Source organism: Choloepus didactylus, chromosome 7, assembly GCF_015220235.1.
Source record: "Choloepus didactylus isolate mChoDid1 chromosome 7, mChoDid1.pri, whole genome shotgun sequence".
In the NCBI taxonomy this organism is placed as follows: Eukaryota; Metazoa; Chordata; class Mammalia; order Pilosa; family Megalonychidae; genus Choloepus; species Choloepus didactylus.
Window position 1 is genome coordinate 120,569,361 of NC_051313.1, and position 121,504 is coordinate 120,690,864.

At 45.3% G+C, this 121,504-nt stretch overlaps 6 protein-coding genes, 1 non-coding gene and 3 pseudogenes across 22 annotated transcripts; 7 read left to right on the top strand and 3 right to left on the bottom strand.

Annotated features, from left to right (window-relative positions):
- Positions 1–16,395: 16,395 nt before the first annotated feature.
- On the bottom strand, positions 16,396–50,892 carry MICA (MHC class I polypeptide-related sequence A). 3 transcript variants are annotated; one of them, XM_037843079.1, is made up of 7 exons: positions 50,773–50,827; positions 49,783–50,054; positions 37,990–38,238; positions 37,430–37,717; positions 36,572–36,850; positions 36,347–36,470; positions 16,396–17,515 (listed from the first exon to the last, which is right to left on the bottom strand). In XM_037843079.1, exons 3-7 carry the CDS (start codon positions 38,213–38,215, stop codon positions 17,401–17,403), a joined length of 1,032 nt encoding a protein of 343 aa, XP_037699007.1. In that variant the 5' UTR covers positions 38,216–38,238; positions 49,783–50,054; positions 50,773–50,827; the 3' UTR covers positions 16,396–17,400. The 3 variants fall into 3 exon arrangements, with proteins under 3 accessions (XP_037699007.1, XP_037699006.1, XP_037699004.1); XM_037843078.1 differs by lacking the exon at positions 49,783–50,054 and having other exon boundaries at positions 50,773–50,892; XM_037843076.1 differs by lacking the exons at positions 49,783–50,054; positions 50,773–50,827 and adding an exon at positions 49,186–49,261.
- On the top strand, positions 32,245–33,390 carry LOC119539631 (annotated as a pseudogene).
- On the top strand, positions 38,602–38,710 carry LOC119541005. Its single transcript, XR_005218143.1, has one exon. It is a non-coding gene; the product is annotated as a U6 spliceosomal RNA (small nuclear RNA).
- Positions 46,713–47,234, bottom strand: LOC119539632 (annotated as a pseudogene).
- Positions 49,639–57,837, top strand: LOC119540724 (annotated as a pseudogene).
- A 9,406-nt stretch (positions 57,838–67,243) lies between these two features.
- POU5F1 (POU class 5 homeobox 1) lies at positions 67,244–83,888 on the top strand. 4 transcript variants are annotated; one of them, XM_037843155.1, is made up of 7 exons: positions 74,161–74,427; positions 75,169–75,291; positions 75,907–75,990; positions 82,240–82,360; positions 82,615–82,756; positions 83,074–83,235; positions 83,365–83,888. In XM_037843155.1, the coding sequence occupies exons 5-7, from the start codon at positions 82,688–82,690 to the stop codon at positions 83,629–83,631; spliced, it is 498 nt and encodes a 165-aa protein (XP_037699083.1). In that variant the 5' UTR covers positions 74,161–74,427; positions 75,169–75,291; positions 75,907–75,990; positions 82,240–82,360; positions 82,615–82,687; the 3' UTR covers positions 83,632–83,888. The 4 variants fall into 4 exon arrangements, with proteins under 4 accessions (XP_037699084.1, XP_037699083.1, XP_037699082.1 ...); XM_037843154.1 differs by having other exon boundaries at positions 82,626–82,756; XM_037843156.1 differs by lacking the exons at positions 74,161–74,427; positions 75,907–75,990 and adding an exon at positions 67,244–67,398 and having other exon boundaries at positions 82,626–82,756.
- A 946-nt stretch (positions 83,889–84,834) lies between these two features.
- On the bottom strand, positions 84,835–88,909 carry TCF19 (transcription factor 19). 2 transcript variants are annotated; one of them, XM_037843100.1, is made up of 4 exons: positions 88,622–88,909; positions 87,769–88,335; positions 86,118–86,685; positions 84,835–85,254 (listed from the first exon to the last, which is right to left on the bottom strand). In XM_037843100.1, the coding sequence occupies exons 2-4, from the start codon at positions 88,004–88,006 to the stop codon at positions 85,245–85,247; spliced, it is 816 nt and encodes a 271-aa protein (XP_037699028.1). In that variant the 5' UTR covers positions 88,007–88,335; positions 88,622–88,909; the 3' UTR covers positions 84,835–85,244. The 2 variants fall into 2 exon arrangements, with proteins under 2 accessions (XP_037699028.1, XP_037699027.1); XM_037843099.1 differs by having other exon boundaries at positions 84,835–85,609.
- A 272-nt stretch (positions 88,910–89,181) lies between these two features.
- On the top strand, positions 89,182–103,587 carry CCHCR1 (coiled-coil alpha-helical rod protein 1). Of its 10 annotated transcripts, XM_037843044.1 has the most exons (19): positions 89,916–90,156; positions 90,294–90,295; positions 90,403–90,469; positions 90,545–90,758; positions 93,668–93,971; positions 96,043–96,206; positions 96,315–96,450; positions 96,634–96,744; positions 96,974–97,123; positions 97,693–97,803; positions 97,911–98,017; positions 99,809–99,921; positions 100,126–100,171; positions 100,310–100,464; positions 100,633–100,821; positions 100,912–101,013; positions 101,865–102,016; positions 102,129–102,318; positions 102,551–103,582. In XM_037843044.1, the coding sequence occupies exons 1-19, from the start codon at positions 89,916–89,918 to the stop codon at positions 102,661–102,663; spliced, it is 2,667 nt and encodes an 888-aa protein (XP_037698972.1). In that variant the 3' UTR covers positions 102,664–103,582. The 10 variants fall into 10 exon arrangements, with proteins under 10 accessions (XP_037698969.1, XP_037698968.1, XP_037698966.1 ...); XM_037843041.1 differs by lacking the exons at positions 89,916–90,156; positions 90,294–90,295 and adding an exon at positions 89,182–89,263 and having other exon boundaries at positions 102,171–102,318; positions 102,551–103,583; XM_037843040.1 differs by lacking the exons at positions 89,916–90,156; positions 90,294–90,295 and adding an exon at positions 89,182–89,263 and having other exon boundaries at positions 102,551–103,580.
- Positions 103,588–104,396: 809 nt separating this feature from the next.
- Positions 104,397–106,324, top strand: PSORS1C2 (psoriasis susceptibility 1 candidate 2). The gene is made up of 3 exons (XM_037843153.1): positions 104,397–104,567; positions 104,824–104,942; positions 105,613–106,324. The coding sequence occupies exons 1-3, from the start codon at positions 104,530–104,532 to the stop codon at positions 105,966–105,968; spliced, it is 513 nt and encodes a 170-aa protein (XP_037699081.1). The 5' UTR covers positions 104,397–104,529; the 3' UTR covers positions 105,969–106,324.
- A 9,948-nt stretch (positions 106,325–116,272) lies between these two features.
- CDSN (corneodesmosin) lies at positions 116,273–119,809 on the top strand. Its single transcript, XM_037843063.1, has 3 exons — positions 116,273–116,357; positions 118,374–118,796; positions 118,863–119,809. Exons 1-3 carry the CDS (start codon positions 116,273–116,275, stop codon positions 119,807–119,809), a joined length of 1,455 nt encoding a protein of 484 aa, XP_037698991.1.
- Positions 119,810–121,504: the final 1,695 nt, after the last annotated feature.

Here is a 121,504-nt window from a genome sequence, read left to right on the forward strand (position 1 = left end):
ATTTCTCAAAAAGGTAAAGAGGCAGCCAATTCAATGGGAAAAAATTTTTGGAAACCATGTATCTGACAAAAGACTGATATCTTGCATATATAAAGAAATCCTACAACTCAATGACAATAGTACAGACAGCCCAATTATAAAATGGGCAAAAGATATGAAAAGACAGTTCTCTGAAGAGGAAATACAAACGGCCAAGAAACACATGAAAAAATGTTCAGCTTCACTAGCTATTAGAGAGATGCAAATTAAGACCACAATGAGATACCATCTAACACCGGTTAGAATGGCTGCCATTAAACAAACAGGAAACTACAAATGCTGGAGGGGTTGTGGAGAAATTGGAACTCTTATTCATTGTTGGTGGGACTGTATAATGGTTCAGCCACTCTGGAAGTCAGTCTGGCAGTTCCTTAGAAAACTAGATGTAGAGTTACCATTCGATCCAGCGATTGCACTTCTCGGTATATACCCGGAAGATCGGAAAGCAGTGACACGAACAGATATCTGCACGCCAATGTTCATAGCAGCATTATTCACAATTGCCAAGAGATGGAAACAACCCAAATGGCCTTCAACAGATGAGTGGATAAATAAAATGTGGTATATACACACGATGGAATACTACGCGGCAGTAAGAAGGAACGATCTCGTGAAACATATGACAACATGGATGAACCTTGAAGACATAATGCTGAGCGAAATAAGCCAGGCACAAAAAGAGAAATATTATATGCTACCACTAATGTGAACTTTGAAAAATGTAAAACAAATGGTTTATAATGTAGAATGTAGGGGAACTAGCAGTAGAGAGCAATTAAGGAAGGGGGAACAATAATCCAAGAAGAACAGATAAGCTATTTAACGTTCTGGGGATGCCCAGGAATGACTATGGTCTGTTAATTTCTGATGGATATAGTAGGAACAAGTTCACAGAAATGTTGCTATATTATGTAACTTTCTTGGGGTAAAGTAGGAACATGTTGGAAGTTAAGCAGTTATCTTAGGTTAGTTGTCTTTTCCTTACTCCCTTGTTATGGTCTCTTTGAAATGTTCTTTTATTGTATGTTTGTTTTCTTTTTAACTTTTTTTTCATACAGTTGATTTAAAAAAGAAGGTAAAGTTAAAAAAAAAAAAAAAGAAAAACAAGGAAAAAAAAAGATGTAGTGCCCCCTTGAGGAGCCTGTGGAGAATGCAGGGGTATTCGCCTACCCCACCTCCATGGTTGCTAACATGACCACAGACATAGGGGACTGGTGGTTTGATGGGTTGAGCCCTCTACCATAGGTTTTACCCTTGGGAAGACGGTTGCTGCAAAGGAGAGGCTAGGCCTCCCTATGGTTGTGCCTAAGAGCCTCCTCCCGAATGCCTCTTTGTTGCTCAGATGTGGCCCTCTCTCTCTGGCTAAGCCAACTTGAAAGGTGAAATCACTGCCCTCCCCGCTACGTGGGATCAGACACCCAGGGGACTGAATTTCCCTGGCAACGTGGAATATGACTCCTGGGGAGGAATGTAGACCCGGCATCGTGGGACGGAGAACATCTTCTTGACCAAAAGGGGGATGTGAAAGGAAATGAAATAAGCTTCAGTGGCAGAGAGATTCCAAAAGGAGCCGAGAGGTCACTCTGGTGGGCACTCTTACGCACACTTTAGACAACCCTTTTTAGGTTCTAAAGAATTGGGGTAGCTGGTGGTGGATACCTGAAACTATCAAACTACAACCCAGAACCCATGAATCTCGAAGACAGTTGTATAAAAATGTAGCTTATGAGGGGCGACAATGGGATTTGGAAAGCCATAAGGACCACACTCCACTTTGTCTAGTTTATGGATGGATGAGTAGAAAAATAGGGGAAGGAAACAAACAGACAAAGGTACCCAGTGTTCTTTTTTACTTCAACTGCTCTTTTTCACTCTAATTATTATTCTTGTTATTTTTGTGTGTGTGCTAATGAAGGTGTCAGGGATTGATTTAGGTGATGAATGTACAACTATGTAATGGTACTGTAAACAATCGAAAGTACGATTTGTTTTGTATGACTGCATGGTATGTGAATATATCTCAATAAAATGAAGATAAAATAAAATAAAATAAAATAAAGTCCTAGGGTATGGGACATTTCTTCAGAGTTACTGCCATGATCACACACTTCTAGCTGTGGTGAAGCTGCTGGTCCTCACAGTCTTCATGCCACAAAGCAGAGGAGGGGTGGGGAGAAACCCCGTTTAACGCCACAAACCACACTTTATGTACCAAGTTTAGTAGTTTTTCTTGAATAAACACGTTTCAACCAAGCGTTAATTCCAAAAATGAGTTAATTTCCCAAGTTCTTGTTATTTTTGATAATTTTTGCCAGTTTCATCATTGCTATTTTGGGGAAGGGATTTGCTGAGGTGCTCAGTCTCTATTGCAAAAATTCCACCCCCCAGAACCCAGTTTGACACATGCAAATTTCCCCTACTCAGACTCTCAGGGGTCTGGCATTTAGACGTCTCAATTCTGTTCTGACACATTCTATCTATTCTATTTTTAAATTCTTCCTGTCTTGAATGGACAGTCATTGAAAAAAGTTATTTTCTTAAATTTCTTCTGGTCCTCTGACCCTTTCAGTGTCAACATCAACATATGTGAGTCATCACCCCAGGTCTGATGGCAATATCATCCTGAGGTGCTGGGCCCTGGGATTTTACCCAGCAGAGATAACCTTGACCCAGCTGCAGGATAGAGAGCTCCTGGCCAGAGGGAATCAGTCTGCTGGAAAAAGGGGCCTGTTAACTCCCCTCGAATTTTCTTCCGAGAAGTCATGGCCCTGACCTAACCTGTTGATCCCACTTCATACTTTTTAAATATATATGTTATGTCACTGTGCAAATCTTGTGATTGCTCTCACTTATATGTTTTGAATTTCACTAGGGTCTCATATACTCGTTGGTTAGGTTTTTATTTGGAAAGCCTCTTCACAATTCTACAAGTTGCATGTGGTACTAAAAATTATACTGAATAGCTAGTAAACATATGTTTTTCTTCAAGTGCCAGTCACTTTTCCTATTTTTTAAAATAAAAAGTGTCCAAGTATCCCTCTGTATATCTCTCTCCCCTTCCCCCACAAGGTTGTGTACTTTATGAAGCCACTGGTTGGGTTATTTGGGTGTAAATCTACACAAGCAGACTTTGGCTATTTGACTAGAAAGGGAATATGTTGGGAATAATGGATAGGGCTTACAGGTGCAGCCACAGAAGGGAGGCTCAGGACCAGTGGGGATGAGGGAAACACTGGGACATGGGCAGCCAGTGCTGACCATCAGTCTTCATTAGGGCACAAGGAATGGGATCAAAAATAAAATGCTCCCACAATTTTCACTCTTTCCTGCTCAAGATTCAAATTTCTATGAGAGAGTATCCATTTAGTCTAGCTAGGAACTAGTGTCCACTTCTTCACTACAAGAAGCAATTAACATGGTCAATGGGCCTGCCAGGAGGCATCCAGATGGTGTAGTATAGTTTCCTAACCAACTGGGTTACACTCTTGAGGAATGGGCATGATATGTTAAAAAAATTATAATAAATGTTCACTGCACAAACAAGATAAATAAATTCCTTCCAAATTGGCCTCCTTGGAAGCCAGATCATCCTCAGGGAGACACGTGTAGTCACTGCACATGACCACAGTGTGACCAGGGAGGACCTTCAGCTGGGGCCAGGACATCTCAGCCTTGGCATGTGGGCAATGATAATGTGAGAGGGTCTTTGCAACAGGTTCAGGGGAAGAGGCTCCACATGCCTCTGCATCAACAGCTTTCCCATCTGATTCTTCTCCCCCACATCCATCCCCCTATGTCTCAGACCCAGAGCACCTATTCTTACCTTCGTTTGTTTGTCTGAATTATTAGGCAAAAAAAAAAAAGTCATTAAAGTAATAATTTAAAGTAGATTATAGTAAGTCAAGAGTTAATACCATGATTTTTAGAGTACTAAAAAGATAATAAATGAATGCATAACTAAAAAGATAATGAAAACTACAATAATAAAAAGCTCCTGATTAACCAAAAAAAAAAAAAATAGTGGAGCAAAGAATGGGATGAGCTATAAAGAAAATAAGGGGCAAGGTGATAAAACTTATGCCCAACTAGATCGGTAATTACATTTGTTTTAGTTTTCTAAAGTTGATGAAATGCAATAAACCAGAAACAGACTGGCTTTTTTTTTAAATACCTTTTTTTTCTTCATTCCATTATTGTGGAATATAAAATATATACATAAAAGTGATAACTTTCAGAGTGAGATTTAACAAGTAGAAAGCAAATTTCAAACACTGTTATGGGTTACAGTTCCACCATTTCAGTCCTTTCCTTATAGCTATTCTATATATTAGCAACTAAGAAAAAAAATTAAATAAAGATTCAGTATTCGTAATCCTTTGTTAAGTTATATCTTGCCTGTTGCTACCCCTTTCTCTAGTTTAATCACTTTCCCAATCTTCAGGGATGTCTAGGCAGTGACCACCCTAACTTGTTCAAGTTGAAAGGGGTGTCAACATTTGGCGTATCTAGCTGAAGCTTGCATAGGAGTAACCTACAGGATAGCCTCTCAACTCAATTTGAAATATCTTAGCCACTGAAACCTTATTTTGTTGCCTTTCTTTTCCCCTTTTTGGTCAAAAAGACATTCTCAACCTCCTGATGCCAAGGTCAGTCTCATTCCTGGAATCCATATCCCACATCATCAGGAAGATTCATTCACCTTGGGGTCCTATCCCATGTCGGGGGAGAGGGTGATGAATTTATTTGCACAGTTGGGCTTAGAGAAAGACCACATCTAAGCAACAAAAGAGGTGCTCTGGAGGTGACTCCAAAGCATAAGTGTAGGTGGGCTTAACCTCCCCTCTACAGCCATAAGTTTCACAAGAGCAAGCCTCAAGATCAAGGGCTTGACTTATTAAGTACAGGGTTCCTAATTTCACATAGTATACGTTCTGTCCAAGATAAACAATCTGTGGCTCACATTATCTTCATGTAGTTGTACAAACATCATCTCCCCATTTTAACAATTTTCATGACCCAAAACACTCCAAAGCTCTTATCAGCTCTTACTTATCTATCCCTAGGGTTTGTGTGGTACTAGTAAGGTGGTCCTATTAATTATAGTCCCTAGTATACAATAGGTAATTTTTTCAATATAACATTCTGCTGTTAACTCTTTGTACCAGTGTCATAACTTAGAAGTATATTATGCAAGCACTGATTTATATTTGTAATGATAATCTGTGGGATACATGCCTTTAAACAACTCCTTTCAATCATGTTTGCCTTCAGTGCAGCTCTGATACTTATAATCCCATTAATGAACAATCACCCCTATCCATTCCCATACCTTTAAATTCATCCTCCTCAACATACCTGGACATATTAGGTTGTCATTCCCTGTGCCGGTTTGAATGTATTATGTCCCCCAGAAAAAGCCATATTCTTTGATGCAATCTTGTGGGGCAGACAGAATAGTGGGGATTAAGTTGGAACGTTTGAATTAGGTTGTTTGCATGGAGATGTGCCCCACCCAGCTGTGGGTGGTGACTCTGGTGGGATACTCCCATGGAGGTGTGGCCCCACCCATTCAGGGTGGGCCTTGATCAGTGGAGCCATATAAATATGCTGACTCAGAGATGGAACTCAGTGCAGCTGTGAGTGACGTTTTGAAGAGGAGCAAGCTTGCTAGAGAGGAACGTCCTGGGAGAAAGCCATTTTGAAACCAGAACTTTGGAGCAGACACCAGCCACATGCCTTCCCAGCTAACAGAGGTTTTCCGGACACCATCGGCCATCCTCCAGTGAAGGTACCCGATTACTGATGTGCTACCTTGGACACTTTATGGCCTTAAGACTGTAACTGTGTAGCCAAATAAACCCCCTTTTTATAAAAGCCTATCCATCTCTGGTGTTTTGCATTCTGCAGCATTAGCAAACTAGGACATTCCCCATTCACTAGCTTCTGCCTAGGTCTATATCTCCCATACTCTACATTATAAGACATGGAGTTTGTAGTAGACGTAACATGCAATATCTCCTTTTGTGTCTGACTTATTTCACTCATCATATCTTCAAGGTTCATCCATATTGCCATATGTTTCAGGACCTCATTTCTTCTTACTGGTGCATAGTATTCCGTTGTATATACCGCATTTTGTTTATCCACTCATCTGTTGAAGGACATTCAGGTTGTTTCCATCTCTTGGCAACTGTGAACAATGCCACTATGAACATTGGCATGCAAATGTCTGTTCATGTCACTGCTTTTAGATCTTCTGGGTATATACTGAGCAGTGGAATTGCTGGGTAACAAAATATCTAGTTTTCTGAGGAACCACCAAACTGTCTTCCACAGTAGCTGCACCATTATACAGTCCCAACAGCAATGAATAAGAGTTCCAATTTCTCCACATCCTGTCCAGCATTTATTGTTTCCTGTTTGTTTAATGGCAGCCCTTCTTACTGGTGTGAGACGATATCCCACTGTGGTTTTGATTTGCATTTCCCTAATAGCTAGTGAAGATGAACATTTTTTCATGTGTTTTTTAACAGTTGTATTTCCTCTTCAGAAAAACGTCTTTCCATATTTTTTGTCAATTTTATAATTGGGCTGTTTGTACTATTGTCATTGAGTTGTGGGATTTCTTTATATATGCAGGATATCAGTCTCTTATCAAATATATGGTTTCCAAATATTTTCTCCCATTGAGTTGACTGCCTCTTTACCTTTTGACAAAGTCTTTTGATGTGCAGAAGCTTTTGACTTTGAGGATTTCCCATTTATCTATTTTGTCTTTCATTGCTTGTGCTTTGGGTGTAAGGTCTAAGAGACTACCTCCCATTCTTGGTCTTGAAGATGTTTCCCTATATTATTTATGGTACTGTCTCTTATATTGAGGTCTTTGATCTACTCTGAGTTAATTTTTGCAGAGACTGTGAGGTAGGGGTCCTCTTTCATTCTTTTGGATATGTATATCCAGTTCTCCCAGCCCCATTTGTTAAAGAGTTTGTTCTGTCCCAGTTCAGTAGATTTGGGGGCCTTATCAAAAATCAGTTGATCATAGATCTGGAGGTCTATTTCCAAACTCTTGATTTGATTCCATTGAACAATATGTCTATCTTTGTGTTGATACCATGCTGTTTTGACTACTGTGGCTTTATAGTAGGATTTAAACACAGGAAGTGTAAGCCCTCCCACTTTGTTCTTCTTTTTTAGGATGTTTTGTGCAGTTTGAGGCCCCTTTCCCTTCCAAATAAATTTGATAACTAGCTTTTCCTAGTCTGAAAAGTAGGTTGTTGGGATTTGGATTGGAATTGCATTGAATCTGTAGGTCAGTTTGGGTAGAATTGACATCTTAATGATGTCTAGCCTTCCTATCCATGAATGAGGAATATTTTTCCATCTAGTTAGGTCACCTTTGATTTGTTTTAGTAACACTGTAATTTTCTGTGTAGAGGTCTTTTACATCCTTGGTTAAGTTTATTTCTAGGTACTTGATTTTCTAGTTGCTATTGTGACTGGAATTTTTTTCTTGATTACCTCTCAGTTAGGTCATTGCTAGTGTATAGGAACATTGCTGACTTATGTGCATTAATCTTATATCCTGCCACTCTGCTGAATTTGTTTATTAGCTGAAGTAGCTTTGCTGTTGAATTCTCAGGATTTTCCAAATATAAGATCATATCATCTGCAAATAATGACAGTTTTACTTCTTCCTTTCCAATTTGCATGCCTTTTATTTCTTTGTCTTGCCAGATTGCTCTGGCTAGCACTTCTAGCACAATGTTGAATAACGGTGGTGACAGCAGGCATACTTGTCACATTCCCAATCTTAGGGGGAAGGCTTTCAGTCTCTCACAGTTGAGTATACACTGGCTGTGGGTTTTTCATACATGCCCTTTATCATATTGAGGAAGGTTCCTTCAGTTCCTACTTTTTGACGTGTTTTTATCAAAAAAGGATGCTGAATTTTGTCAAATATTTTTTAACATCTATCAAGATGATCATTTGATTTTTCCCTTTCGATTTGTTAATATGTTGTATTATATTGATTGATTTTCTTATGTTGAACTACACTTGCATGCCAGGAATGAGCCCCACTTGGTTGTAGTATTCTTAATGTGCCTTTGGATCTGATTTGCAAGTATTTTGTTCAGAATTTTTACAAGTATATTCATTAGGGACAATGGCCTGTAGTTTTTGTTTTTTGTAATATCTTTATCTGGCTTTGGTATTAGAGTGAGATTAGCCTCGTAAAATGAGCTAGGTAGTGTTCCTTTTACTTCAATTTTTTGAAAGATTTTGAGTAGGAATGGTGTCAATTCTTTTTGGAAAGTTTGCTAATTTCCCCTGTGAAGCCATCTGGCCCTGGGCTTTTATTTGTAGGTAGATTTTTGATGACTGATTGGATCTCTTTGCTTGTGATTGGTTTGTAGAGGTCTTCTATTTCTTCTTGGGTCAGTCTAGGTTGTTCATGTTTTTCCAGGAAAGTGTCCATTTCCTCTAGGTTGTCTAGTTTATTTGCATACAGTTGTTCATTGTATCCTCTTCTAATTTATTAAATTTCTTTGGGATCCACAGTAATGTTACCTCTCTCATTCATTATTTTGTTTATGGGTCTTCTCTCTTGACTTTGTCAGTCTAGCTAACAGTTTGTCAATCTTATTGATCTTCTCAAAGAACCAACTTTTGGTTTTTTGAGGGGTTTTTTTTGTTTGTTTGTTTTTGTTTTCTTTTGTTGTTGTTGTTGTTATCCACTTCATTTATTTCCACTTAAGTCTTTGTTATTTCTTTTCTTCTACTTGCTTTAGGGTTAGTTTGCTGGTCATTCTCTAACCTCTTCAGTTGTTCAGTTAAGTCTTTGGTTTTAGCTCTTTCTTTCTTTTGATATATGCATTTAGAGCTATAAATTTCCCTCTCATCACTGCCTTCACTGCTGAACATTCAAACTTTTAAAATTTATTAAGACTTGTTTTGTGCCCCATTATATGATCTATCTGGAGAGCCTTCCATAAGTGCTAGAGAAGAATGTATATACTGGTAATTTGAGATGTAATGATCTATATATGTCTAAGTCTAATTCATTTATCATATTGTTTAGGTTCTCTGTTTCCTTATTGGTCCTCTGTCTGGTTGTTCCATTTATAGAAGAGAATGGTGTATTTAATTCTCCCACTATTACTGTAGAAATGTCTATTCCTTCAGTTTAGCCAATGTTTGTCTCATGTAATTTGGAGCTCCTTCACTGGGTGCGTAAACATTTATGATTGTTATTTCTTCTTGGTGAATTGTCCCTTTTATTGATACATAGTGTCCTTCTTTGTCTCTTGTGACATCTTTGTGTTTAAAGTCTATTTTTCAATATTAGTATAGCTATCCTTGCTTTCTTTGGGTTACAACTTGCAAGGAATATTTTTCCCATCCCTTCATTTTCAGTCTCTTTGTGTCACAGGGTCTAAGATAAGTCTCTTATAAACAGCATATTGATGGGTCATACTTTTTAATCCATTCTACCAGTGTATAACTTTTAATTGAGAAGTTTAATCCATTCACATTCAGTATTATTACTATGAAGGCCATCCTTGAACCAGCCATCTTATCCTTTGGTTTTTAATTGTAAGATCTATCCCCCACCCCTTCTATCTCTTTTTTTCCTTTAAATTATCTTTACTAACATTCTTTGATTCTGTGCCCTTCTCCAGATCTCTCTCTCTCCTTTGTTTTTTTCTCAGCCAATAGAGCTCCCTTTAGTATTTCTTGCAGGGCAAGTCTCTTGTTAACAAATTCTCTCAGCATTTGTTTGTGAAAATTTTAATCTCTCCCTCAATTTTGAAGGAGAGCTTGCTGGATAAAGAATGCTTAGCTGGCAATTTTTTTCTTTCAGAATCTTAAATATGTCTTCTCACCTCCATGGTGTCCGCTGAGTAGTCAGTACTTAATCGTATGTGGTTTCCCATGTATGTGGTGGATTTCTTCCCTCTTGCAGCTTTCAGGACTTTCTCTTTCTTGTCTGCAATTGACAATCTGATTAGTATATATCTTGGAGTGGGTCTGTTTGGATGTATTCTATTTGGAGTTCTTTGGGCTTCTTTGATTTGCACATTCATGTTGTTTAGAAGGGTTGGGAAGTTTTTCCCAACTATGTCCTCAAATACTCTTCCTAGTCCTTTACTCCTTCTGGAACACCAATGATTCTTATATTTGTGCACTTCATGCTGTCCTTCATTTCCTGAGATCAATTTCATTTTTTTTTAACTTTTTCCACCATTAGGTCTTTTGTGCATTCACATTCAATTGTCAGTCCTCTAATTCACTTATTCTTTCATCTGCCTCTAGATCAAATCTGCTGTTGTGTGTCTCTAGTATATTTTTAGTTGGATCAACAGTATCTTTTCTTTCCATAAGATCTGCTATTTTTTATTTACTATTTCAGATTCTTCTTTATGCTATTCTAGAGTCTTCTTTTTTTAATTTTATTTTGAAATAAATTCAAACTTACAGGACAGTTGCAAAAACAATACAAAACCCATACAGAGAACTCTAGCATTCCCTGACCCCCCTCCCCCAATACCCCAATCCACCAACTTTAACATGCTGTCACACCACCATTTCTTTCTTTCCCACCCTCCCTCCCTCCCTATCTATCATCCATCATCTATTGCTCTGTCTTCTGAACATATGAGAGCAAGCTACACACATCCTTGAACAAACAATATAATTCACATATACAATTCCCATGAACAAGAACATTCTTTTATGCAATCCCATTAAATGCAGCTAAGAAGTTCAAGAAATTCAACATTGATACAAAGCTTACATTCTATATTTCCTTTTTTTTCCCCTTAGGTTCCATCTGTGTCCCTTTGAGCCTCCTCTTCTTCATCCTCGGATCCCACCCAGGATCATCCTTGGCATTTAATTGTCATTGCCTATTTAGACTGTCTTTTTTTTTTCCAATTGTGGAAACATATATACAGCCTAAATCTTCCCATTCCAACCCCTACCTAGCATTCCATTAGTGGGATTAATCACATTTAGAATGTTGTAATGTTATCACCTTCCCACTATCCATTACTAGAAATTTCCCTTCACCCCAAACAGCAACCCTAAACTCATTTCTTAACTCCCCATTGCCCCTTTCTCCACTTCTTGCAACCCATACTCTACTTTTCATCTCTATGGTCATATTCTCTGATAATTTCTTTGTGTTTACCATGGGGCTTAAATTTAACCTCTTAAATCTGTAACAATCTTGTTTTTCTTTGAGACCAACTTAACTTCAATAGGACATGTAAACTATGTTCCTGTACTCCTCCATTCCCCCACCTTTATGTAGTTCTTGTCAAAAATTACATATTTTACATTGAGTCCAAAACCACTGATTTGTCATTAGAGTTTATGTATTTTATATCCTGCCTAGGAAGTAAATAGTGGAGTTACAAATCAAAAATTATTGACTTCTATTTGTATTCCATTGTGGTCAGAGAATGTGCTTTGAATATATTCAGATTTTTTAATTTATTGAGGCTTGTTTTATGTCCCAGCATATGGTCTATTCTAGAGAAAGATCCATGATCACTAGAGAAGAATGTGTGTCCTGGTGATTTGGGATGTAATGTTTCATATATGTCTGTTAAATTTTTCTATAGCCCTCTCTCCTTTCTTTGTTTCTCTGTCAGTAGGGTTCCCTTTAGTATCTGAAGTAGGGCAGGTCTTTTATTGGCAAACTCTCTCAGCATTTGTTTGCCTGTGAAAAATTTAAGCTCTCCCTCAAATCTGAAGGAGAATTTTGTTGGATAAAGTATTCTTGGTTGGAAATTTTTCTCTCTCAGAATTTTAAATATGTCATGCCACTGCCTTCTCACCTCCATGGTGGCCGCTGAATAGTCACTACTTAGTCTTATGTTGTTTCCTTTGTATGTGGTGAATTGCTTTTCTCTTGCTGCTCTCAGAACTTGCTCCTTCTCTTCAGTATTTGACATTCTGATCAGAACATGTCTTGGAGTGGGTTTATTTGGATTTATTCTATTTGGAGTTAGCTGGGCATTTATGCTTTGTGTATTTATATTGTGTAGAAGGTTTGGGAAGTTTTCCCCAACAATTTCTTTGAATACTCTTTTTAGACCTTTACCCTTCTTTTCCCCTTCTGGGACACCAATAAGTCTTAAATTTGGATGTTTTATTTTATCTATCGTATCCATGAGATCCATTTTGATTTTTTTCAATTTTTTCCCCATTCTTTCTTTTGTTCTTTCATTTTCCATTCTGTGGTCATTGAGGACACTGAGTCATTGTTCAACTTCCTCTAATCTTGTATTATGAGTATCCAGAGTCTTTTTAATTTGGCCAAAATTTTCTTTTATTTCCATAAGATCTTCTATTTTTTTATTTACTCTTGCAATTTCTTCTTTATGCTCTTCTAGGGTCTTCTTTATGTCCTTTATATCCTGTGCCAAGCTCTTCTTCATGTCCTTTATGTCCTGTGCCATGCTCTCATTGTTTGATTTTAGGTCTTTGATTAATTGCACCAAGTACTGTGTTTCTTCTGATCATTTGATTTGGGTGTTTGGGTTTGAGTCCTCCATATTGTCTGGTTTTATCACATGCATTAAGATTTTCTGTTGTTTTTGGCCTCTTGGCATTTGCTTTACTTGATAGGGTTCTTTCTGGATATAAAAAATACCAATCTCAAATTTGTCAGATCTACAGCTTGGTGGCATATACTTTCTCTAACTAGCCAACAGATGGCATCTGCGAGTCATCTATTCCCCTCAAGTCAGTTCTCCCCAACTTTGTCTTTGTGGTGTGTGGGGATCTGCTTCTTGTGGGGTTCAATTGGTGCACTAAGTTTGGGTGTGTTGTTGGTGCTGTCCGCCCTGAATGTGGGGCATGTTTCTGGGTGGTTAGGGAGGCGGGGCAGCTTTAATAATCAAACCTCCCAGGTATTCCCAGAGATTTAAGGCTGTTACAAGCATCTAAGCCTTCATTTCAGTCTTGCCACAGATTGTTTCTGCTGCTGACCCACAAATTCTTGGTATTGGTGTAGAGTCCCCCTTCCCAGCTGTGCTCTTCCAGGGCCTCTGCTGAGGGAAGGCTGTGCCACATCACAAGTGCGCACCAGCCTCCAGGGAACCCTGGGCTGCTGGGCCATGCAGGGGTGTTCCCAACCTGCTTTAAAGATGGTTGAATGGGACATGTTAATTTCCCCCTTTTTGCACAGCTCTGCCTTCCCAGCTCTGTGACAATTAGCTTTGGGTGCACTCAAGGCCACTGTCTATGACCGATATTGTGGCATGTGCACGGTGCTGTGGGAAACACTCTTGGTGGGCTCTGGGCAACACTCCTGGTGCAGCTCTGGGCTATGGCTCCATCCCCAGGCAGGAGTGTCTCCAGCCTGCTGGGGAGATCCTGCAAGGGGCATGGTTTCTTTCTCCTTTTGGCTACCCTCTGTCCCCCTGGCCACAAGACAATCAGCAGCAGGTGTGGGGAGAGCTATCCTCCATGCCAGACACCGAGGCATTGGCTACAGCCTGCTCCTGCCGTGCTTCACTGCACAGTTCTCACTGCTGTATCTGCAGTCGCTCCCTTTTTTTTTTTTTTTTTTAAAGAACTAGTCCATCTCCAAATGCCAACCCATGGCTTCCCCACACTGCAGTGCAGCCACTGGACTTTCAGCCAACTTACTCACTCTTTTCAGAATGCAGACTCCCAATTTCACCAAATGCGCAGTCCCTGTAGATTTAGCACACCTTGTCTGGCTGGTGCATCACTGGAACTGGTGTTCTGGGTCACTTTCTGGCTTTTATCTAGTGTTTTTTTTTTTTTTTTTTTGCCCTATCTCACCTAGCCACCATCTTAGGTTCTCTAGAGTCTTCTTGATGTCCTTTATGTCTTTCACCAACCCATTGAACTTGTTTTGGAAATTTGTATGTACTTCTTTGATTAATTGCTCCATATTCTGTGTCTCCTTCAGCTTTTTAACTTAGCTGTTTGGCTTGTCCATATCTACTTGGGTCTTCATGTGCTTTTTGATTTTCTATGGCTTCAGGACATTTGCTTGTCTTGATAAGGTTATTTTGAGATATGGAGGATGATTTGAGCATTTATATATAATTTGGCAGAGCTACAGCTTGCTGGACTGTACTTTCCCTGTCCTCCCAGCAGATGGTGCTTTTGAGCCATCTCTTACTCTCAAGCCACCTTTCTCCCAACTTCACCTGTGTGCTTTTCAGGGTCCAAACTAGGTGGAAATCAAATCAGCACACCAGTTCTCCACATGCACTGGGGACTGCCAGCCCTGAGGGTGGCAGGTGGGCCCTTTGTAGCTCAGCAGGGCACAGAGAGTCTGATAATTCCTGGGCCTCTGAGTGGACCACTCTGGAGTTGTGGGGCCATAGGTCTCACCTCCTATCTCAAATGCACCCCCAGATCTGTCCACTGTGTACCTGCAAGCCTCTGAGGTTGGGGAAGGGCTCCTGGCACTTCTATGTAGCACCCTTGCCTCTCCTCACCTCTTACCTGTGAACACCATGGACTTCCATGGAGGAAGAATAAATATGGTCACAAGTCTGCTGAATCCTGAGTTCCCTTACAGGAGCTCCTGGCTGTGCAGCTGTTAAGGGTTATCTCCCCAGCTGTTCCAGTTTGCTAGAGCTGCCGTTATGCAAAATACCAGAAATGGATTGACTTTTATAAAGGGGGGTTGTTTGGTTACAGATTTATAGTCCTAAGGCCATAAAAGTGTCCAAACTAAGGCATCAAGAGGATACCTTCACTGAGGAAAGGTTGATAGTGTCCAGAACACCTTGTCAGCTAGGAAGGCACGTGGCTGACATCTGCTAGCCCTTTGCTCCCAGGTTGTGTTTCAGCTCCTCTCTCAGCTCCTCTGCATTGCTGCTTCTTTCTCCCAGGGTGTTTCTCTCTAAGCATCTGGGAATCCTTTCTTAGCTTCCCTAGGGCAGACTCTGGGATTCATCTCTTAGCTTAGCATCTCCAAATGTCCTTTAGTGCACATCTCCAAGCATCTCTAAGCATCTCTTTTGGCTCCCAAGTGTCTAATGTCTCTGTTGGCTCTTAGCTCTCTTAAGGACTCCAGTGATCAAATTTAGAGCTACCCTGAATGGGTTGGAAACTCCTCCATGGAAATAATCTAATCAAAAATCTCACCTACAGTTGGGTGAATCACATCTCCCTGGAAATAACCTAATCCAAATATCCCACAAGATTTAGATTAAAATAACATGGCTTTTGTGGGACGCATAATACATCCAAACCAGCACACCAGCCTATTGCTGAAATGGGTGCACAGGGCATGGAAAGCTGCTCCCTTCTAGGCTTGGTGTCCATCTCCAGCTGCCAGTCCCCACCCAGCAGCAGTCCTGGTTATACACACTCACCCCACTCTTTCAGGCACAGTCTCTCAGCCTTTCCATCCAAGTCCCCACTATGCATTGTAGAGTTTCCTCTCTATCTGGCCGCACCCTGAAACCGCTGATCTAGGCATCTTCTGCCCCTTCTTTAGTCCCTTTCATAGAGGAGAAGTTTGCTCTGCCTCTCCTATTCTGCCATCTTCCTGGAAGCTCCCCCTGGACTGGCTTTAATAATGGGGATTTATTAGCTTACAAGTTTATAGTTCTAAGGCCATGAAAATATCCAAATAAAGCATCAACAGGATGATACCTTCTCCTGAAAGACCAGCTACTGGGGAGCTTGGGCTCCTCTGTATGTAGCAAGGTACACAGCAATATCTGCTGATGCTTCTCTCCCAGGTTTTTTTGCTTCCAGCTTCTGGCTTCAGTGGCTTCCTCTCTCAGCTTCTCTGGGCCTTTTTTTTCTATCTTTTATCCTCTTATACAGGACTCCAGTAAGAGGATTTAGATCCACTTAGAATGAGGTGGGTCACATCTCAATTGAAATAACCTAATCAAAAGATTCTACCTGCAGTAGATCTACATCCAAAGGAATGGGTTGAAAGAACATGATCTTTTCTGGGGTACATACAGCTTCAAACCATCATACTATTAAACATAAATGACCTCAAACACTCCAATTAAAAGGAAAAGATTGTAAACATAGGTAAATAAATAACTGTTCCAGTTTGCTAGAACTGCCATTATGCAAAATACCAGAAATGGATTGACTTTTATAAAGGGGATTTATTAAGTTACAAATTTACAGTTCTAAAGCTATCCAAACTACAGCATCAACCAGAAGATACCTTCACTAAAGAAAGGCCAATGACATCTGGAACACCTCTGTTAGCTAGGAAGGCATGTGGCTGACATCTGCTGACCCTTTGCTCCTGGATTAGCTTTCAAAATGGCATTCTCCAAGCATCTCTAGGTGTCAGCAAGCATCTGAGCCTGTGTGGCTCTTTTTAAAGGACTCCAGTAAACTAATCAAGACCCACGCTGAATGGGTGGGGCCACACCTCTATGGAAATAATTCAGAGTTATCCTCTACAGTTGCGTGACTCACATCTCCATGGAAGCAACCTGATCCAAATATCTCACAAGATTTGATCAAAACATGAATTTTGGGGGAACATAATATATCCAAACAGGCACAGTAACCATATGCTGTTTACAAAAGGCACACTTTCAGTAGAAGTTTGCAGAAAGGTTGAAATTTTAAAAATGGAAAGAAACATCACAGAAACAATAATGAAAACACTCTTTATAAAAACTGCAAGACATGAATCTTAGACAGACTGAAAATTTACAATAGTTGAATATAGTTTCTTAAATATTAGGGTGTGTGTACAATAAATATTTTCCTAAGGAAAGAATAAAGCACCCAGGAATAAACACAATGCAGGTATTATTCATATTCACATTTTCTAGCTGAGAAGCAACATGCTTCTGAGACAAGCAAAGGAAAATAAATTGAATTAAGTCATCCAGATAACAGAATTGAGAAGATGCATTCCCTGCCCTAAATGAATGAGAACTCCACTAGGAATAAAAAGCATGTATCACGCAAGTCAAAATGTGCTAATTACTAGAATTGAATTTCATGCATTTCAGAATCTACCTAAGGAGGCTGAAGAAGGAGTAAGGACACACCCCTGTGATTCTCAATCGGGGGCAACTCTGGCCTCAGGAGAATTCTGAAATACCTGGCAGCACCTTTGCTTGTCAAAACAGGACAGGCTTCTGGCATGTAGTGGGTAGAGGCCAGGGATGCTGCTGAACATCCTAAAGTGCACAAGATAGCACCCACCACAAAAAGAATGAGGTGGCCCAAAATGAACTCTACCCTAGAGGTAAGTGCTATAATATCCTCATTGTTTTACAGATGAAGAAACTGAGAAAGTGCTGGTTCGGGCAGAGCAGGCATTTGAATCCAGGTCGCCTGGCTGTGGATTCCAGGCTCCACCAGTTAAACCTGTGGGGGCAAGAGCTGTACAGGAAGACTGGAGCTAGCAGCATGGTTGTTGGCAGTCTGTTGGCACCATCTGGTGTTAGTTGGTTCACAGCTTGTAGCATCATGACCTCTGGGGAAGAGAAAGATAAAGGAAGGAAACGGTTAAGAACATATCAGTGAGTGTTCAGCTGGGTGGGGAATCTTTGTTGTGTCCTCTCAGGGCTCCTCCTGCCTCATGCTCTCCAGATCTCAGACCCTGCTTTCAGTTCAGAAAATCTAATGCCCCACCTTGGTTCTCACTCTTACCCCACTTTCCCCAAGGCCTTGCTAGTCTACTCCTAATACCCCATGAACATTGTCACCTGCCCCTACTCCCACCATCAAAGCCATGCTCAGGAGTGGCAGAGCCAATGGACCAAAGGAAGGCACCCAGAAACGGAAACCCCATTCCCTCCCACTTCTCAAATCCAGAGCTTTCTCATGATGGGGAGGCCAAATGCAAAAACTGGGGAGCCCTCCTTAAAGTGAGGCCCCAACTCCTTGTTGTTCTATGCCTGGGAGCAGGCAACGAACAGAATTTCTTCTCTCCCATAATTCCCCGACTCCCCTCACCTGCAGAAGCACATGCCGGTCCCTGCTCCACCTGCAGCTCAGTGTCCCACCGCCCAGCCCTGAGCCAGCAGCTCAGCAGCCCGTCAGGAAGCCTGGAGTGACCAGCAAGTCCAGGGTGGAAAAGTTGGCTGCCACAGGGGCTGCATCTGACCTGACCTGGGAGCACCCTGTGCACCACGAGGCCCAGCTTTCCCCTGACCCTGCACCCAGCCTGGGCCCTCAAGCTGCACCTCAGCCTCCCTTGCTCCTTTAATGGTCCCAATGTGCTGCTGCGTGGCTGAGGCTGCCAAGGCTGTCCCACCTCCATTCCTAGCCGGGATTCAACCCAGGCCACTGCCCTTGCAGCCCTGAAGGGGGTCCTCTCAGTGCAGAGATGCCTCAGCTGAGGCCATGCCACAGACCACCACCTCCAAATCTAAATTCTTTTTTAAATTACATTTCATTGCAAGCTCCACAATACAGGAAATTCTGTAAAGAGAATCCAAGTAAAATGATAAATGTTCATAGTCCCTCGAAACTCAAAACAAGGATTGTGAAAAATGAGCATGTTTTCTTGACTCCCCTTCTCTGGTGAACCCCCTCAGATGCTATTCTACATACACAAAGGGCTCTCTCTGCACAGGGAACCAGAAAGGGTGACCCATCAGAAGACAGCCTCAGAGATGCTGCAGGGGAGAGGAGTGACAGAGACCTGCACTGCTGTCCTGCTCGGGGCTCAAGGTGGATGCAGACTTCTGGCCCCGGGGGCCTTGCTTGCACCAGGGCAGCCTCGTCTGGATGAGCCAGACCCCCAGGAGAAGTCAGCAAGGCCCATGGCTGCCCATGTGGTCTGTTCACCAGGAGTTTCTGCCCTTTAAGCAGAGCCAACCTTTCCTCGGACTCATATGGGAGGGCATTTGCACCCTGGTACTTGGCCAGGGAGAAACCCCAGAGCACCAAGGTTTCTAGGCTGACTCCGGTAAAACTCTGATAAAACCCAGTTACCACTGGCCCCTAAAATAAAAGTTGTTGCTGAGCAACTTATATTAATATGAGCATATATTAATATGAGCAATTAAATAGATATTATATCCTAAAATCAAGAGATTGATATTGAAGTCCAACTTGAAGATGATATAAAATGTAACATAAAATCACAGAACAAGAAACCACAAGAAAAAACAAGCTACAGAGGATCAATCCAGTAGGCATGTTATACAATGAGTAGGAAATGCAGAAGGAAAGGAAAAAGAAAGGAAATCATCTAAGATCTCCCTATAGCAGGGGTTCCCCAAACATGACTAAAAGTTAGAATCATGTAGCAAGCTTCTAAAGAAATCCTGGTGTTCAATTTCACCCTACTTAATTAAATCAGAACCTCTGGGTAGGGAGTCTGGGCATAAATACTTTCAGGCTTCTACTGGTGAATCCAGTAGAATCCCTCACTATCATGATTTTATAGAAGCAAACTCTTCTGTCTGAAATGCCCTTTTCCCTCACCACCTGGAAAATTTCCACTCAAAAAAAAGAAAGAAAATAACTTTAATGCACAATCTCAGTGAGGTTTAAAAATATCTTTCTGGAATAAACAAAATCAGACTATTATGAAAAAGGAGCAATCTGAGAACAAGAAAGACTTCTTAAAAATATTTTTTAATTATTTAAAAAAAGTTTTAGTAAGAGCAATAAATAACAGAACAGACCTCAAGTTAAACCAAAATAAGTATAGTCATTACAAAATGGCCCCACAATACATGAAAAAAAAATGACAGAACTGAAAGAAGAAATAGGCAATTCAGCAATGGAAGTTGGAGACTTTAATACCTCAATCTTAGTAACAAAAAAATAAGAAACTTGAACAAACTATCAGCCACCTTGACCTGACTGACATTTAGAGTTCATCAGAATATACATTCTTTTCAAGCACACATTAAAGATTTTCCAGGATGGATCATAGGCCAGGCCATAAAAAGTCTCAAAAATCTAAATGGAATTAATTAATTCAAAACATCTTCTCCAACCCCAAAGGAGGTATGTTGAAAATCAACAGAAGAAATGAATTTAGAACATTTTCAAATATTTGGAAATTAGACATGTAATGAGACCTGAGTCAAAGAAGAAAGCATGAAGGACATTAGAAAATATTTTGAGCTAAATGAAAATGAGAACACAACATATCAAAATGTATGAGATGCAGTTAAAGCAGTAATTAAAGAGAAACTGGTAGTTTTAAATGCCTATATTAGAAAGCACCCTCAAATCAATCACTAAAGCTTCCCATTAAAAAAAAAATTACTAGAAAAAGAAGAACAAAGTAAAACCCAAAACAAGCAGAAGGAAAATAAATATTACTGTAGATATAAATGAAATAGAAATCAGAAAAACAAGAGAGAAAGTCAGTAAAGCCAAAAGTTAGTTCTTTGGAAAGATCAACAAAATTGACAAACTTTTATCTAGACTGTACAAGGGGCATGTGGGGGTGGGGAGAAGATACAAATTACCAAAACTGCAAACAACAAAGATAATACACTAACTACTCTATGGAAATTGTAAAGAGTTATAAAAGAAAACTATTAACAACATTATGCCAATAAGTTAGAACACTTCAAAGAAATTGAAAAATTTATAGAAAGACACAAATTATGAAATTGACTAAGGAACAAAGAGAAAATATTCTGAATAGAACTATAAAAAAGACATTAAATCAGTAATTTAGAATCCTCCCACAAAGAAATGCCCACTCCCAGAAAACTTCCCTCATGAATTATATCAAATACTTAAAGAATAAGGCCATTCTTCAAGAGCTCTTTCAGACAATAGCGGAGGAGGAAAGACTTTCCAGCTCATTTTATGGGGCTACAATTACCTTAATATCAAAGTCTGACAAAGATATCAAAAAAAAAGAAAACTACAGAACAATATCACTAAGGCACATAAATGCAAACATCCTTACCAAAACACCAGCAAACCAAAACAGCAGCATATAAAAAGGATTATACTCTATGACCAATTGGAATTTATTCCAGGAATACAAGGTTAGCTTAGCACCTGGAAGTCAATTAATGTAATACACCATATTAATAGAATAAAGGACAAAGGCCATGTGATTATCTTAATAGATGCAGAAAAAGCATTTGACAAAAATCTAACACCCATTCACGTTACTAACTCTCAGCAAACTACTAACAGAGGGGAGTTTCTTTAACTGGATAAAGGGCATTTATGAAAAATCTACAGTTAAAATCAGACTGAATGCTTTCCTACTAAGATCAGGATCAAAGCTGAGATGGCCACTCTCACCACTTCTATCTGACTATGCACTGGAGGTTCTAGCCAGTGCAATAAGCAAAAAAAATAAAATTGAAAACTTAAAATATATTAAAGTCCTCCAGATTGGAAAGAAAAAGTAAAACTGTCTTTATTCACAACTAACATATCCCTGTATGAAGAATTCACACACACTCACACACAAACTGCTAGAAATAAGAAAAGAGTTCAGAAAACTCACAGGATAAAAATCAGCATTAAAAAATCAATTGTCTTTCTATATACCATCAACAAAAAATCCAAAATTTCCATTCACAATAGCTTCAAAAAGAATAAAACAGCAATACATTTAAAAAAAGTAAAAACTTGTACACTGAAAATTATAAACTATTGTGAGAGAAATTAAAGAAGGTCTAAATAAATGGGGAAAGGTAGGTTGGCAAGTTCAGTATTGTTAAGATGGCAAATTGATCTATGGTTGAACAAAATTTGTCCAAAATCCCAGCAGGCGAGGAGACGGGGAAGATGGCAGCATAGACAGGAGTGGAAGCTAAGTAGTCCCCCTGGAACAACTAAAAAAAACCAGAAACAACTAGTAAATAATCCAGAATAACTGCGGGGGGACAAACGAGACCGTCCACTCATCGTACACCAACCTGAATTGGGAGGAATGCCTGAGAACACAGCATAAAATCTGTAAGTAAAACCTGTGGCTCCAAGTCGTGAGCCCCCCTCCCCCATAGCCCGAGCTGCAAAGTCTCGTGGTGCCAGAGAGAAGCTCTCTCCAAGCAAGCAAATATAGCTCAGCTGAGCTCCAACTGGGGTTTTAAGTAGCGAGTGTGAACTGCTCACTACAGGTACGAATCCCCAAAAAACAGATGGAGGCTTTGGGTGACGACCAACCTTGGAGAGCCGGAGGGTCACCTTGGACTAGGTCTGAAGAGGACTATCTGATTCTTTTTCGGCTCAGTGGAGAAAGCCCCAGTCATTTTCAGTTTCCAGGGCTGTGACTCAGAGAAGGGTGGAGACAGCACAAGTAGAGAGACCACTGAAATGCTAATGACCTCCCCCTAGGGGGTCTATCTTCTCTAAGAGGAAAGGGGTGGGGCCCTTTCCATTCAGAACCAGACCCCAGAGCCTGGGGGAACACGGCCACACCTCCTCACATCAGTCAAGAATTATAGGCTAACAGGCGCCACCTGCTGGGCAGAAAAGCACAGTGACCTGAGGCATCAAAGGGTGGAGCAATTTTCTAATACACACCTGCAGGGAAACCAGATACTGAATATTTCTTCCCTCTGGGACCTGAGCCTATTCTGGTCTGGGAAAACCTGATTGGGGTAACCAAGGAAACCATGCCTAGACAACAGAAAATTACAATCTACACTAAGAAAAACAAAGTTATGGCCCAGTCAAAGGAACAAACGTACACTTCAACTGAGATATATGAATTTAAGCAACTAATGCTAAATCAATTCAAAAAGTTTAGAGAAGATATCACAAAAGAGATAGAGGCTGTAAAGAGAACACTGGGCATACATAAGGCAGAAATCAAAAGTTCAAAAAAAACAACTAGTAGAATCTATGGAAATGAAAGTCACAACACAAGAGATGAAAAACACAATGGAAACATACAACAGCAGATCTCAAGAGGCAGAAGAAAATACTCAGGAAAGGGAGAACAAAACACCTGAAAGCCTACACGCAAAGAAGCAGATGGAGAAAAGAATGAAAAAATATGAGCAACGTCTCCAGGAACTTAAAGATGAAACAAAGTACAAGAATGTACGTATCACTGGTGTCCCAGAAGGAGAAGAGAAGGGGAAAGGGCAGAAGCAATAATAGAGGAAATGATTAATGAAAATTTCCCATCTCTTACGAAAGATGTAAAATTACAGATCCAAGAAGCGCAGCGTACTCCAAACAGAATAGATCTGAACAGGCCTATGCCAAGACACTTAGTAATCAGATTATCAAATGTCAAAGACAAAGAGAGAATCCTGAAAGCAGCAAGAGAAAAGCAATCCATCACATACAAAGGAAGCTTAATAAGACTATGTGCGGATCTCTCAGCAGAAACCTCGGAAGCAAGAAGGAAGTGGTATGATATATTTAAGATACTGAAAGAGGAAAACCACCAACCAAGAATCCTATATCCAGCAAAGCTGTCCTTCAAATATGAGGGAGAGCTCAAAATATTTTCTGACAAACAATGAGCAACTTTGTGAACAAGACACCTGCCCTACAGGAAATACTAAAGGAAGCACTACAGAGTGATAGGAGAAGACAGGAGTACATGGTTTGGAACACAATTTTGGGAGATGGTGACACAGCAATGTAAGTACACTGAACAAAGATAACTATGAATACGGTTGAGAGAGGAAGGTTGGAGCATGTGAGACATCAGAAGAAAGGAGGAAAGATAAAGACTGGGACTGTGTAACTTGGTGAAATCTAGAGTGTTAAACAATTGTGATAAAATGTACAAATATGTTCTTTTACGAGGGAGAACAAGCAAATGTCAACCTTGCAAGGTGTTAGAAATGGGGAGGCATTGGGGGAGGGATGCAATCAACGTAAACTAGAGACTGTAACTAACAGAATCATTGTATTATGCTTCCTTTAATGTAACAAAGGCAATATACCAAAGTAAATGCAGATAAGAGGGGGGGATAGGGGAGGCATGTTAGACAATTGACATTGGTGGTGTTGTCTGACTCTTTATTCTGCTTTCATTTAAGGTTATTTTTCCTTTTGCTGCTTCCTAGCTGTCATTTTTCTTCCTCATTCTTTTGCCTCTCTACCTTCTTTGACTCTCCCTCCTGCCTTGTGGAAGAAATGTAGATGCCCTTATATAGATAGTGGTGAAGGTGGAGAACACATAAATATATGACCATACAGAGAATCATCGATTATTTACTTAGGATGGAATGTACGGTGTGTGAACAAAACCATATTAAAAAAAATGGGTTGATGACAAAATCTTGAGGGCAATATACTGAGTGAAATAAGCCAGACACATAAGGACAAATATTGCAGGGTCTCACTGATAGGAACTAATTATAATATGTAAACTCATAGACATGAAATATAAGGTACCAAGATATAGGACAAGGCTTAAGAATGGGGAGCAGTTGCTTAGTATGAGCAGAATGTTCAACTAGGATGAACTTAAATGTTTGGAAATGAACAGAGGTGTCAGTAGCAAGATGTGAGAATAACTAACAGTGCCGAATGGTGCATAAATGTGGTGGAAAGGGGAAGCTCAGAGTCATATATGTCACCAGAAGGAAAGTTGGAGGTCAAAAGATGGGAATGTATAAAACTGAATCCTGTGGTGAGCAGTGTCCATGATTAACTGTACAAATATTAGAAATCTCTTCCATGAACCAGAACAAATGTATGACAATACAATTAGAAGTTAATAATAGAGGAGCATATAGGGAAGAAATATATACCTATTGCAAACTATATACTACAGTTAGTATTTCAACATTTTTTCATAAACAGTAACAAATGTACTATACCAACACTACAAGTCAACAATTGAGGGGGGCTGGTTACGGATATGGGTGGATATGAGTTTCCTTTTCTTTTTTCTTTTTTCATCTTTTACTTAATTTCTTGTCTGGAGTAATGAAAAGCTTCTAAAAATTGAACAAAAATTAAGTGTGGCTATGGATGCACAGCTGTATGAGGGTACCAGGGGCAAGTGATTGTACACTTTGGATCTTTGGATAATTGTATGGTATCTGAACAATCCCAATAAAAATAAAAAATAAAAAAATCTCAGAAGGCAGTTTTGTAGAAATTGACAAGGTGATCCTAAAATTTACATGGAAATGCAAAGGATGCAGAATAGCCAATACAAATTTGAAAAAGAACAAAGTTGGAATGTAGGATAAAACTACAATAATCAAGACAGTACCATACTGAGATAGGATAGGGATAGATCAATAAAATAGAATTGAGAATCTAGAAAGAAACCTCACATTTATGATCAATTGATTTTTGACAAAGTTTCCTAGGTAATTTGATGGGGAAAGTCGTCTTTTCAATAAATAGTTTAGAAATAATTGGATAGCTATCTGGAAAAAAAAAGGTAGATTTAGATACTTGCTGTAGAGCATATAAAAATATTAACTCAAATGGATTATAAACCTAATCCTAATGCCTTGGGTTAGGCAAAAAAAATCTCTTGGGTAAAACACCAAAAGCATGATCCACAAATGAAAAAAAAATTGTTTAACTGGACTTAATTAAAATGAAAAACTTTGTGCTTCAAAAGACACCAGAGCCAGGGAGAAAATATTAGCAAACCATATATGTGATAAAGGACTGGTATCCAGAATATACATGGATTCTTAAAACTTGGTAAGAAGACAACTCATTTTAAAAATTGGCAAAACGTGAAATGAAATGAAATAAAGCTTCAGTGGCTGAGAGATTTCAAATGGAGTCAAGAGGTCACTCTGGTGGACATTCTTCCACACTATATAGATAACACTTTTTAGGTTTTAATGTATTGGAATAGCTAGAAGTAAATACCTGAAACTACCAAACTCCAACCCAGTAGCTTTGACTCTTGAAGACGATTGTAAAACAATGTAGATTACAAGGGGTGACAGTGTGATTGTGAAAACCTTGTGGATTGCACTCCCTTTATTCAGTATATGGATAGATGAGTAGAAAAATGGGGACAAAAACTAAATGAAAGATGGAGTGGGATGGGGGGGATGATTTGGGTGTTCTTTTCTACTTTTATTTTTTATTCTTTTTTTTTTCACTTTTTCTGGTACAAGGAAAATGTTCAAAAAATTGATTGGGGTGATGAATGCACAACTATATGATGGTACTGTGAACAGTTGATTGTACACCATGGATGATTGTATGGTATGTGAATGTATCTCAATAAAACTGAATTTAATTTTTTTAAAAAAGGCATAAGAAAAAAAAAATGGGCAAAACACACAAATATGCCCAACTGACTTTTTACAAAGATGCAAAAGCACTTAAATAGAGGAAGGAGAACATTTCCAACAAGTGGTGCTGGAGCAAGTGGGTATCAACAGTCAAAATAACAACCCTTATCCTAAACCTCACACCTTATACAAAAATTAACTCAAAATGGATCACAGGCTTAAATGTAAAAGGTACATCTAGAACTATTAAACTTTTAGGGAAAAAAATAAAAGAAAAAATCTTCAGAACCTAGAACAAGGCAGAGGTCTTAGACTTGACGCCGAAAGCATGACCCATAAAAGGAAAACTGATAAACTGGACCTCACTGAAATTTAAAACTTTTGCTCCATGAAAAACCTGTGAAGAGGATGAAAAGATAAGCTACAGAATGGGAGAAATTATTTGCAAACAACATATCCTAAAAGAAATTGTATACAAAATATATAGAGAACTCCTTTAGGTCACATATGTTACTAGAATAAAAATTAAAAGAAAAAACATAGACCTCTGCAACACAATGAACCCTATTGTAAAAGATGGAGAATAGTTAATAATAGTACAATTATAAAAATATTCTTTCATGAATTATAACAAATGTACCTCAGTAACACAAAGTGTTAATAATAGGGTGCTATATAGGAACCCTGTATTTTATATATTTTATACAAGATATTTTTGTAAACCTACAAATTCTCTAATAAAAAATTAATAAAAAATAAAATACCAAAAGAACTCTTAAAACTTAACAGAATTATTCTATAGCTACTTGAACTATAATTTGAAAGCTATACCTTTTTGTATATATGTTATATATCACAATAAGGAAATATGTGAAACTATGGTACTATAACTCAATAACTTTGGAAATTTTCTATATATCTACTTATTAAATCGTATTTTGAAAGATACTACCTTTTTGTATATATGTTATGTTTCATAATAAGGAAATAACTGAAACTGGAGTTGTGACCTATGATATTCTTTGAAATTTGCTCTCTAACTACTTGTTAAATTGCACTTGGAAAATTTTCACTTTTATGTATATATGTTATATTCTACTTTTTTAAAATGTGATTTAAAAAAAATAAATGAAAAAAAACTCAACAGAAATAATCCAGTTAAAGTACATGAAATGGGCAAAAAATATGAATAGACATTTCCCTGAAGAGGCTATACACATGGAAAATAAGCACATGAAAAGATACTCAACATCATTAACCATTAAGGTAAACAAATTAAATCACAAGATATCACTATGCACCTATCAGAATGGCTAAAATAAAAAATATGATTACTGTGGAAAAGAATATGGTGGTTTCCTACAAACTAAATTTGCAATCACCATACAACTAGCACCTGCACTCCTGGGCATTTATCCCAGAGAAATGGAAACTTATGTTCACAGGAAAACCTGCACACAAGTATTCATAGCATCTTTTTTCATAATATCCAAAAACTGAAAACAAGCCACATGTCCTTCAATGGATGAATGGTTAAACAAACTGTGAGATATCCAAACCATGGACTACTATCAGTAAGAAAAAGGAATGAATGATTTATAAACATACAACAACTTGGATTAATCTCAAGGAAATTATGCTCAGTGAAAAAAGTCAATCCTCAAAGTTTATATACTGTATGATTCCATTTATTTAATATTCTCCAAATGGCAAAGAGCTAGTGAACATGTAAAATAAGAGTCATTTTGGAAAAGTTTGACAGATTCTTAAAAAGTTAAACATAAAATTCCATATGACCCAGCAAATGCATTTGTAGGTATCTCACAAGAGAAATGAAAACATGTTCACACAGAAACCGGTATATGAAGCATCATAGCAGCATTATTCATTATAGCCAAAAATATAGGAAACAATCCAATTGCATATCAGCTTGCAAAGGAATAAACAAAATGTGGTATATCTATACAATGAAACCCTGTTCAGCAATAAAAAGAAAGGGACTACTGACACATATTACGATATGAATGAACCTCAAAAACATTAAGCCATAAAAAAAGTACATATTATACAGTTCCATTTATATGAGATGCCTAGAAAAGGCAAACCTGTAGAGACAAGAAGCAGATTAGTAGTTGCCTGGGGCTGGGGTGGGAGTGAAGACTGAGTGCCAATGGGACCTTGGGATGATGGCGTATAAATGTATTAAAGACGATAAAGTTACGCCCTTACAATGTGTGGATTTTATGTGGTATATAAATTGTACCTCAATAAAGCTGTTTTTAAAAAGGAGAAAGAAGAGTACAGGAGAGCCCATACCTGAAGAAAGGAGCCTCAGAGAGACAGACAGAAGTAGAACAAGTCAACAAAGGAAAAAGGAAGAAAAGCCCTGGGCCTTAGGATTTTTTGAGAACGAGCCAATCAAGTGCTAGGCAGGATATACTCATCTGGCATCCCACCCTTAACTTCACACAGCAGCTCTTCTGATCTCCCACTTACCCTGTGAAGTACACCAGGCATGTGATTAACAGAGGATAAAATGAGGTCCAAGGAGGGGAAATCACCTGCCCACTTCCCCCACTCCTGAGGTCACACAGAAGTGGTAGAAACAGCAGAAAAACCTGGATCTTGCAGACTCTTCACCCAGGTCCACCCTTGTTGAGCTCACACCCACATCCTTTGCCTATGTTTCATGGCACTGCCCTCATTATTTACTAAGAACAAATCTGCCTGTCTTCTCTTTTCCTCTTCTTTCAAGCCATCAGGTTGTGGGGCCAAAATCATTGTCTGGCTTCCCTTATCCAAATTCACTCAGCACTGACCACCTAGGAAGTGGGAATTAGCTCAGGAAGGGCAAGATAAGGGTGCAAGAGCCCTGAGCAAATGCCCCTCTGTAAATGGTCCCTGTCCGTTATACCCCAGGAGGCCGGACTGGAAAAGAACTCAGAGGCGGGATAGAACTGTTACTACAGCTCCTCTGTGAATGGACTTGTTTCCTAAAATGGTCAGTGAATGTCTGCTGCTCCAAATTCTCTGAAGGGAAACACCAAGAAGCATGAGGATACACTATGGGAACTTAAAAATAGTACAAGCTAGGACTTAGCCAAAGGGTAACAGAATACTGCTCCTAGAGGAAGAACCTCAAGAGTTACCTAATGGGGAGACCACATTCTGTGCTCAAAACCAATCAGGAGGCCCAGACACCATGCAGCACACGGTAATCAGGCAACTCTGGATTTTGACACATAGTACAGCATGCATGAACCATGAAAACATTACACAGAGGGAAATAAGCCAGTGGTGAAAGGACAAAAGTTTATGATTCCATTTATATGAAAAATCTAGAATAAGTGAATGCATGGAGAGAGAAATTAGATTAGAGATGAGCAGAGGTTGAGGGGAGGGAGATGGAGATTTATTGCTTAATGGGTACTGAATATCTATTTCGGATGATAAAAAAGTTGATAGCTCTCTGCCCCAACCAAGATGGCAGAATGAAACCCTCCAAGGTCCATCCTGCCACAGAAGCTTTGAATAATCAGCAAGAACTGGCAGAAACATGTTTTTCTTAGGGCGCAAGAAACAGTTAAAGCTAAGCCACCTTGGCAGTTGATCTCACTGCCCTCCAAGCTATGTGGGATCTGACTCCCAGGTGTGTAAATCTCCCTGGCAACACAGGATATGACTCCCAGGGATGAATCTGGACCTGGCATTGTGGGACTGAGAACATCTTCTTGACCAAAAAGGGGATGTGAAATGAAACGAAATCTTTCAGTGGCTGAAAGATTTCAAATGGAGTTGAGAGGTCACTCTGGTGGACATCCTTACACACCATATAGATAACACCTTTTAGGTTTTAATGTATTGGAATAGCTAGAAGTAAATACCTAAAACTACCAAACTCCAACCCAGTAGCCTTGACTCTTGAAGACGATTGTATAACAACGTAGATTACAAGGGGTGACAGTGTGATTGTGAAAACCTTATGGATTGCACTCCCTTTATCCAGTGTAAGAATGGATGAGTAGAAAAATGTGGACAAAAAGTAAATGAAAAATAGGGTGGGATGGGAGGATGACTTCGGTGTTCTTTTTTATTTTTATTTTTTATTCTGATTCTGATTCTTTCTGGTATAAGGAAAATGGTCAAAAATAGATTGGAGTGATGAATGCATGACTATATGATGGTACTGTGAACAGTTGATTGTACACTATGGATGATTGTATAGTATGTGAATATATCTCAATAAAACTGAATTTAAAAAAAAAAAGAAACTGTTAAAGGACTGCAATAACAGGGCAACTGGGCGAAGCTGACCCAGTTTAAGAAAAAGGCTTCTTAAAAGCAGTAAGGATCTCGTGGTGCCCTGGCTGACCCCTCCCCAACACTCACTGGCTCACCAGTGACCCAGCCCACACTAGCAGTACAGATTCTGGGTTCCAGTTCCAGAGGGAGCAGAGTGGCCCTTGAGTACATGCTGGGAGAATGTGTGTCTAGCCCAACCCATCAGGTGGGTGATGGACTCAGAGTCCCAGCACTTGTCCTACACAGAAGATAGCACATGGAGCTCTCCTACAGAAGGCTGTGGGATAGCAGCTAGCCATGCTGCCTGGGGCAAGGGATTGCTGGAGGTAGGGTATACAGTGCAGTGCCCAGGACAAGAGGGAACTGTTTCTTAGGGAGGAGGGGACATTTGTAAGCATGTGAATGGGGAATTCCTAGGGTCACATGTGCATGCCCAAAAAGGACCAGACTTTGGCCTGAGCTATTCTCATCCAACCCATTGTACAATAATCTCTGAAGGACAGCACTTACACAGGTCAACCTTCAAAGACCGGGAAAGGTGTTTTCTTTTCGTTTTTTTTTTTTTTTAGCTCCTGACATTCAAGGAAAACTCAGTCACAACATTAAGTGGATACAAGCCTAAGTAACAGACAATGGAGAGTCTAAATTTCAGTGACAGCATATTAAAATATTGAAATGTCCAGGTTTCAACAAAAGATGACAAAACATACAAAGAAACAGCAATGGCCCAGGCAAAAGAGAAGATTAAACCATTAGAAATCATCAATGAGGAGGATCAGATCAGGGACATGCAAGACAAAGACTTTTTAAAAAAAAAGTCCTAAAAATGCTCAAAGAGCTAAAGAAAATATGGACAAAGAACTATAGGAAATCAAGAAAACAATAGGTGAACACAAAGAAAATATTAATAAAGAGATGAAAATTATAGTAAGGAAGCAAACAGAGCTGAAGATCACAGTAACAGAAATTAAAAATACCCTAGAGGGGTTCAACAGATTAGAGCCAGCCCAAGAAAGAAATCTGTGAACTGGAAGATAAGATAACAGAAATTATTCAATCTAAGGAGTTGAGAGAAGAAAAGAATGAAAAAAATGAAGAGAGTCTGAGACCCTGTGGGACATCATCAAGTGTACCAATATACACCTTGTGAGGGTCCCAGATGGAGAAGAGAAAAAAGGGGCAGAGAGAATATTCAAGAAGTAATGACTAAAAACTTCCCAAATTTAGTGAAAGGCATGAATATATACATCCAAGAAGCTCGACGAAATCCAAACAGAATAAACCCAAAGAGACCCATACCATGACATATTATGATCAAACTGTCAAATGCCAAAGACAGAGAATGCTGAAAGCAAGAGAGAAGCAATGGGTCACGTTCAAGGGAGTCTCAATAAGATGAAATGCCGATTTCTCATCAGAAACCATGGTGGCAAGAAGGCAGTGGGATGACATACTTAAAAGTGCTGAAAGCAAGAAGTTGCCACTCAAGAATTCTGTAACTGGCAAAACTGGCTTTCAAAAATGAGGGAGAGGCAGGCCGAGGCGGTCGCAGCAGCGACAACTTGAGTGGGCCTGGTGCCCACGGCGAGGGCCCTGCAGGTGGGTGATGTGAGCACAAAGCCCTTGACAGAAGTCAATGTGATTTTAATTTGAGGCAACACTGAGAAATGCATCTCTCTTCCTCATTCATCCCTATTGCTTTTAGATGACCATGACATAAGGAACTTTATCCCAGGAATACATTTTTGCATTAGTATTGAACAAGATTTGTGATGAAATGGAGCCTGGAGTAGAATTTTCTGATTTTTCTAGCACCATTCTGCAGAGACTGAACCAGCAGCACCAGAAAGGACAATTATGTGCTGTCTTCACTGCTGTCCAAAAGCACAATTTCCGGGCACACAAAGCTGTTCTTGCTGCCAGTTCACCCTACTTTTGTGATCAGGTACTTCTGAAAAACAGCAGAATTGTTTTGCCTGATGTGTTGAACCCAAGAGTGTTTGAGGACATAACTCCCACCTAGTTACACAGGACATTTAGTAATGCCTGCTCCAGAAATTGTCAGTTACTTAACAGCAACAAGCTTTCACCAGATGTGGCATGTGGTGGACAAATGCACTGAAGTTTTAGAGGGAAACCCTACAGTCCTTTGTCAAAGGCTAAATCATGGCAATGATCATGAGTCTCCAAGCAGCAGTAGTTATAACGGCCTGGTAGAGAGATTCACACTGGGCTCTGGAGGCCATACTGATGTCCCCAAAACCAAAGAACTTAGGGATGGAGAGAATGAAGAGGAGAGCACCAAAGATGAGCTATCATCTCAGCTCACTGAGCACGAATACCTACCCAGCAACTCATCCATAGAGCATGACCAGCTGAGCACTGAGATGGCAAGCCAGGATGAGGAGGAGGGGACCAGTGACAGTGCTGAGTTCCACTACACCCAGCCCATGTACAGTAAACCCAGTATAATGGCTCACAAATGCTGGATCCACATGAAGCCCAAGCACTTTGAGCAGGCTTGCAAGGGCATGGATGTGCACACAACCTACGATGAGCACCAGGTCACTTAGTCCATCAATACCATGTAGACCAAGCACTCAGTGCAGCCTTCAGGAGTGGAGGAGGACTTTCATGTTGGAGAAAAAAAGTGGAAGCAGAATTTGATGAACAGGCTGATGAAAGCATTTATGATGAGCAGGTATATTGCTATGGCTCTTCCAAGGAAGAGTTTTCTGGAGAGAGGTTGGATGGGAATCCCATTGGGCACAGACAGGAGGCTGCCTTAGCATCAAGTTACAGTGAGAATATTGAAATGGTAACAGGGATTAAAGAAGAAGCTTCCCACTTAGGATTCTTAGCCTACCAACACAACAAGAAAAGCAGCTATTCTGAGATCTTGTCTTTACTGCTTATCGGTTAGATGTTTCAGAAGCATATGTCCAGAATGCTTGTAAACCATGTAATATACCTGAGGTTATCACCAGGGTAGGACATGGTGCTACTGTATGTCAACCTTTCCATAAGCTTACTTATCTATTACTTCTGAATTCTAAGTAGAAACTTCTTTTTTTCCTTAAAATAAAAATAACTTTCTTGGAAAAAAAATGAGGGAGAGATGAAAACATTCCCAGATAAACAAAAGGTGAGGGAGTTTGTCGCCACTAGACCAGTCTTACCAAAGATGCTAAAGAGAGTTCTGCAGGTTGAAAGAAAAGGACAATAGACAATAGATCAAAATCGCATAAAAGAAATACAGACCAATGGCAAGGGTAACAACATTAGTAAAATAAATGACAGTACTATTGTATTTTGGTTTGTAACTCCTAAGGTATCTAAAAGACAAATGCATAAAATGGAATGATATTCAGTGGTTTCGGACACATCATGTATAAACATGTAATTTGTGACAAGAACTACATAAAAATAGGGGGACGAGGAGCATAGGAACATGGTGTTTGCATACTACTGAAGTTAAGTTGGTATCAAAGCAAACAAGACTGTTACAGATTTGGGATGGTAAACTCCATAGTAACTACAAAGAAAATATCAGAGAACATGCAATCTCAGAGACAGAAATTAACATATAGATTGCCAGGTGTGGAGGGTAGGGGGTTTAGTAAGTTAATACATAATGGGTGTAGGGTTTCTCTTTGGGGTGATGGGAAAGTTTTAGGAATGGAAGGTGGTGAGGGTACCAAAATATTGTAAATGTGATTAATCCCATTGAATGGTATGCTTAGGAGTGGTTGAGAAGGGAAAAGTTTATATTATATATATGTTCCCCCAATTTAAAAAAAAAAAAAAAAGAACTGAAGAGACAATGACAATTAAATGCAATGTATGATCTTGGATGAGATCTGGCAAGGGAAAAGTCTCAAAGGGATGTTATTGGGACATATGAGAAAATCGGAATGTAGACTAAACTCTATATAAATATTAAATTGCTTGAACTTGATAATTGTACTTAAGGTGGTACATAAATAAATATCCTTGTTTTTAGGACATGTACATGACAGATAACTATTCAAGGAACATGATGTATATACAACCTATAGTCCAGTGTTCTGAAAATGGATTGATTGATAGAGAGATGGATGGATAGAAGGATGCGGCAAATGTGACAAAAAGTTAAAATTGGTGGATCTGGGAACCTAAGGGTGTTAGGGTATGTTGGAGTTGTCTGTATGGGGTTTGTATTATTTTTGTAACTGTTGTGTAAGTTTGAATGTATTTCAAAAAGTTTTTAAAATTTTTTGATATTAGATGATGGTAATAGTGGCACAACATGGCAAATTTAAGTAACGCCATTCATGGTACATTTAAAAATAGCTACAATGGCAAGTTTAATTGCTACCACAACTTTAAAAATAAAATTGAGCAGGAAATTTGACAAATTACCACATAGCTTTCACACCCTTTTCCTGGCAAACGGACACTGGCATATGAGGCAACCAGTTCTGCCCTGCAGGAAACCAGACAAATGTTCCCTCTCAGAAAGAAGGTGCAGGTGAGAGCAGGACCACAAACCCGTCCAGCACCTGCCCTGGGTGTAACAAACAACCGGCCCCCTTGCTGTGGGGTTTGGTGGCCGACCCTCCCAGTTTGCTCAGGACTGAAGGGAAAACTGATAAAGAAATTAGGTTCAACAAGAAACGTCCCTAGGTTCCCACACCTGCCGAGGACACAGAAATGCTGAAAAGAGCAGAAAGACCCGAGTCTCCCAAACACCCCAACCTTCCACTGTTCCATTCATCACATTTGTTCAGGGCTAAAAGAAAAAACTTCCTGTTTTTCTCTTCCTCTCCTGTCAAGCAATCTGATTGTGGAGGAAATCGTTTTTTGGCCATCCTTACTCCAAGTTCACATGACAGTGACCACCATGAGAAAGGGGAATTGGCTCAAGGAGGGCACAGGAGCACGGACTAAAAACCCCACTGAAAACAGCTCCTATGGACTGTGCCCCAGAGGGCAGGACAGGAAAACACTCAGAGGCAGTGACCCCAGCCTGAGAAGGGGATGGTCCCCCTCCCCAAAAGGTCAGGGTGTATCTGCTTTCTACTCTTCCATATAAATTACAGGGAAGCACCACAAAGCATGAGCACATGGGATGGGGAACTTGAAAAGAGCACAGGCCAGGGGTTACCCAGAGGAAATAAACCTTAGGACAGAGTTCCGGGAGGAGGGAGTGGAGGAGCTGCACAACGGACAGAGGATGACCAACCATGCCCAAGGCCCGTCTGTCTGCTCTAAGTAGGGCTCCCAAGGGTACTTCAGTGGAAGAGGCTCAGGGGCTATTAAGCAACCTCCAGTTTGGGCCTCACGAGTCTTTTTCTTGATTTCCCATGATGGCTACAGAGATTGGAGGGATACAAATGGGAAGAGACTAGAAGCATCAACTCTCATCCACATTCCTCTCCTGTTTTCTAACTTCTCCCCTCTAGGTGATAAACTTTCTTACTGCCCATTCTGTCTGTTTCTGTGATCATCTAAGGCACTGGGATTTAGCATGTGATTCTCTAACATCCCATCTGGACAAGCCCTGGTGAGCCTGAGATGTGGAGAGAGAAATGGAAGAGCCCAGAAGGGAGCCGGGGCCTCTCACGGCTGTTCTCTCTGTCCCCAGCAGCAGGAGGAGGTCCTGGCTGGACATCAGGGGCCATGGCCTTGCCTGGCTTTGGGCAGAGCCAAGGGGTATACAGAGATGAGGCTCCCAATCACTCTCTCAAATACCCCAACTTTCATCTCGTGTTACACGCTGGTGATCAGGGAGAAGGTGTGTCGCATCCATTCCTATCTACGCAGAAGGCAATGAAAGGGGATGCACTTCCCAAGCAGAGCCCTTCCCCCCACCCACTCAGGGTGCCCAGTTTTCTCACCTGGGGCCTCTGCATCTGGTGTCTTTGCAGCAATAAAAGGCCAAAGCAGTAAGAGTAATAATGGCACCCGCGATGATGACTGAAATAATAATTGCCCACGGATTCCACCACACGAGCACCTCTCCTGAAAAAGAAGCCTGATGTACACTGGGCACCCCAGACCACGAGGCTTCCCTCATCCCCCCACCTGGGTCGGAACCCCAACCAGGAAGGCCCCACGCTCACCGGGGGTCACAGGGTGTGTGCTATTCTCCCCGCCGTGTTCCACGAAGCAGGTGTACCTCTGCTCCTCTCCTTGGGAAATCCTCGTGACCACCCAGGTCCTGTAGGTCCCATTCCCATGAGGCTGGATACCCCCAGACTGCTGAGAGTCCTGGCTCAGGGGCTTCACATCCCGAAGCCAGGTCACCAAGATGTGTGGGGGATAGAAGCCAAAAGCCAAGCACGTCAGGGTGAGCTCGCCCTCCGAGGCCTCGCTGCAGGTCACATTCACCGAGGGAGGCACTGGGAGAAGGGGAAGAACCCAGTGAGATGTGGGACAAAGGGAAGAGGACAAGCTCATTCCATTTTTTAGTGTCTGGGAAAAAGCCCACGTTGACTTCCAGACCCTCTGGCTCCACGCTGCTCTGCAAGTCTGTTTGGCACCGTGGGATCCCAATTCCTTCAGACTGGCAGGAGGATGGCCTCTCTCTGGGACCCACATATTGATACTGAGGAAGGGGCATGTCTCGGGGTGGGCCCCTGGCCATAGGCCTCGGAGAGAACTCTCTATGCTCAGGCAGGAGGGCAGCCAGGTGGGGCACAAGGACAAAGGTTCTTCTGCTTAATGCCCACCTTCCCAGGTTCCGTCTGAGTATCCACTGCTTCCTGGGGCTATTGACATCGGGAAAGTTCATTCCCCTACCCCCTCTATGTCTATACCCAGTGGCTTTAACAGGACAGGCAAATCAGAATATAATATGCCGAGAGAACATACATGCACATACTGTAGAACATATAGTACTGCCAGGGTTTCCTTGGGATGAGTTAGGGGGGTCTCCAGTGGACAGCGGGGAGATGAGGGCCCAGCCCAAGAATCAGTACCTGTACTCTCCTTGAACTCTCTCCAGTAAATCAGATATCTTTGCAGTTTTTGAAGGCAGTCTGCCTCCTCGTGGGGCTGGGATTTCTTATCTTGAGTGCCATCTTCATCCCAAGAGTTCTTGATTTCCATGGCCAAAGACTGAGCCGAGGACTGGGGCGCTGTCCATCTCTGGGTCTCCGGGTGATAGGAGAGGAAGAGCTCCCCATCATAGTGGAAATCCCAGAAGCCCTTGGTGCTGTTGTCTTCACGGATCTCACAGCCCAGATCCTCCTGGAGGGAATGCAAGGCTGCCCCCACCCAGCAGTGACTTCTCCATCCACTGTGGCCCTCCACCTTCCCTCTCATGGTGAGAAACTCCAGCCTAGAGACCACCCCTCTCTGGCTCTCTCCCATCTCTTCCTTGGTGCTGGCTGAGTAAGTCTCCACTTCCAACTGAACTCCATAGACCCCAATCCTGTCACCTGCATCCCACAGCCAAAACAGTGGATAGAGATAGTTCCCTGCTGTCCTGCCCCCAAGCCAAAGCTCTCACATCCCTTTCACACCTCCCCACTCTCACCTTTTTCCCTGCTCTGCAGGGCCATGATTTCTGCCATACTCATTCTGAGTTTCTTCTCCTTCTCCTTCAAGAAAGTGGTCTCTTTTTCATTTTGCAGATCCGCCCATGGCCCCTGGAGCTCTGCCCTGCCCTTTTCACTGTCATAGTGCAGAAAGATCTTATCATCCACTTGTCCCTCCACGAGGAATCTCGAATGCACAAATCCAAACTGGGACACAACTTTCATCTTATAAAGAAGTCTGTGGGATCCTGGGGAGGAAGAAAGTACAGATGAAACTTCTTCCTGGAAAATACTGCATATTGAATGTTTAACAGGCACCACCCTAATACCAAAGCTACGCAAGAAAAGAAAAATACAGACCAACATCTCTTATGAACATATGTACAAAAATCCTCAACAAAATACTAGGACACCAAATCCAAAAGCACATTAAAAAGATTATATACCACAACTGAATGGGATTTATCTCATGAATGCAAGGGTGGTTCAACACAAGAAAATAAATTAACGTTATATACCACACTAACAGAATGAAGGCAAGAAACATGTGTCACCTCAATTGATGCAGAAAAGACATTTGACAAAATCCAGCAGCACCCCTTCTTGATAAGGCTCAGAAAAACTAGGAACTAGTGCTGCCTTTGGCATCACATACAGAAAAGAATAGCATGGCCCCTGTGCAAGGATGACATGCAAATTCATGAAGCATTCCATATTTTGGATAGCACAAAACTGTAAGTGTAATTAACAAAGCTAACTATGAGTATGGTTGAAAGAGGAAGGCTAGAATTGTGTATGTCACCAGAATGAAAGCTAGAGGATAAAAACTGGGACTGTATAACTTAGCAAAACCAGAGCAGACAATGATAGTGGTTAATTATATTTTTACATGAACTAGAACAAACATACATCACTATTACAAGGGTTAATAATAGGGTGCTATATGGGAAAAAATATAGCATACATAAACTAAGGTCTACAGTAAACGGTAACATTATAATATTCTGGCATTAATGGTAACAAAGGCACTATACCAAAGCTAAATGTCAATAGGAGGATATAAGGGATATGTGATTTATTTTCTTTGGAAGAAATGAGAATATCCTCAAATTAACTGTAGTGGTGAATGCATAACTATGTGATAATACCAAGAGCCATTTGATTGTATACTTAGGATGGACTATATGGTAAGTGAATAAAACTGTTAAAAAAAAAAAAAGTAATAAGGATAGATAAAGGGTATGGGATGTTTTTGGTTTTCTTTTTTATTTTTATTTCTTTTTTTTGGAGTAATGAAAATGTTCTAAAATTGATTATGGTGATGAATGCACAACTATGTGATGATACTATGAGCCACTGATTGTATACTTTGGTTGGATTATATGGTGTGTGAATATATCTCAATAAAATTGCATTAAAAAAAAAAAGATAACTAGGAACTGAAGGAAATTTCCTCAACATGATGAAGGGCACATATGAGAAACCCATAGATAGCATCATACTCAAAAGTGAAAGTCTGATGTTAATGAGGATGAACTTAAAGGTATGGGAATGGCCAGGGGTGATGATGTTTCATTAATGGGAATATAAGTATAAGAGCTGCATTGAAGGTGAACATGATTGAAAGGGGTTGTTTAAAGCCAAGTATCCCACAGATCAGCACTACAAATATAAATAAGTGCTTGCATGATCTAAAAAAAGAGAAAAGTCTGAAAACTTTCCCCCTAAGATCAGGAAAAGACAAGGATGCCCACTTTCACCATTGATATTCAAAATTGTACTGAAAGTTCTAACCAGAGCAATTAGGCAAGGGGAAGAAATAAAGGCATCCATGATGGAAGGAAGAAGTTGAACTTCCCTAGTGGTAGATGACATGATCCTATAGATATAAAATCCAGAAGAATATACAAGTAAGCTCCTGGAGCTGAAAAATGAATTTGCAAAGGCAGTGGTATTGCTATACACCAGCAATGAACAATCTGAAAAGGAAATCAGTAAACAATTCAATTTACAATAGCAACCAAGAGAATCAACTATCTAGGAATAAATTTAACCAAAGATGAAAAGGGTGTGTAACTACAAAACATTGCTGACAGAAATTAAAGAAGATGCAAATAAATGGAAAGACATCGTGTTCATGGATTAGAACACTACATATTAAAATGTCATTACTACAAAAAAGCAACCCTCAGATTTAACACAATCATAAGCAAAATTCCTACAACCTCCTTCACAGAAATGGAAGAGCCAATCATCAAATTCATATGGAAGGCCAAGGGGCCCCAAAAGGCGAAAACCACCTTGAAAAAGAAGAACAAATTTGGAGGCCTCACACATCCTGATTTCAAAACTTATTACAAGCCTCAGTTATTGAAACAGTATGGGTACTGGCTTAAGGTTGGTACAGTCTTCCTAACAATTGATGCTGGGAAAAGTGGATATGTGCATGCAAAAGAAGGAAAGCAACTCTCCACCTCCATCTCACACCACAAAGATTAAGCTAAAATGTTAAATATAACAACTAAAACTAAAAAACTCCTAGAGGAAAACACAGGAGCTTGTATTAGGCAATGGATTCTCTGAATTTACACAAAACGCATAAGCAACACAGATAAAATAGAAATAGAAATTTTAATCCCATCAAACTTACAAACTTTTGTGCATCTACAAACATTATCAAGGCAGCAAGAAGATAGCCTCCAGAATGGAGGAAGATATTTGAATACCATGTATCTGATAGTCAGCAGCCCCTGGCTCTCCATCTCACCCTAACCCACCTTTGCACCCCCCAACAGGTTGGAAAATGGATCCCTCAGTCCTGACCCCTTCACTGCTTTCTCCCCTCTGGCAGGACCTCCCTCCCCGCTCTGGCAGCCTCTCCCATTGAGGAACTTCATAAATATTTGTTCAAGGAGTGAAATCAGTGACATTGGATCAGATAGGAGATTTGGGCTAATTATAAAAGGTGTTTATTTTTTTCCAAAGTGTAGTTAAAATGGGCAATTTTATTATCGACTATCAAGGAAATCTTACTGATTAACATGTGTCCTTTTCCTAAAGACAGTTAAAATGATGTGTTCCTCCACATGTCTGTATTGATAGAGAGGGTGGTATTGAGCTGTAGTATCTAGATTTGACTGGCACTAGGAATAGTTTAGTATTTATGAGCTAAGTATTCAAAATTCTTTTTTCTTTCATGGCAATGATGTCACATGCTCTCTAGAAAAAATCTTGAAGATTCAGCTTCCTATAACTCTATAAGACCATATAAGGTTGTGACTAAACATATGCCTTGATTCCCACCCCTCACCACCCCCCCTTGTCATTTCTGAGGACTCCCTAGTTTTAAAGATTGGGCTGAGAGTTTTCACTGTTAACCTTCTCAAGTTTGATTTCTTTTAGAACAGGTTGGCTGATGCAATGATTCATTGTAACAGTGGACACATTTTTTTCTGTTCAACCATTTATAGGCAGGACTATGGTACCATGATTTAACCTTGTGCTGAAAGTCTAATGTTTTTCAGTGTTCTTAGAAATGTTGCCATGGTATTGAAAGGTACTAATTGCTACTTGAGAACTTAAGTCTTTTAATTTATTGGTTCTTTCAAAATCTCTTGAACACTATGGAAGCAGTAGCTACAAAGAATAAAATAAATGTATCCATTTGCAGTAAAGACTGGCTTGTCATACAATCTCTTATTCTTGGAACCTAGTTGAACACTGAATTCTAAGACCAGTCCCTTTAGTTGACTACTAGGAGTTTATAGGATTTCTCTTTTTAAAATGAAAAGTTATCAGGAACTTTGTGCTGCTTTAAATAAATTAAAAACACTTTTTATCAAGAGGTACCCCCTTGGGATCTGACACCCAGGGGAGTGAATTTCCCTGGCAATGTGGAATATGACTCCCAGGGAGGAATCTAGACCCGGCATCGTGGGATGGAGAACATCTTCTTGACCAAAAGGGGGATGTGAAAGGAAATGAAATAAGCTTCAGTGGCAGAGAGATTCCAAAAGGAGCCGAGAGGTCACTCTGGTGGGCACTCTTACGCACAATATAGACAACCCTTTTTAGGTTCTAATGAATTGGAATAGCTAGCAGTAAATACCTGAAACTATCAAACTACAACCCAGAATCCATGAATCGTGAAGATGATTGTATAAAAATGTAGCTTATCAGGGGTGACAATGTGATTGGAAAAGCCATATGGACCACACTCCCCTTTGTCCAGTGTATGGATGGATGAGTAGAAAAACGGGGGCAAAAAAAAAAAACAAAAAACAAAAAAAACACACCCAGGGTTCTTTTTTACTTTAATTGTTCTTTTTCACTTTAATTTTTATTCTTATTACTTTCGTGTGTGTGGTAATGAAAATGTTCAAAAATTAATTTTGGTGATGAACGCACAACTATATAATGGTACTGTGAACAACTGAATGTATGCTTTGTATGACTGCATGGTATGTGAATATATCTCAACAAAAATGAATTAAAAAATATAGATTGGGATGATGAATGCACAACTATATGATGGTACTATGAACAGTTTATTGCACACCATGGATGATTATATAGTATGTGAATATATCTCAATAAAACTGCATTTTAAAGAAAAATAATAAAGGCAAAAAAATCTAAAAAAAAAAAAAAAAAGAAGTACCCCTTATTCTCCATACTACCTAATACTGGGGTATTTATTTCTGATGTTGTTCAAATAAAGGGTATACAGCAACTGGTGATTATTTCAATAGCAATTTGGAAATAATTTTTGCCCTGCAAAATTAGAGGATCAAGATATCTTAAACACTCTGTCCAAAGAGCCTTAAAACTTATAAAAGAAAGAAATAAAAACTTAGGAGGAATGTACCAGGTTTTTAAATAACATTTAAATTACTTTTCAAAAGTAAAAATATTTACAACATGAATTGAAGAATTTCCATTTGGTTTTTAATATACAGAAGGACAAAATTCTGGAGTATCACTATACTTAAAATTGTTTGATGATTATATATGAGTTGTATCTCTCTAACCATAATAGAGCAATTGATGTTCTAGTTTTTAATTTTACATTGAACTAGTTCTTAAAGCTTTCTCTTAACAGTTATGCTGCTTTATTTATATTATATATATAAATATATATCAGTCAGTCCTGTTAAATTTAAACATGACTCTGATTCCATAACTTGCCAGATATCCTTCTAGTGGTGGTGGTGTGGTTAAATGTTTTTAACTAATATACAGATAGACTAAAGATGTTAAAGGAAGAGAGCATCCATTAAAAGTAATTATAAATATTATTTTGATCATTTCAAATTATTCACTCATGGAATCACTATTAGTATGTCATAGAGCTTCTTGCTGAGTTTTTCAGTAGTTGCTTTGAAAATTTTAGCAGTTATTTACTTTTAATTAAATAAATACTTCTCCTATATTTAAAACATTCAGCATTTCATTAAGAAATTTTATTTTGAAAATACAGTGAACTGACTGTTCCACTGGTGCATTATCTCTGCTTATTGCTTTTCACTGCTTTGCCTTATGAGAAAGGGAAGACTATGAAAGAAAACAAACTGTTTTTTCCACTTAATAGCAGTTTTTGGCAAAAGCTGGAGAGGAAGTTGAAAACGTTAGGTAAAATAAAATTCTAATTATATTTCTTCTAAAATGTATCCTTCTCACATTAGAATATTTTTCAAAGTTACCTTATACTTAAAAAAATTAAGGGACTTTCTAAGCTCTCAGTTAATAGAACTAAGGGTATCAAATATGAATCATAGATACAAGCTATTTTCATTTAATTAATGGTTTTTAGGTGTCAAGTGCTAACTAATAACCTTGTGCTTTAAGGTTGCAGTTGGAACATGGAGTCCTAATAGTACATTAATAGCTGCTGCTTCTAAGGTTTGTAAGACTTAAGTTTTTCAGTAACAATAACAAAACTCAGGAATCCCTCAGCAATCTTGAATTCTATACTGTACAGATAATAGAAAGGGATAGGGATGATGCATAAAAATGTGTGCATCCTTTTTATTGTTGCTCCTGAAACTGATGAACTTGAGATACTGCAGTGAATCCATTTGTATTGGTAAGATTGACTAAGTTTCCAATATGTTCGTTGTTATTTTTTATTAAAATGTTTAGAGTATAGAAAAGTATAAAGAAAATTAATGTCACCTGTAATCCCACCACTATAATGAATTTTCAGACAAATCTTTAGGAAAAATTTGTACCTGCCTTTCTGAAGCTTTCCTACCTCCTTGCTTCCTCAGTGGGAATGATGACACATATTTCTTAGAGGTGTTGAGGATTAAATGGAGTATTACTAGTAAGCATTTATAAACCATAAAAAAAAATACAATAATGTAGTATTAGTTCTTGTTCTATAAAGCTTTTATTCTATAGCATTGCTTCTCCCAATTGATGTTGATTTAACTAATTTTTAAGATTCCCTTTAAGGCGTGAATAAAGACAAAGAAAGAATAGCTGTGATTTTTAAACATAATTAACAAATTAATTGTCTAGTTTGGTGATTTTCAAAGTGTGGTCCAGGGAATCCTGGAGATCCCCAAGACATTTTCAGGGTGTCTGTCAGGGCAAAATTATTTTTATAATAGTAATTATTTTTATGATAATACTAAGATGCTCATTGCTTTTTTCACATTTGTAGCTGTGGTACGAAAGCCATGGTGGGTAAAACAGCTGGCACCCTAGAGTGAATCAGGTCAAAGCACCACACTGTTCTAGTAATCACTGTATTCTTCACGGCCATGTGCTCACATTTTTATTTTTACAAAAATTTTTATTAAAAGACCCCCTTTATAGAAGAAATATATAGCTATTGCAAACTATATACTACAGTTAGTAGTGTTTCAACATTTTTTCATAAACAGTAACAAATGTACTACTATACCAACACTACAAGTCAACAATTGAGGGGGGTTGGTTAGGGATAGGGGAGGATTTGAGTTTCCTTTTCTTTTTTCTTTTTTCATCTTTCACTTTATTTCTTGTCTGGAGAAATGAAAAGTTTCTAAAAATTGAACAAAAATTAAGTGTGGTGATGGATGCACAGCTATATGAGGGTACCCAGGGGCAAGTGATTGTACACTTTGGATCTTTGGATAATTGTATGGTATCTGAACAATCCCAATAAAAATTTAAAAAAAAAAAGACCCCCTTTATAATGTAGCTTATGAGGGGTGAAAATGTGATTGGGAAAGCCATATGGACCACACTCCCCTTTGTCTAGTTTATGGGTGGATGAGCACAAAAACGGGGGAAGAAAAAGAAAAAGGCACCCAGTGTTCTTTTTTACTTTAATTGCTCTTTTTCACTTTAATTTTTATTCTTATTATTTTTGTGTGTGTGGTAATGAAAATGTCAAAAATTAATTCTGGTGATGAATGCACAACTATAGAATGGTACTTCGAACAATTGAATGTATGCTTTGTTTTGTATGACTGCATGGTATGTGTGAATATATCTCAATAAAATGAATAAAAAAACAAAAAATAAATAAAAGACCCCCTTTATGATTATGTTGCAGCTCAAACGTAATGAATGTGGAACATCATATCTCATCTTTGGGAGCAGTTTATACACACTCATATACACATCCACTAAATACACATACACACTTTTGATTCTTTAAGAATTTAAAATATAATAGAAAACTTGTTTTTTTTAGTCTGTTTTGTTCCTCAAGGTAAGATCCTAATCAGCTATTTCTGCCCCACATAGCAAAGACATGCTGTGGAGCACTGTGGGTTCCCCACAATTCCTTCCCTGCTCGCTGTGCTCCCATCCCTTTCACTTCCACCAAAGAAGGCACTTCAGCATTTAGGGGTGGGAAGGACAGTATAAAATAGTTCTGGTTTATATTAAAGGTAATCAACCTAAAACCTTAAAACTTTTAACTATAACTCATATTCAGTCCTTACAATATACTTTTTAACAGCAGTTTTTTTTTTTTAATAACAATAGTTTTGAGTGTGGACAAGTCACTTGGATATGGGAGAAAGTATAATCTGTCTTTATATTTTAATCTATTTTTCTAATGCCTACTTTTCTTTTCTAATATACATATTAGCACAGGAGTACATACATATGATTTATACATCTCCATATGGGGGGTGTGTACATGATTTTTTTTTTATCAGTAGGATACAAAATCAAATATTTTGAAGGCCAGTAGTTGGAGAGGGCTGAACTGGGGCTGGTCCCCAATCTTAGCAAACTGGGGAGTGAATCCTTTCTCTTTCTTTTCTTTCTACTGAAGACTCATGAAGTAAGAAAGCCAGTCTGCTGGACTGCTCTGTTTACTTCAGGTGAAATCAGGTATAGGCACTTGCTTCTTGCTCTATTTCATACCTGCAAATTAGGCCCTTATGGGGCTGGCTTCCAAGCATCTTGCTAACTTACAAAGGCAATATAAAGGTGACTATTCTACTTGGTATAACATTATATCCTTTAGTAAACTGAGGTTATCCAACCAGTGAATACTGATTAAAGTGTTCTCTCTGAGCCCCAGGAAGCAATTAAACACTAACTAAATGTTAGCTTAGGAGTTTGGAAAGAGTTATGATAAATAAGTGAAATCAGTAAAGATTTTTATAAAGTTTAGAATTCAAAAACTCCAACAATGACTACAATTGATATTTTTTAAAGTAATACATTTGTAACCCAAATAGTTCTTAAATTGTACATTTTAGGTTTTACGGCTTTATAAAAATACTGTGGGGATGAGTGCATTCACAGTTTCAATTACATGGTTATTTGCCCATTCTTCTCCCTCTTTTCTTTCCTGAATAACTTCTCTCAGATGTGGTTCAAGATAGAATTTATCCTTCTCATATTTTGTCCACTGCTCTTTAGGCAATATCTGCTATCTCATGGTCCGTTTCAGTGCTCTCTTAATGCAAAACACCCTCTCATTATAAAGGGTCTCAGGAAGTCTTCTTATGGCTTCTTTACACGTCTTAGTTCTCAGCTATTGTATCATCTCGCATTAACCCCAGCTTTTCGAACCCTGCAGCACTGTAATACCATTTTTTAATACCAACCAGCCACCAGCCTGATGGTGCAACAGCAGGGCAGCCTGCCATTTTGACCACTCACAACTTTTTTAAAAGTTCACTTAACATCCTTCCTGAAATCAAAAAATTATATCTCAACTCTTATACACATTTTCAGTATACTGTCACAAAATGGGAAGTGCACTTAAAATTCTTTTGCTGTGTACTGAAGTATAATGGTTACATCTAGGAAAAGCATTTGTGTGATTATTTGAGTTGCAAGCTGAACCACTTTATTGGTTTTTTTTTTTTTTTTTTTTTTTTTTGGACCAGCATTTTTTCTTGAAAGAATGCCTGACAAACTATACTTATTCAGACTAGGTTTTTATTCAACCAAAAAGAGAAAGAGGAAAAAGAAAAGAAAGAAAGAAAAAGAAGCCCTGATGTATCAAGACTTTCTTTTAATCAAAAAGAGAGAGAAAAGAAAAAGAAAAAGAAGCTCTGATGTATGAAGATTTTCTTTTAACCAAAAAGAGAGGAAAAAAAAGAAGAAAAAGAAGCACTAATGTATCAAGATTTTCTTTTAACCAGAGAGAGAGAGAGAGAGAGAGAGAGAGAGAGAGAGAGAGAGAGAAGAAAGAAAGAAAGAAAGAAAAAAAAGCTCTGATGTATTCAGACTAGGCTGATATTTTCTCAAAAAATAAAAGTGAGCCCATCAGTTTAAGGAAAATAACTGACAGTATTTGTGGTCAATGAGAAAGTTCTAGCTTTCAAGTGAAAATTTAGAATTTTGTAAAACTTTTATCAGCCACTGTGCGCTCGACAGCTTCCCAATATTTAAAAAAGACTTTTCTGATATATTGGTGATGATATTAATGAACATGATTTCTTTAGATAATATATAATGAAATGTGCCCACCTTTGAAGATCCACATAACTCAGTGAACCAATATTTTTCAAATGACTGATACATGGTGTTATAAAATTATGCACAGGTAAAAAGTCCTTCCAAAGCACTAACTTGACCAATGGATTTTAATTGTATAGGGAACATAAAGTTTATTGATATGGTTTCCCATTCCATATTGCAAGCAATTGACAAGTTTTGGTGTAGAGGCAGAGTATCCATGTTTATCTAAAAATGCTTTAAAATATTACTCCCTTTTCCAACTATTATCTTTGTGAGGCCAAGTTTTCTTTTCATCAACCAAAATAACCTTTCACATCAGACTAAATGCAGAAGCACATATAAGAATCCAGCTGTTACTTATTAACCCAGACACTAAAGAGATTTATAAAAGTTTAAACTAATGCCACGATTCTCACCAATTTTTTTAAAATAAAATGATTTCTAAAAAAAAAAAAAAAAAAATTAAAAGGGTTCAGGAGGCACTAGACATGGACAGGGAAGGATGCTGGGGTGGGAACACGAGCAAACTTGAAAATCACAGTTAATATTAGGGTGGTGGGGAGGTGGGAGAGGAGAGAAGAACCTCAGGAAACAGGGGGCTGGGGGAGAAGAAGTGAGAGTGCAGACTGAGAAGTCACAGGAAGATTCCTTGAAGCCTTCAGATTCCAATCTTCCTAGTGAGAGTGAGGAGGGTCCCGCTGTCCCCACAGGAGAAAGTGTGGTCGGGCCTGGGTGGAGCTGCCGGCTCGGATCCCGCTAGTTACTAGAGGCGCGCACCGGGAACACTGTAGCTCTGAGAACTCCGCGGCTGGCTCGGGGTGGGGGGGGGTGCTTCTGGGGCCTGAGAGCGCGTCCCCAAAGACTGGAGGGAAGACTCCGGAGCCTCAGACCTCAAAAGACCCTGTTTACCATTCAAAGAAGCTACCCACTTGTCAGCAGGAAAGGCTGGGATCGCCGAAAAGGATCAGGAGGGCAAGAATGTTCGCCGGTCAAATCTGGAGAGCAGGAGGCAGAAAGGAAATCAGAAACTACGGGGAGGGGGCTGTGGCGGGGGGTGGTATGAGAATTCTCTAAGAGCACCGTAAAGAGATTAGAAAAACCGGGTTGAGGTGAGGCGCCTACGGGTCCCCCGCCTCCCCGCACACCACGACAGACCCCGGAGCGCAGCCCCAGTGGGGCAGAAAGACGCTCCCGTGACACTCGACAAAACCCTCCCGAAACCCCGGATAACGCCCGGACCCCGGCCGACTATCGCAATGAAGCCCACTCATCAGCCGCAGTATACACGAATGCCAAGAGCGCGACTCGGAGAAAGAGCCGGGCATTGCACCACCCCATGGCATCCAACGTCCGACCAGCACGCAGAGCGGAGAAGTCTGCCCCTTGGCGCCGGGGGGAGTTTTTACATCACCCAGCTCTCTTTAACAATCGGCCTGCCTACAACTTAAGAGCCAATCGTGAGAGAGCGAAATAGAGACAGGAAGAGGCCACTCCAGATTGACCGTAGAAAGTTCCGCGTGAGTCCGTGACTCGGGGGAAGCAAGCAAGGAAATCTGGACCACCTGGAACACCGACACCGAGAAAACTCCAAGCGCAAGAAAGGAGTTGGGATTATCCAGGCAAGTCAAACTCGCGGGTGAGTGCGGCCAAACGCAGCGAGCGAGTGAGTGTCACGGCCCAAATCTCAGAATTACTCCCAGATCACTGCCACCCGTCCCGCAAGGATGACTCCGAGCACGCAGATTATCGCAGGACTGTCCAGACTCCCTGAACCCGGCCACCCCATCCACTGGTCTCTAGGTCTCCATTTCCTCCCGGACAAGCTTAGAGAAGAGACAACCGCGTTTCTCCTCTCCCAGCACACCCACCTTCAACCGCGCACTGAGTTCTTGGAAACGCCTCCCAGGGACCACTCGTTTGCAGATTTCAGCCACCTTTGCCTCTCAGAAGCACCTTCCGCAGTTTAGTGAAACTCTCTTAGACGTTTGAGCCACTATGGTCTCCTTCGCCTCTCAAAGACTCACAGATCCAACAGGCTCTCCTTTCTTCTGCCCTGAGATCTCCCTAGGAAGCCTTTATTCAGAACTGGGTGGTCACCAGCCCAATGAGGCAGCGCCCCTCTGTCCACACTAACATCAACCTAGGCAAGGAACAACCCCAAGATCAGAAAGTGCGTCCATTTCATCTTCATCTCCCCTGCAAAGCCTGGTACAAAGCCTTGCACACAGTAGATACCCAACATGTGCTTTCATTATTTGAAATAATTACCAACCATTCCCCCAAGGCACCCGTCCTATGCTCTTTCTATGAATGACATAATTCTGACAACTTTTATAATTTACATCCACATTTATTGTGTTATTTGTCCATCATTATTTAGCACAGTAGGCTTTGAGGGTTCTGTCCCCGTTTTATGGATAAGAAAATCTCATTCTCAGATTATTTTAATTGCCAAACAAGGTTCTGCACCCCAGCTTTCCTGACAGCTGGTCCCTAGCCCTTTCCTCCATGAAAACTCCCTTCTCTTGGGGATTTTCCAGGGTACTGCTCCAGCAAACTCTCATTCAGTTCATGTCTCCCCAAAAGCCTTTTCATACTTTAATAAAAATAATAAAATGCTAGATTTCTTCCAAAGTATTTGAAGAAGATTGCAAGGAGAGATGGAGCGAAGTCCTCCCTTTGTCTGGGGAGTCGCCTTCCGGATGTGGATATGGAATCCAGCCCGGGCTACCCCTTCCGCAATAACCCTCCAAGGGCTTCTTCTGAACAAAACCTTCTCCCCGCCCGCCGCTAGTCCTGGTGTGTCTCATAAACCACTTTTTCTCCCTCCTCCCTCCTGGCTGGACCCTTGAACTAACCAGCATAGCGGCGAGGGTCTGCCGGCTCCGCTCGGATTTGAGTCGCCACTGTTCGGTTTCGAGAGGGATTAAAAAACAGTCCACCCCCGCCACGCAGCTTTCGAAACCCAAAAGGCAGGGTTTGGCTCTGCAGCCTGGGCTGTTTCCCGCGCTTCGAGTCTGCGTGGGCGGAGGCTACCGGAAAGACTGTAGCTCACCCGACACCCCCACCCTGGCCGAGGGAAATAAACATTGTTGATCTGATGTGCAAACAGAATAACCGTCCTTTTGGACAGTGGGGAGGGGTTTTAGCTTCTAGCCCCAAAATGCTTGGCGGTTACGGGTGCTGGCTGAGAAGCTGCAGATCTCCCGGTTCCGCGGAAATTCCGAATCCGCGAGTCTGGGAGCAACCCGGAGACGCGATCAGTTTAAATAAAAACAGCGTCGGGGTTGATTCTGAGGTGGAAAATGCTGCTTCCAGCCCCTCTCTCCCGGACGCTGCGTCTTGGATTCTGATATCCGAAAACACTTGCTACACTTTCGCAGGACCCTGGGAGGAAAATGTTCACCCCCTGGGCAGTCCTGACCGAAACCCGGACGACAAGCACCCAGTACCGTCCCACGAGAAATCCGCTGGTGGCTCCGCCACCATCAGGGTGACACCTTTCCCGCCTGCAGAAAGCCCCCTGCCCAGCGGCCTCTCTCGTTTCCGGCCCTGGTGTGAGGTGCAGCGCAGTTGTTGAGGCTCGAATATACAAAGGACAATTTATAAAGGAGAGAACGGGAAAAGGAGAAGGATGGGGCGAAAGTGTCGAAGAAATGGAGGGAATAGAGAGGAAGAAAGAAAAAAGGGAAAAGGAAAGGAAAAAAGTAAGAAAATATAGGAAGAAAGAAGAGCGGGAAAGATCAGACGTGCAGGACGGGGAGGGTCTGCGGAACCGTCCCCTCCAGCCTCAGTCCCAGGACACCGGGTGCTGCTTTCCACAGCTATTCTCTTAAGACCCCAGGGCGGGAGTCAGACTTTTAGAGACCCGGCAAGGCAAAGAAGTCTACACCTTCCTCTCTATTATGTTTAAGGACCAAAAGTATGTTAAGCAGAAAACAAATGTAAGAAAGTACTTGTGCCAGTTTGGATGTGTTGTGTCCCCCCAAGTGCCATTGTCTTTGATGTAATCTTGTGTGGGCAGACCTATCAGTGTTAATTAGGTTGTAATTCTTTGAGTGTTTCCATGGAGATGCACCCCACCCAACTGTGGGTGATGACTCTGGATAATTTCCATGGAGGTGTTGGCCCACCCATTCAGGGTGGGTCTGAATTAAATTACTGGAGCACTACAGAAGATCAGACAGAAGGAGCAAGCTGCTACAGCCAAGAGGGACACTTTGAAGAAAGCACAGGAGCTGAGAAGAGGAGCTGCAGATAGGAGACAGTTTGAAGATGGCTGTTGAACACAGACTTTTGCTCCAGAGAAGCTAAGAGAGGAAAAACGCCCCAAGAGCAGCTAAGAGTGACATTTTTGAGGAACTGCAGCCTAGAAAGGAACGTCCTGGGAGAAAGCCATTTTGAAACCAGAACTCTGGAGCAGACACCGGCCACGTGCCTTCCCAGCTAACAGAGGTTTTCCAGACGCCATTGGCCATCCTCCAGTGAAGGTACCTGATTGTTGATGCATTGCCTTGGACACTTTATGGCCTTAAGACTGTAACTTTGTTCAGTAGCAGAGAGATTCCAAAAGGAGCCGAGAGGTCACTCTGGTGGGCACTCTTACGCACAATTTAGACAACCCTTTTTAGGTTCTAAAGAATTGGGGTAGCTGGTGGTGGATACCTGAAACTATCAAACTACAACCCAGAACCCATGAATCTCGAAGACAATTGTATGAAAATGTAGCTTATGAGGGGTGACAATGGGATTGGGAAAACCATAAGGACCACACTCCACTTTGTCTAGTTTATGGATGGATGAGTAGAAAAATAGGGGAAGGAAACAAACAGACAAAGGTACCCAGTGTTCTTTTTTACTTCAATTGCTCTTTTTCACTTTAATTATTATTCTTATTATTTTTGTGTGTGTGCTAATGAAGATGTCAGGGATTGATTTAGGTGATGAATGTACAACTATGTAATGGTACTGTGAACAATTGAATGTATGATTTGTTTTCTAAAAAAAAATAAAAATAAAAAAATAAAGTATGCAGGTATGTAAAGTATGCAGGGCATCCCTTGTTAAGGAAAAGGGGTATAGTTTTGCCTTAAAATAAAATGACTCCTTTTTACAGAATGAAAAGCAAGAATATGTAATACAATGCCTGTGTAGACATGGAAGGTTGTGAAGAGTTTGTAGAGATAAATTTTATTCATTGTGATCAAGGCTGAATAGCATTTGATAAGCTTGTTTATAATATTTTAAGAGCCTTTTTATCAAACTCTGTATTCATGCAAAACTGAAACTTGGTTTTCTCTGTTAAAATAAAATTTTCTTGGTTTATTAATAATAATTAAAAAAAAGGACAAATGGGGTGGGATGGGATGATTTGAGTGTTCTTTTTTCACTTTTATTTTTTATTCTGGTTCTGGTTCTTTCTGATGTAAGGAAAATGTTCAGAGATAGATTGTGGTGATGAACGCATAACTATGTTATCATACTGTGGACAGTGGATTGTATATCATGGATGATTGTATGGTGTGTGAATGTATTTCAATAAAACTGAATTTAATATTTAAAAAAAAAAGACTGTAACTTTGTAACCAAATAAACCTCCTTTATAAAAGCCAATCCATCTCTGGTGTTTTGCATTTCAGCAGCATTAGCAAACTTGAACAGTACTGCTTTAGCCTACAATTACAACTCCTTTTTAAAAGTATCAAATATCATACTTCATGTTTATTTCTATTTGTTTTCAGAGTTCATGACTGAATATTACTGGTAGCAGCAAGTACTTATGAAGATTCTTTATGTATCAAGCCTTCTTACATGATCTCATTTAGAATTAATTAAATCCTAGTATTAAGAATAATAAAAATGAAAGAATTTGGATCTCTGATGTGATTTTCATCAAAACACAATAAATCATTGAGAACACTAAAATATTATGTTTGCTTCTTTCTTAAAGCATTAAGTAAAAAGATCTGGCTGCCCGTCTGATAACTACCATATTTCATAGCAGCGGTGAATACAAATAACATGTTGAGTTCCCTGCAACATTAATTGCAGTGCGTTCTGAAAACATCCAGTATTTTAGTGGTTACATAATTAAAGATATGGCTAACACCTACTGTGGTTTTCTACCTACATTCGTAATTGAAGAAAATGCTAACTTTCTGACAGAAAGCAAAGACATACTTTCATTTTTTCTGACTTTTATTTTTATCCTTAGTTTCATCAATTATTAACATTTTTCAAGATGTTTGATCTTTCTTCTTTTCTGGAGTAATAAAAATGTTCTAAAACTGATCATGGGAATGTATGCACAACTATGTGATGATACTGTGAGCCATTGTTTGTATATTTTGGATGGTTTGTGTGTATGTGAATATACCTCAATAAAATTGGGAAAAAAAAGGGAATGATCTATTAATACACCCACCCACCCACAGGATATCCTATAGAACGTTTCCATTGTTTCCCAAAGGAAAGCCAGGTGATGAAATCCTATGCAGCCATGAAAAAGAGTAAGAGCAATTTTTATGTATTGCTCTGAAAAGATGTGTACATTATAATTGTTTAAGATTTTTTAAAAGTTAACAACATCCCGATTTATAATGTCAATAATACCATTCATGTATTTTTTTAAAAGTAGAAAACCTGGAAAAGTATGGACCACACTTTTGACAATGGTATTTCCAGGAACAGGCATAACTTGGTAACCTGCACTCTCTCTGAAATCTTAAAATTACGTCTTTTACAATAAATGTGGATTTGTTGGAGGGGAGCAAAATACTTTAGTTTTTAAAACATCATAAAACAAAACCCCAAACTCAATTATCTTCCAGATTTTTAAAAAATAAGTACTAATTAGAACGCAACACCAGAAACTTTGGTGTCTGTTAATCCTTCACATTTTCATGGCATTGAATCTTAAAGTGCTTTTTTAAAGGGATGCTTTTAGTGGATTAGATCCTTAACAAATAATTACAAAAGGCACGGGCCATTAAAAAAACAAACGCACGGGGATGGGGGTTGGGGGCTGTCATTTATTCTCAAGAGTGAAACTTGAGTTGTGACATCGTCCTCGGGTCCTGGACACAGAGGGGGCAACCCTTGTTCGTTTTGCATCGACTTCCTTTGCAAACAGTCGAAGGCTTTCCGGATTCGTCTGAAGAATGAGACTGACTTTCCAGCCTGGCGAAGTTTCACTACTGTCTGCACCATGGCGGTTTGTGCGTGGCAAGATTGCAGTCTGTTCGAGCGAGGCTCTCGCTGGCTCCACCCAGTGGCGGTGGCGCGAAGAAATGGCGAAATCGCGCACGCGAGTCGAACAGCTGCAGAAACGGGGTTCCTGAGCTGAGCACGCCGGATGCTTCGTCAGAGCTGGTTGTTAGGGGAGCGACGGGGAGGCGGAGAAACTCGAGGTGCAGTCAGTAATAACTGGCAGAGAGAGGAAGGAGGCACCGAAGGGAAGGCCCAAGACTGTCAGACCCCTCCGTCCATGCTCCCTGGTGTCGTTCGAGAAAAATACGATTTGGCAGCGGGGGAGGGTGTGCAGACCCGGCTCCCCGCGAGGAGGCGATCTAGGCTCCGAACTCCTGCACGACTTCCTTCTCTGGGCGATTATTTATGAGCTCAAACTGGGAGGAGACTTTAAAATTTATCCTTTAAAAAGCAGGCCCCTTGTGTCCCACTGCGACTGATTTACCAAATTCGTCCTGATCAAAAACAAAAAGCCAATCCCACATGTTAGTTTTTTGACGCGCGCGTGGAAGGTCCTGCCACTCTCTGCATTCCTTACCAGTTTCTGGACTCTGTGCTGTGAGGCTCTGGGCTCCAGAACCGCAGCCCACAGGTCAGGCGCCTGGTTTCCTGGACTCCCTCGAATCCCCGAGCCCCGCTCTGCTTTGTCTCTACTTTCTATCCCCCTCTGTGCCCAGCTCCCGGGTATGTTTTACCTTCTTCAGAGGTTTTTCCCTCTTGGAGTACAAACAACGCCAACACCTCCCAGCTCCAGCAAAGGAGGGAGAGACCACTGAGACCTTGAAGGACGCCAGCGGTTCCAGCCTGACATCACACCCCTCCCCCGGCGCCCTCTGTCTGGGGAGTCCAGGTCCTTCACAGTAGGATCTAGGAAACCACCGCACATCCACATCCCGTGCTACTGCACACAGGAGTTTGTATGATGCACAAATGTGCCTTTATTTCAGGAGATGGAACCATGATATTTACCAAAACAACATAGTGCAAAGACTGCTTTCCAAAGAAAGCTTCAGAGCTTCTGTATTAGAGATGAGGGTGAGACTGAGGAAGGCCCTGGCTCCAAGTCTCCTGCTGCTGACTCCTACACAAGGGGACACTGAAAAGACGTGCAGGACAGTCCATTCCTTCCAGAGACCACACAGGGAAGTGCTGGATGTCAGATACCATCAAAGAAACACCATGATGACAAAATCTCCGTGGCACTTAAAAGTATCTGTGCAATGGCTCAAAAAGAACCAACATAAAATACCTACAATCCTAGCTCAGGTGAGACTACTGATGTTGGCTGTAAGGCTTTGGGGAACATTTATTAAAACAAAAACAAACAAACAAAAAACTGTAGGCTTGCAGCTGCAGCACAATAACCTCTACATCTTGGGGTCTCCCTTTAGCAGTACACACTGAGGCCATTTCTGGGGAGAAAACTAGAATCTGCTTGGATTTCTGAGGTTTACATTACTCACTGCTTTGTAGATACTGACTTCCTCTTTGAATATCTTGCAGTTAATTAGATTTGACTCTTATTTTAAGTGTGGAACCGGAAACAGTTTCTGAAGCAAAAAACAAGGGACTGGGAGGACGAACCTCCTCCCATGGAGGAGCGGCGATAGCTCCCTCAGGAGCTGGGTGACTTCGTGGAGAGCTGCTGCTGGACACTGAAGGAAGTGATGGTGTCGCTGGACTGGAGCCTGGACCAGTTGGACCCTGGGGACGAGGAGGAGGCGCCAGAGGAGGAAACTGTGATATGCCCTTATGATTCCAATCATCACATGCCTAAATCATCTTTAGCAAAGCACATGGTATCGTGTAGATTGAGGGAACTGGGCTACACCAAAGAAGAAGAGGATGAGATGTAAAATCCTGAATTTTTCTATGAGAATGTGAAGATCCTTCAGTTACTTTGAATAAAGACTCACAATTCCAGATAATTAAACAAGCTAGAACTACAATTGGAAAAGATGGTGATTGTTATAATCAAATAATTGGGGAATTTATTCTTCCTTACCTGGTGAAGTTCCTCTGAATCACAAGCAGTTTGTTCGTGATCTAACCCAAGCTGATCGTCTTGCCATCTATGATTTTGTAATTGAGGAGACAAAGAAAAAGTGTTCCAGTTCTCAAGTTATTGAGAATGACAATGATCTCTTTGTAGACTTGGCTGCAAAAGTCAGTCAAGATAATAGCCGGAAAAGTCCAAAATCTTACCTTGAAATCCTGGCAGAAGTGGGAGATTATAAAAGAAGACGCCAGTCCTACAGAGCTAAGAATGTTCATATAACCAAGAAATCATATACTGAGGTGATCCAGGATGTGATCAATGTACACGTGAAAGAACTCAGTAGTCAGTGGCAAGCAGAGCAGGAAAAAGCCGAGGATGATGCTGAAAAGAAAGAAGAAAGGTGATCAGCTTCAGTAGATTCACAGCAGTCTGGCGGAAGCTATTTGGATGCTGAGTGTTCACGACATAGAAGGGATGGGAGTAGGAGCCCAAACAAACGAAAGAAAAGTAAAGATAAGGATAAAAACTGGGACTCAAGAAGAAAGAAAGAGAAGGATGGGGAAAGACATCGTAATCACAAAAGAAGAAAGCAAAAAATATAAATGCAGTATTTGTGCATGTATTAATTATGCCATGAAAACCAATATGCTGATATTTTCATTGTAATTGCTTTGAGTAGCGGAATGTATTAGTCTGGTCTGTTTAGTGCTCAGATCATTCTTTTTCAATAAATACTTAGGTCCCCCCCCCAAAACAAACAAATAAACAACAACGACAAAAAAAAAAAAAAAGGACTGGCTATGTGAGCTCTTAACCCAATCTGTAGCTTTCTTATGCAATAAGCACGATAGAGATGTGAGTTCCCAAAATCCATGGCTAGGTAAACTCTCCATGTCAGCATATGTTTCGCTTGCCTGATTTTCCAGCCTAACTGCACCTTAACATTTTAAAACTTAAATTTTCCTGGGTGTTGAGTTTTAAATAATCCATGCATATTTATTATATTGGGTTTGCTGCAATACACCACCTTAAATCAAAAGTAAAATTAACATAACTTAGTAAATATACAGTTCCCCATTGAGTTACTGCTAACACCATCTCTAAAATGTATTAACACCAACACCCACTAGAATAGCTACTATTAAAAAACAACAACAAAATAACAAGTGTTGGAGAGGACTCGGAGAAATAGGAACACTCATTCATCAATGGTGAGAATGTAATATGGTGCAGCCACTGTGGAAAACAGTTTGGCAGTTCCTCAGAAAGTTAAATAAAAAATTACCATATGACCCAGCAATCCTTCTTCTAGGTATATACCCAAAAGAACTGAAAGCAGGAACTCAAACAGATGTTCATAGTAGCATTTTCACAATTGCCAAAAGATGGAAGCAACCCAAGTGTTCGTGTGTCCATCAGTGGAAGAATGGACAAAATGTGGCATATATACACATATATAAATACACAATGGAACATTATTCAATAGTAAGAAGGAATGAAGTCCTGATACATGTGACAACATGGATGAACCTTGAAGACATCAGGTTGCGTGAAAGATAAATATTGTATGATCTCACTGATATGAAATAATTAGAACAAGCAAACTAATAGAGTCAGAAACTAGAATACATGTTAACAAGGAATGGGGTAAGGGTAGGGAATGGGGAGTTAAAAGGCTTGATTGGAACAGAATTTCTGTTTGGGATAGTGGAAAAGTTTTGAAAATGAATGGTGGTGATGGTAACACAATATTGTGAACGCAACTAACAGCACTGAATTATGTATTTGAATGTAATTAAAAGGGGAAATTTTAGTTTGTACATCTGTTACTAGAATAAAAATTTTTTAAAAAGATAGGACCGTACAACACACACAGTGAATCCTAATATAAACTATGGACTATAATTACTAGTATAATATAATAATATCACTTCATCAATTGCAACAAAGGTAATTAACACACTAAAGCAAAATGTTAAAGATAGGAAAAACTGGGTGTGGGGCTAGGTACATGGGAATGCTGTATTTTTCTGCATGATTTTTCTGTAAACCGACAACTTCTCTAATAAAAAATAGATTTTAGTCTGAAATTGTTGAATTGTAATTCAGTATCCTTGATTCTTGAAGGTGATCATATAACTATATAGCTTATATGGTCTGACCATGTGATTGTGAAAACCTTATGGCTCACACTCCCTTTACACAGTGTATGGACAAATGAGTAGAAAAAATGGGTGCAAAAAGTAAATGAATAATATGGAAGAAGAGGATATGGGACATTTTGAGTGTTCTTTTTACTTTTATTTTTATTTTTATTTTTTGGAGTAATGAAAATATTCAAAAATTGATTGTGGTGATGAATGCACAACTATATGATGATACTGTGAACAATTGTTTTACACTTTGGATGATTGTATAGTATGTGAATATATTTCAATAAAAAATGGTAAAAAAAAATAAGTCTTTAGGGAGAGAGAGGGAGTTGTGATTGGTAAGTAACATAAAAGGGGCTTCTAGGGTATGGACAGTTTGCTCTTTCTCCAATTGAGCAGTGCTTTAGAATAATTCATTAAAATGCACATTTGTCTTGTATTTCACAATAAAAATGGTTTTGTTTTGTTTTTTAAATGTATTAACACTAAACCCAATCACTTCTCATACCCCTACTGTTTCCAGCCAGAAGCCTTCAACTCTACCATAGTAAACTGTCCTGCTGTCATTACGGCACAACAGACAAAGAGAGCTTTTTGTGAATTAAAACATATCCTGACCACTGTATCCCATCCAACATTCCATTGTCTTCCCTTCTTGTGCAGAATGAAATCCCAATCCCACCATTCCTCCAAGGCCCTCAGGATTCCACCCCTCTGACCACTCTGGCCTCATCCCACCCTCTCACCCTGGCCCACTCTCTCCACTCCCACTGGCCTCTCAACACCCAGTCCTGTCTCAGGGCACCTGCACCTGCCGTGCACCTCCTCCAGGTATTCACATCCTCCTCACCCCATGCAGTCTCTGTTCAAATGTCCAGTGATCAAGTCCTCAGAAATGCCTTTCCAGACCACTCTGTCCGAAATATCTCCCTTGCCATCCCACCAGCACCTATCATCTAGCCCAGGTTTATTTTTATTCAAAGCAATCATCATAGGATAAACTAGAAAGCCCTGTTCCCCAAAAGATCTGGTGTTTGATTTCCTTGGGGGCCCAGAAATCATTCCACCCTCACCCCAGCTTTTGTGGGGGTTGGAGAGGGGGCTGGGTGTGGAGGTGGGAGAGGGGAATCCAGAGGCTGGGCTTTACACCCAGCACCTGGGGCTGCCTGCAACTCTGGACCGGTCCCTCTCAAGGTCTCAGCACATCTAATTCCAGGCCTTTTTCCACTGCACTTGGGCTGTTTGAGTCTGTGGTGTGACCGGTGGGGCTCTCAGCATACTTTCTGATCCAAAGATAGGGCAACATGGTCTGACAAGTATGAGGAAACTTACAGGGAAGACAAGATGGGCTAATAATGAGGGCCCTGAAAACCTGGCAAATAGGCTAGAGTAGAACTACCAGGTTTTCTTCTTTTCTCAATATTGCACCCACACGACACTAGAGGGCACCCTGAGCTTACTGAAGCTACAAGCCTCAGTCTCAGCACCAAGAATCCCCCTTTGTCTATTGAGTTTTCTCACTTACATCAAGATTTGGTAAAAACGTCCTTCACCAAACAAATTGCCACCAAACAAATGTCCTTATTTTACCTTTTAATGAATGAAAGACAGATATGTAAAGAAAGGTAATACATTAGAAAACAGCATACGGAATTAAAATGCCAGTAAACATCCTTGTTTAAGGAATGACATTTTTAAGCAATTTGTTTTTATCTGACTGAAAGTCAATGACTTATTTCCATTTGGGCTTTTCTAAAAGTTTTTTTTTTTTTTCTTTTGAGGTTTTTGTTTTGTTAGTTGTGTCTTTCTTAGAATTATCTTTTATTTTATATTTTGACTTGGCCCCAAATTCAAAAGGTTCAAAAGGCTCATGTCTCTCTCTCACCTTGTCCTACTCCCAACAGACAACCACTGATAATAGTTTTATGTTTATTCTCCCAAAGATATTTTATGCATATACAAGCAAACTTTAATGTATATGCATTTGTTCTTTTTTCCTTTTCACTCAAATTTAAGCAGACTATATATGCTTTTCTGCACCTTGTTTTTTTTCCCTTAACAATAATATACCAGGGAGACCATTCTATGAGGGTATATCAAGAGCTTCTATATATATACATATATATATATACACACACACACACATATATATATACACACACACATACATATATATATAAAATTTTCATTTCTTGGTATTCTATTTTATAGCTGTGAGCTTCTTTATCTTTTTTTTTAAATCTTCATTTCATTGTATTCTATTATATAGCTACATAATGCTTTTTATACAGTCCCTTACTGATAGACATTTAGATTCTTTTTTCTCTTTTTTCTTTTTCTATCTTCCTTCCTCCCTTTTTCTCCCCCCCCCCACCTTTTTTTCGCAAACAATGCTGCAATATGTAATTTGAATACAACTGTTTTGCAGACATACAAGTATATTTTTGGGCAGCACAGTCCTGCAAGTGGGACTGCTGGGTGTAGGCATTTTTATTTGGTAAGATATTGCCAAATTGCCGTCCCTAGTAATATTGTTTTTGTGTGGTTATTTTTTTAATTATAAAAATATGTGGAGATAGATATTTGGGAGCCATCTATTTACTATCCCGGGACCTGATGAAGGAAGAGTAATTAGGAGAGCAGAGGGAAGAGCCAGAGGTCCAGGTAGAGAGCTGGAGCACCCCCATGCTGAGAGCAAAAGGAGCTGGCAAAGGGGGCTAAGGAGCAGCCAGTGTGGTGGGAAGAAAACTAGAACCCTGTGATGTCACAGAAGCTAAAAATAAAACATAAAAAAAGGAAAGAGTGTTTTTTAGAAGAAGGGAGGGAACATAAATTAATACAACAACTTGGGAGAGCAATTTGGCACCATGTATTAAAGCTAAACAGATGCACATCTGCTACCCAGGAATTCCACTCCTAAATACATATCCTAGGGGAATTTGCACATGGGATCAAGGGGAGATGCCCAGAATGTTCACTGTAGCAATGTCTATACTAGAAAAATACTGGAAACAATTTTTAATTCAATTTTATTGAGATATATTCACATACCATGCAGTCATACAAAGCGTACAATCAATTGCAGAAACAATTTAAAGACCAAAGAAGAGGGGAAGCAATAAATTGTAGCATATTCATACCTCGAAATACTAACCAGCAATGCAAATTAACTATTTGTATTAATATGGACTCATGTCATATGCTGTTAACTGAAAAAACAAGCTGCAGAATGATACATTCAGCAAGAAACCATTTATTATTAAAAGTCTGAAAACATGCAAGCCATGGGATAAAAAATAATAATTAGTAAAAATATAAAAATGTACAACAAATTCAAGAGACACACACCCCACAGGCAGTCCCTACTTTGCTCCGTACAATAAAACGCATGCATAGCTGAACTCCTCAAAGCAAGGACTGCCTGTATATATTTATATTATTTGCTATATATATTACATATAACAAATAATATAAAAATATTACTAATTGGCAAAGCTGGGTGGGGGTCAAAAAGTTTCTTATAAATCTCTATTCTTTTTTCCTGCTAGAACCACTTCATAATAAACTTTGTGAAACAAATTCACAGGAATTAAGCAAAAAATACAAATACAAATAGAAAGCAGTTGTCCAATGTGAGGAAAGCTGCTGAGGTGTAAAGGAAGACGAGGACACAGTCGTCTCCATTAGACCCTGCAACAGTGAGGATGTTAGTGACCTTGAACCATTTTTCTGGAAGCAGTTTGAGCTGAAGCCAGAATGGAGTGGCTACAAGCCTGAAAGGAGGATGAGGCGTTGTTGACAGCCGGGGCAAATAAGCCTTAGGTGTCAAAAGCTGGGGGTGGGGTCGGCAGGACTAGGGGATAGGGCTGGATACTGAGCATTCTTCTTTAGGTCCAAAGCTTAGAGAAAGAGAATTAACATTTATTTAGCTTTTTACACAATCTTTGGAGAAATCTTCTGAAGTAGGTTTTACAAACTGAGGAATGAATTCCTTCAGCAGCTCCAGGGCCTTTCCTAGAAATTAAGTACTTTGCCCTGCCTGGTTTCTGAATACAAAAGTGAATAATGTGAAATTCCTGGAGCCTGGACCTCACAATCTGGGCATAATTCTCGATAATGTGTGAAAAATCAGTAAGTTTTGCCCTCTGGAAGGATTTAAAAAAAAAAAAAGAAAAAGAAAAGTTATTTGTTAGAATTCTATTTGCAATACCTGCAGCTGACAAAAGACTTGAATCCAGAATATATAATCAATTTCAATGATTCATTAATAAAAAGACAATAAAAGCAGTAAGCATAAGACTTAAACAGGTACTTTAAGAAAGGGATATGTGAGTGGTCAACCCACATACGAAAAAGTTTCCAACGTCATTTAGTCATCAGGGAAAAACATAAAGTAAAATCACAGTGAGAAATCACTATACACCTTAGAATGGCTAAAATTAAAAAAAAGATTAATAACTCTAAATATTGGGAAGGATGTGGAGCAACCAGAACTCTCATTCATTGCCTGAAGTGATATAAAATGGAGCAACCACTTTGGAAATCATTTTTGCATCTTCTCATAAAGTTAAACAAGTACTCTAAGACTAACATACCCCTTGCTATGTATTTACTCAAGAGAAATGAAGATACATGTCCATGAAAATCTTGTACAAGAATGTTATGGTTGCTTATTCGTAATGGCCCCAAACTGGGAAAACCTCAAATGTCCAAAAATTGTGGTACAATCATATAATGGAATACTACTCAGCAATAAAAAGGAACGAACTACTGATACATGCGGCTACATGGATGAATCACACAGACATTAGGTCAAATGCAAAAAGTCAGACACAAACGAAGCCACACTGTATGACTGCATTTATATGAAGTTTTAGCACATGCAAAACTCTGCTATGGTGAGAATCATAGATCAGTGTTTGCTTGGTGAGGGGGAGGGGCAGACTATAAAGGGACAGAGGGAACGTTCAAGAGCAATGGAAATGTTATCTTGAGAGGGGTTTAGAGTATATGGCTGAATATATTTATCAAAATACAACTGACACCCTCAAGATCTATTCATTTCACTAAATGCAAATTGTACCTCATTTTAAAAATGAGATAATTGGAGGGCAAGAGAGATGTATGAAGACGTCCACCACAGTGTTGTAAAAGTAAAAGCTGGAAACAACCCAAAATCTGTCAATAAGGGGCAGGTTAAGTAAATAAGAATATAATGGAATTCTCCATTTTCGTAGCTTTTTTTTTTAGACTGTAATTTGGTGCTTTTGTGTATCTTTTTAAACATTTGCCTATCTCCCTTCAACAGTAGACTCCTTTAACATAGGAGCTCTCCCAAGGATGGATGCTTTGATAGTCTTAAAATCAAACATACTGCCCTATTATTCCTATAAATATATGAATAATTTATTTTTAAGCTTTGGAACTTTATTTGTACACCTACAGAGCATTCCCTTTCATTCTATCAAATACCATTTGCATAGGGCTGAGGTCCCAGAGTTGAGAGCTTTTGCAGGAGGGATCCATAAAGAGTGGCGTGCAACATCTGCCTAGCAGCCCAACTGGACCAGAAGGAAAAGAAGCAGAAAGAGCTTAAGGCTCTGACATCTGGCACCTCTACATTTTGTTTAAGAAGAAAGAGGACATGCACCATTCAACCACACCGTAATGACACAAGACCATATATAACTTCAAGCTGATGTTCTGTGACCTATAGGATTTCTGAAGAGACAGATCAATGTGAACCTGAGGAGGCATTAAGAGTTTTGTGGGAGAGGGCAACTGTACAGGGAAAAGAGTTCACTTCTTTGTAGCATATACTATTGTCAGGAACTGTATATTATTATCTGCTTTAATCTTCACAGTGCCTCTCTGACGAGGAACATCCCCATTTTAGAGATCTTTAAACTAGAAGTCAAGAGTTTAAGTAATCGGTCCACGGAATCACCAAGGAGCAAAGTCGGATCGACTCACCAAGGACAGCCTACCTCCATGTCTGTCCCACCTCAGGACTCCAAAGAAGGGGAAGACTCCAATGGGTCATGAGATTATTGGGGAAAGTGTGTTCCAGCACAAACTGGGTCTGCCCTCAAGCCATGGAAAAACCCTTGTTCCCTCTATTCCCACAAGCTGTCCTCCAAGAATGAAACAGTCACCTCTGATTCACCATCTGTCTCCTGGGGTCTCGGCCTTTTCCACCATTTACTCCTCCCCATACCATTCATTAACATAACAATTAGTTGAGTGCCTGATTATGTGCCAAGAACTGTGCTTGCCTCTGGGGACAAGAAAATGAGTAAGACAGCCCCTGCCCTCAAGGAGTTTACTTTCTAGGCAGAAACAAAGACCCTTGAGCAGATTGTGTTAATTTAGATGTCATCCCTGTCAGCGGAGGAGGACAGGGGTAGCTCAGGGAAGGAGACCTGGATGGAGCTGACACATAGGATATGGCAGTTTCCAGAACTCTCCTTATTGGGATTCAAGTCAGGACACAGGTAAAGAATGCCTTTGTGACTGAATTCCCCTCCTTCTCCTTGTGAGGTAAGCCAGCTCATTCCGGAACAAGGCAGACAGGTGGGGTGAAGGAGGCTGTCCCCTGTCCCCAAGGACATTGGCCCGAAACACTCAGGCTCACCACCTGGGTTCCACCACTGTCCAGCCAGACTTCTCCTAGGTCCAGCCTTCTTCCGAACCTCCTACCCCCCTCGACTGCATTCCCTGGTGCCCACCGTGGATCACATGACCCCAGCCAGCCTCGGAGACAGACATGCAAGCCAACACTGGCCTTTATTAATTAATAGGACAGCTGGAGTCTCCTTGAGGCAGAGGGAAGCTTTATGCTTCAGCCTCATTAAAAAGTTTAAATATAAATCCAAATAGCCTGCAGACTTGTGAAACATTACTCGATTGATTAGCCATAACATCTAGGGCTGATAAAGACACAGGGAAAGGAACATTCTCACGTGTTGCTGTTGTGTTTTCCATTGTTTGTGAATATAATCTGACAATATTAATGAAAATGCCCATAACCCCTGCCTTCACAATCCACGGTGGGGAACATCTCCTATAAAATTAAGACATTCAAGCCAAGAATATGTAAAGATGTTTATTGCAGTTTTATTTGTAGTGTCAAATTAGAAACAACCCAAATGTCTATCAAGATTGGAAAGACTGGACAAATGGTGATACATCCATACTGTTATGCAGTTAATAAAAAGAGTTTAACCTGTACATATGGATGGATGTTTATGAGTTTCAGAGTAATTTGAATACTATTATCTTGTCTTTGTGCTAGCAAAAAATAAAACCCTCAGATACGCAGTTATCCATCTTACTGCTATTAGAGAACCGCGTGGAGGGTACCCAGCAGGCTGCCAACAGGGCTCCCTTACTTCCTGGTGGTGGAAACAGAGGGTGCTGGGCAGTTTGCTCATTTTTCCCTTATACATATTTGGATTGCTCGCCTGTAAAAATAAGCATGTATTACTTTTGTAATTTGAAGTTTAGATATATCAAAAGGTTGCATATGGGAACTCTGAATTTTACATATTTTATGCATATTTCTGTAAATCTACAATTTTACTAATAAAAAATTAAAATATGTCTAGTAAAGAAGATATGTATTAATAAAAATTTTTAAAAAGCTTCAATAATCCTGAGACTTCGAGAGGAATTGAGGGCAAGCCAACTGTTAGAACGTCCAACATAAAAGCAGATTCTTTTAAACCTAACCTTTAATTGGGGGAGGGGGATCTGAACCTAAAGGCACTCAATCCCAAAAGCAACAAACACAGAATCCCAAACTCACGAGTGGACCGTCCGCAGAGGAAGCCTAGATCCCGTCTCTGACCAGATTTAGTTCAATGGGATTCAAGGAAAATGGAAAGTCCCGCCTCTCAAGCAGCTGCGACCCAATGGGAGCCTCCCTGGACGCGACACTCCGGGTCCGCGCGGGCGGGAAGCTGGGCCCGTGGTCTCCTGGGCCCGTGGTCTGGGCGAGATGCGCCACCCCCGGCCGGGCCTCCCATCCCCTCTCGTCCTGCTGCTGTCCTTGCTGGGTGCGGCTCGTTCCGGAAGCCAGACCCGTGAGTGCGGGAGACCCAGAGTGCCGGGCCCTACTGCACCTTCCAGCCCCGCTGGTCCCCCAGCCTCGCAGCGAGGGGCGTACACTCCAAGGAAACAGACCCGATGCCTTCCCGCTCACACGTGGTCTCTGAGTTGCGGGGAGGGGGGTGGGCTCATTTGGGTGGACCCCCTGCTCCCCATCCAAACTCTCCCCCCACTTCACGAAATCCAGACTGTGCGCTTAGAACCCCTTTGAGACTGCTTCCTGGAGCCCAGGAAGTCTGAGAGAAGGCCAGGAGTGGGGGTGGGGTTGGGGTTTCCTCTGAGCTGTTTGCTCTCATAAGAAGATTGCCCTAAATCCTCTCCCCTACATTTAAACCTTAAACTTAACCCTACAGTTAATTCTGCACCAGGGCAAGAGATGAACAGAAAAAGTGACTTTTATATCAAATTGATTTTTGCAATGCCAACTTATTGATCAATTACTTCATGCTTGGCATAGGGGATGCAAAGATGAAGAATGTGTCTGATCATAAGGGGTGTCCAGTCGGGTAAAAGAAAACTGTTGAGCAGATTAGTGCAATAGAATGTTATAGATGCAATTGCATTAGAATATTTAGGATCTTGGAGCATCCCAAAGGAGGGTATGTGACACAGAGAGGAGGTGATCGACATTTAACGTCAGAAGATAAGCAGGGTCTTGCGTAGACAAATCAGGGGGGAAAGGACATTCCAGGAAACTGGAGCAGCCAGAGTGGGGAGTAGTTTTCTGGGAACCACAGGTAGATCTGAAAAGCAGAATCAGCACATTGATTGTTATAGTTCTCATCTCTATTACTTGTTTTCTGGGCATCTACCGACACTTAACTGTGGAAGCTCAATCTTGCCCCTACGTGGTAGGTCATATTTTTATTTGGTTACAGATGAGAAAGGGGGGCTCAGAAGTTAAGTAATTTCCCTAAGTTCACACCACTGCTATGTTGGTGACAGGGGATATCGATCCAGTTCTTTCTGATTCCAAACCCTAAGCAGCTTCCTGTTTACCACATGAGCCAGGCCAAGAAATTGACTTTTTTAAGGCAGTGGAAGGGTCTTATTGAAGGATGTCAGACAGGGCAATAAAATGATCCGATTTGCCTTTGGGAAAGATCTCTTAGGTAGAAGGTGTGGAGAGCCTTGAGGGAAGTGAGAAGGAGAGGTCTTGGAGAAGACCAGAGAAAGGTGAGTTTCTCTGGGAAATACTTGTAGAATGAGCAGAGCGGAGGGTGCAGGAAACCCTGTAGCCACCGCTCAGGCCGGGGAGCTAGCTGAGGAGGCTGACAAGAGCAGGCAGAGAGCTCCCAAGCCGGAGAGTGACAAGAGGAAGAGAAACCCAGAGTCATGAGTCATAGGCTACTGGCCTGTGAGGCCAAGTCAGATAAGGGCTCAAAAGATGGCAATTAGGAAGTGGCTGATGACTTCCCTGGACCAGTATCATGCTGAGGTGGGGCCACAAGTAAGGTTTGAATGAGGCATTTGTTTACTAAGTGAATAAAATAAGTTGGAAATCAGTAGAATCTTATTTTTGTTTTAAAAAGCTTTACTGTATTCATGAAAAATAACTGGAAGAACATCATGCTGACAACGGGGTGGTTATCCTTGCAGGGCTGCGGGGGGGGGCAGAGTTGGAGGAGCTATCGCTTTCTTGGTTAGGTAATTCTGGGATAGTTAATGTTTTTCTGTTAACATATATGACCTAAAATTCTCCCTTTTAACCACATTGAAATATGTAATTCAGTGCTGTTAATTACATTCACAATGTTGTGCCACCATCACCACCATCCATTACCAAAACTTTTTCGTCATCTCAAATAGAAACATTAAACATGGGAATAGGCAATAGGGAATTAAGGGTTAGACTGTTATTTTTTATCAGAAAAAAATTCAATCAAATAAATTATTTTAATATTAAAAGTGAGCCGGGGCTAAGGAAGCACAGAAGACCAATTTATTCTAAGAGCTTCTTTAGGAAGAGGAGTGGGTCTAAAAGGAGATATTTCTGAAAAGGAGCTTGCTTTGCTTGTTTAAAAATAGGTTCGTTTAAAAATACCTGTTAGGTGCTTTTTTTTTGCATTACCACTAATCTTCTGAGATATGTCCTCATTTTATACATGAGGAAGTGAGGCTTAGAGAAATTAACACTGTGTTCAAGTTACTACATCTGATAAGAGTCATCTGAGGTGCTTGTTAAAAATGCAGACTCCTGGGCCCCACCAAACCCTCAGAGCCAGGCTCCCCAGAGGAGAGGCCTGGGAAGCAAATTGCCCAGGTGATTCTTAGGCTCTGGCAAGCTTGGGAGACACTGGATGTTGGAGGTACTGGATGATCCTGCCTCCCAGGAGTTGATATTCTGGAGAGGATTTCCCTTCTGGATAGAGGGGTGTAAGGAAGGGATCAAAGGGAGGCCAGAGGGATTAGCTTTGAATGGGAAATAGGACTGACAGCTGCCTCTGAAATCAGAGGGGAAAGTGAAGGAAGTACAGGCAAAGATGAATGTATAGGGGTTGTAGGGCGTATCATTAGCCCACAATTCTCTAAAGTCAGAGAAGGGGTGCTACAGTGCAGTAAGTAGTGGTGGCTTGAGATGAAGGGTGAGAGCTTAGCATAGCTTGTGTGGGTAGCAGAAGGGAGGAAGGGGGCTTCCTGCAAGAGTGGACAGTCTCAGGAAGGCGATAGGTCTGGAACATGGGATGGCACAAGGAGTACAGAGATGCTCAAACAGTCGATTAAAAGCTGGGAGTGGTGGGAGGTGAGGGTGGGGCGGTCAGCCTTTGAGGGGCCTTGGTTAGCCTGCCCTAAGGAGCTTGGAAGTCTTCCTGAGGCCTAAAGGGAATCTCAGAGGAGCAGCAGAGTGGTATGCAGTCAGATATGTGTTCTAAGAGAGGTCACACTGATGGTGTCAAGGTGGACAGATGAAAAATGGTTAAGTCTGGAAGTGGGGAGACCAGTTTGTCTCTGGCTGTCATCCAAGTGAGTCATGCAGCAATCCAGGATAAATACCCGGATAAAGCACTTGCTGATTGTTTGAGAATATTCAGCTCTGTTCTAGAATATGAAAAAGCAAATGGGATGCTTGGAAATCATGAGAAGTGTTATGCATGAGAATTGAGAATGTTAGTGCTTGATAAATAAGTAGACATATTTGTGTGAACACAGAAAGAAAGGGATAGAAGGACCAAATAGGCACTAAATATTCATGGTACCCTGAGTGTACATGAGGCATGTGAGGCCCTCAATATTCATGAGGTCTTAATTCAACCATCCTTTACTGGCACCTGCTGTGGCACCATGTGTCCTCCGCCTTAGAAAAACATAGCTGCTCACCAGGCTCACTTGCAGGAGACGGTGCCCCTTCCTCCCTCCTATTGAGCAAGTGTCTGTTTTGGCCCTAGCCCCCTTCTGTCTGTCACATCTTCTTGCTCCAACCCCGACTCTGGTCCCCGTAACCCCACTCAGTGGGAAGCCTGTGGCAGAGGCAGGGCAGGTGCACACTGCCTAACCCAGAACTCAGGCACTGTGATCCCCCCTGGCTCGTACCCTATCCTGAGTGTGTCACCCTACCCCAATTTCTTTCTACTTGCACCTCACTGTGTGTTTTAAGTTTATTTAATATACCAGGTAATTTGAGCATCTTCATTTGGTCTGTGAGCATTTCTGTTCCGTGACCTCTGGGGAGGTTTCACGGTTCTGTACCAGGAAGCCACTTCCCACAGCACAACCCAGTTCTGGCTTGAGTAACTGGGCCCATTGAATGGTGATGCCACCCATCAGGTATATAGGCTGAGGGAGGGGCAGGTTGCTCCATGGTGAGGACACAGAGGATATGCTCAGTTTTGGATGTGTTGAATTTGAGGTGATGTGGGACCTTAGGTCAAGATGCTCAAGAGATGGCTGGATATACTGATGTGAAGTGCAGAGAAGGACTGGAGTTGGATTTAGAGATTGGAAGTCATTACTATTTAAAACAATGAGCCCGGGTGACAGCCTGTGGGGAGAAGTGTTTCCTTTCCGGTTGTCTGTTCTCCATCCCTCTACCCCCTCCTTTGGTGCCCTAAAAAATAGTGATGCAGCCTTACCTTCTTATGGGGAGCCTTGTGGGATCGCCTCCCAGGCAAGACTCCTATTAGGGATAACCCTTTCCCACCATTTCTTCTTCCCTCAGCAACACACTCTCTGTGCTATGACTTCATTGCTTTTTCTCAGCCCAGCCCTGGACAAGCCCCTTATGAGGTTTCAGGCTACTTGGATGACCAGCCTTTCTTATGGTGCTGCAAGGAGGGCAGGTGGGCAGAGCCCCGGGCATCCTGGTCCGAGGCCAGGGACCCAGGGGCTTGAAAGAAGCTGATTCTCAGACTGAAGGCCAGAGCCCAGCACCTTGTCATCATTCTAAGGAGCATCATGGAGCTGAACAACCAGAGCCAAGGTGATTGGGGTGGGGGTGGGGGTTGGGAGGAGGCAGAGGAGGAGGGGTGGAACTCAGTAGGGGCCTAAGGATGTGGAGCTGTGCATTCATTTATTCATCAACCCATGTTAATTAAGTTCTGTGCCAGGCCCTGTGCTAGATACTCTAGATAAGACATTCTGAGATCTGATATTATCTCTGCTTTCTGTCTCAGGGATTTCATCCTTGACTTCAAACCCTAGAAATATTTATGTACCCAATAGTGCCAAAAGGGCTGGATATTAGATGTCGGAAAGAGTAGGACATAAGTACAAGACCCTCACTCTCTCCCCCAACCAAGGGATAGAACTAGAGAATTCTCCATTGTCACTAACTTCCTAAGCCTTCTGTTTTCATTTCCTAGGCTGCTCAAGCAAATACCATGCAATGGTTCAGTTTCAACAATGGGAATTTGTTTGCTTACAGTTTTGAAGTTAAGAGAAGGTCCAAATCAAGGCATCATCAAGGTGATGCTTTCTCCCCGAAGACTGAGGAGTTCTGGGGCTGGCTGCCAGTGATCCTTGGTCCTTAAATTGTCACATGGCAAGGCACACATGCTAGCATCTCCTGGTTTCTCCCTTCTTTTCTGGTTATCTTGATGTTCAGCTTCTGGCTGCTCCCACTGTGGCTAGCTCTCTCTCTCTCTCTCTCTCTCTCTCTCTCTCTCTCTCTCTGAATTTCATTCTCTTATAAAGGACTCCAGTAATAGGATTAAGACCCATCCTGATTGGGTGGGTCATACCTCAACTGAAGTAACCTCATCAAAAGGTCCTCCTTAAAATGGGTTCACACCCACAAAAATGGATTAGATTTTTTTTTTTTTTTCCAAGCAGAAAGAGCTTTAATACACAGAATTTGGTGCTTACAAAATCATTGGGACTTAGAGTTTCCAGGTAATAGTGGGCTGGGTTACCTTGAATAAGACCTCCTACTAAAAACGATGAAAGATGCTAGATAAAACATTAAGACCAACAAACTAAAGGCCAGTTTCTGGATGAACACCTGTAACTGGAGAGTTAAGAGTAATGTCTGAAAATGTAAGGGCATTTGCCATCCTCACACAAAGGGTTTAGGAATGGATTAGATTTAAAACATATTTTTCTTGGGTATGTACGTTCCAAACCATCACACCCTCATTTAGGTGAAAAAAGTCTTTCCAACTTTTTTGAACCCAGAGACTAGGAAACACCTGGCTTTTTTCTGACCTATTCATCTCCCCACCTCCACCAGTAGTTGTAGGAACCTTGGCAATCTAGTCAGGGTCCTGTTAGAAGTAAATTTACAAACTACATCTTTTTTCTTTCATCTAGCAAACATATGAATGCCTAGTAAGTGCTGCTCATTGTGCTATTACCAATAATAAAACTACAATAGTGGCCACTAGTTTTTTTATTTTTACTTATTTTTATTTTTTATTAGAGCAATTGTAGGTTTACAGAAATATCATGCAGAAAGTACAAAGTTCCCATATACCCCCTCACATGCACAGTTTTCCCTATTATTAATATTTTGCATTAGTGTGGTACCTTTGTTACAATTAACAAAACAATATTATTATAATTGTGCTATTAACTTTAGCACACTGTTTACTTTGTGTTGTACAGTTCTATGGGTGTGTGTGTGTGTGTGTGGCATCTTATAAACAACCTAAAATTTCCCTTTTTTTAATTTACATACACAAAATTGTACCTCCATCACTGTCATCCATTGCCAAAATTTTTCCCTTACTCCAAATAGAAGCTCCATATCAATTAAGCAGCAGCCACTTGTTCTTGAGTTCTTACTGGCAGATTTTAACACTGACATGCATTATTTCATTTGATTTGTACTTGTGAGTTGTGGATTATTATCTCCAGTTCCCAGATGAGGAAAACCAGCGTGAGAGAGATGCAGTGAATTTGCCTTGGGCACAGAGCCAGTGGGTGGCATTTAGATCTGGGTGTAAACATCACGCTGTGTTGGGCACAGGAACATGGGTCCCTGCCTTCCAGGAGGGTGCAGCCAGGGGTGGGGGTGGGGGTGCATATAACCAGCAAGGATACAGTGTTGTCAGTAGCCACAATTGTGGCCTGAACAAGGCAGGCTGAGAACACAGGAAAGATACTAGCTGCAGGGGCAGAGGGTGGGGCACAGCCTGAGTTTGCCAGGATGTGCAAGACAGAGAAGGTATGTCTTGGAGAATGAATTCCAGGCTAGAAAGGGAATTCCAGGCATTTGGAGAGGTGGTGGGAGTGGAGGTGGAGGGGGCCACTGTTTTGCTCTTCTGTGACTTTGGAATTCTGGGGCTTGGGCATTTCAGAGGCACACACCCTCCAGACCACAGTGGTCTGTGAGTTGCTGGGGAACCAGAGCAGCCGGGGACACTGGCGATACAACTATGATGGCCAGGACTTCCTTCTGGGCACACTCGAGTCCTTCAACTCCAGCAAAAGCGGGCCAGAAAAAAGCAGAAATGCAGCTGGGGAGAAGGTCAAGGAGCAATCCTTCCTGGCCAGGAGCTGCATCTACTCTCTCTGGAAATACCTGGAAGCTGGGGTGGAGCCACAGCCTCCAATAATAAGTGTGACAGGTGCGGACTGATGAGCGCAGGAAGGTGGAGGGGCTGAGGGCACGGGGGTGGGGGGGTGATGGCGGAGCAGGCAGCCAGCCTCAGAAACTCCCTTTCAGACCTGTGTCCCGTGTGACCACGGTCGTGTGGCCGAGCAGCCTGGCCATTCTGCCTCCTCTCTCACGTACCTGGTCAGCCCTTCCTCTACTTGGTGTTCAGGTTCTGACCCAGGGCTCAGCACCCAGCGGCACTCGGGGCAGGTATGGCTGACAGTCACCATGGAATGCAGTGGGAATGGGGGCTGGGTAGGAGCCCTGGCCCTGGTGTGGAGGACGCTGTTTGGCAAGACCAGAGGCAGGGAATCTCCAGGTCTGAGAGGGTCTCTCAGGTCTCCTTTGCAACTCCTTTCCTTGTCCCACTTGGATGTGATTTCCTACACAGCCCCTGGAGGGGAGCCCCCGCTGCCATGCTGGGCTTGGCTTCTATTCTCCAGTGGTCGAGCTAATGTCACTGAGGGAAGGGCTGCCCCTGAACCCCAAGTCCCTGGGCCTCAGGCCACCCAACCCCAATGGGATGGTACCAATCAGCACCAGTTGTCCTCTGAGGTCCTTTGAGGTGAGCTCCTGCCTGGGACCGCAGGCCAGTTTGGATCTCGGCAGGATCTGAGAGGAGCAGCCAGGGTGGCACAGGAAGAGGGGAGGAGGCGGGGGGAGGCCAGTCCTGGGCTGGTCTGTCAGGGGCCCACATTCTCTCACCTTTCAGAGCCTCTCAGATCTAAGTACCCCCCAGTCTGGATCTTCTGTGGGTTCCTGGCTTCGGCCATGGTCATCGTGGGAGCCGCAGGTACCTTCCTCTGGAAGAAGTGGAAGACGGGCAGGACAGCAGGTATGTTCAGAACTTCAGAGCTAGATGCGACCTCAAGGATCATCTGGCATCCCTCTCGAGGATGCCATGGCCCCCAGAGAAGCCATTTAGAGAAGATCCTCCCCAGCACCACACACACACACACATACATGCACACCAGCACATGCATTGTTTGTATTTTCCATATAAGTTTTGCCTCCTTTATCTCCTGAAGTGTGTTTCTTGTAACCTCCCAATTAAATCAAAACTGGGCGCCCTAACTCTCATACACGTCTTGATCAAACTTGAGAGAGAAACCTGCTGGAGGTGGGATGTGGGGAGGACCCATGCCAACATTTCACAGAGTCTCTCCTCTCCTACCCCTCCAATACCAATTTCTCTTCACAGGTGTGCAGAGAGAAATCTATATTCCCATGTCAAGTATGTGGGAAGGGTAGATGGGAGGGGAGATGGGAATGGTACACCAACTTCACCTCCAAGTTAGAAGGAAATTTGGAGTTCATTTAGTCGGGTCCTCATTGTTAGGTGAGGAAACTGAAGCACAGAAGTGGGGAGGTACCACTAGCTGGGGAAATCAGAGCCAGGGCCTAGAACCCTGGTCTAGTAATTCAGTTCATTCCTGACCCCTTCTCCCAGCTCCACCCCCGCCTCGGCCCCCTAAGGCCCAACCTCTTTGTCTCCCTGTAGACCACAGCCAGCCAGCTGACTCCTGTATTTAAGGTAAGTGTCTGAGTTTGGGGAAAGATGCAGGCCTGGAAGGAGAAGTCAGAGGCGGGGAGGATGTTGGTCTACAGTCAGCAATGGGATATGTGTAAATTGAGCTGAAGGGAGATAATTTCTCAAGGTGGTCAAGGCTGAACCTTTCTCTTCTCAGCCTTCCTTTCCTTCCCTTTCTTCTGCTTTTGTATTGACAGACCCAGACATCAAAATAAGTGGTTTTCTGCCCTGGTCTAGAGCAAGACTCCAATGGTGTCCATTTGAGCCCTTCTAACTGGTTTTCCTGACCAACAGCAACCCCACTTGCCAGTGGGGGGGATGGCAGGGCTGACAGCAGCAGGGCCCCCCATTGCACCTCCTTGCAGCCATGCCAGCCAGCCACCTTTGGGTGGGGGGAGAGGGAGCCCTCTCTTCCCCTCCCTGGGTCTCCTCCCAGCTGTGGTCTGCAACCAGAGACTTGGATTTGTCTCTGTGAAGGGCCTTGACATTGCACTGTAATAAAGATGTATGTGGAAAGTTAGTGAGCCCAGTCCTGAGTTGGTTTTCGGGCCTTGAGGTTTTTTAGGAGCTAGGTCTGATTACTGTCCTCCAGGCCCAACAGGGAATCCCCCACGGCACCAAGGAGGCTCAAGGGGGGAGGTGGCTTCGCTTCAGTCAAGGCCCTTCTGGCGGGTTTGGAAGGCGGAGGGGAGCTTGTCTCAGCCTCAGGTTGGCCCAGAGCTCCCCCACTAGGACTCCAGATGCATTCAGTTTGCCGTTAAGGTTGCTGATGAGACTTCAGGCATGTACTGGGCTGGCCTGGCTCAGCTTTCTGGCCTTGGGCCATCTGGGGAGTCACCCAGGCACCCATGCCTCCTCTGCCTGGCCCTCCACCCCCGGATGTGCCTCTTGCCCAAAGTGGACACATACCACATAAAGCATCTACAAATTATCTAAAAAACAAGAGGATGGTGTTGAGTGAGGAAACTGGGGAAGGGGTTTTTGGGGCCACTGGGAAGACAAAGGCAGCTGGGACTCTGGGCGGGCAAGGGAGCTGTGTTCCTGGGAGCCTAGAGGGGAGCAAGCTGAGAGGCATTGGGGATTTCAGCTGCGTCCTGGGCCTGCCCCTCCCCCTCCTCCGGAGACTGTCGTCTTGGCAGACAGCGGACAGATGCATGACAAAGGTGCCCTGATGGCTCTGTCCTGGGGGGGTGAGGAGATGATGGGGAGGGGCCCTCCAGTTCCAAAGCTCTCCACCCCCTCCAGGCCCCTTAATCTACCTGCTGTTTGGATTGAGTGGTTTAAAGGTGAACCCAAAACCAATCCACTGTCCTCCAGGTCTTGGCACACACTTATGGAAAATACTGAAACACATGTATACAGTTAGTTGCCCGCAAGGTATACACAGATGGGCACATGAACTTGGCTAAGACTGACACACACTCAAAGGGAAAAAAAATTAAAACAGGCTCAAAAGACTCACTGATAGCACCCGGGTGAAGAGAGCTGACGGCCTGCTCACAGTCGGAGGTTCCCCAGCCAGGGCACCCAGCCTTCCAGAAGCCAGCAGACAGCCCCAGAGAGCCTGAGCACATGGCCTGAGATGTCCCCATTGAGCAGAAGCCAGTGTCCCCAGGCTGTGGGGAGATCAGGTCCACGGCCTCTGGAGCTCCCTAATTCACCCTGGGGCCTCCGTTTAGGGCAGGTTTTGGGAGCAGACAGACAAACACCCCTCAAAGACAGGCACACTGAGGGCTATTCTCTTGCAAAAGGAACTAGGCCCAGAAAAACAGACCCGGAGGGAGCGTTTAGGGCAGGCTTCCTGCATCCCTTCCCCAAATCACTCCTGGCCTCTCTGCACCTTTTTGCAGCCCCCCAAAACAAAGCGCAGCCTGTGGCCTGGGGGCGGGGTAGATGATGGGGCCGGACGCCTGAGTCTGCCTGAGGAAGGGAGAGCAGGATACCTGGGTCCTGGCGGGGGGCCCTCAGTGCCTGTATGAGGAGGCACTGTCTTTGAGGGGAATTGGGGAAGGGGTTGCTGGAGCTCCTTTTAGCCACTCTGAGGGGGATTCTGTGTGAGGGGGTGGGGGCTGGGGGACCGCGGGGTCCGGAAGCTGTCCTCAGGGGAGCCATCCAGGCCCATTCAGGGGTTGTTTAGGGTTAGAGCTGCCCCCTCTGGGGACCGGGATTGTCCAGCCTAGGCCATTGTCCTGCCCCCTTCCCCCAGTTCCTCCCAGGCTGCTTTGAACTTGAAGCCAGATAGTTTTCTTCTGCCTCCTCCCTCCTTGGCTTTCCCCACCCAGGGCCTAGGGCTGGAGGCTTGAGCTCTGGAGGTGGGGGAGGGAGAACAGACCCACGGTATTAGATTCTCAGTTCCCTGCAGGCAAGCAAGGGGCCTGGTGTGTGGGTTCCACCATGGAGGGGGTCCTGGTTCTTCTGTCTAGACCAAGGTGGGGAAACCCAGGCCTAGTCCAGGGTCTTGTCCAGGGAAGGAGAAGTAGGTGTCAATCCTTAAATCTTAGGCGAAGAGACTTGAGCCAAAGACTGGAGGTGTGGGACAGGTGGTGGAGTGGAGGACATGAGCTGGACAGGAACAGTGCGCTAAATTCCACTCAAGATGGGAATTTAGTAAGACTGGGTTTGAGGGTGCTGGGTAACTGGATCTGGTCTGTAATCCGAGCGGGAATGCCTAGATTTCCGTATAGACAGTGTTGTGGGGGACAGAGGAGACTGGCTGCCCACCGTTAATTGAGGGGTAGTCCCCACAGTACTTGGCACATATGTATTCAGTAAATGAGTTGAGAGTGTGGCTGGGCTCCCATGAGGGGACAGTGCGGGGGGTCTTTGGGGAAGGGTTCAGGCCCCTGGGTTCCTAAAGAATGTGGAGGTATCATGGGGTTCCCAGACAGCTCTGAGATGCGCGGACCCAAGGGACGGCCCGGCAGCCAGCCTGTTGGGAATTGGGACTTGGGGGTCCTGCACCAAGCTCCCTAGGGTCCGGTGGGGTGCCTGGTTGTATCTCCCTTCCACCTACACCACCACCCCTAATTGGCAAACACCCTTCACCTCAGTTTCTCCCACCCCCCACCTCCCTTTCCTCCACCCATCCAGGGGGCGGGGCCAGAGGTCAAAGCTGGTGGGTGGGATTGGGGAGGGAGAGAGGTATTGAGCTGTAACCCTCAGAGAGCCCTCATTCCACCAGGCCCCCGGCTCGGGGCGCCTTCGTTCCCCATGGCGGGACACCTGGCTTCGGACTTCACCTTCTCGCCCCCTCCGGGCGGTGGAGGCGAAGGGCCAGGAGGGCCTGAGCCGGGCTGGATTGACCCCCGGTCCTGGGTGAACTTCCAAGGCCCTCCAAGTGGGCCAGGAGTCGGGCCGGGGGTTGCACCAGGCGCTGAGGTGTGGGGGATTCCCCCTTGCCCCCCGCCGTATGAGCTCTGTGGAGGGATGGCGTTCTGTGGGCCTCAGGTTGGAGCGGGGCTAGTGCCCCAAGGCTGCCTGGAGAACCCTCAGCCCGAGGGTGAGGTGGGGGCTGGGGTTGAGAGCAACTCCGAGGGGGCCTCCCCCGAGCCCCGCGCGGTCCCCCCTGGTGCTGTGAAGCTGGAAAAGGAGAAGCTGGAGCAAAACCCCGAGGAGGCGAGTGAGCTGTGACGGGGAGGTGGCTGGGATGGCTGGGGTGGCAACGGGAGGGGCAAGTGGTTGCTTGCTGCTGCTTGGGCCTGGAACCCCAAAGCGGAGCCGACAGGGGCACACTGCCCAGGGCAGAGAATGTCTGACTATGGAGGTAGGCCTGGGAGGCAGGGTCTAGGTGGGGCAAGAACCCAGAATTCGGAGAGAACCTGGGGTGAGGGTAGGGGCGGCCTGGGGAAGTCGGAAGCTGGCACTGGTTGGGCCTTGTTCCTGACCCGGCCCCTTGTCAAGGTCTGTCGTTTCCTCATCTGACCAGGCTCAGGTCAGTCATTAACAGCCCAGCACCTGGCCCATGCTTGGGGTTTGAGCCCCTTCTCCCACCCTGTAACCCTTCTTGAAAATGTGAGCCTTATCAGGGTCTTGTGGCCTTAGGGCTAAGCGTGGCCCGAGGGTAACGCCAGCAGAGAGTGCTTATCCCAGGCTTATTGTTGTGTAGGTCTAGGGTGTGACTGGTTTCTGATAGAAGCCCTTGTTTGGGCTGTGTGGAATTGCGTTTTACCCGGAGTCAAGTTTAGCTTGTCTTCCCTCTACGTCTGCCTTGGGGCCACTGAATCACCGTTGTGCAAAGCGCATTCCCTCGCGGCCCCTTCTACAGGCCTGAAAGTACTCAATTTTGATCGAGTTCAGCCTCGATTCCTTAGGTGATGAAAAAGAAAGTGGTGGAAGGGTTTGCTGAGGGATTGAAACCTTCTGTTGCAGCCCTGCTGGGGGGACCATTAAAGATGTGTTCCCATCCTCTGAAAAGACAAGTACAAGCAATTAGAGATCAAGTACTAAGCCTGTAGACCTCGCTGAAGGAGGTGTGAGTGGTTTCAGCCACGACAGAGTAGCCCTAGAGCCTTGGTGGGAGGTGACTGCCGCGCCTTGAATGATAATGGCTGCCAATTGTGCTCCCCGTCATAAGTGCCTGGCTGCGTGCCCAGTTTATACATCATTATCTCATTAATGGTCGCAAAATCTTGTAGGGATGTACTATTAGCTTATTTCATGGGTCTTAGCTCCTAAGTGGTGAAGCAAGAATTTGAACTGGGACTTAACCCTTATTCCAAAACCCCAAAACAGAATTTGGAAAGGCAGAGAAGGGGACATCTGAGGGCATTTGTGGGTTTGGGTCCCTGGCAGAGCAGAAGTTGTGAATGGAAATCACCTTCAAAACATTTCCCCTAAGAATTCCGGCATGGTTTTCTTTCCTCACTGGCGGCTCCTCCTTGGCGTCCTTGGCTGGCTTGTCTTCGTTGAGGTGCCCCAGGTCTGAGTTCTTCCTCTCATCTACCCTCGAGGCTTTAAATACCACCTTTTCTATCTCCAGCCCTTAGAGCTCCCTGAATGGCTCCACCCCATCACACAGTTGATTAAGACCAAAATCATTCATCCTGTATTTCTTTCACATCCCACGTCTAATCTACCCAATCCGTTGGAAATGCCTGTGTACCTTTGAATTACATTCTGAGTCATGCACTTTTTTTTTACCACCATCTGGGTCCTGACCACTGCAGTAGCCTCCCTAATTATACCCTTGCCTCCTCCTCATAGTCTACTGCCAACACATCCACTCCTGAAAACCCTTCAGTGGCTCCCATTTCACTCTGAGGAGCAAAACAGTTACCACGGCACTGACAGCATCTGCCCTGACCCCCTGCTCAGCCCTCGGACCTCATCAGCTCCTACCCCCCTTCCCTTTCCTCAGTCCACTCACTCTGCTCCACTCACACTGGCCTTGCTCCTACCAAGCCCACCTGGCACAGTCCCACCTCACGACCTTTCCGCTGGCCTTTCTGTCTAGAATATTCTTTCTCCAGGTACCAAGCTGGCTCTTTCCCTTTGCTCAAATATCCTGACCAGCTTACATAAACTGTCACCTGTTTTACTCTGTTCATCCCCTACTCTGCTTCACTAATTTTTTTTGTCTACTTTTTGTGCCTGGCTTATAGAAGGTGCTCAGTAAATCTGTTGAATTAATGAGGATGCCTCTATTGGAAAATGATAGGGTAAAAATGAGGGATAATCAGATTTTTTCAAAAATCAAGGATCGGCTATATATACAGAGCACTTTATTCTTACCTGACTTCTATTACTTTGTGTAGTGTATTTGTATCTGTGCATACCTGTGTCAGTTCACAGAAACCTCCATATATAAGCTGGGGAGGGGATATTGGATTTAGAATCAGGCATGGTGCTCTTTATTTCTCTAGTCCCAAAACTCAAACTGGGGGTGGGAGGGGAGAGGTAATATCTGAATCAAAAGGCTTTTTTGAGTATTAAATGTGCTAACTGGTGGGAACTCGCATTCTAACCTGACCAGGGCTCTCCATGAGGCCACCTTTCGTATCCCAGTACTTTCATATCTCAGTACCTGGCCTGAGGCTGTGCATCCGCGGGTTTCTGGGGGAAAGAGCAACAAATGAGTGAATGACAATTGTAAATAGGTTACTTCTAAATGGTGACAGGTAGCAGAGATGCATCCCCAGACCATTCCTTGAGGACCTATTCAGATTCTCGGACTCCCCCACCCCCACCCCAAATGGGGAGGGCCACTGAGAGCTTGTGTGTTCTCATGAGTTCTCTGCCTTTTTCTTACCACAGTCTCAAGACATCAAAGCGCTACAGAAAGAACTCGAACAATTTGCCAAGCTCCTGAAGCAGAAGAGGATCACCCTGGGGTATACCCAGGCTGATGTGGGGCTCACCCTGGGGGTTCTCTTTGGTGGGTCCCCCTTGGCATATTCCAACCCACAGGGACAATGGGAGTAAACTTGGAACCAAGGGCATGAGGGTGTTTTGGAGCCAGAGTTCTGTCCCCAACCAGGAGGAGGGAGAGGAAAGAGGAAGTGGGGATGGGGTGGGATACTTGGACCTCTGAGGAGTGTGGAACCCTAATGTAGGATATCTTGCAACCACGGTGGGTCTTGGGGTTTCAAGGGCCCTGGATGCTGCCTTACCTTGCTTCTCTTTAAACTGGCCTACCCCAGGGAAGGTTTTTAGCCAGACGACCATCTGCCGTTTTGAGGCTCTGCAGCTGAGTTTCAAGAACATGTGCAAGCTGCGGCCCCTATTGCAGAAGTGGGTGGAGGAAGCTGACAACAATGAAAATCTTCAGGAGGTGAGGGTGGGAGGGGGCGGTGTGCATGCACAGGGACCTGTGCTGGCTTGGCTCGATTTCCAATGCTTCCATCCTTTGGTTACTCTTCTTTTCGAGCAACAGTTCTCAGCGGGATGGAATGTAATCCCTCAGGTTTGCTGGCAGCTTTACTGGACCTTCCAGGACCTTCCTTTTTTATACTACCTGTCTCTGGTGTCACGTCAGTCAATGCCCCCTTAGCGATTTGCTCCCCTAATACTGGCTTGTTGGTGCCGTTGCTTAGCAGGTACGAAGCCTGCCCTCCCATCTCTCTTGGAATCCCTTCCTCACCTGTCTAGATATGCAAAACGGAGACCCTCCTGCAGCAGGCCAGAAAGAGAAAGCGGACAAGCATTGAGAACCGAGTGAGAGGCAACCTGGAGAACATGTTCCTGCAGTGCCCGAAACCCACGCTGCAGCAGATCAGCCACATCGCCCAGCAGCTCGGGCTGGAGAAGGATGTGAGTGCCCCTCCCAGTCACTGCACCCTTTTTTCTCCCTAGCTCTTGGGTGAAGTGATCAAGCAAAGCCAGGCCTACTCTCCTGGAGCCTATGAGCTAATGTCACTCTCCCTTTTGTCATCCACCCAGGTGGTCCGAGTGTGGTTCTGTAACAGGCGCCAGAAGGGCAAGCGATCCAGCAGTGACTATACACAACGGGAGGAATTTGAGGCTGCTGGGTCTCCTTTCCCAGGGGGACCAGTGTCCTTTCCTCTGCCACCAGGACCCCATTTTGGTACCCCAGGCTATGGGGGCCCTCACTTCACTACTCTGTACTCCTCTGTCCCTTTCCCTGAGGGTGAAGCCTTTCCCTCTGTCCAGGTTGCCAATCTGGGCTCTCCCATGCATTCAAATTGAGGTGCCTGACCTCACTCCTGACCAGGAGTGGGGGGCAGAGGAAAAGGGAAAAACTGGGGAAATGGGACCCTGGGGTTTATAACCAGGGCTTTTGGGATTAAGTCCTAAATTCACTAAGGAAAGAATTGGGAACACAAAGGGTGGGGTTAGGGAGATTTTGGGGAAACTGGTTGGAGGGAAGGTGAAGTTCAACGATGCTCTTGATTATCATGTAATCTCACATCACTCATCACTTTGTTCTTAAATAAAGAATCATGGGACACAGTAGATACTTTTGACTCTGGTTTCTTCTCATTCAGTTACTAAAGGAGTTGATAGAGGATCCAATGCTAGATATTAACTGCTCTCATACTCAAATGCCCCTGGAAATCAAGGTGCCATATAAGTTGCTAAAGGTCATACAATATCAGTGGGAGAACTGGGATTGCAACCTCTTATTTGTAGATGGCTCTTAGACATGGAGTCCTTGAGAAATTTATGAGTTGAATGCCTTTACTTGTGCCCACAGAAGCAGGTTCCATAACCCCCATTACCTATTAGGAGTTGGCTTTTTAGCCTTCCTCACTGTACAATCCTCAGCAGCTGTATACTAAGAAGTCAGGTCCTTGGGTGCTCATTTCTGCTGATAACTCCAACCAGAAACCCCACCTTATGCCTTCTTGATGCAGGGTCCATTCTTTTCCACTTAAGGTTTTTGTCTGCCCTGTCCAAAAGTGAATCTCCGAATTGCCGTGTTTAGTCCTGGCACTGCCACTTGCTATGGATAGGTGCCTTTCAGTAGGGATAGTAGGGGATGGACTAGCAGTTTGCAAAAGAATATTCAGGAACCCTTATAGGAAGTATAGAAAGTGACGTTCTGATAGGTTCATAGGAGAAAATCATGTGCACTGTACATGGGTTAAAAAGTTGATGCAGGTCAGCATCTGTTCTAGCTGGTACACCTTTCTTTTTTCCCTGGGGGTATTGGTGAAGCTTGTACAAGTTCCACCTCCTTGTGATACTGAACCAGATCACAACTACCTTATTTCAATTGTAGAAACCTTAAACTATCTGTATTCCTCTTTTCTGTTCCCTACCTCCAGCTCATCCTTACCTTTCCTCCCCCTAAGATTCTGAGTTTTTTCCAGACCTTTACCCAGAGCCCATAGTCTAAAGGATTAGGAAGCCAGGAATATCAGACCCCCAAGAATAAACACCCACTGGTGAAAGAAGCTGCTTGTTCTTTATTTGGAAACAAGCGGCAAGTTGAAAGCCGTGTCAGATCAAGGACAAAGGTAGGATTAACCACAGTGTAAGGAATTTGGGGGGCAATGGCCCAGGTTTTCTCAGAATCCCGTGTGGGTTTTCAACATTAAGGACTTGTGCAAATCTTAAGACAATCTTCTCAGGCATGGCCTCTGCAAACTGATGGATGCTCTGAGCCCAGACGGTCTGGTGTCCCTGGCAACAAGCCTCTACAGCCTGTAACAATGGGTATTTCCCACTCACTGGCAACAACTTCCAGGAGGCAAAATCTTTGATGGGAAACCAGCTCTCTTCTGTCACCTTGGCCAGGAGGGCCTGTTGCAGGCCCTGAGTCAGTATCCATGGCAATGGACACTTCTTCCCTGGAGTCATTCCCTCCTGGGGAGGGAAGGGAAGAAGGGGCATTTTTTAAGGACCCATTCATACTTCATTGTGTCCACCCCTGGCCCAGAAGTCCCAGCTCTGTATCCTCTGGTGCTATGGTGATGGGCTTTAGGTCTGCGTGCCAATGCGGCACCCCGGGCACTGGAAGTCTGCTTCCCTGGCAGCCTGGATGCTGCAGCCAACACAGGCCACATGGAACCAAACATCACAACCATCACACTGAACCCAGGCCACTGTCTCTTCTTGGGGCAGGCAGCAGTGAGGGGCTGCACAGGGCTCCCCGCCCCCAACTGCAGGGGGAGCCTTGGGGACATTCACTGGGTGCTTCCGAGGACGCCCGCGACGATTTCTGAAGGAAGTTGAAGACATAAAAACCAGGGTCACTGGAAACCTGGAGGAGCCTAGAATTTGCCCCTGGTGAACCTGGAAACAACTTGAAAGACTGTAGGGTGAACCTAGGTAAATTCTCTAGACCTCTGAAATGTAAAGCTGGAAACTGTCCCTGAAAACAAGGTGAGCTGAAAATTCCCCATCCTCGAGCACTAGAAGAATGGGGTTAAATCTGTCTGAATGTAAAAAATGGGAATTTCATATCTACTCACCTGCCTAATCTAGTTTTATAGCCATGGACTCCATCTCACCTAACTTAATTCCTCCTGTATGTTTTGTTTTGTTTTGTTTTGTTTTTTTCTGTCAGTAGAGCTGACCCAGGTCTTGCCATTCCAACATCCCACTTCTGTCTACCTCTTCCCATCCCCACCCTCCAAGCAGAGGGCCTCACAGCCGAGGACTCCAAAAAAGGAATCAAAAAGCAGTATAACGTTGAGAAGGCAGACAAGGCTGAGGACTCCACTCACCCACTGGGTGTCAGTGGTGCTTTCTCTCCACGGAGTTTCTTCCTGGGCTCTAAGTAGACTGGTGGGCTCTCAGGAGGCCCTCTTTCATCATCCAGTTCTGCCAACACTCGGTGGGCAGACTTCCTCCGGTTTCTGGGAGCCGTGGGTAGGGCAGACGGGGTGGTCCCCACTTCCCCATGGGGAGTGGCAAGGGGCAAGCTCTGTGGCTTACTCCCACCCCCACTCCGGGAGAAGGTGAGGGGCTGGTGCTGGAGCTTGCTGAGGCTGCCGATGGAATTGAGGATCAGCGTGGCCTTTGGGGCAGGGGAGAGGGTGCTGAGGGGCCGCTGTGGAGCCCCCTGGGAGGGCAGCATGGGCCGGAAACCACCCCCAGCCCCCGCTTCTCCCCTGGACCGTGGGATGGTAATGGCAGCAAAGTCCTGAGGTTTGACTCGGACTTGTTGGAACATGAAGTAGAACTCAGAGGGACTGGTTCCTGGGGGCCCTTCAGGACCAAAGGTCAGGAGGTCACCATCACTCAACTCCAGCCTGTGACCCCTTGGGAGTCGCACATTGTTGACCAAGGTCCCTGTTGTTGGTGGGCACCAGACAAATAGAGAATGACAAAAACAAACAAACAAAAAAAAAAACAAAACAGAAAAAAGTGACCAGAATCAGGAGTGGAGAAATTTAGACCTGTTGGATTATCTGGGGTCTAGCAAGAGGAACATGGAACCCTGTCACATTCTTCCCGCCCTCACATTCTAAGCCCCTCAGCAAATGACACCAGATAGTAAGCTCCTTGTGAGCTGGAAACAAGTTCATTTTCCTTGTGCCTTCCCATGGGGCACCTGGAGGGAATGGACTCCTCTTTCCTGGGTCCTAGTCTCAGGCAGGTGCTAACTTTCACCCAACTCCAACTAAAGGACAGTTATTATCTCAGCACAGCTCTGGAGCAGACCTCTTGCCAGCTTTGCCAAGTTTCTTAACCTTTTTGTGCCTCATTTTCCTCATCTGTAAAATAGGAATGGTATCAGTGCTCACCTACATTCAGTGTACATAAAACAGTGCCTGGCTTGTAACAGTATGCATTAAATAAATATTGGCTACTACAATTATCTAATCCCCACAACACCCCCAAAACTGACCTAATAAGCCTTACCATTCACATCTAAGAGGAAACTAAGACCTAGGGAGGTGAAGTGACAGGCCTGAGGCTTCTCCAGAAGTGAGTGGTATAACTTGGTCATGACCCCTAGCCCTTCTGAGGTTGAGACTGTAACTGTATCTGAGTTAGGGAGAAAGATACAAGCCCAAAGCATTAAAATAGAATTCAGCATATCACCAGTACCCGAAACAAGAGGAATGAGGCACCTCAGCAAAGCTGGGAATGGAGTCAAGTCTGCGTTTGGCTCCCAATGGCCCCAGAGCGCCCTGTGATACTTCCCTGATGACACCCCAGGCCCTGGATCTACTTGCCAGCCCCTTGTAGGAGCTAAACAGGACCCCCGAGGGTCACTCCTGCAGGGAGTCCCGACCCCGCACACTTCTGATGGGAAGATGGCGGTCCCGACCACAACTGTCCAACTGGAGGATGGCCCCAATGACCCTTAATCCTCTCAGCCTGGGTCTGCGCAGGCTCAGGAGCAAGGACGCCCTGCTCACCGCTCACCTTGGCTGCTATGGTCCTCCAGGCTGACCCTCCAGTCATCGCCCCGGCGCTCAGCATGCAGCTCGGCGTGGACTCCAGAGATGAGGCCCGGCTCCTCCTGGGGCCGCAGGGCCACATCACACAGGTCTGCCCGGCAGCCCAAGCGATAGGTGCAGCCAGCCCCGGTGGGGGGGTGGAAGGTGTAGAGATCGCCGCCTCTGCCGCCCCCTATGCGCAACAGCTGGAAGCAGGGCAGCATGGGCGGTGTCCCCTCCACACCACCGCCTCCACTTCAGGAATCCATCACCCTTTCCACTCCTGGGCCATGCACGGCAGGCCCAAGTTCACTTCCCAGTCTGATGAGAATTTGAGTTGTACTTTGCACAGTTTCAACTTTGAGCACACTCCCTGAGGAGCAAATTCAGAGCGCAAGCAGCTGGGGCGTGCAATGCAAAATTCGCTGTCAAGCAACAGTGCAACTGGAAAATTCGGGTGGCGCCCCTGGTACAATACAAAACCAGGAACACGCCTTACGGCACCTCAGTTGAGCCGTTTCTCAGGCCGCAAAGTATTCGGGGAGCCTCCGATCTGTGCAAGGCAATGACACATTAGGCAGCTTCTAAGAAAATGCAAACTGGGGATCCTGGTTCTGAGCAATACCAGCGTGTCACAGTGTTACTTGGAGAAAGAATTTTTCCTGTCAAACCTACTTATCCAAACGGAGTGCCCCTCCTGCTCGCCGCGCCCCTCTTTTCTGGTCAATCCCTCACTTTTAACTAGTTAATTTGGAACCTTGTGGGAAGTGAATCTGTCACCTCGAAAAAGTAGTACAAATGGGTCCCCAAATTCCCCAACAAAACGGATCAAACCTCACCTCTACGTCTTCTCCAGGCAGGGTAAAAACAGCGGAAGGAGCTTCCAGCGATCATACAAGACAACCCCGGCCTTTCCCTGTCGGCCCCAACCGGGTTTCAGATCTACTCGCTCAGGGCAATCTCGGAGTGGTTTCTTCTCCAGGCGGTGCCAGCCCGTGCAGCGGTTCTGGGTCCCTTGGGGCTGCTGGGCGCGGGCCGGCGATCCCGCAGCTGTTTGACAGCGAGGATTCAGGGGCTGAGGAGGCGGGGCCTCCGCGCGCGGGCAGCGCGCAACCCTGCCCTCGGAATTCCCGGGTGAACTCCGCGCTGAGGAGCCCCGCCCCCCGAGCCGTTTTTGATTGGCCAGCCCATTAGGCCTCGCTCTATTCCATTGGGTTGCACAACTGGGAGGGTCCGATCTCCCGCCTTCCGTTTTTTCTGATTAGTTCACAAATTTTCCCGGGTTCCGGGAGTTGGGAGGAGCCGCCAGGGCGCGGAGGTGCTCCAACACCTTTATTGGCTCCAGTTTTAGACGCTACTACGCTTGCGTGCACTTTTCCTCCTCCCCTTTCGCGAGCGAACTAGGCTTTCGAGCTGCCCGCCATCCCGCCCGCTTTGCGCAGGCGTACTCAGGGGCGGAAGCCGGGGCCCGGGAGCCAAGTGTAGGGGCTTTGGCTTGAGGGCAGAGGGGAGGGTGCGTAGGGGGCGTTCGGGAGTAGTCGGTTGGGGGCGGGAAGGGTCGGTTGGGGGCGGGAAGGGACTGACAGGGATGTGGGGGTGGGTTTAGGGGGGGTCCATCGGGGAAGAGGGGTCAGGGGCCTGGTAAAGGAACGGATGAGGTGGTCAGAACAGTCTTAAGAGCTCAGAATCCAGCAGGGTGTAGGCTCGAGGGTAACGGGGGTATCTGAGGAAGAGCGGGGGTGAGAACCGAGAGCCCGCTAGAGTGCAGGGAGGCGGGAGCAGGCTTTTTGAGCTGGGAGATGAGGGTGAGAGTGAGGAACAAGGATAATTTCTTCAGGAAAAAAGCAGATTAGGACGTAGGAAGAGACTGGAGTATGAATCCCAGATTCTGCAAAAAATAGGTCAATCCAGGTGGGAGAGTGGGGGTAAAATCTTGAAGAGTCCACCTTATATTCTAGGACTCTGAAGAGAGGAGAGAGGGCAACGGGAATGGAAGCTAAGGGGATAGTAGAGAGTAACTGAGAGGAAGATTGCAGGAAGGCTTTGGATAAAATGGCAGACAGCTGGCCTTTCTGCCAAGGAATCTAGGGCTTTCTGGATTCCTGGGGATCCTGGGGAGGCATCTACCCCTACATGTGGCCACGCTTATCTGCAACCAGGCCTTGGGCCAGTGCTTTCATAAGGAAGGACCCAGGAGTCATGGCGTGGTGGTGTCTGAATGGGCTTCCCCAAGGCTTGGCTGAGCCATGGAGAGAACTCTGGAGATTGGGCTCACAGCCCCTGCACTCCGTGCCTCCTCTCTCACCTCATATGTGCAGGACCAGCAGGGACTCTAGAAACTTGAGGAGGAGGGTAAAGAATCCTAGAAATATGAGTAGAACCTAAGAGCTTCCCTCTCGGCCTGTCTCTCTCAGTAAATTCCCTCCATCTCATGGTATTGGCAGGGTTCTGTCAGGAACCAGGTTGGGACAAGCAAGTGATCTGATCTTGGGAGTTTCTCCTTCTTTTGAGAAGTAGAAAATGAGCTGAGAGTTGGGTGGATGACTTTATTGTAGGGGCTTTCTCTTTGGAAGGGGTGTGAACACTGAATTGGAGTGTCCTTGTTTTTCCCGTTGTCCAGGGGATCATGGATGGTTGGAGACAGAATCTAGAGCCTTCAGATAATGTGGAGATGTTTCGACCTTCAGGTCAGTAGGAACAGACAATGGGACTCGTGATGACCTCTCCTAGAGAAATTGACCTGTGTCCTTGTCATTCCTCAGGTTCCACTAGGCTAATTCCCCCATCCCACTTCCAAGCTCGGCCCCTTCCGACTGTGCCAAGAATGGCTCCCACCTGGGTCTCAGACATTCCCCTGGTCCAATCCCTGGCCCATCAAGACATCTCAGAGAGGCGGCTAGACAACCAGAGACTGCAGGCGGGCATGTGGGAACGGGATGCTTCTGGCGATGGACAGGAGCCTGCACGGAGAGACAGGTAGGCATCTGTCATCACCGTTTCCTTAGGCTTGCTCACCAGTGACCCTTTACCAAGATAGATTCCTTACCTTATATCGGCTCTTGGTTCCATCTTCTTTTTTCTCACCTGTGACTTTTTTTCTTTTTAAAATTTTATTGTGGTTATATATATACAATGTAACATTTCCCATTTTAATCACTTTCACATATACAGTTCAGTGGTGTAAAGTTTGCTAGTAGGTGGTGGTGGTAACGGTAGCACACCATTGTGAATGTAATTAACGTAATTTATTCACTTTTACATAATCAGTTCTTAGGTGCCTACAATGTGTAAATAATAAGGAAGTGTGCTAGAGACTAGGGATGAGGATAACAAAGATGAATGAGAAGGGTCCTAGGATCCTGATATTAAGGAATTTAAAATCCTAGGAAAGTTTACACCAAAAGCATGAGCAACAAAACAAAAAAATGGGTTAAGTTGGACTTTATTAAAATTAAAAACTTTTGTGCATCATAGGACATCATCAAGAAAGTAAAGAGACAACCTACAGAATGGGAGAAAATATTTGGAAACCATGTATCTGATAACAATTTAATATCCAGAATGTAAAAAGAAATCCTACACCTCAACCACAAAAGACAACCCAATTGAAAAATGGGCAAAGGACTTTAGTAGACATTTCTCCTAAAAAGCACATGAAAAGATGCTCATCACTAGCCATTAGGGAAATGCAAATCGAAACCACAATGAGATACCACTTCACACCCTCTAGAATGGCTGTTATTTAAAAAAAAAAAAAACAAAATAACAAGTGCTGACAAGGATGTAGAGAAATAGGAGCCCTTCTACTTTGTTGGCGGGAGAGTAAAATGGTTCAGCTACTCTGGAAAACAGTTCATCAAAAAGTTAACCATAAACTTTCATAAGGTCTGGCAATCTCACTTCTAGGTATATACCCAAAAGGATTGAAACACGGACTCAGGCAAATATTTGTGTTCATGGCAGCAGTATCCAAAGTAACCAAAAGCTGGAAGCAACCCACATGTCCATCAGTTGATGAACAGATTAAAAAATGCAGTATATACATTTTTAATGGAATATTACTCAGCCTTAAAAAGAAATGAAGTTCTGACACATTCCACTTGAAGACATCATGTTGAGTGAAATAATTCAAACACACTTAGGAAACAGCTAGAATGTGCAAACTTGAAGGGAAAGTAGAATATAGGTTACCAGGGGCTGCAGTGAGGGAAGGAGTGGGGGATTTAATCCATAATGAGTATAGGGTTTCTGTTTGTGGGTGATGGGGGCAGTTCTGGTAATGGATGGTGGTTAGGGGAGGGCAATATTGTGAATGTGATTAATCCCACTGAGTGAATGGTTTGCTTAGGAATGGCTGAGATGGAAAAGTTAATGTATACATGTCTCCACAATTAAGAAAAAGAGCTGCTAAAGAGACAGTGATAGTTAAATGCAATACATGATCTTGGGCTGGATCAAATAATAGAGGAGAAAAGGCGCCAAAGGGCATTATTGGGATATATGAAAAAAGTTGGAATAGAAACTGTAAGCTTTATATTTTTGTTAAAGTTCTTAGACTTGATAAATGTACTTTATAAATGTACTTATTCACGTAAGTGAGTAGCCTTGTTCTTAGGAAGTATACATAGAAGCATGATATGTACAATCTACTCTCAAATGTTAGACAATAGAAAGATAGGTAAATAGATGGACAGGTAGATGGATAGAATGATACAGCAAATGTGGCAAAATGTTAAAATTGGTGGATCTGAGTGTCTAGGAGGGGATGTACAGTAAAGTTCTCTGTATGGGTTTTGTAATATTTTTGTAACTGTCCTGTAAGTCTGAAGTTATTTTAAATTCAAACTAGAAGCACAGACTTGGCACCGTGGCAGTGTAGATTCCTTCTGATGCAGTAGTTGACAGAAGCCTCTACAGAGGACATGGCATGGGAGTGGGGCATGCTATTCATTGATGTGTTGTCTGTAAAAATTCTTAATCTTGGCGTTTCATGTGTCTTTTCCCAATCGTACTGGAATGTCATTCTGCCATTTTGCTCTAGAGTGGTCTATCCTGGACCCTATCAAAGAGGACGATGAAGAAAGGGGAGCACTGGACTGGGTGTCAGGAGACAGACTCTCTGAGGCTAGTTTGGCTATCAGCTGGGGGACCTCTGGCCAGTCACTGAATTTTTCTTGGCTACAGAAAGAGCCATGTTATAAACCAGGTTAAACTTTACGTGACATGAGTACACTGCATGTTCTCCAGTGGTAGGGACAATGTAATCTGTTGCTGGACTGTCCCCTCGCACTTGTCATACAGTATACCTAACACTCAGTAAATGCTTGTCGCCAGCTCTTGGACATGCCATATCAATCCTGGAAGCTCATGACCTCACTCCCTCCACTCCTCCCTCAAACTTTTCCTTGCCTTTAAATCAGAATTCCAAAGTCTCTGTGTGTTCTTCCAATCTCTCCACTCAGAACATGTGGTCTAACGATGTGCTGTCCTTACACCCCTTCCCCCTTCTACCACGATTATTGTGTGCATTTGATGTGTGATCTGTCTGCCTGCATATGACTCTTTCAAGGTCTGTGTTCCATGATCTCAGCTAGCCTCTAGGGCTTGTGAGCCTAGATAGTGGACTTACTCTGCTTGGTAAGGCCTGGAATGACGGTGGTGATGTAAATGCAGAGATCCCGATGTATGGATTCTTTATGCCTCCTCTGCAGAAAGCCTATGGCTTGTCTTTATCTCCCCGTCTCCCCACGTGGGAGTCGAGGAGTCCTCTTCTCCTTCTCCTGTCTCCGTTTATACCCTCGGATGGGAGCAGAGAGGCCCAGGTGTCTGTGTCCACCCTCCCAGCTCTGGAGACACATCTCACCTACGCTAATCTGTCTGTGAAGGTCCCTGGACTTACAAAGGTCACAGGCCCTGAGCCAGCAGGCCGAGCTGATCTCCCGGCAGTTACAAGAGCTGCGGCGACTTGAGGAGGAGGTGCGGGTCCTGCAGGAGACCTCGCTGCAGCAGAAGATGAGGCTGGAGGCCCAGGCCTTGGAGCTGGAGGCTCTGGCACAGGCAGAGAGGGCCGGCCGAGCTGAGGCTGAGGGCCTGCGCGCTGCCTTGGCCGGGGCCGAGGTCATCCGGAAGAACCTGGAAGAGGGAAGCCAGCGGGAGCTGGAGGAGGTTCAGAGGCTGCACCAAGAGCAGGTGAATGGGGGTTGGGGGGAAGAGGAGAGGAAGGGCTTGGGGTACACTGAGCAGTATCTTCCTGGCAAGGATCACGGGTGTTGTAGAGAAGGCCCCCAGGAGCAGTAGAAAGATCTCTAGTGAGGGAGAAAAAACAAACAGGTGACCTGGAAAGAAGGAGAAATTGGGTGTTTGAGGCTTATTCAGATTTCGCTTTTTTCCCAGGACTCAGGTGACCTCCCACCACAGGAAGCCCTCCTTCCCCTTCCAGGACCTTTGGAGTTTGCCTCCCTACTTTGCTGCAGGTGCCCAGTTTATCTGGGAACACTGCAGGGGGCAGCAAGAGTGAAGGAAGTAGGTGTGAGATCCTGAGATGGACTGCCAAGGGGAGATTATTCAGTCACCATTTATGGACACTTACTCTGCTATCACTGAGCTAGGAGCAGGGGATTCAGTGGTGGACAAACCTGTCCAAGTCCCTGACCTGATGGTTGGTGCTTACAGTCTAGCCAGGGAGATGCACATTAAACACTCGATTCAATCACAATTAATTAATTGCAATGGGGAAAAGTGCCATGAAGAAGAAGGGCAAGGGAGCCTATTCTGGGGTGTTAGGAAAAGCCACCCTAATGAATTGACGTTACAAAATGAAACCATAAAGGTACTGGAAGCAAATATGGGGGGATTTCTTTATAACCTTGGAGTGGGAAAGGCCTTTCTAATTATGAGTCAAAATCTAGAAGCCATAGAAGAAGACTGATATGCTGACTATAATAGTAAACTTATGCATGACGAAAAAAAGTAAAGTCGAAAAGCAAACGATAACATCAGGGAAGAATATTTATACCTCATATCATAGGAAGAGGCTAATATTCCAAATATATAATATGTGCCTATAAATTGAGGTGCAAAAGACCAGCAATCCAATCAGAAAATGAACAAAGGCAATAACCAGAGAGTTCAAAGAAAAAGAAATAGGAGTTGGCTGGTGAAGAGGTGTGGTTAGGGGTGGTGAAGGGAGCTGGTGGGACACTCCAGCAGCACAAGGGAGGCCTAGAGGGGCTGGAGCTCCCCAAAGGGGCCACTCTGGGTGGTGCCCACAGTGAGCCAGCCCAGGGCACACAGGCCTCAGTGCCAGTGCAGAACTTTATATTTGATCCTCAGAGCAATGAGTAACCATCGAAAGGTTTTAAGCAGGGAAATGACATTGACAATTTTGTATTTCATGTCTAAAAAGACCAGCTTTGTGATTTATATCCAAAAAGGTCATGGTGATGGGGACAGGGTGGGACCACGCTGAAAGCAAGGCACCTGCGTTTTTGCGCCTTCACCCATTTGCCCCACAACTGTCTCTGAGTATCTCTGATGCACCTACCACGGTTTGAGGTCTGGGGATATAGCAGTGAGCAAAACAGACAAGATGCCTACCTTTACAGAGCTCCCTTTCCAAGGGGGTGTGACACAGAGCAAACAAATACCCGAGAAAGAGCATAAGAAAGTGAGCAGGGTGTGACAGGACAGAGCAAGGTGGTGGGCAGGGGGTAGAGGGCCAAGTAAGGCCTCCCAAGATCGGAAGAGTGAAGAGGAGTTGCATCCTTTCCATAACTGGAGCCGAGTGAGTGATGGGGGGAGCCATAGGAGATGAGCTCAGAGAAGTGGGCAGAGGCCAAGCCCCTATAGGCTTCTCAGGCATGGGAGAAGTTTGGGTTTTATGCTGAATGCAATGGTGTAAGCTATTGAAGGTTTTAAAAAACTGTTTAGGACATGGTTGCAGCCATCTAGGTAAGAGACGAGGGTGGCTTAACTTAGGTTGATGGCAGCGGGTGGGGGAAAGAAGTGAAGATGTGTTGTTGGGGGAGATGTGATGGGAGCTGCTGGTGGATCGGATGTGGGTGGCAGGGGAGAGTGAAGTGCCAAGAATGAGTTTCCATTTTGCCATGTGCAGTTGGGTGATTTGTTGGGTCATTATCAAAGGTCACAGAAAGTAGAAGTCAAAGGACAAGGCTAGAACAGAGGGAAGGAGATTTGGAAAGCAAAGCACAAATGGGGGAATTAGCTGGGCCCTGCCGAGCTACCTCTCTTCTCTCCACAGCTCTCCTGCTTAACAGAGGCTCACCAGGAAGCTCTTTCCAGTTTGACCAACAAGGCTGAGGGCTTAGAGAAGTCTTTGAGTAGCTTGGAAGCCAGGAAGGCAGAGGAAGCCAAGGAACTGGCCATGGCCCAGAAGGAGACTGAGATGCTGCAGAAGCAGCTAAGGTCTGTGGGGCAGGGGATGGGAGCTGAAGAAGGGGCCAGCAATTGGTGGGTGTGGCAGCCTCTAGGGTGTCCCACTGATGGTCTTCCCTGGTTCCACCCTGATCCTAGCAAGACCCAAGAAGACCTGGAGGCTCAAGTGGCTCTGGTTGAGAATCTAAGGAAATATGTGGGGGAACAAGTCCCACCTGAGATCCGCAGCCAGACACGCGATTTGGAGCGACAGGAGCTTCTGGAAACCCTGCAGGTAAGGGAGTGGGCATGGGTGGGGGAGGCCAAGGGTGGGATGTGAGTGCTCAGGGAGTATGTTCAGAGGTAAGGGCAGCCCCTGGAGGAGAGCCCAGGCCCCAGGAGAGAAGGCACTGATGGCTTGTGGCCTTCAGGCCAGCATGGAGGCTGAGTGGGGCGGCTGCTCTTCCTCTGCCCGCAGCACCTGCAGGAGGACCGGGATGCCCTGCGCTCCACCGCAGAGCTGCTGCAGGTGCGGGTGCAGAGCCTCACGTACATGCTCACCCTGCAGGAGGAGGACCTGGCCAGGAAGGTAGGGTACCCCTGCCCCGGCCTCAGCGCTCACCCCCAGCCGGGTCCCTGTGGGCAGGAGGGGCTTGTGTGCTGTAAGAACTTGCCTGTGCACGATCTTCCTTTCTGGGACCTCTTCTTGCTGTGGTTCTTGTTGCTCGGGGTGGGAGAGAGAAAAAACAAAGGATGTCGTCTCCTTCCTCTACTCCCCCAGGAGCCCACACTCCCTGCCACCTTCCTCCCACCCTCAGGTTCAGCCTTCAGAGTCCTTGGAGCCCGAGTGTATTAAGAAGGTCCAGTCCTTGCTGAACTGCTGGCGGGAGAAGGTGTTTGCCCTCATGGTGCAACTGAAGGCCCAGGAGCTGGGGCACAGGGAATACATTGACCAGCTGAAGGGACAGGTAACTTGACTCTCTTTTTTCCTCCCCATGTTTCCCCCATCCCTGCCGACTCCTTGCTCCCTACAAAATGGGAAGGTGTTCATTGATTCAACAAATATTAATTAAGTGTTGTAATGACACACTGGAAATACAGCCTTAATGACACACTGGAAATACAGCCTTGAGCAGAGACACACCAAGTACCTGCTCTAATGGAGCTGACATTCTAAAGGGGGAGACAGGTAAGAAACAAGACAATTAGATAATGTCAAATAATTATATGTGGTATCAAGAATAATCTAAAAAAGTAATGAACCACAGAGAGACTACTGGGAGGGAGCAATTTGAATTAGGATGGTCAGGGAAGGCCCCTCTGAAGAGGCACCTATATCAAAGGATGGGTGACACGCTCGGAGGGGTGGGTCCTCAGGAGGTGGCCACATTGAACATGTTTCCAGAAGGGAAATGAACTCAGTATTTCCCCGCATGGCGTTCTCTCAGAGATCCCCGCACCTGCGCCTTCATATCCAATGCCCCCTTACACCTTTGGGCTCTGGAAGTGCCCTGCCCCAGCTCCCTCTCTTCCCCAGGTGGCAGAGCTGGAGGGGAGAGTTGCATCCCAGAGCCAGAAGGAGGCCATCCTACAGCGCTCCCTGCAGGATAAAACTGCAGAGGTGGAGATGGAGCGAATCAGCGCCAAGGTCAGTGGCTGAGACAGTCGAGGCTGAAGGGGCTGGTGAGGGAACGCTGGCCTGGGTCTGTGGGACCGGGGCCAAGTTAACCTTTTCTTTACCTACATCCTTCCCAGGCCCTGCAGGGGGAGCTGAGCCGGGCTCAGGAGGCCAGGCGCAGGCAGCAGCAGCAGACAGCTGTGGCTGAGGAGCAGCTTAAGCTTGTGGTCAATTCTGTGAGCAGGTATATGGGGTGGACGGGGGTGGGGGGGGGTGGAGTCATGTTTCTTTTTCTCAGGTTCTCTGGTATCTTGGGCCTTGGGCAAGAGAGACTGGAAAGCTGGCAATATGGGGGATTTAAGGCTAGAAGGGCCTGTTCCGGGGGCCATCTTCTCCACATTCACACCAAGATCACTGGTGAACTCCCTAGACGCCTTCTGGCTTTGGGTGAGGTAATGCTTCCTCATGCAGTTCAGTCTGTAAACAGCTGGAGCTAAGCAGGGAACCTTGGAGGGGTCTCTGCCTTTAGAACCATTCAAGGATGGGGACTTGGATATGTGATCAACTCTTTCTTCCTCCCTGCTCCCCCTCCTCCCCTCCTCCCCTCCCTTTCTCCTCCCCTCCGTCTCTTTAAAATTTTACAGGCACGCCCTGTTGAGTTGGAAACATTTAATCTATTTCTTTGGAAACCATACACCTACTTACTAGATAGTTCATCTAAAATGTATGCCAGTTTCCTTCTTAATCAATTGCAAGCCTGTGTTTCTCAACCAATATCTTTGTTGTCCCATTACCAACTATTGTTATATGATCTCTAGCAACCTGTAGAAAAACCTCTATGGGAAAAACAAAAGCTTCTTTGCACTGGTAATAGCCTCTCCTCAGCCTTGGACATCGAGGGCCCTGCGGTATTCTCTAATATTGACAAGGCAGATGCCTTGGAGACTTTATCAGGACATTGCTTTAATAAGAGCCACAGCAGGTGTTGGAAGCACCCACTTAAGCACTTTCCTGGTAAAGTGATTTTTGCTGTTCTACTTGGGATCCAGGTTTCAGGCCTCTGTCACCCACTTGTCTTTCTGTTGCCGTGGACTTGGACTCCTGAGGTGGTTTTGGCCCCATCCCCAGGTACTCCCTTGGCCATCCTCCCTGGGGGCCTGGGGCCTGTTTAGGCTTCTCAGGTCCTGTGAACTGGTGTTGGTCCTAATTCTGGCACAGCCAGCTGGTAAACACACGGACCTGCCCTTCATTGGTATTAGTGAATCTACATTCCTAGGCTTGTGCATGGGTGACTTTGCTCTCTGATATATACTAGTGATCAGAAACGAGGTTCTGAGAAATAAGCTCAGCAGGTTGTTGGAGAGGACAGGTGGTGCGTTAATGCCTCTGTGGGCCCCTTAGAAAGCTGCTGGAGGTTTTGTTCCCTAGAAAAACTCACATCAGTTCAGACACCCCAAATATGGCCTGCGAGGCCAAGGGGAGTCCCCAAACCCCAGAGACCTGTCCAGTGGCCCGCAGCTGAAGAAGTCGCAGTCGAATGGAGATTAGCCAGCTTTATAGAACACATTGTTTTGGTCCCTGCACAATTGTTTTTACTGAACACTTTACTGTGTTGCAGTGTCCAGGAAGGCCCAGGTCCAGGAAGCTTATTACTGTTTTTAGTGGAGGACTGTTATTAAAGATACTGACCCAGATGAGAAGCTTACCATAGATTTCAGTAGCAGGAATAGCTGTGTGTTTTTTTTATAAGCAACCAGATCATCTTTATCTGACAGTCACTGAAGTGTTTAAGCACTTGGGTTTTCTTTTGCCTGCTAAGGAGCTCGGACAGAATTTGCAGCGCAGCACTAGGAAAAGGCAGAGAAGTTAGGGCACGGGCATTACAGCTCCTCACCTTTTCTTGGCTTCACATCTCTGTTTCCCACTCCTCTTTCCCCATCTCTGCTTTCCTCACGCATATGACAGTTCAGGATACACCACGTTCTTTTGGGAGTGGCGTGAGGACTGAAGACTCAGCCACCTTGTGCCCCCCCAGGTCTCAGATGTGGCTCCTGAGCACCGTGGCTAGGGTGGAAGAGGCCACGTCCCAGCTCCCCAGCCTCAGCAACCGGCTCAGCTATGCTGCCCGCAAGATCCACACCATTCAGGGTGGGTCCGGCAGCCACAGCTGCATCCTGCCCAGCCCCTCCGGCGCTTGCCCTCTTCTTCCTGGCCCAGCTCTCCCTCATCCCTCATCTGTCCTCCTTCCTCTCTCTCATCAGTCTTGGCATCTCTTTTTCTCAAAATCCCCACCTTCCCTTTGCTTTCCAGAAAACTCATCTCTCTGTTGCTCTCTGCCCTTTTCCCTTCTAGGCCTGATGGCTCGAAAAGTGGCCCTTGCCCAGCTGCGTAAGGAGAGGTGAATTCGGGGGCATGGATCTGTGGATCAGGGGAAGGAGAGTGGGGCTTTAGTAGTGAGGACCAGGGCGGGAAAAGGCTTAGGGGTCAAGTGGCTGGGTGATTTCCCCCTGACTCTGGTTTCTCTTCCCTGTCTCAGCTGCCTTCCACCCTCACCCCCACACCCACCCCCACCCCCCACAGATGTGAGCCTTGAGTTGCAGCAGCTGCGGGAAGAGCGTAACCGCCTGGATGCAGAACTGCAGCTGAGTGCCCACCTCATCCAGCAGGAGGTGGGCCGGGCCCGGGAGCAGGGTACGCCCAGCCCTGAGCCACTGGTGCGCCCAGCAAAGGGCCAACTTTGGGTGTGGTAGGGATGGAGGGGAGGAGGGAATGTCTGGGATCCAGGGCAGGGGGAGGCCTGGGCACTGATGTGGCAGGGCCAGAGAAAGAGGCCGTGGACTGAGAGTCACCTCCTCCCAGGGGAGGCGGAGCGGCAGCAGCTGAGCAAGGTCGCCCAGCAGCTACAGCAGGAGCTGCAGCGGACCCAGGAGTCCCTGGCCAACGTGGGGCAGCAGCTGGAAGTGGCTCGCCAGGGCCAGCAGGAGAGCATGGAGGAGGCGGCCAGTCTCCGACAGGAGCTAACCCAGCAACAGGAGATTTATGGGCAAGGTGGGGGGGAGGGGTGTGGTCGCCACTCAGGGGTTGGAGGCTGCAGGCCATGGCGCCTCCTGACACACCCCATCTGCACCTCCACCCCAGTTCTACAAGAGAAGGTGGCCGAAGTGGAATCGCGGCTACGGGAACAGCTATCAGAAACAGAGAGGAGGCTGAATGAGGCTCGAAGAGAGCACACCAAGGCTGGTGAGATTTGCCAAGGGCAGACGGGGGCCTTCCAGGAAGCAGGAAGTGTTGGAATATAGGTTACTGTTTGCTCCCCAACTTGTTTTTAAAGCTTCTTACTGAAGTAGACAAGGAATGAAGTCTACAAGGAAAAGGCATAAATTAATTTTCACATGGTGACCACATCTGTGTAGCCAGCACCCAGATCGAGAGACAGACGTGATCAACACCCAGGCCCCCTCGTGTCCTCGCAGTCACTACCCCTCCAAAAAGGCATCCTCTGCCTGACATCTTAACACCAGAATTAGCCCCCAACTTTTTATTAAGGAAACCTTAAAACCCTTAGAGAAGTTGAAGGAGTAATGAATTCCTAGGTACCTTCTATAACTAGACACAGCAGTTATTAACTTTTGCCATATTTTATCTATCTAATCTATCTCTGTCAGTCTATCCATCCATCCATCCATACACATTTATATTTATATTTTTGAACCATTTAAAGTAAGTTGCTACATCTCCCACAAATATAGAAGGAAACTCTCCTATATAACCTCATCACCATTATCACACCTTAAGAAAACACTCGCTGCACAAAATCTAACATCCAGTCCATATTCAGATGTCCCCTAAGGGACTCGAATGGTTCAGGGATGGGGACGTTCCTTGGGGGTCACAGATTCACAGGATCCTAAAGCGTCAGCCTGTTCCTCCCACCGCACAGGGGAGACATCCACTTAGCCTAAGTGATTTCCCCGAGCCATGGAGCTGCTGCCTCCTCATTCCTGGCAGTCCCTCCGGTCTTGTTCTCATGGTGTCCGGCTGCCTCTGTGCTGACCTACACCTGCTTCCTCTGTGCCCTGGCTTCCCCATAGTGGTGACCTTGCGCCAGATCCAGCGCAAAGCTGCCCGGGAAAAGGAACGGAACCAGGAGCTCAGGCACCTGCAGGATGAGGCCCGGAAGGAGGAGGGGCTGCGGCTGACCCGGCGCCTGCAGGAGCTGGAGAGGGATAAGAACCTCATGCTGGTAGGGGCAGCAGAAACCAGGACCCAGCTTGGGCTGGTGGGGGGCAGATGTGTGGAAAGAGGAAAGGGAGGCTCTGTCTAGGCTAGGTGGCCTTTAACCCTCTCCTTCCCAGGCCACCTTGCGGCAGGAGGGTCTCCTCTCCCGTTACAAGCAGCAACGGCTATTGGCACTTCTTCCTTCCTTACTGGATGAGAGGAAATCCATGGAGTCCAGCTTCAGGCCTCCAGGGTCTTCATCACCCTCGGCTCCCTTGGCCCCTTCCCCTCCAGCAGTGGCAGTCTCCCCCAGGGACTCAAAAAAAGGTAAGGGTCTAAGGCATGAAGGGACCACTGGAGACTGCAGGACTCTCTACTCAGACACTGTTGGATGTTGTAATCCTTGGAGGCAGTAGCCTCTTCTGTCCACATCCACCCTGGACCATAGAGCCTTTCCCCTCATGACCCTCAGATTTTGTGCCAGCCCTGTTCTCTCTGCACAGTCCTTGTGAGAGCCTTCTCTTGTCTGGTTCCCATCTCTTGGCATCTTCTTTCCCAGGGTCCCTCTGTGCCCTGCTCGATGACCTTCATGGCCTGAGTGAAGCCATTTCCAGAGAGGAAGGTATTTGTCAAGAAGACAGCCAGAACTTTCCTGCTTCAGTCGGCTGCTGAGCAGCTGTGAGCCTGAGGGGCAGCCAGCCTGGGGGAGCCAGGAAGGTGTGGAGAAGTGGGGCAGCCAGCCAGCCAGCCCAGCCCTCTTCCCTGTATAAGGGCCGCCACTAAGAGGTCTGTGAATCCTCTTGTGCTCAATAAAGATGATGATGGTCAGAGACGTTGCTTGGAAGTATAGTCTCTGGGAATAAAAGGGAATTCTCCCTGCAGCCATCTCTTTTCCTGGAGGTGTGAGAAGTGGCCTCCCAGCTTTTTCTGCAGACTGTCTTTTTCAAAACTCCCTTCTTTGGCTGCTTTGGAAGCTTTTGAGAAGCTTCAGGTTTTCTTTATCTTACTCTTACCTCTGGAAGATGATAAAATGCCAGGAGTGAGGAAGATAAAGCATTCCTTCATTTGAGAGGAATCTCACATGCCAGGCAGGGTCCTAGCACTGGGGTTAAAGTGGTGGACTTGTCAGACAAGGTCCTTGCCCCCATGGCATTTATGTTCTAGTAGGGAAACGATATTCAAGTATCTAAATGAACAGAGAAGATCATTTCAAACATGAGTAAGTGCTATGGAGATGAAATAAAATATAATGTGGTAAAAACTGATGGGGAAGGGACAGCATTAGCTGAGGAGGTCAGGAAAGTTGAGAAGGGGGTATCATGCTGAGATCTGAGTGGACTGAGGAAGCAAGCTCTGAACATGTGGGAGAAGTTTGTGCAGAGGGAACAGCAAGTGCAAAGGCCCTGGGGCCAGGGGGCTTGAGGGTCCTGAATGAGGGGGAGAGTGACAGAAGATGCTGGAGAGAGAGGCCAAGACTGTGATACAGAATTTGGATTTTATTACATCAATAGGAAGCCCTTGGAGTATTTTTTGAACAGGGAAGTGATGTAGATTTACATTCTTAAAAGATCCTTGGCTGTATTGTGGAAGGAGGGGTTGGGGTGTGGGTGAGTAATGAAGTGTTGGAGCAGGGAGACAAATAAGGGTGTAAAGGGAGGCAAGGGGAAGAGAGAACGGTGGTTCTGGCTTGGGAGGGGGCGGGAAGTGGCTGAGTTTTGGACATAGAGTGAACGGGCTTGCAGGTGGATTGTGGGTGGGGGAGGAGAGGATGAAGTTTTTCAACTTGAGCCACAAAGCTGACAGCGATGTCCCTTACAGCTGGGAGGGGGCGGGGGCAGACTGGGCAGGGGAACAACTTGGGAAGGAATCAAGTTTTGTTTGGGACATAGTACTTCTGAAAAGTTTATTAGACTTTCAGGCAGAAAGTTCCTTCTTGAGATGCCAGGGCAACCTCTGAGAGAAGTAGACAAGTGAGCTGAGGCCTGGAGAGAGGGAAAGATGGGAGGGAGGAGGTGGGCAGAGAGAGTTGGAACCAAGGATCAGGGCAGGGGGTGCAGAGGGGCCGAGGAGGATTCTTGAGGGAGAAGGAAGGGGGTGAGATTTTAGGGGAGCAGAGGCAGCTTCTTCCTGAGCTTCTGGGCAGTGACTGAAGGAACCAGTGCTGGGTGGGGAGAAGGAATAAGGATTTCCTCATGTTTCCTTCCTCCTCTGCAGTGATAAACTGGGCAGAATTCCTGTTTGTCACTGCTGGGCAAGCCCCGGCATGCCTGAAGAAGGCAGAGGCCAGAGAGCAGCATGCCTGGGTTCTGAGAGGGGCAGAAGTTCCAGGGAAAGAACTGAGCTCCACCAGGAGTTCACCGTGGGGGTGGGGGTGGGGGTAGGGGTGGGGGTACCAGCTGGCACTGTCCTAGCTGCCTCTCGGGTGTTGAGAAGCAACCCTCCCGCTGACCTGGGCGTCCTGCCTCCCAGCCCCTGTAATTAGACTGCTTCCCCACGCCGGGTTTGCTCCCATTCCTAGGCTTCCCATGGCTGGGAGGGATGAAAGGTAGAAGCCTCTGTGATTATGGAGATGACAGGTGAGTTTTGGTTGCTGCAGGGCATGTATGGAGGGGGGCATGAAAACAAGGGAGAAGTGATCAGGGTCTGGGTCACTGATAGGGAGAGCCAGGGTGACTGGGTCCTGGGCTAGGGAACTAAAATGAGGGACGCCAGGATCACAGGTTGCACATTAGCAGCGGCCTTCCAGACGGGTTTGACCAGTCAGGCTCCTTGTGTCACTGGGCGGGCCCCTCCCTGAGATGGGCCACCTCCTCTGGCTCCTCTCTTATAAAGCCTGTTAGGGCTCCCAGACACCCAGATTCAGCCCACCCCTGACTTTGGGGGCCAGGAGACAGCCATGATGCTCGACTGGAAACTACTGGGGATCTTGGTCCTTTGTCTGTTCGCCGGAGGTGAGCTGGGAATAGAGGCCAGGAGTGTGGTTGGGGGTGATGGGGGAATGGTTGAGATGAGGTGAGAGCGACTGCTAAGTCAGGAGGACGGGGAGAACGGGGTGCACAGGGGTGGAGGAGATCCTGGGAATTTGCATGAGGGAAGAGTCAGGAGGATGCAGGTGGTGCCAGAAGGTAACATTTTAGCCCATTATTAGTGTGCTAGTTCAGGGGCAGCTCCAGGCGGAGATTTAGATGAGAATCCGGGTGTGTGGGGCAAGTAGCCATTGGTGCTGTGGCTTTACTGAGTTGGGTGGTGGTCACTGCAGAGGCAGGGCCTGGGTGCCACACAGGACCCACTGAGGTGTAGGCCACTTTGGGGCTGCAGACAAGCTTAGGGGCCAGCCAGGGTGGCATGGGGGCTTATATGGAGCTTATTTGGGTGGGTTCCATTTAGTTAAAAATTGGTCAAGTTAATGGTTCAGACCAGTATGGGGTTTCCATGTCTTTCTGGTATTTTCTAATGTGTGGAGAGCTCTTTGAGAGTTACTACTAAGGCTTATTTGGGGGATCACCTTGGCAGGGGAGGTAGGGGGGTGCTCCCTGCCAGAGAAGCTGTGCCCCCTGGGTCTTAGCTGAGGGGGGATCTGGTCTTCCCATGCCTCTTACCTTTCTTCTTCCTCCTCTACAGGCATATCAGGCAGCGGGGACCACCCGTCTCCCCCTCCCACAGAGGCCCCAGAGGAGGAGGGCTCCCCAACATGGCCTCAGGGGCCCCCAGTCCCCGGTGAACCCTGGCCAGGGGTACCCCCTATCTTTGAGGACCCTCCACCTCCAGGCCCCAATCGTCCCTGGAGAGACCTGCCTGACACCGGAGTCTGGCCCCCAGAACCCCCTACAACTAATCCCCCTGAACCTCCCCGGCCCGACGACCCGTGGCCAGCGGGACCCCAGCCTCCAGAGAACCCCTGGCCACCTGCCCCTGAGGTGGACCACGGACCTCAGAAGGAGCCAGACCTTGACCCGCCCCGGGAAGAGTACAGATAGTGGCGGTCCTCACCCCCACCGCGCCCAGGCGCCACGCAGGGAGAGCAGCCTGTCCTCCAGGCAGAGTGCAACGGAGCCCTTCTGATTCCCCTAAAATTCGCTTTGGGTCAACTCCTTAATTCCCATCCTCATTTCCTCAATTTTATTCTGAACCCGGAGGGTGTCGCCTCTTTAGATCCTTATCTGTCCCCATTTCGCCCCCCTGTTTTCCGATAGCCGAAGCACGCACCTCTACCTCACTCCAGTGCTCTGCCTCCTCCCGCCTCCCGCCTCGGCTCCCGCCTCCTCCCCTCCCTCCCCTACCCCCTCCCCCGCCCCGGGGGCAGGGCTGGCCGCACTGTGCTCTCTGCTGCCACCTGCTGGTCTGCCTTTGGGAACTGACAGCAGGCAAAGATGGTGCTTCTTTGAAATGGAAAAATAAAATCCATGTTCTCTTAATTCGGAATCTAGGCTGCTTCTTTACCAACGATTAGGTCTTTGAACGTACATATGCTTTCCTCACAGCCCTAAACTTACCGAGATTTGGAAGTAATTCGAGTTTCTGTCTTGTCCATAGGTGTAAGAATGTGGGACCCAGCAGGAGAGTTGGAAATGTAACTCTCAGAGTTACAAGGATATTCAGAGCCACGTTGCTCCCTGAGCCCTTTTTGGGACCTCTTTTTTGAAGAGAGAAGTCAAGTTGTCTCTCTTTGATGGCTTATGGTTCACATACACCTGGAGGTATAGGAAGACTCTTCCAGGGGCATGCGGGCAGCGTGGGTTTTCAGGGAATCAGTTTCCAGATGAACATGTGCCTCTTCCTAAAATGAATCTTCCCAAGAACTCCTGTGTTCTCCTCCCCCACCTCCTCCAGTCACCAGCCACCCTTCTTCCACTAGACAGGAAAAGGTGGTGCCCTCTGGCCCACCCTGAGTATGAGCAGGGCGCCCTTCCAGGGGCTGCTGAACCAAGGTCAGTGGGGAGTAGAAGTCGACCCTTTCATCTCATTAAGAGTTTATGGTTATATTTAACAATTGTCAGTATTTGTCATTTTGATCAATTGCATCTTGTATTCATTGCAGTTTAAACTTGATGAAGAATAATGTTTTAACACTCATGGTCATAGGAAATAAGTTTCAATTTTTAAACATTTTTGTTATAGAGATATATAAAAGACTTTCAACTATTGAATTACATTTCATTAGGATTAAATTCTATAGGGAAAAAGGAATCAAAGAGATAAAAGAACAAGGTAAATTGTCTGACTGGTTAAAGCAGGGCTTGTTTCTTGTAACTGAAGAGAGTATTGGATATAAAATCGCTATAGTATTACATACCATTGACAACATTCAAAAGAGTGATGTGACTTTTATTTAATATGTGGATATTTATGGGTCCCCAGAAAGCATAACTTTTGCAACTATTTAAACTTATAATAAAATGTTAGATGTGGACTTAAAAATGTGTGAGGGGGCATATAGTTTTTCAAAATTCTTTAAGGGAACATTTGAGCAGGAATAGTCCAAGGACATGAGCCCATCCCAAGGGCCACCCCACCCCCATCTCTGTGTGGGAACACTTTCTAATAAACTGCTGTTGCATGAATCTTTGTTTCAGAGTCTGCTTCTGGGAAATGCAGCTCAAGACACAAAATATCATCTGGTACATACCATACAGCTGCTTTTTACTGTCCATGTGCTATACAGGCTGTTGCCAAATGCTCTACAGATAAGCTCTCACTTAATTTGCACAACAACCCTATCGTTATCGCCATTTCACAGAAAAGGGAAACAGAGGCCAGGAGAGGAACAGTGACTCCTGCAAGGTTACACAGGGGACAAATAGCAGAGCTGGGATTTGAATTTAGGTTTGTCCAAAGTGCCTGATTTTAACCACCACATTATCTCATCTCTTTTATTGAGTTTTGTAACCCCAACACAGAATATAGTGTCTGGGCCTTAATGGACTCTTAATATGTGTTTTATGAATGGCTGAATTACATTAATGAATGGTGATTTGGGGCAAGAGACAGTAGATTGAAACGGTTGGTTAAAAGGTTTAAGACCCAGAGAAGAGGGAGCTCTTGTTGAACAGGCAGAGTGGGGCAGGTCTTGTGCCAGGCAGTTTTCTACTTCCCTGTTAGAACTGTGCCCAGGGGTGGGGAAGGACACACACAGGCCTGGGTATACTGAGGCAGGGAAGCTTGGGGTAGAAGGGAGAATGAACCCCTCAAACTGACCCTCAGCAACCCCCCAAGCCAGCAAGAGGCAGTTTAGTTGGGAAAAGAAAAGAGAAAAAAACAAAACTTCTTACGGAAGAGAAAGTGAGGGCTGGTGAATGAGCTAAGACTCTTCCCATCATGACATCTTGTTTATTTTTCACAACATTTTGTTGGTTTCCATGTTTTCCTCCCCCTGTAAAATATAAACTGTCTTTGTATCCCTTATCTCTCTCCTAATACTTGGTCCAGTGTGTTCAATAAAGCAAAATATTAGCCCCATTTCACAGACAGGGAAACGACGACTGAGCGAGGTAACACTCCTGTCTCAGACACACCACAAGTGCCAAAGTCAGGATTGGCGGGCTCCAAACCACTTCTTCGCACTTCCACACCTGGGTGGGTGAGTGGGTGAGAGAAGAGGGGAGGCATGAGATCACTGGAGATATTCAAACCTATTAATAGGCAGTGGGCATCGACTCTCAGATGCAACCTGTTTACCAGCTGGGGAGGAGGCCGAGTCCAGTTTGCCTGCTCCCAGTAGCCAATGCCGGGTCCCTCCCCACTGCCTGGGCTGACCTCACCTGGGAGTGAATGCGGCTGGGGCACCACCACGTCTATGTCAACATGGAGTCATGGAATTAAATAATAGAATAGGATGTCAGATTTATAGAACAATAGCCCAGTACCTCGGACATGGTAGTCAATAAACGCTTGGCCAATGAAAGAAAGAACCTAGAACTAGTATCATGGTACAATCTAATTATAGAAGCAGCCCCAACCAAGCTGCAAGTTACCTTGGGAAAGCATCAGGCACAGCCCGCAGCCTTTGGGCAAGTGAATAGACAGGAGAGATGGTTGTCTGGTTCTGAAGGTCTCCAGGCAGGGAAACTCTAAACCACTCATTTGTTCGTCCACTGGCCCACACAACAAGCATTTATTGAGCATCTACTGAGTGTTGGGTGCTCGGAGATGGTGACAATCCTGGGAAGCAGTTTCAGTCCTCCCTGCCCTCAAGGAGCTCTGTGTCTAGGGAGGAAAGAAACATGTAAATCATGGCAATAAAATGTGATCAAAGTTAAACTAGGGAGGGCACACCCGACGTAGGAGCCAAGGAGGGAAGTCCCAACTCCTCTGCCACTTTTGTGTTTCAAATTTGACCAAGATTTCCTTTGGCATAAACTTAAGCTCTCTTACCGTACAATTTTTTCCCTCCAATATCTAATTAAGCACCCATCAGGTGACCAGTACTGGCTCAAAAAACTTGTTGAATTAAACCAAATCCATCTCTTAAAGTTTTTTTTCCCCCAAATATTCTCAAAAGTCAGTAATCAACCACCCCATAGCCTTCCTTTTTCACAGCATAATCTCAACCCCTGGGATGGGGAACTGTCGGATAGCATAATGGTGGGAACATCTGACTGCGACCTCTGGGTTCCTGTCCCCCTCTGCCATCTGTTCTCTGTGTGACCTTGGGATGTCACTTTAGGGGATTTCTCTAATCATCTCTAAGCCCCCTTACAATGCTGAGAGCAAGTTCTCCGTGTGAGGGTGTTTCAGGATTTGCCACAAGAGGGCAGCCTAGAGACTCCTCTAAGGTGATTTCCTCCAAGAATTCTTGCTCTTTGCTTCTGCCTGACAGCATCCATCGCCATCCCTGACAGTCAACGTGGACTCCTCTAAGGGGATATCAGGCATATCAGGAAGACTCAGGCACAGGCTGTTTGGCCAAGTGGTGCACACATTCATTCTTTCTCTCATCGATTATTCGTTGTGTTCCTTCTGCAAGCTAGGCAGTGCCCTAGGGCTGTAGGTACGTCAGTGAGTCAAAGAGATGAGGGCCCTGCCTGCGTGGAGTTTGCCTTCTAGTGGGGAAGTGAACAATAAGGAGATCAGGAATGACATCTGTAAAAGGATGTCAGCTGGTGATAAGGGCTATGAAGAGAAGAATAAGGCAGGAGGAGGAAGTAGAGTGAGGGTGCATGCGTCGGGGTGGGTGGAATTTAACAAATAGAGGAGTCAGGGAAGGTTGATCTGAGAGATGATAGGTGAGCAAGAACTGAATGAGATGGAGGAAATGAGCCAGGGCTTGGGCATATCTGGGGATAGGAGGGAAAACCGGCTGGATGTAGTATGTAGAATACAGCCTCAGATCCCAGGGTAAAATTCTCAGCTACTGACAGTAGACATTGTGCTTAACTTCCTGAACTTGTTTCTGCAACTCCAAAGGATGAATAATCATTCCTGTCTCCTAGGATCATTGAGAGAATCAAGAAAAATCCTATACGTGCAAATGTTTGCACTGGGCAGAAGGTTACACAATGTCAAGGAGTTGGTGTCCTCTGGGGCTCAAAAGAACCGAGCTGGGCATGAGGTGCCAGCCTGCAGTAGAATTCTGTGTTTACGGCTCACTTTCCAGGTGCCAGGTGATGCATCAGGCACCAGGGAAACGCTGGAGAATGGGTGAAGCTCCCTGCGTGGAGAAGCTCTCGGCCCCATGGATGCAGAGACAAGGAGGGGAGATGGGCCAGTGCAGATCCGAGGCCGCGTCCAGCTGAGGGGTCCCTCCAGGTCTGAGTCCTCCCAGCCTCTCCTGAGGGCTCGTTCATACTGCACCTGCATGGTCATCCTCCATGGGGGAGAGAGCTGTGTCTCGGCGACTCTCTAATTCTGGGTGACCAAAAACAATAAAAAGCACTAATAACCACAGTGGAAAGAATGACTATTTAATGGGTATACACGACGAGCAGACTGGTTTCCCCAGCACTGGCTCGTCAGAACAGAGCAGAGAAAAAATATTATTGTTACTCTAAGAGCTAATCACACCCTCGGTGCTCACCTCCTCACAGGACAGAAGGAGAGCTGGTGGCCAGAGGGCCATGACGGATGCTCAGCTGACTCCCTGCTGCTCCTGGGAAGGGGGGAGGGTGTGGAGGAAAATGTTGGGGTGTCTCAGGCAGAGAGCCTGGTGGGAAGAACCTGCACCTGCTAAGAGCCCCCCCACCTCCTTTGGGATTTAGTGCCCGGCAGATGTACCTGGCCTTGAGCCCAGGCCTCCCTCCAGGTCCCAGCTGCAGTGCCCCGTGCCCCTTGGAGGGACTGAGACGGTGAGGGCACAAGAGTGGAAGTGGAGACCGACCAGGCAGGTTCCAGGAGGTGAGTTCTGCAGGAGGGAGCTGTGTGCCAGGGAGGGGGGCACCTAACGGAATCACCCTGGGGGGAGTCCCTGCTACTTCCTCACCATGGCCATGTGTGCAGTGGAAGCGTGCTGTAGCCTTCAGAGAAAAGGGATAACTCAGTGGGGAGAAAGGGGCTCCACAGAGACGGTCACCCATGAGGAGCATGGGTAGCTGGTGAGGCCCACGAGATATGGGAGTCAGGCCCCCCCAGCCCTCGCCAGCTTGAGCTCTCCTGGAGGTGAGGTCTTGCCATTGGGGTCTCCCACCAGCACCAGGCGTTGTGCACCAGGAGTTGTGCTAGAGTGTGTGTGTGTGTGTGGGGGGGGGGGTGTTCCAGGGTCAGGTGGAGGGGGAAGCGTGGCCTGGACACACTTATTCATTCTTTAGTTTCAGAAAATCGTCAGGTACCTATCAAGGCCAAGCACTCGGAATGCCATGAGCTTGTGCTTTGCCCTTCACCACGGAGCCCGCAGTCAGGTGGAAAACAGTTTCTGTCTTATCCTGAAGCCGCGTGGAGGCTGTGTGGACCATGTACTGCAGAGGAGTCAGGGCCAAGAAGGACAGGGCACGCACAGGAGGTCACCCCAGAAACGAGTGGGGTTCTCCCAAGAGGCAGGCAGAGAGGGAGAGAGTAAAATTAGGTGAAAGGTTTAGCCCGTCCCCTCGGAATCCCCAGGCTAACGAGGTCCCTCCCGGCACAGTTCTGGAGCTCCCGCACGCACATGCGTCCTCTCCCTCCAGGATCTGGTCATGAGAGGGACCAGGCGGAGGGTGCAGGTGACTCAGGTCCGCCCATTCCCACGACAGGAAAAACAACTCTGAGCACATACCTCACGGGGAATGGGCAGGAACGTGAGCTCCCCGAGGAGGGAGAGATGGTGATTTACTAGAGAGATGAGTCCACCACGGGCAGAGTGGGTGTGATGGAGAGAGAGAGAGGGCAAGGGGAAAATGCCTTCCACCCACACAGACCAGAGGGAGGTGCTCTCTTGCGTCCTCTCCCTGCTGCAAAACAAGCTCCTCTTTCAGGCTTTCTTTATCCCTATGTTTTTGTTTGTTTGTTTGTTTTGTTTTGTTTTTAGCTCATTTCTTTCCTTTTTGCAAGCCTAAGCCCTGGGTCTACTGAGGTTACTACATGCAACATCTGCTCTAGAACTTCTGTCCTGACCTTCTCCTGGGTCCGTGGGTTGAGAGAGAGGGAGAGAGTGTGCTGTTGATCTCACTTAGCACTTTGATGAAAGCTGGAACTCTCTAGAAAGATGCACACATGAGGATTTTGCACAGGTTCTTACAGGGTGTAAGGAACTTCTGAAGTCTGTCCGTGAACGACCGCCATGAATTTATAGGGTGATGTTAGCTACATCAAGTATAAGACCTGCATGGGGGCTCTGAAGCCCGGCCAGCCTGGGTTTGAGTCCTTTCCAAATTCTTGTGTTTACTAGCATGCTGGCTTAGGGCAAATGATTTAAGCTCAGTTTCTCCATCTGAGAAATAGGGAGAAGGAGCACTTACCACATGAGGCTGTTGTGAGGATTGCACAAGACAATCGGGTACCTGGGAGGACAATTGAGTACCTGTCCCTCCCTGGGCACTCAGTAAAGCTGCTCCCTCCCCAGGCCTCCCCTTTGCTGATGCCTTTCTCCCATGGTGTTGGAGGTCACCTTCCATCTCTCCATCCCTCCGCCCCACTCTTCCTCTGCATTTATGCCTTCTTCACCACCCAAGCCAGACACCATTTCTAAGATACCTTCAGTACCACCAGGGCCCCAAGTCAGAGCTGCCTGCTCTCTGCTCATTCCTCAAGGACCTGCAGAAGCCCTGCCTCCTCCTCGAAGCCAAGCACACCCCTCCCCTCCCCGCTCTAGCCTTCTTTCTATGCTGTGGGTCCCCGGCTGGAGTCACGCTTCTCGAGGTCAAAGAGAATTCAGCTTCCTCATGGCAACAACTTCCAAAGCCCAGCCCGGGACAGTGACCCGGGACTGCACAGACAGCAGCCCGGAGCAGGATGCAGTGGCTTAGAGCAAACGGTGACCTGCCTTCTTCATCAGTTAAAGGGAGGGACCCCAGTCTCTTGCCTCCAGGAGGTGCCCTCTTGGGGCTTGGTTTTCTCTAGGCTTAAGCTGCCAGGTGCCACCCACACTCTCCCCCAGCCCGTCCCTTGAACTGGACACTTGCTGGCTGGGGCTGGGGTAGAATCTGCAGCTATAGAAGGCTGCCAACCCATCCGGCCCACCGTGGGCATTGCCCAACTGGCGACCTTGTCCAAAGGCAACCCCTCAGCCGGTGCCCCTTCCCTCCCCTTGTTGGCCCCATTGGCTTCAGGTTTTCACTGCCTGGGCTGGGTGGAAGGTCACTGGTGAGCACCGCGGGACCCAGCAGAGTAAAATACAAGGAGCAAGAACAGCTCTATGGGGCTGAGATGTGGAGACAGCGGTCAAGGAATGGGGCAGACGGGGCTGGCTGGAGCGGACAGAGTGGACAGGAGGAGAGCAGCCAGGAGGAAGGAATGCGGCCGAAACACGAGGCTGCATGGGTGGCTGCAGAGCTGGCGGGAGGCCGAGAGAGACTCTGCCTCCTCCTCCAGCCCCAGCTGGCCTGGCCAAGGTTCTGACGGCACCCGGGAGGAATGTAAGAGAGACAACAAGACAAACTTTGCCACCTCTGGCTCAGTCGAGGGAAGTTTGGGTTGGAAAAGAATACCCCACAGGCCCTGCCAGGCCTCGCCTGCGCTCCGCCCACACGTGGGAATGGGCCCAGCACATTCCAGACCACAAGGCTCCCGGGGCCTCCCCCTCCCGGCCGCTCCCCTCCCAGCCCCCAGAGCCCCCTCCCACCTTCTCCCGGTTACTAGAATGGGAAGGAGGCAGAGCCTGAGAGTCCAAGGAGGCAGGGAGGGTTCACAGGAAGAACTGACATTGGGAAAGAGCAACTTCATCTTAAGCAGCAGCCCCGTCTCCATGGTTCTGTCTGTTGCTCCTGACAGAGGCAGGGAGGGGACAGTGTCCCCAGCACAAGAGACTCAGGAGAGAGAGTGCCTGGGACTGGGGGGCAAACCCATCCGAATTGCTTTCCCTCACTGAGAGGACCCAGGCAGCAGCAACTGTGGGGCACCTACGCCAGGAAGGCCTCGTCCCACTTAGTCCTTGTGATGAGTTCTCATTTGATCTTCACAAATATCCTACAAGGCAGACATTATTTAAAATATCCCCATGGTACAGGTGAGGAAATCGAAATTCAGAAAGGTTTTGTGAGTTGCCCAAAGCCAGGGGGTTGGCCAGGACTTGAACCCACGTCAGGCTGATTCCAAAGCCAGTGCACCCCCCACCCCACCCCACAGCCCCACTGCAACAGCCCTCTTTAGGGGCTGCCATCCCATTTGCCTCCTGTTTCAGCAGCTCCCCCAGCCCCTCTTCCTTCCCACTCCCATTAGGAAAGCTGGCAGACAGGCAAGGGATGGATGGCTGCATGTGACTATTTCAATTGAATTAAATACACTTAAAAATTCAGTTCTTTGGTTATACTAGCCCCACTTCAAGTGCTCAGTAGCCACATGCGGCTAGGGGCTGGTGCATCAGGCAGCACAGATATAAACCATCTCCCTCTGCGCCAAGCGTGCCATCGGACAGCACCAAGCTAGAGTTAAAGCCAGTGGGGAGGTGGAGGGACAGGGAGAGAGCTCGAGGGCTCTGGGATGGTGCTGACCCTGGGAGAAGACGGGGAAGTCATGCCAATTAAAGCCTGGGGAAGGTGGGCCGGGGCTCTGCCAGGCCCGGCTGCCATCTAGGGTGGGCCCGGGAGGGATGGAACAGCGTGACCCGATCCCAGGCTCCTCCCCCTGATACTGATACTCTTGGCAATACTAGTGAGCAATTAATTGGCTGGGGTGGGGCGAAGGCCAAAGTGATGGAGGAGAAACCTCTGAGCACATCCCAGGGCTCTCTGTCCTCTGGCTTTTTCCCCTCTATCCACTGTTTCATCCCTCGGGGACCCCGGGATCCTGCCTGGCCTCCTTCATCCTAAACACGAGCTGGCTGCTTCCTGTCCACTCACCCAGGCCAGGGAGCCAGCTAATTGGCCACAGGGCCCCCACCTTCCCAATTAGCCTGATTAGCCTCTTGCTCACCATTGGAGTCAGGGTCACCGGCCACGGGGGAGGGGCTGTGAGTGGCCTGTGAGTAACTGAGGCCCAGCTATGGTGGGGCCCAGCCCAGGCCCCTCCCCAGGACCCCAGCACATTCCCTGGAGCCCCCAGAAGGGAGAGGTCAGGGAGCTAGTTTTCAGGACCTGGATGCCTAGTTTCTGACGGGAAAAGGTTCACTCACTGATGATGGAGACTGAGTGTGCGGCAGGCGTGGTCCTTGGGCAGTGGCAACAGGGATGGATTGGGGAAGGCACATCCTTATGTTTGGAGGAGGAAAGTGGAGGTCGAGTGATGAGATCCCAAGGAAAGGGGCAGAAGGGGGGCCGTGATGGTGTCTGTGGTAGGGAGGGCTGGCCTAGGCAGGGACTCGGAAGAGAAAGCTGAAATGCCCACGTCTGAAGAGGAGGGAGGAAGGGGAACGGGACAGGCCAACACTGGGGAGAGAGAGGGAAGGGGCCCCGTGGGACAGTGGGAGGCCGTCGGGGTGGGGCGCCTGGTTCCGGGTTAGGCAATGGGGAGCCAGGGGCAGGCTGGTCAGGTGGTGGCAGGTGTCAGGACCCACGGCTGTGGGCACCCCACACTCCAGCCACTGCTGCTGCTGAGCTGGCAGATGCTGAGGGCTGATTACAGCAGCTCCTCCCTGCCACGCCAACTTCCCCTGGGCACCCACCCCCTCCACCTCTCCTCCCCTCCCCACAGTGACTCCTGCCCAGAGAATGTCCAGCCCTGGCATAAAGGACCCAGGTGCCCACGAGCTGCCGTCAGTCAGAAGGCTGCATAGACCGCGATGGGTTCCTGGCAGGCACCCAGGATGGGGTGTGTGGGGGGGCAAAGGATGATGGCACTGCTGCTGGCTGGTCTCCTTCTGCCAGGTAGGAGGCTGGGGGGCTTTGGGGGGGTGGGGGGAGAGTGGGAGGCAGATGCCAGGTCAGGAGGGCATCCAGGGCTTGGGAGAGAGACTAACATGCTGGGAGAGTCCCGGAGAGGACCCAGCCAGGGAAAGCAGCGGCTCTGGAATTAGTTTCCGGAACTGAGCCTCAGTAATAAAATCTAGTCTAGTCTGTTGAAATAGCCTCAAATTAAATAATGCATGTGTCATGTGCCATGGGAATTCTAGAGGGTTATATAAATGTTGTTGTTGATTGCTATTATTATTAGAAGGTTAGAAAATGAGGATTGGATACTTAATAGTGATCACAGGACTTTATAGAGTCCTTTTTATGTGCCAGTCAACTTCCATGCACTTTAAATGCCTTAGCTCTTTTGATCATCACGGTAACCGCGTGAGAGATTTGTTATTCCCTTTCTGCAAATGCGGACACTGAGGCTTGGAGAGGTTAGAGACTTGGCCCAAGATGACAATGTTAGATCTTGGCAGGTCAGCCAGGAGGCAGGCTCAGGCCGTGGCTCCAGGGCCTGCACTGTTGGTCACCGGCCGTAGGTTCCTTGAGGAATTTATGTGGCCCTCCTCCCCATGGTCTGGGGGTGCAGAGAGGAGGGCTGGTGCTGTCTAAGGGAGCAGGGGAGGAGAGATGATGATGCTTGATGATCAGGGCAGAGCCAAGACAGGGGCTGGGGGCAGAGTTGGGGTTTGGTGTCGAGGTGTAGGCAGAGAATTTCTTTTTGAGGAGAGGATGTGGCAGCACAGAATACATAGATTATGAAGATCTGGTTGTTGGTGGAAGGTTCCAGGATGAGTGGCAACAATAAATCATAATGCCTTGTGTTTTAAAAAGATGGTCTTGTTTAGTTTTGTTTAGTCTTTGAGTAACATGGTAAAGAAGACAGGGCAGACTCAGCCTCTCTGAACGTACAAACCAAAGCTCAGAGGGGCTAAGTCGCCCAACGTCACAGCTAGTGTGCAGTTCTGTCCGCTCCACTGTACTCGGGACCTGCAGAGGTTGGGGTGGGCGAGGAAACCCAAGTGAAAGAGTGAGGAGAGGAGGAAGGCCAGGGGATAAGCTGAGCCTGGGGGTTGGTGGGAGTAAAGGGTCAGTTAAAGGAAAGAAGTGATTCTCCATCCCCAAGGGAAGTGGAGGCAGGAGATGTCCGATGCTGGCCTGGATGGGGGGTGGCAGGTGTAGGCTCTCAATGACTGGGTGGGGAGAGAGAGGAGCTGAGAATGGCGGAGGGTTTCATCCGGTGGCCCTGGGCTGGGCCAGCTTGAGTAGGGGTGTCTCTGGGTGCGGTGTCCTGTCATGCTGGTATCAGCAGGTTCTGAAGCAACAGGTGGGTGCCCCCGCATCCTGGCTCCCACCCAGCTTTACGGGCATGGCCAGCACCAGCACAGGAAACAGGATTTCCATCCTTTACCCAAAACTACTCCTTCGTGAGTGAGCCAGTGACCGAGATTTACCCTATCCCTCATTTCAGCCCCTCTGCCACCCAGTGTCTCTTCTCCCAGCATCTCTTTTTATATTCTTACTTCCCTTCTCAGTCCCCCATTGTTTTGTCTTTTGTCTTCTACTTCCATTTGGTCCCACAGTCTTGCCTGGAATTTATTCCCTTGGACCTATGCCCCCACCTCTGAGTCTGTCTCCCCCACTCCCTGTCTACTCGGGGTCCTTTCTTTTATACCTGTTTCTTCCTGCCACTTCTCCATTCCCTTTCATCGTCAGCACACTCCTTCGAGGTTCTCCAACTTCTGGGTTTCATTACTTTTTTTTCTGGTAGTTGCTTGCAGCCCCCTCCTCCTGCCAAAGCAGTGGAACTGCCCTGCTCCTGCTGTCACAACATCCTATAGAGACAACAGTCTGTTCTCCTGCCTGTGCAGCCTCCCTGGGCTCCCCTTAGGGAAGCCACAGTGGCAGACCACTGAGATGGGGCTGCAAGGTGAGGGAGAAGGCTGCACCTCTCAGGCTCTTACTAACCAGTGCTGTCCTCCACAGGGACCTTGGCTAAGAGCATCGGGACCTTCTCAGACCCCTGTATGGACCCCACCCGCATCACCTCACCCAATGACCCCTGTCTCATTGGGAGAGGTGGCTCCAACAGCTTCAGCAGCCAGAGTGGCCCCAGCAGTTCCAGCAGTTCCTCTTCCAGTTCCAGTGGCTCCAGTGGTTCCAGTGGGGGCTCCAGTGGTGGCTCCAGTGGTGGTTCCAGTGGTGGTTCCAGTGGGGGCTCCAGTGGCTCCAGTGGTTCCAGTGTCTCCAGTGGCTCCACTCTCTCCCACGGTGGTTCTTCAGGATCATCATTATTTAAGCCAGGAACGGGGTATTCTCAGATCAGCTACTCCCCAGGATCTGGCTCTGTTCAACAGGGTGCATCCAGCTCCTCCCAGTTGGGAAGCTTCAGCTCCCAGTCAGGGTCTGGCTCAGCAGCACCAGCCGGCAGTGGTTCTTCCCACTTGGTAGTAAGCTCTTCCCAGTCTGGAAAAGGCTCAAGCTCTTCTGTTTCCCAAACCTCCTGGATGTCCAACAGCGGTGGCAAAAGAGTCAGCTCCAACCTGCGCCCCTGTAGTTCCGACGTCCCTGACTCTCCCTGCAGTGGGGGACCCATCGTCTCCCACTCTGGCTCCTACCTCTCCAGCTCCCACTCCGTGTCGGGAGGTCAGAAGCCTGTGGTGGTGGTGGTGGAGCAGCACGGCTCTGGTGGTCCTGGAGGGGTTCAAGGCATCCCCTGTGGCAGCGGTGGCCTTCCAGGCAAGCCCTGCCCCCCCATCACCTCTGTAGATAAATCCTATGGCGGCTATGAGGTGGTGGGTGGCTCCTCCAACAGTTATCTGGTCCCAGGCATGACCTACAGTGGGGGTAAAATCTATCCCGTAGGCTACTTCACCAAAGATAACCCCATCAAAGGCTCTCCAGGGGTCCCCTCCTTTGCAGCTGGGCCCCCCATCTCAGAGGGCAAATACTTCTCCAGCAACCCCATCATCCCCAGCCAGAGTTCTTCTAGTTCCAGCATCTACCAGTCAGGAGCATCGTCGGCCATGGTGTTCCAGCCCGTGGGCTCTGGTGGCGTCCAGCCCTGCGGGGTTGGCTTCTCAGGCTCTAAGGGTCCCTGCTTCCCACGGGGCACCGGCCCTGTCAGAGGCAGCTCCAGCTCCCAATCCGGCGGCACAATCATCCTTCAGCCCTGTGGCAGCAAGTCCAGCTCCTCTGGTCAACCTTGCATTTCTTTCTCCTCCTCAACATTGAGTGGCGGTCCCGACAGCTCTCCCCAGCCTGACCCTTCAGCTGGTGCCAAGCCCTGTGGCTCCAGCAGCTCTGGAAAGACCCCCTGCCGCTCCATCCGGGACATCCTAGCCCAAGTAAATCCTCTGGGGCCCCAGCTGGCTGACCCCGAAGTCTTCCAACCCCAGGGAGAGTTAAACGAGAGTTCATAAGTCAGCTTTTGCACACACAAGTGCACGGGTACAAGCATGTACACACACCATCTCCAATCGGGGAAAGTCCAGGGGCTCAGGCATTGGCTCAACACTGATCATTTTCTCACCTTCCTCCCAAGACAGCTGCTCTACTTCCTCCACTACACCAATATGGCAGACCCTTCCTTATCACCTCATCTTCCTTCACCACCCCACAGTGGTGCTGCTTAGATTCCCGTTCTACTGCACTGCCCTATCTGCCAGATAACCAGCCCCTAAAATTTCCTCTGCCATTTCTTTGAGATGGTACAGCCCAATGGGTAACCCTATCCATTCAGGTTCTTCACTGGGAAACCCCCCAAATAAAGCAAAACACAAACTGTTCTCAGAAAAAAGGACCACTTTTCACTGACCTTGGTCCCAAGAGGCTGGACTCTCTTCACCATCTGGTCAACCAACTCAATATCCCCCTCCGTTATAGAGCTCACCGCACCCTCTGAACCACTGTTCCCAACAAATCCCCTGGCCTCTCAAGGTCTCCGTCCCAGCCTCCCTTCCTGGCTGCCACTTCTCTCAGTGCTCGGATGATGCCCTGTGTGAGGGAGACACCAGGACACCTTTGCAGACTGGACCAGGCTCCCTGCTTTCTCTGAATCCTGGACAGACATCTCAATAAACTGTGTGAACTAGATGCAGATTTTTTGCCTTCTTGGAAACCTGGGTCTGCTCTTAGGACCTGGGTGGGGCTCCTCCTATTTCTCTAGAGGTCCCTGGGGCCCCCATTTCAATTCATGACTTGGCCTAGTATTTCTTCATACACCTTACAGCTCCTCCCACAAAGAGGGAGAATAATAAATATTTGTTGAACCAAATGCAGGGGTTGCCTGGTCTCTGAGATCTTTCCCCTCACTTCTCTCATCTCTCATTGCTCCAGGAAGTCCATTCTCTCCCCAGTCCCCATTCACCTTGGGATCCTCCCCTCCCCTATACAGAGCCCTAATTATTTCCCCTTCCCCACCCAGCCTCCTTCTCCTCCCCCATTAGTTTGCCTCACCTTCTGGACGCCACTCTCTGGGAGTTCTGAGTGTCAGTTTCCTGAGTTTCTGGGGCACCTGGAACCTTGGGATGGCCCGGGACACAACCACCCCGACCAGATTCCAGGTGACTGAGTAGGAGGCCGGGTGGATGTTGATCTGGGAGCTGGGGGTGGAGAGAGTAAAAGAGAGAGAGGATAGGAGTATGAAGGGGAGCACGGCCAAGCACGGTGACTCACTGGCCTATATAAAAATGTCCCAGCTGGTGGCAGTCGGCTCAGAAGACTAGAGGTCAACAGTGACCTGTCCACCTCCACACCTCCTGCTGCCTCTGCTGTGGGTCTAGAGTGAGAGCCACGTGCAATACGGCACACACAGAGGGCAGGGTGCCTAGAGAAGACAGACAGAAGGTGGACAGGGTGGCTTAAGGGCCACTGACTTCTGTCCTGGGGAAGGTCAGGGGAGGGTTGAGGCCAAAAAGTTCTTATATCCCAAGGAGGGGGATTGGGCTTGATTCTATAAAAAGGACCTCTCCTCAAAGCACAGGCCCCCTCTCACCTCTCTCATAACCTCTGCTTGGCTCCTACCCTAGCATCTAATCCATTCCCTCCTGTTAGGGTGGTGTTAGCTGGTCCTCGATTTAGTGCTGTTTAAATTCCAAGTACTGAACCAGCAGAAA

What these genes read in the sequence shown, in the direction of transcription:
- MICA (XM_037843076.1), bottom strand. Translation starts at nt 49,252, where the DNA reads ATGGGGTGGTGCAATGCCCGGCTCTTTCTCCGAGTCGCGCTCTTGGCA. An exon ending in CCTGCAGAGCAGGGAAAAAG is followed by an intron (nt 37,718 to 37,989) that starts GTGAGAGTGGGG and finishes GGGTGGGGGCAG; the next exon opens with CCTTGCATTCCCTCCAGGAG. An exon ending in CACACACCCTGTGACCCCCG is followed by an intron (nt 36,471 to 36,571) that starts GTGAGCGTGGGG and finishes CTTCTTTTTCAG; the next exon opens with GAGAGGTGCTCGTGTGGTGG.
- POU5F1 (XM_037843157.1), top strand. Translation starts at nt 79,198, where the DNA reads ATGGCGGGACACCTGGCTTCGGACTTCACCTTCTCGCCCCCTCCGGGC. An exon ending in CACCCTGGGGGTTCTCTTTG is followed by an intron (nt 82,361 to 82,625) that starts GTGGGTCCCCCT and finishes GGCCTACCCCAG; the next exon opens with GGAAGGTTTTTAGCCAGACG. An exon ending in AGCTCGGGCTGGAGAAGGAT is followed by an intron (nt 83,236 to 83,364) that starts GTGAGTGCCCCT and finishes TCATCCACCCAG; the next exon opens with GTGGTCCGAGTGTGGTTCTG.
- TCF19 (XM_037843099.1), bottom strand. Translation starts at nt 88,006, where the DNA reads ATGCTGCCCTGCTTCCAGCTGTTGCGCATAGGGGGCGGCAGAGGCGGC. An exon ending in GGAGGACCATAGCAGCCAAG is followed by an intron (nt 86,686 to 87,768) that starts GTGAGCGGTGAG and finishes CACCAACAACAG; the next exon opens with GGACCTTGGTCAACAATGTG. An exon ending in GCACCACTGACACCCAGTGG is followed by an intron (nt 85,610 to 86,117) that starts GTGAGTGGAGTC and finishes AACTTCCTTCAG; the next exon opens with AAATCGTCGCGGGCGTCCTC.
- CCHCR1 (XM_037843034.1), top strand. Translation starts at nt 90,409, where the DNA reads ATGGATGGTTGGAGACAGAATCTAGAGCCTTCAGATAATGTGGAGATG. An exon ending in AGCTTCTGGAAACCCTGCAG is followed by an intron (nt 96,451 to 96,633) that starts GTAAGGGAGTGG and finishes CTCTGCCCGCAG; the next exon opens with CACCTGCAGGAGGACCGGGA. An exon ending in GTGGTCAATTCTGTGAGCAG is followed by an intron (nt 98,018 to 99,808) that starts GTATATGGGGTG and finishes GTGCCCCCCCAG; the next exon opens with GTCTCAGATGTGGCTCCTGA.
- PSORS1C2 (XM_037843153.1), top strand. Translation starts at nt 104,530, where the DNA reads ATGAAAGGTAGAAGCCTCTGTGATTATGGAGATGACAG. An exon ending in TGTGATTATGGAGATGACAG is followed by an intron (nt 104,568 to 104,823) that starts GTGAGTTTTGGT and finishes TCTCTTATAAAG; the next exon opens with CCTGTTAGGGCTCCCAGACA. An exon ending in CCTTTGTCTGTTCGCCGGAG is followed by an intron (nt 104,943 to 105,612) that starts GTGAGCTGGGAA and finishes CCTCCTCTACAG; the next exon opens with GCATATCAGGCAGCGGGGAC.
- CDSN (XM_037843063.1), top strand. Translation starts at nt 116,273, where the DNA reads ATGGGTTCCTGGCAGGCACCCAGGATGGGGTGTGTGGGGGGGCAAAGG. An exon ending in GGCTGGTCTCCTTCTGCCAG is followed by an intron (nt 116,358 to 118,373) that starts GTAGGAGGCTGG and finishes TGTCCTCCACAG; the next exon opens with GGACCTTGGCTAAGAGCATC. An exon ending in CAGCTCCCAGTCAGGGTCTG is followed by an intron (nt 118,797 to 118,862) that starts GCTCAGCAGCAC and finishes AGTCTGGAAAAG; the next exon opens with GCTCAAGCTCTTCTGTTTCC.